Source organism: Anas platyrhynchos, chromosome 14 (genome assembly GCF_047663525.1).
Source record: "Anas platyrhynchos isolate ZD024472 breed Pekin duck chromosome 14, IASCAAS_PekinDuck_T2T, whole genome shotgun sequence".
NCBI classification, from domain to species: Eukaryota; Metazoa; Chordata; class Aves; order Anseriformes; family Anatidae; genus Anas; species Anas platyrhynchos.
Window position 1 is genome coordinate 1702522 of NC_092600.1, and position 112263 is coordinate 1814784.

A 112263-nucleotide genomic window follows, 5' to 3' on the forward strand; every position below is an offset into this window, starting at 1 on the left:
ACCTGTCTGGCTTTTGAGGCATGAAGTAGCGAGAGTAACTGCCCAGTCTAGTCATTAGGAAAGTTTTAAGCCAAAGGTACTTAGCATATGTATATCTTTGGGAAGCAGTAAACCTCATCAATGAAGAAAAACATGAATATATAATTGAACAAAATTACGTTCAAGGAATCAGAAGACAGTTATTTTGTGAAGATCACAACAGACACTTAATAAGTGGCAAGTAAAGCATCAAAAGGGTGGCTGAAAGCTGAGGATGAATTTGCAAGTCCTGAGAGCACAGCAAAGAGATTCCCATCTTGGACTGAGAGAAGCCGGGACAAAACCAGACACTGTTATTACAAGGGTGAAGGTGGCTAATGCGTTGGATTGAGAAATCGTAAGCCTTAGCTAGAGCATTAAGAGGAAATTAATTAGAGGAAATTAAGAGGAAATGCTGAGAACACTGACCAACCCCACAGGTCAAGTGTTCGTTGCGTTAGTTACTGAGACAGACGTAGCAACAGCAGGAGACAGTGGAACATTTAATTTTGAAAGAGCCCGTCACCTAAAGGTAGCTCCTCAGCAGGGCTCCAGAGGAGATGATGGTGCATCCTTAGAGATGGTACAGCTGAGAAACCTCATCCATAGAGAAGACATTAAGCACTCAAATGACAACTTTCATGTGTACCTATAATGATGCAAGACTGCTACAAATGAGGCAAGGCTGGAGAGCTTGCCTTTACCCCCCCCCCCCCCCCACCTTATTTTATGGTTTGTTTCACTTTTCTGCATAAAACTGAAAAATACGAGTGAAGTCAGTATTTTACAACAACGTTTGCAGAAATTATGCAATCCTATTAAAAATTAAAGCCTTTCAACCAACCATTGCTGCATGACTTTAACATTGTTACTGGTTGCACTAAAACCTTACCTTTCCTCCCAAGGTCTCTCAAAACGTGAAAAACACAGGGTGCAACGTGACTTAGTGCTGGGAGGGGATGACATCGCTCACTGATGCCAGGCTAAAACTCACAAGGCAAGCACCAACAAATACTGCTGACTGCTTAGAAGCACTAGACCTAACTAAGGTAGCTTTTCAGCAGAAAAGATCTCTAATTGCAGCATATTTTCACGCAACTGTGTGTAAGCTCAGCTCATACACACAAGAGCATACTTTCACTATTCTTTTGCAGTCAGAGGGAAATATTTTCATTTTGCTCTTCTGGAAACATTTTACTTTCTGAATTAGCACAGATTAACAGAAAGCTTGGAATGCCTGCAGTCCTCATTTTATGCCCTCTGCTCTTCAGTAATTACTGGTGCCAGGATAAGAAAATTCAGAGCACTTCAGAGCATTTTAAAATACCATCTGGTTGAGTGTGAGAAAGAGATTGTCAGTGTTCAGAGGGACTTGATTGCCAATGTGGGGCATCATCCATTTGCAGCCTGGCCCACCTGTTGAAAAGTCAACTTGGGAGAGAAAGGAATGATTCTGTTTCAAACCAGCCTCACCAAGACACATGAATGAGATTTTTTGGGAGGGAAAAACTGTAAATGTAAGGGCAGGGAAAGTGATGAGGCTGACTGTGCAACATTTAAAATTCACATTCAACATACACGGTCCTCTTCGCTACTGTGAATAAAGAGAAGCCTGAGCCTTGAGGCTGTCATTTTCAAGGTGTATAGGCAAAAAAATCAAACTCACCCAGAGCCTGGGCTTAGGGAGGTCTCTTGCTGAGGGAAGAGGACACCCAGCCATACTCCTCCTGCGGAGCGTGGTTTACAATGTGGGAACTGAAACCCTGGTGTCAACGATAAAAATCAGAAAACAAAGAAACAAAGAATTAGAGACAAACACAGAGTTACTTAAGGTGAACGAACTATAATCACAGATTTCTGGGCTCCTATCAATTTCATTTTCTGTTAGGTCGTGCCTTTACTCCAGCATGGGGCACAGAGAGAGCTGCAAATGGCATCAGCTTTGTCTGAGACCTTTTCTTCCAGAAACAAACAAACAAAAACAGCGGCTGATGCCTTCCCTTTGTGTGGAGAAAGGGAAAGCCTTGATTAGTCCATGCATTTCTAATCCTTTACTCTTTTGTGACGTATTCAGCAAAACCTTAAACACCAGGTTTAAGCTCTCCCTGCAAGAAGCAGATAAGGCATCGTTCCCATGTACCCTTGGCCCCGTCCACTTCTGCCCAGCCTGTGCCGATCTCCCTGGCAGAGTTAAAACCATTCCCCAAGGAACGCTCCCCAAACAGCAGCCCAGCTGCTGCCCATGGTGCTTCCAGAAAGCAGTCACCCCCACAGAACACTACAGAACTGTAAACAACATTCCTCCTGTCTTCCTAAGAAAAAGATGTACATGTTTTTTTAGGTCAAGCCTTTTATAAAATTTCTCAACTTTCCTGGCTTGACACTGGCTTCTGAGCAAGCCGCGGGTCTGCAGCTGTGGCAGAGGGGCTCCCAGGAAGGCCCGCCGTGCTGCAGGATGCTGGAAGTGCTTCACATACAGAGAAAACAATCGATGTAACATTTACTAACGATGTGCAGTGATGAAATAAAGTTTCCATAAGTGAAGTTACATGAGTCAAAAGCTGCCCATTTATTAAGATGGATTAAAAATGAAGATAAAGTCTTTCCAAGCCCTACGATCTCCTCATACATCTAGCCTGCCCATTCAGATAAGGGAGGGAAAAGACCCAACATGATCTCTCACAAATGTCACCCTAGGATGCCCTTTACCCACACCCATCGGTCCCATTTATCACCAAAACACCCACACATTCCTCCTGATGGTGCCTGGGGGCTTCCCCCATGGGCATGCTGCTGCCCACAGCCCTGGAGCATGGGGGACAGAAGAGAAGTGGCTTAAGGGATCCCCAAGCATCACCTCTGCCATGCTCCAGCACTGTCACCTGCCCCTTGTCAGCAGCTGCCACAGTCTTCAGTGGACAGACCATCGAGGACAGGAGCTGGAGCCTGCTCCTGGCTTTCAGAAGTTTCCCTTTTCTGGAGCCTGGCGAGGCACAAGCTGCTGCACCATATCCATGCTGCATTACTTAATCGGAGCAGCACAGAAAGCTTATCTGGGCATCGTAACTTCGTGCTTATCTAGATGAATGAGCAAAACCAGATACTGCAGATGCAGCTTCCAGCTAATGATGCCTCCAAAAAAAATCCGGAGGTGATGGTAGCATGTCAGTTCACGTGTCTCACTTCAGGGCCACCTCTCTCAGCACTGCAGTGTGTCGAACTGCCCTTGATTAGATTATTTATTCACTTTCATATTCCTGATCATTCCAAATTCAGATGGAGTAACTTCGGGTCAATCCAAGAGTTTGAATTTGCATTCAGTGCTTTTTTTCTCCAGCCTTCAAAAATTCTTCAGAATTATTTTATTTTTATTACTACCAATTCTGTTTGTGTTCGTGGTGCCTTCACTCTGCCCATGCTCACAGATCAGATAGATTCCAGACCTGTGGAGACCAAGGTTTACAGCATGGAGAAGGTCAAGATCTGTTGCTTTCATCACCCTTTTTGTTCTTAGAGGTGTCCTTCATCTTCTTAACCATGAACTCACATGTAAAAAGCCCTCAGAACAATGATGAAGCTGAGACTGAAAGCAATGACAACAGTTTGTGTGGGGACACTGAGCCAGTTTAGGGAAAAAAAAAAGACACAGGGAGAGTTTGAAGTTATTTCATGAAGAAGCAGGGGTAAAAAATGGGAACTGCATCACAAAGTCTTACTGTTTTGGAGTATGTGACAAAATGATGCAATGGTCATGAAAACATGAAGAACAAACAGGGCAAAGACAAGCTCATGATAGTGGTATTTGTAATAAATAAACAAAACAATGTAATTCTTGGGAACCAGGAATGAATGTCCTAATTAAAAAGAAAAGAAAAGCCCATTAAATTTGCCAAGGGAAAAAAGGAATTGTACAGTTCATACAAAGTTCTGGAACAGTGCTGCAATTCCACAGAAGTGATCAAAAACCCGAAACTCAAAAGGGAGGAAAAGTAAAGAAAGGCTTGAGACAGAAAATCTGTTAGCAGGCAAGTTGGCCAGGAACAAAATGGAGCTGTGCTGTGTGTGATGAGAAGACCCGAGCAGGAGGGATGGCAGCAGCTCCCCCAGGGACAGGACCAGCTCTGGCATGGGCTGAGCCAGCCCTGGGCAGAGGCAAAGATTAACAAAAAAATAATAAAAAAAAATTACACAGCAGGCTGGAGGTCCTGCAGCCCTTCAAAACCATGGTGCCCATGCAGGCCTCCAGGGACAGGGTCAGGGTCAATAGCTTGCCTGGCTGGTGGGTACAGCCCCAGTGCCTGCAGAAGGGGAAGGGGGCTCTGCCCCAAAACAGAACGCCAGTGACTGGGGTCAGCAGGCAGGGACCTGGGGGTCCGCCTGGGCCAGCCCCTGCTCAGGCAGGGCCACATTGCTGCAGGTTTGTGGGAGGTAAGTTGGAACAGACCATAAAACACTTCTTGCTGTTGCCGGAAGCGCAGTGGGCCAAAAAAGGGCTTTATGAGTTCATTCCCAGCATTCACAAGTTCAGCTGACAGAGTCTTTCTGCGGGGCTCCCTCGGTTCCCACTGATGCCACCGAGATCCTGTGCTGCAAGGCCGCGGTCCCTGCAGCTGCGTGATGAGAAGGCACCGCAGATAAACTGGCAGCGCAAAGACACTATCTAGTGATAGGGATGACAAACCAAGCAAGTGAAACTGGCAGCGACCAGCCAGATGGTTATTCTCAGCTGCACCACATAACCACCGCTGACTCTCCCAGTTTGAGGCACCGAGACACCGGGGTGTCACTCAGCTGCTGCAGCCTCAGGGCCCCGCTGCCAGCCCTGAGCTGCTCAGCACCACCAGCCAGGCAGCAACGTGCAGAAAGCAGGCGGTGATGTTAAGCAGACAGAAACATAACGGGGCCCTGAGGTTTGCCACCGCTTCCTCCGAGCAGCCAGAGCACTGCAGGGACAGGAGCGTGCGGCTGCGAGGCCCTCGGAGCTGCCCACGGTTGGAGCCCCACAGAAGGGAACCAGTAAGGGTTTCCCCGAGGGAACAGGGCTCCCTGGCCTTGCTGCATGGCCCCAGTGATCTCAAGCAAAGAACCATGACACTTCCAAGTGAACAAACACTCAGGTGTGACTCCCACAAGCTGTCCCCATCCCAGGCATGGTGGTGCTGCCCTGCTGGTGCTTCACCACCTGCCCTCCCTGCACATGCTCTGGGCAGTGGCACAGCCTCGAGTTAACTACTTGAGAGAATACCTGCATTTCAGTAACGTCTTATCAGAATTATTGCACAAACACAGCTGGTTTCTTTCCAGACATTAGTCCACCGATTTTCTGTGGTTGCTTTTTTCTCTGACAGTGCAGTCTTACATCGCCTATCAGTGGGCTGCGCCGTTATCAGCGGAGCCGGCCCCGATCTCTGGGGAAGTGTGGTGGGGCTGGCAGCTGCCTGGTCATGCTTCGGGTCATTCTGTGAGTTGCTGACTGAAAAAAATAAGAGGCCACATCCTTGCATCTTTACTACCTACTTCTGTGGAAATGCTGATTGGGTAAGGAGTATGCCCAAAGATTAATCACAAAATTTACTGGAACCTTTCCCTTCCAGAATGTCTCAACATGTGGTCTTTCTTTCTATATCAGTTTCAAAAATCAACCCAAAGTGTTTATTTCCCTGTACAGAGAACATAAAATGGTAGAGGACCAGCGCAGAAGCACTGACAGGTTCTCTGAGCACATCAGAGCAATGAGGACTCATCTGTATCTTATTTTTCTGGCTGCAGGCATCTATGCTGCTCCCCACATAAGCAATATAGCAGAGTTACTGTCACTACTACAACAGATGAAGAATTCAATGACAGGGGACAGTCTGGTAAGTTCAATTTATACTCTTTAAATATACAGTTTGATATATTGATGTACTGAATCATCTTATTCTCTAAATACTTAGGTTGTATTGAAAGTTTAATTTTATTTTCATTGGTGTTAATGATGATATTTGAAAGGCTTAATCAATAAATATATTATTTTTCAGAATCTGAGAATTGAAACTCCAGCTTCTATAGATGTAAGTAAACTTTTTTTAATTTTTTTTTTTCATATCTTTAGTCGTTGGAAATTAAGATAGCTTGTAAAGTTATCTCCTAAAATACTCCACTTGTATATAAGTATAAATGAAGCTATTATAATGTTATTAAATACTGGTAAAAGGTTATTAAAAATAATCAAGTGAGTCAAAGAAAAATATCTTATGATATAAAAGTAGCCAAGGACAGTAATACAGCATCTATTCTTGTTCTAGGTTTTTGTAATACTTCTGCAGAACACACACTGATTTTCTGAATCAACTTTTTAAATGATGGACAATAAAAAGGCAAGAGGAATGAACTCATTCACATTTCTTGCCTGTCCATCTCCATCCTACCTATTTAGTTTTTATTTTTATCAAGCTATTTAGTCTAATTTTAGAACACCTTTTTATACATGTTCCATCAACGAGGGTAGTTGTATTACCACATCTTGTCCAAATGATGTGGCTTGTGAGAACATCCTAGGACCAAAACACTGACTTACTGTGTATCCATGAACGGTGCCTGTCTTAACAGGAGGACCAAGTTCCTCTGAGTGCATTTTCTATCTCCGTTTGCTTCTCCAAAAACTTCTCATATTCCTTGGCACTTCAGAAAGATCCATGTTCCCTCTCTGCGTAAAGGCGATTTTCTCTGCAAGCTGACTTTAAATACAACTTTCTCTTGACACAAACACTGTTAATGAGACTCTGTTCTACTGCACATTGACTGGAAATTAGGTTTTAATGTGAGATCACATTCCAGCACAGGGTTCTTCATACTATATCACAGCCAGATAGGTGAGAATACACCCAGAGTAGTTAATTTACTGCAGGAACAGTACATCATAGGCATGGTGCTGACCTTCGGCAGCCATCCGTGTTTTCCCCAGCCATTGCTGATTTTTACTTCATTTTTATCACCTTCTTTTCCTGTTACACTTCTCCCCGCTCCATCCCTGCTTCTGATAGCAGCGTCCTCCTCATTCCCTCTTTCTGAGTTTAATGGATTTCTTCCAAAACAACTCCATGCTGGCAAGCATCATCACTCTGTGCTCTGCTTCTGTCTTGTGTCCCCTTCAACCTTTCTGGCCACCTTGCCCAGACCTTGGAGACAAACGCCAGCTACTGCTTTGCAGAAGAGGACAGGCACGCCTTGTGTGGCACTCCCCGGGGCAGGACAGGGCCACCAGGGCCAGGAGAGCAGAGCACGCCCATTCCCACTCCCCTCTTAGCACACAGCCGTCAGCTGTCACGGGGGTTAGAGCAGGGAGTAGTTTTGGGTTCAGTTAATTGCTTTCTTTCACATTCCAGAGTCAGCCAGTTGCAGCTACTAGCGCAGACAGCATCTTGCATCCAAACTGAAGGCATGAGCCAGAATTATCTGCTGGTACGAGCAGATGTAAGAAATCAAACCAGTCTTCAGATTGCTGTAAAAAGGCAAGGACTGTGTTTTGAGATGATTCTGTGTTTAATCTGGACATTACAAAACAGAGACTATCAGAAAGCTGACACAAACTATCAACTGCTAGAGTACCTAAAAGTGGGCACCAGGCAGGCATATGTGCCTAAGTAACTTGCAGACGTGAGCTCTGAAGTCAGTAACACCATTTTTGTCACCCAGCCAGCTGGATGTCAGCCAAGAAGACTTATTAATAAACTAATTGTAGTTCATAGTTTCAAATTCCTGTTTCTCAATTTTGGCCTTTCCTTCCATCTTAGAATGTAAACTGCATTGACACATTGTTTGAAGGAGTGGAACTGTTGAAAAATAATTCTGACTTGAAGAAATTCAGTGTCTTTTTCCAAAAGTTTGAAAGACTGAAGCAATCTCTCATACCAAGCCTGGCAGAAGAGGTAAGAATTTATTTCTTGGCTATCAGAGATCATGAAGCAGAGACCTGGTAAACTGTGCTCCACAGTTTATGACTGAGCCCTTATGCCTGCAAAAGAGGGGTTCATTTTTGGACTGCCTTTTGTTCAGTACATGGAAGAAAAAAACTAGCATTATTTCTGCCCCTCTCTTGTTCTAGTCTCCAGGTTGACCCACCTCTAAAATGTGGGTTCATTTGCATTTATAAGGTTTAAGGAAAATTATGTCATTTATAGAATGATATTAAGGTGAAAAAACTGTACATAATGGTTAAATGCTAAGTATTTTCTTTGTCTTGATTAACTTTTCAGGGGGAATGTGAAACAGAAAGAAGAAATACAACAAAATTCATAGAAAAACTGATAACATTCATCCGAAAATTATCAAAAGGCACAAGAGCATAGGATTACGAGTTCGTAGAATTGCTGTAAATTCAATGGGCAGTAAAATGTGTGTTTGTTTTAAATGTGCTCCTCCTTTGAGTTAGGATTTGGAAGGACACACCTTCCATTGCAGTGGTACTGTACTTTTTCATGTGTGAAATGTGATCTCAGAAAGCGTCAATGGCAAAATGTCATTTGTGTTTCTAGGTGAAAATGTAAATGCTTGATAAAGCATACAGTGCAGGGTATTGTGGAATTACTTGACTGATCATAAAACCTCCTACTTTCATGTTAAAAGGACAACTTAATTTCAGAGTGCTCACAGCAGGGATGAATATAAATAGATGCAAGCAAAAGCAACAGGTTCATGCCTCACACCCTATCTAACCCTTGTATAGCCCCGTGGGTTTTGCAAGCTGTGCCATAAATACTGAGCAGCATGTTGAAATGCGATATGAATATTTCCTTCATCTTCCTTTAAAGCATCAGTTGTTGAGTCTCAGGAAGGGGCAGCATGCATTTTAACAATGTCTGTTGAGGCTCCATAATTTTTCAGGTACAAGGTCCAATCTCTGCTAGAAAACCTCCGCTGGTACTGTGTAGCCTCAGCAGAAGGGGTCCACAGATGGGCATTGTTCTTGACAAAGCGTTTGGAAGACCAGGAACCCTTGTAGAGACCTTTATACCAGTACGCAGCTGATGTTGCTGAAACAGTTAATTTTGCTTGGGGAACTAGTATTGCCTATACTGGGAAAATCTCAACATTATAATATCCATCTGTAACAAAGAGAATTAATCAATATAATTGGCTTTGTCACTGCTTTGAAGGCAGCTGAGGATGAACTGCAGAAGTCATATTCACATAATAATCCATCTTTAATGCTCTGCACAAGCTTTGCTGTGTATGCATGTTTTATCAGCAAGCAGCACAAGAACATTGTGCTTGTGCCTAGCAGTCTGCTCAAAATCTTTCACAAACACTGAGAAACTTCCTGAGATTTTTAGATTTTTCCTTTTACCTGCAGCTTCTTTAGTTCACTGTAGATTTGGTAACTAAATAATTTAAAAGATACGGGTATATGTCACTTAAGATAATTAATATATTGTGTTGTTGTCTTTTTTTTTTTGTAAAACTAATGGCAATGATAGGAGTGGATAGATCAGTCTGAATTTATTTGTATGGTGTCAATTAAATTATATTACATTTCATAGATGTGTATTTTGGAGAAAATATTTATTCTGTATTTTTGCTACTTTTCATAAATCGAATAAAAGTGCGTCTCCCTTTTTTTTTTTTTTTGTCTCCCTCTCCCACAAGTTTCACACTTGGGCACACAGAGCAGGGCACCGCCTGCCCCCCAGAGCAGCAGCACCGGGGGCCCCAAAAGCTGGTGCAGCACCCTCTAGGAGAAAGCAGGGCTTTAATACCATAAATGCATTTTTGAGGAGCTAAACTGAATCAAAAAGCGAGAAAGAGGCAGAAAGTTAAGGCAGCAGTGCTTCAGCCCGGCTGTTTGGAGGCATCACTCCAGAGGGTGTCAGGGCAGACCAGCAAAACGCCAGCACGGCTCAAGGGAGCCTCCAGAGGAAGCTCCCGATGATGCCGGCTTTTTAATATGTTGACCTCTTTCATATTTTTGTTATCACTTCTCATCGTTTCTCATTCCCACTGTATCAGATCAAGCTCAGAGGTGTCTCTATGCCAGCACAGAAGCAGCCGCTCTGTAAAGGGTAAAGGAAGAAAAATCCCTTCATTTACTCATTTTTCCATTCTCTCCATGGAGGAACAACACTATGATGCTTTAATGCACCTTTCACAGCAATTCTGATTCTGAGCCCAGGTCCTGACCAAGTCACAGCAGCACAAGCCACAGCCACTGCAGTGCCACCACTCACCCCAGGCTCTGCAGGGTTGGGGGTCCTGCACAGGGCCACCAGGCAGGGAGCGAGCGGGTGCTGGCATCATCGGGGTAAACCCACTGATGCCATCACAGAGTGAAAGAGAGCCAAAGATACCAGCATAAATACTTACTGCAAAAAATCCTGGGTCACATCTCACTTGGATCTATGGGTGGTTTCAGGGAAATGAGCAGGGAAGGAGAAGTCAGCAGGTTGTGACGGAGCTGCTAGTGACAAAAATTCAACCCTCCTCCTGCAGTTATACAAGTATGGAGAGGAAACTTAAGGATCACCCAAAAGAGGGCCTGGAAACCAGAATTCCCCTCCTTTTGCTCCCTAAATACAACTTCAATCGCCTTTCTCCTCCCCCCCACCTGCACCCTTTTTCAGGTCTAAAAGGTTCCAGCTGTATTTTAAATATTAACTTCTAAGGGAAGTCTAAGCTAAGAATTTCCTCTAGCATGCCTAGGAAAAATCAACATGTACTTAACATAAACCCATATTATTTTACTCCACTTAACCTTTTAAACCTTAGCTTTCATACTGCTTGAATTGGAGGCGCACAACAGAGACTTGCTCTATAAAATTTTATCCGCCTGGTTTTTATTGGGAGCCTGGAGGACGTGCCCCTACCCCGGAGATACCAGGGGAGCTCCTTGCAGAGAAATGACGACTTAACACGTTACAAATGTTCTTGCTGCACCGTAGTGCAATTTTATCTCTGTAAAAGAAGGACGCAGATTTGCAAGACTAATTATAACTGCAAGCTAACAAATTAAAGCAGCAGAGCAAACGCTTGCGGATGGCAGTGATAAAATTTATTCACCTGCCCACTTGAGGGCAGAATCCCGCGCCCTGTGCTCGTGGTGCTGTCAGGCTGCTAAAAAAAAATAAAAAATGGGTGCAGCGTTTTGATTTTGTTGTTGTGTTTATTTGCTTGGTTTGGTTTTGTGGGTTAGTTTGTTTGTTTATGCATGTAGATTTTTTTTTGTGTGTTTGGAGGTTTTTTTGACTGCATTTTTTTGTGTTTGGAGGTGTTTTTTTTTTTTGCTATTTTTTTTTTTTATTTGGATTTTTTTTGTGTGTGTATTTATTTATTTTATTTATTTATTTTACTATATGTATTTTTTTGTGTTTAGAGTTTTTTTTTTTTAAACTACATATATTTTTTGTATTTTGAGTTCTGTTTTTTTTTTATTATTATTTATTTTTTTTAATGCGTGTATTTTTCTGTGTTTGGAGTTTTTTTTTGTTTGTTTTTTGTTTTTTTTTGTACTTCTATTTTTTTGTGTGCATTTATTGTGTGGGTTTTTTTAATTATATGTATTTTTTGTTTGGAGTTTTTTGCTTTTTATTTTTTTGCATGTATTTTTCTGTGTTTGGAGGTGGTTTTTTGGTTTGTTGTTTGTTGGGTTTTTTTTGCTTTTTTCTGTGTGCATTTTTTGGTGTTTGGAGTTTCTTTTTAATTTTTTTTTTTTACTTTTTTTGTGCGTGCATTTTTTTCTGTTTGGCGTTTCTTTTTTTTCTTTTTTTCTTTTTTTTTTTTTCTTCGTTTGTTTTGTCGTTTGTGGGTGCCGCTGCTCCCCAGGTGCCTCCTCGTTGGGGGGGGTTTTCCCATCGCGGTCGGGTTTTCCCGGGGGGGCGCGGCTGGAAGTCCCGGCCGGTTCCTGCCCGGGCCCCCCCCCGGGGCCGGGATTCCCGGGGCCCGGCGCCCCCCCGCGGCCGGCCCGGGTACGGCGGATTCCGGGAAGCGCCTCTCGCCGCTCCTCCTGCGGGAAACCGAAACTCGGCCGGGGACAGGGAACGGGGGATGGGGAGGCGAAGGATCGGGGGGGGGGGGGGTGGTGGGTGGTGGTAAAGGGATCAGCAGGGAAACCACTCGCCCCCGTCCCCAGCCTCCCGGTGTTCGCAGGGAACAGCTCGGGGAGGAAAAAGACAAGTTGGTTTTGTGCCCGAAAAATGGAAAAATACTTAGTTTTGCATTGTTACGGGGAGAATGCACTGCGGAAAGCCCCGGTGGGGTGCTGAGGGCCTGTGGTGTGGCCGGAGGCCCATCCCACCCCACCCACCGGGGTACACAGACATCACAGCCCGCTCGCCCCGTGCAGCCCCTCTCCGTCCCCAGCACGGGAACCCCAATTTTATCCAGGCTTCAAAAATGCTTCGTCAGGCCGGAGGAGCCCGCTGTCACCCCGGCGAGCGGCTTCCGAGCCTTGGCACCCGTCCCAAAGCGCCGTGACACCGCCGCTCGCCGGCCCACGCTGCGAGGGCAACTTCTGCATTCCTCCCCGATCCGTCAGCAAAACGGCGAGGAAAAGCAGCGAGCCGTCATGTGCCTCCCACGGCAGATTGGGGACAGCTGTCACACACCAGAGGGTGACTCAGATGGCCAAGCTCTGGCTCCCAAATGGTGCCGGGGCGAAAGGCGAGGTGACCCCACGCTGCGCTCGGCCGCGCCGCTCCCAGCCTTTAGCTGAGAAAGGGGAGTTAAAAACACTTAAAAATGGTCAAGATGATGATGGTGATTTGTGTCTGTGTCTTTCAGAAGAAATCACGCCTTAATGACGGGCAGCTGGAGCAGTGTGAGCAGGGAACTGGGTGGCACGGTCCCTCTGTGCGTGGTGCCCCCTCCTCTGGGGGTCCCTCCCAGCTGGGGGGTGCTGCTAAGGGGGGACTGAGCCCTTCTCCTGCCCTTCCAGCCAAAAGCCATCCCAGCTGCTGTTTGTAACCTTTCCAGGGTTCAACTGGTCACTTGGCCGAGCTTTTCCCTTTATCTGGAGGGGAACACCAGCCTCCGCAGCAGTCCCCTCAAAGCAATGCCCCAGACGTGATGGCTGCAGCGGGGCTGACTCAGGCACAGCGGGGTGTAACACGGGGTGTAACGCGGGGTGTAACACGCCCTGTAACGTGCCGTGTACCTGCCCTGGCAGCCCAGTGCTGCGGGGATGCTGGAGGGCTTTGACCCTCCGGGTTTGACCCTTGCCTATATGACCCCGTATAAACTGCCCTGTGGTGGCTGCCGGTCCCTCCTTCGGGCTGCAGGGGGACAGAGGTGGCTGCGGTTTGCATCAAAAAGTGAATGGCCAATAAAAAAAATTAAAAATAAATAAATAAATAATTTTATTTATATTTTTTTTTTAAAGAAGGGAACTCATACGACTGAAGGCCGATGCTTGAAGCGCATTATTTGCACTCTTCACCATCATCTCCCCCTGACATTCCCAATACAAACCTGGGGGCTGAGCCGTGCTGGGGTCTCCACTCTCCCGGCCTGCAGCAGCAGGCTGTGTGTGCAGCACGGGCCCTCGAGCCTCAGCTCCTCTGTCCCACGGCTCTTGACTGTGCTAACGTGACAAGCCCAGCAGGGCTTTTCAGCATCTGTGAGAGTTTCCTCTTTGGCAGCCCCTCCGCGCTGGGAGGGGACGGAGGTTTGGAAACAAATCCTTATGAACTCCCTTCCCCAGGCAGGGCAGGGGGTGAAACTCTTAGGGTCCTACAGCCTCAGCCTGGAGATGTGCTTTCCTGCAGAGACACGGTGCTGCTGGCTCCGTGCTCGGGGTGTGGGGCTGGGGGAGCTGGGGGGCAGCAGCCGGGGGTCCCGTGCCTGGGCAGGAGGGGGGGGGTGGTCCTGGACCACTGCCAGCACCCACACTGCATGGCACAGCTCATTCCCCCGCAGACAACCCCCGTCCCTCTCTTGTGACCCATCCTTTCCCCGCTGACATCTGTTATCATCGGTCCCAGGAAGAAAAAAAAAAAAAACAAAACAGAGCCCGGAGCCAGGCAAGGGGTGCACAAAGCCCTGCCCGGAGCTGCAGGCAAGTGAAGGAAGGGGTTCAGCCCCTGCTGCTTCCCCGTGGGTCCTGCAGACCTACAGGATAACCTTTATTGGGAATATTTCTCACCTCTTCTCCTTTGCTGCCAGCCCCGGCACCATGGGGACATCAGCCGGGTACAGGGCAGGGGTCCCCATCCAGCTGCGTCCCCGACCTTTGGCAGGGAGGCCGGGGCTGCCAGGTGCCTGCAGCTTGGGGGCCCACTGGCAAACTGAACCTGTCTGTGCAAACAGCTCCTGGAAGAGCCATCTCCTCCTGCAGGGAGCAAAATTCTCAGAATTTTCTTTCTTTCTTTTTTTTTTTTTTTTTTTTTTTTTCCCCCACTGAATGAAGCGCAGAGCCTCATTTGGGGTTGCTTTGAAAATTCACCATGGCATCAATGGGGAGAACTGATTTCAGGTCCTCAGATAGGTCTGCTGGATTCCAGGAAACTGTAAGTGGCCCATCCCAGGATATATTTATTGCAGCCCGAGGAGCAGAGCTCCAGCGAGTATTACCTCATGCCATCTGGGCAGGGTTTCAACATTTTTTACATTATTGTCCTGCATGTGCTTCAACCAAACTTCCTTTTTGTAAGAGAGGCATTTATAAGAAATGGAAACAGCCTGCAACAAGTACTGCGCTCTCAAGGCTGCAGACAGAGAAGCAGCTGGGTTTTTTTCTTCATGTTTGCCTTCAAAACTAGGGCTGATAATGCATCCTGCAGGCTGCTCCTTAACCCCTTGCAGCCCAGGGCTCCACTTGCAGCCACCAGCGCTGCCCACCCATGGGTGCTGGGGGTCCCGGTGCCGTGCTGGTGGTCGGGCACTCGCTGCCCAGGAGCCCCCCAGGGCTCCCCAGTTCATGGGGGAGGCTCTGCACCCATTTTATGGGCCCAGGCCAGCCCGTCCAAAATGCAATGATGGTTTCTGAGTTTGATGGGGAAAAGGGGGAAGGAGAGCAAGGAAGGGAAGGAGGAAGGGCACGGAGTAGAGCAGGGTTCGCCAGGGTGCTGAAGGGGAGAGAGGCAGGAGATGAAGTGGGGAAGGGAAAGGGGAGTTGTGCAGGAAAGGCTGATATCCCGGCCACTGGGGCACTGGGAAAAATGGGGAGGGAGGCGAGGGAGGGAGGCAGAGCTGGGGCACCGCAACCCAGCACCAGGAGAGGAGAAGCAAACGCTGGCGGTGCGGGACCTGGAGGGCTGTTGAGTGCTGGTGGGCGCGGGCAGGTCATGATACGGCGATGGGAGGAAGCAGACAGGGCAGCGAGGAAGCAGATAAGGGGCTGGCTTTCGCCATGCTCCCTGTGTTTCCCTGCCAAAAGCCACGCTCCATCCTGCTCCATCCTGCGGTTGCTCGCCCCCAGCCAGCACCACCCCCAGCACTGCAGGCAGATCCCCTGGGGGAGGGATTCCCCACTGTGCAGCCTCACCCCTGGCCTCCTCCAGAGCCCTGGGAGGGAGAAGGAGCAAAGCAGAGCCTGCCATGAACAGCATCGTGTGTGCCCCTCACTGCCGTCACCCAAAGGCTTTGCCCTTTGTGTTGGGCTGGGCAGGATTTCTGCCCCTCGCTCCCCAAAAGTGGTGCTGGGTGCTCAGAGCCCGGCTTGGGGGTAAAGCTTGGGAGGTCTCATCTCTGCTCCAAGGCAATTCTGCAAAGAAAAAGCGTTACAGTATGTAGGAGACAAGATAGAGAAGATGCTCTTCGTCACTGCCACCAAAAGAAGCCCTGAGCGGCTCTGGCAGCAGCCCAGGTTGCACATGGGTGACTCTGGTGTCACCGGGGACGTGACAGCTCTGCCTCCAGGTCAGGTTCTGGTGGACTGCTGAACACCACACATTTCACCACACATGCATTAGCCAGCAGAGCCTTTGGCAGTCTTTACTTTAATATAGTACAGGAGGGAACCCATCCCGAACTGCTCTTCATGGCAGCTTAACCAACCACCGCAGTGAAGGTGAGATCACAGAGCGGTGCCAGTGCCAGTGTGCCAAATCCGTCACCCTCTGCTTTTGTAGAGCACGTCAGGAACTTTTTGATTCCGTGCAGTTGATGCTTTTTGGTGTCACTTCAAGTACAGGCTTCCTAAGAGCACCTGATTTCAGGACATTGCTGACCAAGGCAGAGCGGTGTCCATCCCAGAACGATGAACACCACTCATGGAGCAGCAGTCGGAGATTTGATTTGGTTTTAAATACAAATATTATTTAAGATTTCCTCCAAATAAAGGAAACAATCCCAGACTTGGGATCACCCCAGACTGGGTAAACGTGATGAATTACTTGTATCAATGTCCTCCTCTGCATCTCAGCACCAAAACAACCAGCAGATCACTGGGATGGGATGAGAAGGAATACACTGGCGATTGCAGGGTGCTCCGAGCCAAAAGGCCAAGCAGGTCCCTGAGATAAGACCACTATCAGATAAAGCCCAAGGGGACTGCAGCACTGCAGGGCATCGGGGATGGTGGAGCTGGTGGAGGCTCGTGCTGGGCAAGGAACTGGGTGGAGCGGAGACCTTAATGGCCTGTCATGTGTTTGCCTCTCAGAGCACGTGGATTATTCCCTGTTCACGTTTTCATGCAAGCACAAGCCGAATCCAAGTGCGTATTCCTGCGTTAGGTGCGTTGGTCGCCAGGCGCTGCGAGCAGCGGTGGGGGGCAAGGAGTGGGCTTTGTAACCCCGGCGTGACGAGCGTCCGACACAGGGCAACGCTGGTAAGAGCCAAGTCGGTATTTCCTTGTTTCAGCCCAGAGATAACAAAGGAGCAAACAAACATAGGGCATCCCAGCCGAGGCAGGTCATTCTCCTTGGAAACCTGCTGTGCAGACACGGGGCACAACGCGGGGAGGAAGGTGGAGTTTCACCGAGTGGGATCTTTTGGGGTTCATATTGGTGGAAAGAAGTGGGGATTTAGGTCTAGGACTGTTAGTCCTCCTTGTGCATTTCTGTCATAGGTGGGTTTATTTGTAGCCTGGTGCCAATTCCTGACAATAATAGCCAGCAAGGAACATAATAGTATAAAAGTCATACATCAAGCAAGGCACTGTTCAAAATTCTGTCATTTAAACTATTTATGGTACGTTACCATAAACGTTATCGTACACGTTGCCATATACAAGTACTGCCATACAGACACATCGGCCCATTGGACCAGGAAGCTCAGGATTCATTTTATTTAAAGCCAGCTGAGGGGATAAAAAACAAACCACGGGAGGTTGGAGCTTGAAAGGAACTGCAGCATGATCTTTTTGGTCAATATTTAGGTTGTGTAAGAGGTGCTGTGGCTATTTCTCTAGATGGATTCGCACTGGAACCTCAAATACCTTCTGCCATCTCTGTTTCAGGTGACTTTCATGTTACCTCCCAGCACCCTGGATTTCTGGGCACCTTATGCTGAGGAGACAACCTGTGGCCTCCTGCAGGCCAGAGGAGTTGTAAATGTCCTTGTGCTGTCCCTACCTTGTTTGTGTGCCTCTCTGCTTCTTTGTTTAATATACCTAGTATGTTATATCTGTATTTACACTGAAAGCTCACTGGGGAATGCCTCACCCAGCACAAAGACACAGACCTGACTGCAGATAATACCAAAATATACCCAAAAACATTAATCAGCCAAAAAAATTGAGAGTTGAAAGAAGCCAATGGACACTTACAGGGGTGGGCATTCTTCCACACTTAAACCCAAGCTTGGGCTTTTTATACCTTAATCTTTAAAAAAAATAAATAAAAGAAGAAACTTCCTCAGTGTGGGCAGAGTACGACGTGTCACAACGTTTGTCTAGGCTGCCCATGGAAGGCACCTCTTTCCCGAGGTGCCTTCCCATGTCTCCAGCTGGATATTTCAATATTCAATATTCCTCTGGACTGAAGGCACCTTGAAACCACTGGATGCAAATCTAACCTCACTGTCACCCAGATCCAAGGGAACGGGGAGGAATCCTGGTGATTTCGATAGCCTGAAGGAACTGGAGGAGAGGGCAGAAAGCCAGCGCTCACACTTTGTGCCTTCTAACACGAAGATTTCAAACCAGCCCAGCGCCACACACAGCCCAGGCCAGGGGAGGATGGGAGAAGAATAATGCCAGGCTTTGCAAAATGCCTCCATTGCCCCCTCCTTTTTTTTTTTTTTTTCCCCATTTGCACTGAAAATGGATGATTAGCGACATACACCTGGCGATGTGAGATCAAACACCCTGCAAGTGCTGACCACCGACAGCAAAGGGCAGATCTCAGCTGGGAGCCTTGAGAGAAGGGGCACTGCAAAGAGGCTGTGACACAGGTACTGTCAGGAGGAGGAACCCTGGTTAAAGGCTGGGCTTTTACACCAGTTCAATCAGTTTGGCATCACCACGGCTCAGCAGAACTGCGGGCCCAGTGGCACCCTGGGGTGCTGGGGCTCCTGCAGGGTGGGGGTCCTGGCCCTGTGCTGCAATGCTCTGGGTGTTGGAGGGGCACCGGGCAGGCCTGGGCAGCTCGTTGCACGGTGCCGTGACAGCATAAATACAGAAGGTCAGGGACATCCCTTATAATTTTCACCTGATTTATTTCCTTTTCTGCTGGCCTTCCTTCTGCCACCCTGAGTGTTGCTGTGCCCCTGCTGCATCCCCCCAGGACTGCTGCACACGCAGCACTGCCCTGCTTTGGTCCTGCTGCAGGGGGATGTGCACGGTTTGGACCCGGGCAGCCCCACAGCAGCTCCGGGGGCTGTGTGCCTGCCTGGGGGGCCGGGTACCGGACCCTTCCCATCCCTCTCCCTACAAGCAGCCCGGGCCCGAGCCAGGTTCCCACCGGGCTAAAAATCCCCCCACATCGGTGCTGCGCTCTGGCCGCTTCCACTCCTAAACGATGAGGGTCCTGGAGCCTGCACCGGGGGGCTCATCGAGCTCCATCTGCGGGGACCTGCAGGCGGGACGGGGGGCACCGGGAGGGCACCGGGGGGGCACCGGCGGGCGGGATGCGTCCCTGAACCCCCTTGGGGGCGCGGAGCTGAGCTCCCCGGCTCACTTAGGGGCAGCTCCCGGTGACACCCACCGGCACCCGCAGGTCCCCATCGGCCCCCCGGTGCCCCCCGCGGTGCCGCGGCGGGGGCGGTCCCGGGGGCGGGTCCCGGCGGTGCCGCTGGTGCTACAACAGCCTGATTTCCCCGAAGTGATGCTGCGGGAGGCAGCCAATGGGCGGCGCGACCGCCCCTGGCCGGGTGGCCGATTGGTTGCTCGACGGGCGGCCCGGGGCGGCGGGGAATCCCGGCCGCCGCCGCGTTATACCCGAGGGCGCGCCCCGCGGGCGGCACAAGGCGGCGCGGCGGGCGGCGGGCGCGGACGGCTCGGCTCGGCACAGCGCGACACAGCACAGCACGCCTTGATTTGCCTTGCTTTGCCTTGGCTCGGCTCGCTTTGGCTTGTCCCGGCTCCGGATTGCACAGCCCCGCACGGCGAGGTGGGTCGCGGTGCTCGCCGCCCCCCGCTCCGGTAGCAGGAGCCCCGCGGGGACCGTGGGAGCGGTCCCGGGGGCACGGCTCGGCTCGGCTCGGCTCGCCAAGAGGGGGCAGCGCCGGTTTGCGCCGTGCCGAGGAGGCTTGGGGGGCGTCCCGCCCGCCGCTCCGTGCGCGCTGCGGGGCGCAAAGCGCCGGCAGCGGCCCCGTGCCCCCGACGGGACGGGATGGGACGGGACGGGACGGGACGGGACGGGACGGGACGGGGCACGGCGGCGGCTCTGCGGGCTCTGCCGGCGGCTCCGCTCCTCGCCCCAGCGGCGAGCCCCGGAGCCGGCTCCCGCTGCCCCTCTCCGCGGCAATGCCCGGCCCGGGAGCCTCGGGAGCCGCTGCCGCGACGGCGCCGGGCTGGGGAAGTTTGGGGCCATTGTTTGGGAAGTGCCGGTGCGGCCGCTGCGAGGCGGTGCAAACAGGAAACTCGGCCTGCAGGGGAGGGCGGGGAGCGGCCCCCGGGCTCCGCTCCGCACCGCGCTGGGCTGCGGGGGGCGCCGCTGCTGCCCCGGCCCGGGGCCGCGCACGGAGCTGAGCTGGGCTGAGAGCGCCCGGGGGGGACACGGGGAGGTGGGGGCGGACGGGGCTGTGATGGGACCGGGGGGCTGTGATGGGACCGGGGGGTCCCAGCCCGCTTCGTTCCCAGCCCCGCCGCTGGGCGCCGCGGGTGCTCGGAGCTGGAGGGCAGGGGACAGGGGACAAGGGGACACGGTGGTGGGGCTGCTGCTGACCCTCTGCCTCTGCCACAGCCACCATGCCCGTCTCCAGAATGCGCATGAGGCCCTGGCTGGAAATGCAGATTAACTCCAATCAGATCCCGGGACTGATATGGATTAACAAGGTGAGGTGTGCGCCTTGGGACCGCCGGTGCTGCATCGGTACCCGTGCTGCTCCTAAGTGGGCACTAAACATAAGGCAGGATCGTGAAGCAAATGGAGAAAACTTGCATGCATTACGTGTTTATTTCCAGAAAAGGTAGCTCCAGTTAGCACAGAATGTAGCACTCCGTTTTTTTTTTTTTTCCTGATAATTTTCCCGGGAGGGAAATGATAAGCCAGAAAAAATGCAGAGCAGAAAAACTCCCAGGCTACTTTTAACTCTTGATCCCCACTTGAGCTGCCTCTCATCCCAGTTAAGCAGCTACTGTTGCACTCCCCACTGCGGGATGGGGCTCAGAGATTTGGCTGGGAATAAACTCTGGACTTGTCTCACTTTGGTGCTGGAAGCACCTCTCTGTAGCTGTACCCCAGGGTGAGGTCATGAGGCTTATTGAATCATTCTCTGATTCTCCTCCAGAAGAGACCTCAAGAAGTCTCTTTTTCTGAGGTTTCCATATCCATCCCAGGGTGTTACTTAAGCTAGGATACATTTTTCTCAGGGTTCATACAGGATTTTAGGGGTAACTGTAAAAGGGATCTCTATCCAAGTGTACATGGGAAATGTGCTGCAGTTTGTGCTACACTAACAGACTCGATGCAACATCCTTCAGTGATTCTGGGATAAGCTTGGTAACATTGCTCATTGCTGCTGTACCACAGTGTGTGTAGCTTTCCTGGTTTCAGAGCTCTTAAAAGCCTTACATGCACTGAACAAAACAAATGAACAACAGTTGTTAGATATTTTTTTTTACGTTTCTGAGCTGCCACTGATAGAATTCTTTGTTAAATCCATCATTACAAACTGGCATTCGATGGTTTCTTAATTCAAATTTTTATTGGTTTTCCTTCAGGATAAGATGATGTTTCAAATCCCCTGGAAACATGCAGCTAAGCATGGCTGGGACATGGAAAAAGATGCCTGCCTTTTCCGGAGCTGGGCCATTCATACAGGTGCGTGCTGGCTTTAGCTTTCCATCAGTTATAGCAATATCTGAAATGAAGCATTTTTGTCTTGACTTACACCTCAGGAGTTAGAATGACTTTTAATATGTCAGAGAAAAGAGAAAAATGTCTTTTCTGGGGAGAGCTACCACTGCAATGCAAACACTAAAGGTTCACCCCATCTTTTATTAATAGGAAGATACAAAGTTGGTGAGAAAGACCCTGACCCGAAAACCTGGAAGGCAAACTTCCGCTGCGCTATGAACTCCCTGCCTGACATCGAAGAAGTGAAGGATAAAAGCATCAACAAAGGCTCCAGCGCTGTTAGAGTTTACAGGATGCTGCCCCCCTTGACAAAGGATCAGAAGAAAGGTGAGCGCACAGCATCCAGCTGGCGTCAGGCAGGTCCCACTCTGCTTAGGCAGGGCTATAACAGACCCGGTATAACAGACCTGCTGGTGGCACCAGGACTGCTGGCAAAAAAAAAAAAAAAAGCTTATACAAGCAGTCCCTTGGATCCCAGGTTCTTTAAAGATGCCTAATGGCATCGCCCAGGGTCGAGCCAGACTCTGCTGCCAGCTGAGCAGGCAGCTCAGGGCTGTGGGAGCTCACGTTCGTGTCAGCCGTGCAGCCTTTCTCACATCTGTCTTATTTTTATTGAACAGAAAGGAAGTCAAAGTCTTCAAGAGAAGCAAGAAGCAGGAGCAAGAGAAAGGTATGTGTCTGTGGAGGTAGCAGAAGGAGCTAGAGGTTTTGGTGGTTTTCATGCTACGATTTTTTCATATGGGAACCTGGGTGCTCTTAGCCAAGTCTTTCATGCTTCGTTCTTATTTTTGTAGCCGTATGAAGACATGAGGACGGAGGAGTCAGCAGAAAGACTAACCAACACTCCTTCGACAGATGACCACAGTGGCTACACCGTTCATGACTACACGGGGCAGGATGTGGAGGTGGAGAGCCCGTCCATCACCTTAGGTGAGGCTCAGTTTTTAGCTCAGAGCAGAGAGGAAAGTGCCGCTTGTGCTAAAGCCACAATTTCGTCACCAAAAGACAAAGATGACTCTGGGGACCGTGCCTGGCTGTGCCGTAGATGGGCAGGGAGGAAGTGGTGGTGGTGATGGTGGTGGGGGCTGCGATTGCCAACGGCTCCTGGTGTGTCCCACAGATCTCTCCTCCTGCGAGGTGAGCGGCTCCCTCGCCGACTGGAGGACGCCGATGGAAATCGCCATGGCTGACAGCACCAACGACATCTACCAGCTCCAGGTGTCCCCCCCGGGTTCGTCCTCAGAAGGTTGGTGTCACCTCCTTCCTACCTGGGTCTTTTGTTGGTCTCCTGGTGCTAGCCCTGCTGGGGCAGGTTGGAGGCAAGGGTGAAGGTGTTCCTGGGGTCTGGGGAGAAAAAGCTGTCTTGTAGGAAAACCAACCTCCACCCGGTGGATTTGGGTTTCTGGAGCTACCAAAATGGCCAGGTTAGAAAAGCAAAGAGCTGGTACAGGCCACCTGCAGGAGTAGGTGCTCCCAGGTGAAGGGCTCTGCAATGCCATCTGCTCTGCGCGTGCGGGCAAAGGACAAACTTTGTCTCACCATCGTGGCACAAACAGGTCAGCCACCAAGAGGAGGAGAGATCTCTGCCCCTGGTGCCCAGGGAGGTGGAACTTCTGAGGCAGCTGGAAGGGGCAATGTCAGGAGCAGGACAGAGTTAGGTGTGCTAGTGACAGCGGAGGTAGCTGCACCTGCCAAAGGAAAAAAAAAAAAAAAAAAAAAAAGAGACTTATCTGTGTGATTTTTCACTCTGGATGCAAATGTTCTCCCTCTGGGCTACCTGCTTTGGTGATTCCTGGGGAGGAGCAAGAGGTCACCTGAAGCTGGGGTGGAGAAGGGCCACGAGAGCTGGGCCGTGGAGCTGCTGGTGGGCTTCAAACCCACAGCATCTCCTTGGTGCTGTGTGTGGCTGCAGTGGGGCACCTGCGCCGAACCTCCAAAAAGCCTTCTGCCTCTGGAGGAGTCCTTCAGTTACTGGGGGGGAAGAAAAAGGTAGTGGTGGTGTGTGACAAGCATATGAAGCGGGCTGTGGCGGTGAAGAAGCAGGAGCGTTGGGGCTAACCTGTGGGAAAAGTTGACATCTGTTTTCTCTTTTTTATGTGCTTACAGTCACAGATGAAGATGAAGATGAAATGAAAGCGAATATTTTTAAGGTAAAAACAGCCCTTCTGTTCAGAATAAAATTGGCCAAAGCTGCTGTGTGCACTAAGATAGGAAGGGAAGTAGCTGTCTGAGCCCTTGATAGTCCTACACGAGCTGAACCTACACTTCCTGTAATACAAAACCCTAATTAAATGAAGAGGCCTGAGAAATGAAATGTAAAAAGAATGTGATTTTGCAAACATGAACTGGAGATGACACATACATGGAGGTATTACTTTTATTGTGAGAGTCAGGGGAAGCTACTGAGTACTGCTAGAAGGAAAGGTTGCTCTGTTAGAGTCTGCCTCGGCTTCGATTTCTCTAGCAAGGCTTTTTTTTTATTTTTTATTTTGCCCTTCCCTCCGTCTCTCATGTGTGTGGCTTTTAATCTGTGCTTCCAGACATGGCACGCTCGTCCCACTGATAAGGGGATGTTTTGTTTTTTTTTCAAGGAAGGTGCTCCTGCTCTCCCTGTTTTGCGTTAACCTAATTTTAATGGGGAATTTTATATAATTTCTCATGGTCTAAGTGAAACCTTTCCTTTGCTCTATTCACCATCACGAATTTTAATAGGCAGTAGGGAATTTACATCTTGCATATGAGAGCCTGTACTTCTTTTTTTTGTAATTTTCCCCTGTCCCTGTAAATTTCAGGCTTTTTTACCATCCCCTTACTCTCTTTCAGCTGCTTGAACCGGGGCAGGACTGGCACACGACCAGCGTCGGGGGGAAAGGCTTCCTCACCAACGAGCCGGGCACGCAGACCATGTGCAGCACATACAGCTACAAGGACCAGGACGGCGAGATCGACACGTCTTCAGGTACAAAACCTTGGTTATTGCTTACAGTCCAGGGTGGAAGGTGCAGGCGAGGCTTTTCAGGAAAGAAACTAACTGGGCGGGGAGAAAGCAAACAGAGGAATTCACAGGTGTCTGTGTTGAGGTTCCTAAGTAGCCCTTCAGATGCCTGTAAGGAATTTGTTGGGGTAAAAAGGAAGAGAGGAAAAATGCCTCCAGTAGAAGCTTAACTACAGGTTTACCTTAAGGTTACGTATGTGTGTAGTATGCCAGGTCTTGGGAACTCCTAGCGTTATAGCAAGGGTTTCCACTAGCAGTAGCTTACATGGGAGAGTTTAATTAGAAAGTATTTGGAGTATTTCTAGCAAAATTTGAACCTAGGGTATTTGCTCACCTCCGAGGAATGTTTCATTTCTGGGTGTGTTGGTACGCAGGGGCTCTGGTGCTCCCGCTGCCCGGGTTCGGTTCTCACCCTGGGTTCTCGCCCTTATCCAGGGGAGATGGATTTCCACGCGTTTGACCAGAAGAGCAGCCTGGAATTCTCTTGGCTGGACACAGTGAGACCCCTGCAAACCATCTCCTGTGGCTTGTAAACCCCCGGCTCCCGCAGGCTGTGGACTGCTTTCGTGTAGAGACTCCAACCCTGAAGAGAATGGTAGAAGTCCTTTGTTACTGACTGGAAGAAGACAGTAGCTGTTATATTCCGTTTTAACTCGTAGGCCTGAAAAAGTTAGCAAGAAAAACTCCATCACAAGCAGAGGAATCCCATCCCGGTGGCGGGACCGCTGTGCCCGAGGCAAACAGCTCCCGGGGACCGGGGGCCACCGCCGTCCCCCCGCGCCGGCGGCGAGCACTTTACCCACGGAGTGCTTAGGAGAGACAGTGCGGAGGAGTCTGGTTTGGTTGCTGCTCACTTGTGCAACACTGGTGACATTATCAGCTTAATGACTGTCATTACACGTAGAAAAAAATTGCACTAATTGGCCTTCTCTTCCTTGATTTACTCCAGCATGTAGTTTTGTCTTCAGATCTTTCAACTCGTGTACATAACTTAGACCAATAAAATGTGAAAATTCAGTTTAGGCTTCGCTTCCATATAGTACACTTATCCAGGCCCACTCATAGGACGTTATCTGCTCGTAGGCATGCCGGATCCACTTCCACGTAATAGTTGAAGAGCGGCTGCATGATCCGATTTTTGCACTGGTAGGGGCAGACCCTGTTATTTATACGCTGCCCTTCAGAGCTGTGTTCTAGTGCTCCTCATGCTGGTAGGAACCCCACAGTACTGTATGCAGCTAGCTGCCACAGCCTGCGTGCCCTGAGCGAGGGTGTGCAGAGGAGTGCAGGGTGGAGGAGGTTCTAGTTCATACTTAATACGTAGGAATCAAATCACTAAGCTGTAATAGACTATTTTTCTTGTACATTTTATTTTTGTATATAAAATGTTGTATATTTGTTTTAATAAAAGTGTTTTATATATGACACGCTTGCTTTTCCTCGTTGGAGAGTTGGGAGGGAATGAATTCCAGATTCCTTGAAAACACCCGAGCAGCTGTGCTGCTGACAGCCAGCGAGAGGGGTTATTCCGTGTGAGTCACGAAAGCCCAGGGAATTTAAAACGGGCTGAGTCATTTCCCCTCCTGTCCCAGGGCAGCTGATGGGAGGAGTCCTGCTCATCCCAGGCCCCGTGCACGTGTGGGGCAGCTGGCCCACACCTGCCACCGTTAGCTCCAGAATTTAGCAGGCCGTGTGCTGTCTCTGATGGAGGCTATCCAAAAACACGCTGTGTGCCAAGCCTGCTGTGGGTCTCGCTGCTGGCAGCGCTGCGGGCTTCTGTGCTGAGAGCAGTGGCAGTGAAACGAGCTGCAGAAGTTCGGTTTGCCCCCAGAAAAAGCACAGGCAGCGGTTGAAAGGCAAGGGGAAAGCAAGTTTCCTTTTCCATTGTGTGCGCTCTTCCTCAGCCGTGCTTCGTGGCCCAAAATGCTTGGTGTTACCGCACCGCCTCAGGTGGCTGCTGCAAAGCCCGTCCAGCTGCAGACACTGGCATCGGGTGCTGCGTGGAAACCCCCTCCCTGAACAATGCAAATTCATTCCTCAGCTGAGCTGTCAGCCTCTGAGATCATGTCGGTGGTTGCTGAGGGGCTCCTCAACATCCCCGGCCACCACCCTGGCTACAGAGCAGCCCTCATCCCCTGCGCATTTGGGACATCTGGCCTGGAAAAGGGCTGCTCTGCTTGTCTTTGGAATAAGCTGTACTGACTCTAGTTCCCGCTGAAGCTCTCCACCAGCAGCCTTTTGCCACACAGCTTCAAACACACACATGCAAAACAAAAACCTTCTGGCACGTGCCCAGGAGAAGCGATGGCCAGGCGCGTTACGTTCCCAGCTAGCTCACCCAGCCTGGGAAGCGCATACCTCACAACTCCTTGCCTTGAATCCATTTAGATCTTTTAGAATTGTGCAACAGTGACCTTTGGGGATAATTTTGTTCACAGAGACAGCAAATGTGAGGTCGGACAGAGGATATCAGCCTGGCCCAGGCTGCAGGAACCAAGCAGACACCTCCTACAACCTCGGCACAGGCTCTGCTGCAGCTCCAAGTGCCCGGCACAGACAGGCGGCTGTGGGGCTTGCAGGGGGAAGTTCATGCTGGACTCTTTGCTCAGACCCAGCACCCCTGGGCTGGTGGGGCAGGATGGCCTGGGACAGCCCCTGTGGACCAGCCTCATGCCAGGCTGATGGCAGGCACAGCTCCTGCCACCTCATGCCCAGGGAGCGATGCAATTTCTACGCTCATCAGTGCAACGAGAGGAAACGGGGCTGGCTCAGGAACCTCTGCAGCTTTGTTTCCCCGCTGGGGAGGGAGAAGGGAAACTTTCTATGATGCAAAGAGTACCCAAAATAACAGAGATTAATTTGCCCATTCATGCGTTACAGGATTGTCACGGTGATGCTCAGATACAGGAGCGCAGCACCCGCGCCGGCACAGATTAAAGGGCTGACCAAGATTTGAGGACTGAAGTAACAGCAGCCGGTGCCTCACAGCCCGGAGCCGCGGGCACGTGAAGCGTCTCGTTATCGGGATGCAGGAGGTGCTTCCTCGGTCATCTGCCAAGCTGGCCACACACGCGGTGTTTTGCCAAGGCAAAGTGTTTTTGGCTTGGTGGAGCCCCATGACTGGGCGGAATTTATCAGTCCGGGCCCTTCACTGGGTGAAGGGCTGCCAAGATCGACGCTGCTTGTTTGTTTTGCTTGTTGTTGATGATGTTTTGAACTTTTGGGGAGGGGAAAATCCCAACTGAGTCATGCTCTCGAGGGCAGGAGCACTGTAAGCTGGTGAGACCCAGCTCCTCTCTCATCACCAGGGCACCGGGGTTTGCAGAAGTGACATTTCTTCTCCCAGTGCAAACCAGGGACAGTTTCGGCTGCTTTTACCCAGAGGAACATCATGAGCTCCTTAAGGTAATTCTCCTGCCTAAAGCATTCAATTAAAATTGTTTTAAGCCCTTGACAGGTGTTTTTTTTTCAACTTGCCTATCCTAAATGAGCTTTTCAGTAATCTCCGACTGGTTATCCTATGTTGGAATAAGGGCTGGTTTTCACCCTTCAGACAATCATAAATTTGGGCTGGAAAGGACCTTAAAGCCCATCTAATTCCACCCCCTGCCATGGGCAGGGACCCCTCCCACCAGCCCAGGCTGCTCCGGGTCCCATCCAGCCTGGCCTTGGGCACCTCCAGGGATGGGGCAGCCACAGCGTCCATGGGCAGCCCGTGCCCATGCCTCATCACCCTCATAGATAAGAATTTCTACCTTATATCTAATCTAAATCTACCCTCTGTTCTTTTAAAGCCATTACTCCTTTCCCTATCACTACATTCATTTTAATACGCACACAGCTACATCCAGATGGGAATTAATCCACATAGCAGGAGAGCAGCTTGCTGCAGAAAGCTCGCTTCATGCCAAACGTAGACAAAACAATTAAATGCAATATAGTTTTTCATGGCTTGGAGGACAAGTGGCTCTTTCTTGTGCTATGCACCTTGTGGGACAGTGAGAAGGAAGTACAGACAGTACCACTGTTTTGAAAATAAGATCACCTCTCTGTGCTGATAACAAAAGGAATCATCGTACAATCAGTGGGCATTTGAGAGATGAGCAGAGCCAACGCTTCCAGGCGGGCAGCCTTGCCAGTCACTTGTACCATGCTTAAACCAGCATTACCTGAAGCTTACATGAAGATGTTGAAGCCAGTTTTACAATAAAAACAAAACTCCTCTTAATTGTAGAGCTTTAGGATGTCAAAAAGAACAAACCAACTGAAAATAACACGACAGTCGCAGAAACAGTCCCATGGGCTGACACTGGGGAAGCCCTACACAAACTTTCCTGCTGCAGCATCCTGCAGCCAGGCAGCAGAACACCTTCACTACTGCCAACAGAGCTCCCGTGCTGCAGAGCCAAAGGTTTTATACACCTCTTCATTGTCACCTTTATTTTTTTTTTCCTAGTAAAAGCCCTTGACCCGCAAATAAAGGGCTGCTGCTTTTTCCTGATCTTTGTCCAACCCAATTGTTAACACAGCCCTTCCACAACCAGGGCGCACACCTTCCTCCTCTGCTCAGCACTTTGCTCAGCACCCCCGGGGAGGTGCGGGGCTGTGCCCAGGAGCCTGCTTGTGGTTACCCGGCACGGCGGCACCGTGCGTGAGCTTTGCCCAAGAGGCAGCAGAGCCTGCAATTACTGCCCCAGTTTTATTTGCTGAGCTGATTGAATCCTGATAATTGGACACATTTCCAGTTAACCACGTGATTTATGATATCACACCTACAAAGGATGGCTGTACTTCAGACCAAAGGTATGAATTTATTACTGCAGAAAGTAAGGTATTTGTTAATACTGCAAAGGCAAACTACTGCCGATTGGCAACCGAGTGTATCAGCCTGGAAACATTATTCCTCTGCTGCCGTGCTGGATCCTTCTCCTCTCCGGTTCTCCAGGGCTCTGCTTCCCCCTGTGCCTGTTCACACAGCACGAGGTCCTGCCTGCCTTCAGGACACGAGTGCTGAGCAGTCGTAACCAAACATCTCCTGCCTGCCACCAAAATAAGCCCTCTCCTGGCATGCAGGATCTCAGGGGTGCTGAGGGGATGTCAGAGGGGCAGCACGAGGCAGGGCGATGGGCAGAGCCAAGGGCTCAGGCACAGGCCATGGGGAAGAGGAGCCTGTCCCAAACCATGCCAGGGAAGGGCTGGCTTCTCCCAGTGCCTTAGGTGAAGCATTGCCTTATGAAAGGTCAGTAATGAAGCGTGGAGAGGAGGAAATCTTCCCTAGAAAGGGAGGAGAGTGCACCTGACAACCTGAGCCCTCGTCCTGCACCCAGCTGAGCCCTGGGGTTTTCTCAGTGCTCCAAGCACGGAGTTTGCTCCTGTTGCTGGCAGGTGCATTAGCTCCCTGCCCGCGTATCAGCAGATGTCAGGCCGCAGCATTGCGGATTCAGGGCAGGACAATTATTGCATGCTCATTCCACTAATTGCCCTGCTGACACAGGTAGAAAGCAGTGCCACGTCATGGAAAGAGGCAGGAGCAGCCGGCAGGACCTGTGGCCACGGGGATGCAGGCGGCGAGGCCGGGGAGCAGCAAGGGGCAGGCGGCCGCTCTCCTCCACCTGCCCTCTGCATCCACCGTGCCGGGACTGGGGTACTCTAAGCCTCCCGGGCCTGCTGCTGCACGAGCCAGGCAGTTCTCCCTCCTGGTGTGGTTAAATGAAGCCAGGATCAAGCCAGCAAATAGTGCACGGTGTGGGTGGGACGGGCATTGGGCTACGGTTGTCAGGAGATTCCCAGGAATAGAGGGAAACCCTGCAGAAAGCAAACAAACCAGGACACAGCCGTCCCCTCCTGGGGCTGCTGGAGCTTTGGTCTCGGTGGCTGCAGCAAAGCGAGTGCCAAGGCTGGGGCTGGGGGATGAGATGGCCTCACAAAGCAGCACCCAAGGGCTCTGCTGGTGCTCACACAGAGCGGTGCTCAGCTTGGGCAGGATGGCAGATAGCTAACAGCCTGCTTCAGCGTGGGAAGTTTCACGCCTCAGACACTGCTGGTGGTAGTTTGTTGCACTTCAAAGGCCACGGCACTGCGTGGCTGCCATGAGGCCACGACACCAAGCGCTGTGGCAAGCTGAAGTGTGCCATCGGCTGCTGGGGACCTGCCAGGGGAATTCAGCCTGGCAAGTCTCACACGACTCTGCCTCCTTGTTCACTGGAAAAAGGGATTACTGTGTTTTGTCTGTTCAGGAATGAAAAGGCAGATGGAGCAATGGTTAAAAGTACAAAAGAAAGGGAGTGGTTTGGCAGCAGGTTTCCCTGTGAGGAGCAGAACGGTAACTGATGGAGGGAGGCTCTGCTCTTTTCACATCACGGGGTGGTTTAGCAGGGATAACACGGGGCAATGAAGCATAGAAGACAGCATAAGGATGCTGGCCCTGATTCAGAATGAATCCAGCACAAGCATTACATGCATTAGCTATATGCAAGCTGTGCTATTAGGTAACAAGACCCAGGCTAACCACAGGTATAAACACAGAACGTGCCCAGGTTTAGTATCTGCATTGCAAGAATATGTTTCACAGGGTTTGTTCTGTGATTAGCTAAACACTACAAAGGTTTTCCAACAGTCTTCAGGCAGAGGAAATTAACTGAGAAGCCAAGTCCAGGCAAGTACACTTTTGTTTTCTCCAACTTTCTTGCTGAAGAAAGCAGGGAGCAGCGTGTGCACTGGCCTCACGCACCAATTGTCCGTCTACTGATCATCATCTGCATCCGTCAAGCTCACACCTCAAGCTCTTGAGACACAGCAAAAGCCCTGCAGATGCTGCCTACAAAGCACTACCCGAGGCACAAGGGCTGCAGGAGTTTCCCCAGACCTGCCGTGGCACTACCAGCTCCCAGTGGTGGTGCAGAACACCCCGAGCTGAGCCCCTCGTCTCTGTCCTTGCTGAGCAGCTCAGCAGGAGATAGGCTCCAGCTCACTTTCCTCCAGTACTGTACTTGTGATAAACAAGTAGCAATTTCTTTTTATCTAATTAGCATTTTGAGAGAAGCAACTCATTCGGGTATTTTGATTACTTGGGACACACCTTTAACGTATCAGGGGCATCCAGGCATCAAGGAGCACGCACAGCCCTTTAGCTTTGCAACCTAGGAGGAAGCCCTAAAATAACATTTTCCTAAGGTCCGTGTTACTGTGGCACCTCCTGATGCCCCGGATGAGCAGAACCAGGCTGAGCAGGAGGCCTTTTAAAGCAGCCCCCCACTAGCAGGGTGACTGCTTCTGCCCCCTTTGCAGCACAGAGCCCCCCAGGGCTGATGCTCAGCTTTTCCCAGTGCCTAAGCTGCTGCGCTGACACCGTGCCATGTAAATACATCGCACAGCAGCTCGCAGCCAGATCCAAGTTAAGGCAAAGGTAAAAGTACTTCGAGGAAGTGGGCTAAATGCTCTGTGGAAGGTTCTTGCTGCTTTCCATGACGAGGAGCGATCTGCACCGAGCCCTGTCTGCAGGGGGACGCCGTGGCTCAGCGCCGTTCTCCTGCCCCAGCAGGAAATAGCTGCGACCCGAGGCTGCCTCTCACCCTTCCTCACCCCTGCCTCCAGCTGCGGGCTGATAAGCCAGCACAGAAAAGCCCAGAGCTTCAGTGAAGCGGGGCAGAGAAAACACACTCCCCCAGCTCAGCACAACTTAAAAGCGAGTTTAAGAGAGAGTCTTGAAAAGAAATCCAAGCAGAGCAGGCACAATCCGTTTGTGTCACTGCTGACCCCTGGCAGGAGACCACCACCATGACCCGTTGAGAGCCATCCTGTGGACCATGGGTGATGGTATTTGAGTGGTGTACCCCACTTTTGGTGACCAGCCCCTCTCTGCTGAGGCACATCAGGGATTTGGGGCACCTTCAAGGGGCCGGCTGGAGGCCCCTGCAGAGAGCCCAGGCTGGCTGTGCCCACCACGGAGCACAGCCCGTAGTGTGCTCTGCCTGCTGACACACAAACAGCTCCAGTGGTTTATCAGCGCTCGCCAAACACCCCCAGAAATCAGCACAGGTCTCAGCTGCAGGCAGGGTGAGAGCAGCAGATCCCCTGCTGCTGCGGGCCTGCTGTCAGGGAGGGTGCTGCGGTCACCATCATGGCCTCCTCTCCCCATGGCCGTGGGATGACAGGGAGGAAGATGCTGATCTTCCAGCCTGTTTAATTTCGCTTTGGGGTATTGGGCCTAGTGACCCAACACCCCAAAGCAACCCTTGGGTGTTGGGGTGGCCGGGCCCAAGCCCCAGCTGGTGCCTGCCCAGGCAGCACCCGCCTACCTCCGGCTTCTTGGTGAGGGATTTGCTGCGGTGCCTCACAGCACAGCAACCCGGGGCGGCAGGAGCCACCTCCGTGGCAGTTTCACAATGAACTCACCGCGGTTCGGCAAACCTCAGGCACCTTGTGTCTGAGGAACAGGAACCCCAGCGAGTGAGGGCCGCGGCCCAGCCCTGCAGGAAAACCAACTCGCTACGGGGTCAAAAACGCCACAAAACACCGGGGAGCCTGGCCCCGGGGATGTGTCCCCATTGCGAGCACCCAGGCATGACGTTGCCCTCCGAGCCAGTCAGTGCAGCTTCTGCACCAGAAAACAAACTCTGAAAATGGAGAAAATGAAGGAAAGGGCTAATGTTACACTCGATAACAGCTTGCTGCCTCCTGCGCCTCTGCTGAGCAAACCACTGTTTCCTGAAGTGAGGTGTCAGGCATGAAATATTTCATACACTGGAGCAACCGTCACCATCTGCTGAGTGACAAACAGAACTCGAGCCTTTCCTGGTACTCGATGCATAAATCAGGGTGCCTCCTTTGTGGCCGTTTGAGATTCTGTCACTGAAAACACCCTGCACCGCTCGGGGAGGTGGCGGCAGCACCGCTCGTACAGCCAATGTCCCTTTGGTGTGAACCACTTTCAGTCAAAGCATTTCCACGCACGCCCCACTGCACCATTTAGTCTAAAGCTCACTGCAGCAGAGGCGTTGCTGGAAGTGCCTGTGGGCATTGGGTAAGGCCATACCTGGTGATCCAAGAACTCCCTGCCAAGATCCTCCTTTTCCCCGTGGCTTGCAGGGTCTCCTCCTTCCCTTCAGCTCCTTGTGCCACCAGCCAGCCAGCTCAGCCATTCCTCACGGCCCCATGGGCCTGGTGGGCTGACCCTTGCGTACACATTTAGTTTTCTCTCACCCTCCTTGATCCAAGCCCGCAGCCAGCAAGTGCCCGGTGACAAGGTAGCCAGGGCAGCAGGTCACCTGCAGGCAGCAGTAGGCAGATTTTGGCTCTTTGTTGGCTCTGCCACATTCCTCCAACAGAAAGCAGAGCTTCTCAAGAAGCTGTTTGCTTCCTCCTCTGGCCTAGGCACTGATTTGCTGGGTTTTCCATCTGTATTTTCAGCACCTGGTTTCTGGACCAGCCTCTCAACTCAGCTGTTTTCTGCCTCCCAAACTCATCTGTTTTCAGTCTCCCAAATGAGACTGGATGCAGAAAACCAAAGCACAAGAGATCCCCTGCTTCTACACAATGTGGGAAATGCCATGTTTAATGCGCCTTATTGCTCGAATAACCACAGTAGACAATTTTCTGTTAGTTATTGAAATGAATAGGAGCTGAGAACAACTAGCAGAGAGGGCTGGAAAAAGATACGTAGTACGGCTGAAGTTGGTGGCCCCCTTGCAGTCTCCAGCACTGTGGGATGTTTTCATCCCCACCAAGGGCTACCAGCTGCCCTCAGTATTGCCCCTGTCCAGAGAACTTCAACAAGGACATCCTGGAGGGAAGACGGAAACAGGGAAAAAACCCTACAGAAATACTGAGGGGAAAAAATAGAAAAGGAAATCCTAGATCCAGTAAGAGCGTGGCCTCTGTATATAAAGGAATAAAAAAAGAACAGGAAACAAGTTTCATTTTGCCCTAAGATGTAGCTTTCCCAGCGAGCTGGAGCGCGGGTGCTGGCAGCAGCTCAGGGATGCTTCCCCTTGATTTTGGCCACCCACCAGAGCTCCTCAGTCGCTTTGGTTAATGCTGATCAGTGGCAGCCCACGGCACCGCTGGGTGGAAACAATTAAAGCCGTGTCTGTTTAGTTACTGGATGTCTGTGGGGAAAGTGGAATTAAGAGTGAGCAGAGCAGATTTAAGCCACATGCAGTTCAAACAAGGAGCTGCAAACATCCTGAGATGCATTTCTGAAACAGGCACTAGAAACCCCAGAACAGTCACTCAAACCCAGGTGCTGTGGTTTACCTGTCATTATTTCCCAGTAAATCAGCTCTGGGTCTCCACCCTAACCCCAGAACAGCAGCAAACCAGCCCACCCCCACCCCCAGGACTGTGCCCCTGGTTTCTCTGGACCCCTTCCATCCTCAGGAACAGGCAACACAAATTTCAGTGGGGTCCCTGGAGCAAAGAGGACCAGGGCAGCTCCCCCCACAGCCCAAGGCATCGCTGTAGGCAGGACTTTGCAGCACCAGCCCCGCTTTTGGGTGACAGGCTGTACCCTCTTGCCAAAAAACATCACAGCCACCGAGAGCTGCCCTGGCTGAAGTGCCCCTTGACAGCACAGAGCATCACTGAGCTAAGCAGCAGCTGAGGGGCTGCCGAGCCTCACTGCTACATGGGACTGAATGAAAATGGCACAGAAAGCGCTCTGCCAGGTAAACAGCAACACATCCAAGCATGGGAGAGTGCAGCAGTGCACAAAAATGCATTATAGCAGCTCTACTTCCTATTTCCTTTTCCGTAAGACTTAAAATAATAGCTATAAAGGTCACGGGGGTTTGGGGCAGGCTGGGGGCAGCTCGAGCCAGGCTTTCTGCTGCCTTATCCCTGCCGTGGGGGGCAGCTGAGCCCTTGGAGGCAGATCCCAAATCTCCCCTCTCCTGGCTGCATGTCCCCTGCTGATTTCCCCCTGGGGAACTGGGGCCAGGTAAGGTCCTGGCCCAAAATCAGGCTCCTTCAGAGGTGGAAAGTTAAGGGAAATATTTTGTAGAAAGGATGACAATGTCTATTTAAAGACAAAATGCCACAGAAATATTGAAGATTTCATTCAGAAGAGTGAAATCTTGGTCCAAGGCTCAGAAATCCCTTGTAAGCAACTGGTGACAAGGGCCCGAAGCCAGTGATAGGAAATGGGAACTGAAGCAACATCTACTGATGGGAAAAGAGAAGTGGCCGGGATGTTTCTCAGCTGGTTTCACATCCATGCATTTCCTTTCATGCACGGTTGCTCTTGCTTTATAATGAGTGGGAAAGAGGGAAAGTCGAGTCAGGTGCCTGATTGCCAAGGGTATCGTGGTGCTGAAGGAAACGCTTTGTGTAGTGATTGGTGTAAGGGCTCGTTTTCCCTCATGAAAAAAAAAAAAAAAAAAGAAAGAAAAAAAAGAAGAAAAAAAAAGAAACATGGAAAGCAACTGATTTATTCTGCTGGCAGACAGACCTGAGTTGTTTTCTACCCAGGGGAGAAAAATATTTAAAAGAAAAGGACCTGCCCCTTGTGCTTAGTTTGAAGACTATTTTTGGTGCCGTAAGCGAACACACACCTCTAGAGCAGCAAGACGTGTCAGCGTAGCAGGCTGATGGCAGGCACACCCATGTGTACTATGTATGGTTTTACCTCCTGGATTGCCTTCCTCAAACTATGTGGTTGCGTGGGTTTGTTTAGAATAGCCAAGTTAAGTTCAGGGCAGTGTTTATATATGTTTTCTTGTATTTACACACAAATAAAGCATAAAAAGGCATCCCAGCACCACAACAATGCATGTGCAATGAGCGAACAGGCACTAGCCCTGGCAGTGCTCAGAGGAACCCTGGTTTTGGTTTAATTCCTATCATAATTGCCAAACCAGAGACTCCCCACTTCTTCCCCTTACAGCTCACAGTGATTTACGTGGCTCCAAGGTGCGTACAGAGGCTGCTGCCTCTCTCCAGCATCAATTTGCAGTTTGTGTCCTCACGTATCAGCTCCCTCATCTCAACCACTCTGGAGTTTTGGCAGTGAAGTTTAATGAGCATGAAGTAAAACCTCTCAAAGTTCGAGAAGAAAGAAGTTGTGTTTATTTTTCGAAGAAGGTTTTAAAGAAACCGGTGCCACATTGGTTAACGCTGAAACCCCTGGGAGCTGAGCAGAGAAATCTGGCGTGCCCACAGCCCCTAGCTAAGGCAAGATTTCTGGTGTAAAGGAAGTGAACAGGCTGGCTGGAAACGGGATTTTGCAATTATTCCACAGCGGGATTTGCTGGGCTCTGCACCGTGCCAGCCCAATGCCGCTGGGATTTCAGTGGCGGTTGGGATGGGTAAGGGGGAGCACAAGAGCAGAGTTGGCATCCCTCAGACACCGCACAGCCTGTGCGCCCTGTCCCCATCTCAAAACCCGTAGCGAGGATGATGCAATTTACCGCAGGTCCATTTTTCACAGCCTTTTATCAGAGACATTTAGAAACAGCAGCAAAGCTTGCTGCAGAAGCAGTGTGATGACTGAACTGGCGTTCACCTCTAAGCAGCTTGGGAAAGATTAACCACAAACTTGAAATGAATATATCCAAAGCCACAAGTTGTTTTTTTTTTCTTTCTTTCTTTTTTTTTTCTTTTTTTTTTTCTTTCTTTTTTTTTTTTTTTTAGCTCATCAGCCCTGGCACTTTATAAAGAGCTTGTAAGGCTGCAGAAAAGAAGAACTGAAAATTCCAGAGGTGCATTTTATGCAGTACGAAATATAATCTCATCCAGTTTCATATCTTAAATTTGGACTTCGCTCCATTCCAGCTTGACGTTCACACATTGAAGGGAGCAGAATGACATACACAAACAAATCAGTTAGATGTATAGAGGAGAAATGCGTCCTGCCAAGTAGGTATCTTCAAAGACTTTATTAAATTCAAAACCCATTTTCTTTAAATTCCCATTTTGCACCCTTAATTTAATTTTCAGTGCAGCAGACATTGCTTACTAAATCTTTTCTAAATATTATCTGACTCTTGTATAGTGATGTATTTCAAGATGACAAATCTGATTTTAACTTTATATGGAGTAGGGCAGTTAACTGAGGACCCACTGCCTTGCTGGAGGTAAGGCTGGCTGCGGTGCAGATCTCTTTCCTCCCTCAAAAAGTCCAACAAATCCAACACAGCTGATTATTAGAATACTGTATGCAATTTGTTCCACTAGCAATATAGGATCTAAAACAGTTCAAAAGCAATTTCCCGGATGTCAAGGAGAAAGGGTGAGAGCTGACACCCTCACGGACAGCTATTGCCATTTTCTCAAGCCAGATACCACAGCGAGTCCTCAAACCACCCCCCTCTGGGGTCCCCACAGCACCCGGAGGTGTTCAAACACCCGCCTGGGTCCAGCAGCCTCAGGCACCCGCTCCGATGGTCCTCTGCTCCCCTGGGTGTGCTGCTGGAGATTCAGGAGGAGGGGTGAGAAGTAGCCTGGGGTTTGAACACATCACCACCCCCAGCTGCTGGCCTGAGGTCCCCCTGCCCCGATGGGACCTGTTTTCTGCGCTTGTACAGCACGGGGGCCTCACAGCCAGCCAGGACTTTGTTCCTGGTGCACAGAGAGGAAATCCAAAGGTGTTCTGGTCACGGTCTTGGTGGGTCAGAGTAGGAACTCCAGGGAAGAAAAAGCAGGTAATGACAGGTGAGCCTGGACAAAACCTCTGACGGTGAGGAGATGTAAGGTGGGAAAAGGCTTTCTTCAGTACGAGAGCACAGCTGGGTGCCGACGTGCTTGGTTTGACCACGAGGAATTCATGTGTCAGGGGGGGACCTCCAGGCACCCCCCGGGTGGGCTCCCAGCACCTTTATGCAGAGGGCAGTGGTTTGGCTGCAGGACGCATGGGCAATGCCCAAAGGAAGATCTCAGCCTTCACCTGTCCCAAACAAAAAGCACCCCGCAGAGGGGAACCTCTCCTGGGCCAAGCATGGGGCAATCCAGAGGACTTGCTGTAGCCGCCCGCTGTCCCCGTGTCCCCTGTCCCTGCAGGGTCTTTTTGTCACTGTGGATGCGGAGCAGCTGCTGGCCCCTGCAGTCAGCCTCTTCATCCCGGCCGGACCCATCCCCTGTATCTTCTGGGTACAAACCCTGTGTTGAGAGCTGTGAAGGAAAGGGGCAATGTTAACATATTGAGTGTTTCCATATTTCCAGTTCAGCTGATAGGAAATACTCCCTCTTTGTCAAAGTACATTCATTTCTTCACATGCTGAGATCCACATAGAGACTGCATTTCCCCCAAATTTACCCATTCTGACTTACCTAGCTCATTCACCTACAATGAAAAACAATTTCCCATATTCCTCCCCTCCCAGGAGCACCATCTTTTGGTGCTTTAACCATTTCAGATCTGTTTTCCCCATGATCCAAGACAAAGCCTGGAGCCCTGGGAAGGTAGCGGAGGGCTTGCTGCCAGCTGGAAGCAGAGCAGGAGGTACCTGGAGCTCAGATCATGGCTACAGCAGCAATAAAGCCCAGGTGAGCCATGCAGAAGAGGAAGCAGGAGCCAGACAGCTGTGCACAGCCCCCATCTCACCCCACTGCAGCCCCACTGCTTGCTTCTCGCCTTCCCACGGGCTGCACTGCAGCAAACCCTCAGCCTTGACACCCACGTGAAGGAAACCTCGAGCTGCCCTGCCAGCACTCGACAAGCGAGGTGGCTCTCATCTGATGCAAAGAGGCTCTGAATGTCACGGAGATGTCGCACGTCCCTGCTGGGGGTCTTCCTCAGGGGAACAGCAAGGGTGCAGCTCACAGCGGGCCCTGAAGCTCTCCAACAGGCTTTTCTTCAGCTGCTGTGTTTAGAAGATAAAGTGACTGGCTTGCAGTCAGACTTAGGTTCCTCGTTGTTCTTGGACTTGGATGTGATCCATCATTTCCCCCTGAGGGATTTCAGGGGGTACCTGCAGTAAGGGAGTACCTCCCTTTGTTCATGGTCATGGCTTTGAGCACGCACCTGGCACCGTTATTAATGGGCTGCCAGCTCAAGGAACAGCCACGTCCAGGCTCATAAACACGACCAAGACTTATGTCAAGTGTGGGAGTAGAGTGTACCCACCGCCCATTCCCTAAATCACAAAGAAACCCCAACAATTTACCTGGAAAGCCAACAATTTGTACAAACATTTTACTTTCGGTCCTCTCCAATCCCTTATATTTTTTAAATCAATCATCAGATGGAAACCTTCACACGAAGTTGTCTCTGTTCCAAAAAGCTCACAAAATTAATTTCCCTCTGTTAATGGTTATCGTGAAGTGCTCAGGAAAGTGAACTGTGGGAAAAATGATGGGAACTGTGAGTTCCTCCATCAGGGCCACGGGACAGAGAACACAGCCACCAGATCAGCTGTCTTTGTTGGGAAGTCCCACGTCCCACATGCTGCATCCCATTAGAAGTGTAAGGAATTGTTACTAAAGAGCAATGAAACTTAAAAAAAAAAAAAAAGTAGGAAGACAAAAATCATCACAGGCAACCGGCTGCCCAAATATTTAAAAGCTGGGGCACCTCGGACTAGTTCGTACCTTGGGTGAGCCAGGTGTTGGGATATCTGTGTTTTGCACAGATGAAAAAGTAAATTTCCCTTTACCTGATTAAATGCTTGAAAAACAAGAGACTTCAGATTAGAAATGCCTCTCTGTATTTCCTGGTCTAGGTCAGAGGGAAAAATAAGAAATACCATCCTCTCACTTCTCCTTTTAGCCAAACCAAACAGCAAGTACCAGAAATCAAGGTGAGGTGGGAGCAGGGGGATGGGACACGAGGTCCCCGTGTGATGTTTTATATCTTTTTTTTCTTTTTGTCACGTCAGAAATGGTAAAAAGGCTCAAGTAATTTTCACCCAAGTCCATTTAGCCTCCGGGTCCTTGTTGGTCTGCTAAGTCCCAATGTACTGAGCAGTGTCCTGAGGTCTGATTTCGGGCAGGTTGAGGTGTGGGATGGGCTTGGACACGTCTATGCAAGGAGGTACCTCGGGCATGGACCTGATCTCCTCTGGCACAAAGCTTGAAGCCACCGGTCTGCTACAGCAATGAAACAGCTCTGCCACATCAGACAGACAAAGCTCCAGGACCACAAGATCTGATTAATCAAATTAATCATTCTCTTACAAAAAAGAAGATAGATCTGTGTTATTCTGGTACTCCTTGCTAACTAAGCAAACCACCATATTGCTCTGGATAAAAAACAAATGGGTCTAATAATTTGTTTCTGATGAAAATCAGAATTATTGTGTGATTAAAACTGTGCTCAATGAGTAAAACTTAAGATCAGCATCCAAAAGTTTGTCCTTTTTTCATAAAATGTACTGATTATGGATGGCCACTAGAAAATGCAACTTATTTATGACAAACTTCTAAGCAGCATTGTACAAAGCCACGAAGTTCCCCGCTAGCATGACAGAAAACTCGTACTTTGAAGAGCAGCTGGCAGATGGAACATGCTATTGAGATGCTAATATAACCCTGAACAAATAAATCAATAGGCTTAAAATAAATATTGCATATTATAGCAATAAGTCACCCCAAGTCTTTATGTTCTGCTATATATATATATATATATTCTTTATTTGCTCAGTAATATCTGATGATACGTGACAACCCTTCTCTTTTGGAGGAGGATACTGGAAAAAGCCCAGCAGCTGCTAAATACAAAGTAAATATGTGGGGACATGATCCAAAACGCAACGACCCAGAGCAGGGGTGTCTGTGACACTGCTTAACACCAGTCCTCGCTTATCACCAGCACTGAATACAAGAACTGCTCATCTCCAGTAATCACACCTTTTTTTTTTTCTCACCTTAATATCAGGCTTCATGCTAACGCAGCATTTGCGCAGTATTTGGTAACAAGAGCCCAAAGGGAAGAAAACCGTATGACTTTTTGTACGCAGCTACCTGGTGCTTTTAAGACAGACCCTGTCGTGAGACCAGGAAAGGAAGGGAGCTCTCTGCGTTGGGGCGACCCGCCAGCACTTGGAGAGGCAGCAGGGAGGAGGGCGCAGGAGGAAATCCTCCGTCTCGCCCGAGCAGAGGGACCAGAGCGGGGCCAAAGCATCCTCCGTGAGCTCGCCATCCGCTGTGAGCACGAGCCCACGTCTGCACCAAGTTGGCACAGCCACCGAGGAAGAGGAGCAAAAACCCCTCTGGCTGAGGAACCAGGCAGAATTATACGGGAAAAATAAAGCATAAACTCGCAAAGCCTCAAGTCGGTGATGTTGGAATAACGATTAGGACGAGTGGCACAAAAAGGCAAAACCTTTTCCAAGACCTCTTTTCCCAGCAGTACCTATAGCATTGTCCCCTACTTCAGGGTTACCTGCATTCCCATTTTGCAGCTCATTTTCCTGCACAAGCCGTTCAGGGACGAAAGCCCCGTGCCCAGCAGCTGGAGGTGAGCTGCTCCCTGGGGAGGGCTTGGCAGTGGGGGGCCCTGCACGTCGCAGCCTTCCAGGGCTGGAGGCGGCTGCCCAGGGCAGCAGCTTTCCCCGGTCATGGGGTGAGCAGCTCCAAATTGTGTACTTTAAAATACATATCTTATGTAAATAGACCCACATGGGAATTATATAGAAACATTATATTTATATATATAATAATTCATATAAAAATCATATAAGGTATAGATGGATGGATGGATGGATGGTTGCATAATTACTGCTAGTTGTAGGAGTTGCTTTGCCAGTATCAAAAGGCACAGCCCGAAGAGCAGAGTGGGAGCAGCTGATGGGATCTCCAGGACAAGCCCCGGGAGAAGCTCGGTCTCTTTTCAGCCACAAACACGTCCCCAGGACCCACTCCTGACCCTTCCCAGCAAGGCAGCTGCACCTGCAGGCTATTTGCAGGGCTCGGGGCTGTGTTTAGGCTGACCTCTCCCCTCCAGCAGTGCAGGCTGGTGGCAGCCCCGCTGCTGTGTGTACCTAATGGAATCGAGTGGCGTTGCTCCGGGCTCCCAGCAGCTGCCACAGCCAGGGCAAGGTGCAGGGTGCAGGGTGTCGTCCTCCCCAACCCCAGCTGGGTGCCCCTGCCCTTCGGCACAGCCAGCACAGCCTGCAGGCACGCAGGGATTGCCCCATGACATCACGAAACAAGATGAAATCAAACACCCCAGCCTGCAGAGCTGCTTTTGCCTCGAGCAAAACAAACTGTTGGCTGGAATCTGAGTCAGTTGGAAATTTCTCACAATGTTTTTCTCTTTTTTTTTTTCTTTTTTTCTCCCCCTAAAAGCAAGGGAAGTGGAATTTCCCATGAGAAATTTGAATTTTGCTTAAAACATCCCCTATAAATATAAAATAAAAATAAATAGTCTCAGTTGAGTTGAGAAAAAAAAATCAAAATGATTGTTAAAATTAGGTCAAATGTTAGATCTATGTTTGGCCTGTCATATGGGTCCACGCGACCCACCAGGCCATGAGGCTGATAAGTCATTTTTGCACCTCTTTACCCACCTTTCTACGATCAGCATCCTTAGCTAGACCACATTCTCAGAAGACAATCTGTCTGACCTACACTTATGTAATACAGCTAATATTAACAAGTTGAATCATAATTATGTCAAAATTTCCTGCGGAGATTATGTTTCGTTTATGATGTTTTTTTTTTCTCTCTCCTCCAAGTTCATGCAAATAGCTTCCGAGCCCGTCTCAAAACGAGCTGATAAACGCGGGCTGACCTTCAGACTCGCCAGATGCTAAAACATGCAAAGTCCTCGAGGCAGAGCGAGCCCTCCCCACGCGATGAGGCTGCTCCTCGGCCACCGGCAGCAGCCGCAGCCCCCCTGGACCCTGCGCCTCCCCGCATCACACCACTGTGCCGTGCCGTGGTTATTTTCAGCTCCTCTGTGCAGGAGCCGAGCCCGCAGGCACATTCGTGTGATTTTTCGTTACTTCCTCCAAGCAGATCTCTTTCCGCACCGAGCCCAACAGTTTTGCTACTCCCAGGTCAAGCAAAAGGCACCGCGTTTTGGCAGGCAGCCTATCTGCCCGGCCCAGTCGCAGCAGTTTTTATGAAGGGAGCCAGCTAGCAGGGAGGGGGAGCAGGGGAGGGCTGCCTCCTTCTCCGGAGGGCCATCCAAAATGTTCCCTGTAGGGCAGACCCTGCCCGTTTGCAGCTAAAAGTGCCAGGATCCGGCTGCTTCCCCACTGAACCAAGAGCAAAGGTCCCAGGAAGCTTTCCCACCACGCACACACGCTGGAGTTTCGAGGTGATGCTGCCCTTCTTCCTTTTTGCATCAGAATTAAATCTGTGTGCTGCTAAGGCTGTGCTGGGTTCCCAGGGCTATTTCCCTGCTGGAAAGCAAGTGGAAGGGGGAGGAGGTGACACCGGTGGGTGACAAACGGGTGTGCGCCCCCCCCCGCAGCATCCTACAGCCTACAGACGGCCACGCTGCGGGTCCGAAACCTGCACCCACGTACACAAAGTCCTGTCTTAGATGCAGTCAGGTGAACCCAGTTCACAAATACCAGTTTACAACAGAGGGTTTGCCTCTTCAGTTTTCTTCCCTCGCATTAATAAAACGCTAGGAGCAGGCTGCCACCGGCCCTGCCCCGCGGTGCTCCCGGCGCAGTCTGAGATAAGGGGTTATTAATAAACGCTGCGGGAGGGAGGAGGGCCAGCACAGCCCCAGGGTGGAAGCAACCACGTCCTAGTGCTCAGAACATCAAACACGGGTGGACATGATACATACTCGAGGGTTTTTCTTCCCTTTTTCAATTACTGCTTTGCTTCTTTGACTTCTTCGATTTTATTTTTTTTTTAAGCCATGCAAATGCTACTGTAAGAGCTTCCTGTTCCTGTGGCAGGTACCTGCAATGAGCTTTCTCACAGCAAAATCACCCAAAAGCTTTAAAACTACCTCAGACTCCCAAAGACATGCAGGACGGACTGGGGATTCCTGGGGAGGAGCAGCTGGGTTTGCATCCTTGTCTTTTAGCTCTAGGAAAGCACCCAGGAAGCCCCAACCTCGCCCCGAGCAACACCGTGCCCATCCAGCAGCAGTTTCCAGAGATGCAGATGGGGCTTTTGCTTTTTAGGACCTACCCCACCAGCTGAACTCGCAGCTGATCCTGCGACACGTGTTTCCTACACGCACCCTGCTCTTTTTGGAGGTGCACCGCTCCGAGCCCAAACCCAGCACTTCCCAGTTTGTGGGCGCTGACACCAGTGAGCAGCCCGGGGCTGAGCCACGGTTCCCCCAGCCCAGCATGACGCTGCGCAATCCTGCCCCTTCTTTCTTCCCATGCAAACAACACGGCCAAGAAATCGTGCTGCTGCGGACACCACTATTAAAAACTCTTACAACAACACCGTGAAGAGCTGAGATGTGGAAACTGGCACAGACACTCGCCCTTGGGGCTGCCCCCTTGCAGCACCCGGTGGCACGGAGCAGGAACGGGGCCACGGGTGCTGAGCGGCCACACGAAGTGCCCGAGTCAGCTTTCTGCGGGGCCAGCTGCTGACTCACATTTTCAGTTTCTTTTGCTTTTAATCACAACGCCTCTGCTGCAAATTCATGCCATGCTCTCCCCCTGGAATCCCCCACGGCTGGTTGTGCGCCAGCTGGAGTAAAACCCACCTCCTTCCCTTATTACCTAATTTCCCCCCGACATCAGCACGTGCTGGAGTTTCTCAGGAGCCAGCCCAAAAACTAAGTTTGGGGTTTCTAGTGGGAGCACAGCTCGGGCTGGCAGGAGCTGAGCACCCAGCTCACAGCCCCAGGGCATGGCCCCTGCCCCCTGAGCTGCAGCCCCGCAGTGCCCTGCACAGCTCGGAAGCAAAGCAAGAGACAATCCAAAGCAAATTCCTCGAGAACAATTAATTAGAATAGGCCATGGCACACACCGAAGGAATTAACCACAGCAACGTGCCTTGGCTCTGCCTGCAAGGATTACACGTGCCGACAGGTGAGGGGTTTGGAAAACCATCGAGCTGCCGTAAGCCTCAGCTCGTTTCACTGCACTCGTTTTTATTTCTAATAGCTTGCCATATGGGCTCAATCCCCCACACTGAGCTGTTTTCCCTCTTCTCTGCAGCTTTCCTTATTACTTCATATTGCTGTAGCAGGCACGGCATCCCTGTGCGTGACAGCACAGGCTGCCTGCAGCAGCTCCTGCACAGGAGCACCCCGCAGCCCCTCTGTGCTCAGCACCAGCTCCCACCTGCGCCAGCTTTAAATGCCCAAACATCCCCTCATCGCCCCGGGCAAGGCTTGGCTCGTGCTAGCCAGTAAGCGAAGAGCAAAGCAAAACAAAGACCTTGGGAAAAGCTAGGCCTCCTGAATATGTAGCCAAGTAGCTCGTGGGTAATTTCATTCACATTCGCCTACACCACACGAACCAACGCCACCGAGGTCAGCCGGGGAGCGCGGCACAAACAGGAAGCGTGATGCAGTGCTCGGGGCTGGCGAGCAGAACCAGGAAACCAAGCTGCTTTTCCTCCCTATTCTATACTGTCATGATCTATAAACCAGAAACACGGACGTTTTCCCAGTCCATAGGTCCGTACTAAAACACTTCGGTGGTGTTTATGGGGCAATCTGAGGACTTCAGATGAAAAGGACTGGAGATATGAAGCCATAAAATGCTACAAGTACTCCAGAGCTGGCAGTACCCCTGGGAGTCACGACCTGGGGCACGGATGTTACCTGCAGGCTCCTTAGAGGCAATGCTCTGCATAACGTTCACAGCAGGGCTGTAAAACAACCACCCCACCGGAGGCACAAAGGGCTTGGGAAAGCAATGGGAAAAAGCAAAAAGCTACAACTCTGTACCTTGGAGGAGTCCCAGCTAAACATTCCTTATCGGAACAGGCTGGTGCAACGGGTTACGTAGTGGGAAGCCTTTGTTTTCCCCTCACTCCCCAACAGTTGCACTTATTTAGGCCGCTTCTTCCTACTGCTCGAGTCCAGGACGGGATGAGATGCTCCACGAGGCAGCAGGAAGGGTTGTGACAGGGTTAAAAGAGTTAAGAATAAAACAAAGCTAAACTGCATAAATAAGTCTAGCAAATACTGGCTGCAGCACAACCCCACAAACCAAGCACTAGCAGGATTTATTAAATAGTCATAATCAAAACAAATGTCTCCATTAACGACTCATTATGCTGTAGAGCAGGATTAATTCAGCGAGGTGGTTCAAATTACTTCTGGGTGCATTTTGTGATATTGAGGCATTGGAGCAGTCTTCTGTGCACACAGCCTGGCCGTCAAAATTCCTGCTGCTGTTGGGCTGCAATTAAATGGTTATGGAGCACTGTGCCCAACGCTGTCTTGTGCAAGCAGGAGGGCTGGCCAAAACATTTCTGTTAATCTTTGTTGTTTTTCTTTAAGCAGAAAACTGAGTTTTGATAAAAAACAGTTTGCTTGCACGCTGCATTTGCTTTCCAAGAAATTTCCCTCAGCCAATTTTCAGCCAGTTAAACGCTGTAGCAGCTTTCTGTAAAGGAACTGGAGTATTTCTGCTTTGCCAGCTTACTCGAGACGAGATGCAGGGGCACGCACGCACACAGGCGGCTCGGGATTATTCACCTTTATCCAAACCAGCCCCGAACAGCCTCCGTCAGCCTGTTTTCCATTCAGCCCGTGTGCCTGAGCTGCTTTGGCGTGATTTACGGGAAGCGATCTGCCGGTCCCAGCGGTCCAAGGTTCGCACCGCCGCCTCCCCACGTGCCTCGCCTGCACCCTGCTGCAGGAAGGCTGCAGGAACCCTGCAGGAAGGCTGGGATCGTCGCACTCGGGGCTGTTCCTTCCAATCACATGGTTTACCCGCAGGCTGGTGGCTGCTTGGCTCGGGGTTTGTGTTGGCGTGGAGGTGGGAGCACCGCGCCGGCACACGCTGACGCCTCCTGCCAGCCAGCTCACGGAGATCTACTGCTCATTTGCTCTGTGCCGTGTTTCTCTGTCTTCTAAGTCACCCCCACAGACATCAAACAGGATTTGGTTGCACGCCTCGAGATCCCGTGGTGATAATAAGCGGCTGATGGGAGCGGGCAGCAGAGCAGGGGCAGCCTCTGGGCAGGGCTCCATGCTTCAGAGACACCCATCAGCCTCAGAAAACAGCGTCAAACCAACACAGAACCCTGCTTAGTCCTTTTTTTTTTTTTTTTCCCTTTTCTTTTTTCCCCCTCCTTAGCAGGGTTTCTGTCCCCGATCAACAACAAAGGAAAGTTCCTGCTCACATCAATCAGCCTCAAGGGCTGTCTGGGCTGCGCAGCCCGTTCAGAGCCAAGAGGAAACCAGACACTCACAAATACCTGTCCAAATCAGGCTTGTCAACATGACAAGCCCTAACAAACAAAAAGAGTCGCCTGGAAGCTGCAACCCTTCCTGCTCAGGGCCAAACACAGCAACGTTCCCGGGCTCGCCAGCGGTGCCCAGGTGGTCCTGCCCCGCGGCCACGCTCAGCGCCTGCAGCACGGGCACCAAGGACACCCAGCACCGGGACTTCTGCAGCAGGGCACGCAGCCAGGAGCAGCTAGGGACAGGACCCTGAAGCCAAAAGCTTATCCATAGTCCAACCGTATTACTTAAATAAAAAAATAGTTTGTCCTCAGAGCTGGCTACCCTCCTCCCCCCCCGCTGCGTGTTTCCATGGTAAAAGGACAGCCATTATCAATGAGGTCTGCTGAATGTAATAGATAAAAATCATCTTATGGAACATTCATTCAGGCTGGGTTTTGTCCCTTGATCCATGTGTACACTTGGTTCTAAACAAAGGAGAACAGGCAAGATAAATTAGTGGGGCAGGCGTACTCCAGCAAATAGATGCCTTTTTTATTTTATTTTTTTTAATCTGTCTCCATTAAATTTATGTGTCCATTGGCTAGAAGACAGCATTCTGCATTCTTCTCCAAACATACCAAACAAAAACTCAGCCAGTGGCGTGATTCTTGTGATCAAGGTCACAGGCCTGGGACGCTGGTTTTGCTGGAGCATGCATCCGAATGCTGAACCCAAAACTTCATTTAACATGGGAAAAGTAGTAAAAACTGAAACAATTTGCTGAGCAGAATGACAAGCACTGAGTGATTGCTTTCTCTTACATGAATGAGGAAAGTCAGAAAGCTCGAGGGCTGCGTGTGGTATTTGGAGGAAGCTGCACAGAGAGCTGTGCTGCTGCTGGAGTCAGAGGCAAACCCCTGACTTTGCTCCATCTCCTTTGGGCTACCCCCAAGCAGGAGCTGGGGCAGCTCAAACAGAAGAAGGGGAGGGCTTGCTGCTCAAAGCCTTCTATCAAAAGGAGGAGTTTCCCAGCTGATGTGCTCACCTGGGGCATCAGTGCCTTAAAATAGCAGTCATGACGCTGCGATACCGAACAGCGGCCACTCCTTGCGCGCACGGCACGCGAGGGATCTGTGCAATGGGACGTGGGCAATTTCTCTCTGTACAAGGAAATCAACATAAAGGAAGTACTTATAGATTATGTTGCTGACAGCAGAAAACCTGGTGCAGCTCATAAATCTATACTTTGACTCTCATCTTCAGCAGCTGCATGTGTACAAACCAGGGCACACTGCACAAACTGCACCCAGCAGCTCCGCCGCCTGCCCTCCCTGCTCCCCCCTGCAGGCTTCAGCCAGGCACGACATGGGAACAGGGGTGATTGGAGACAACTCCACTGATCCATCATTCAGGGGGAAAAAATGGCTTTCTTTTCACTGGTGTATGCTGCACAGAAGATAAGGAGGAAAAAAAAAGCCACAGGGAATGCCACACAAGTGCCCTATAGCACCCTGCACTTCGCCTGTGGGAACTCAAAAGCAGCCACGGCTGCAGGGTACCTGTCCACACAGCTGGCTCCAGAGCAACACTGCGAGGGAATATCTCATCAGCGCTATTAAAATAGGCTGTGTTTTATTTTCAGACCAGCTTCTAGCCCTCCGTGTAACCAGATGGACGTGCAGATGCATTCCCTAAGGTGGCTCCCTTATCCTGCCCGGCACGCATGCTGCGAGAGCAGCGCCTGAGTGCACGAGCTACGTGCACATGTCGCCTCTCCATGCCCATGAGCTAGTTTTATTTGCACTGTAGGTGTGATATAAATTAAAGATTTTTAAGAGATAGAAGAGTCTTCCAGAGCACCTTTATGCACAGAGGGACCTCCCATGTTTATGCTTGTTGTGGGCTCGTCACACACCATGCTTTTATTAACCACAGTGCTTCAGAGGAAGATGATGCAAGTGCTGCATGTGAAGTGTCAGCTATTTTGTACAGCCTTGTTTATTGTATCAGAAAAGGCCTTGCAAAATAGAACAGTCGCTGTCATATTTACTGACATCCTCGGAAGGCTTTTGGCTTTGCCTTTCTCCTAGTGAGGAGGAGACAAATCCACCAGGATGCAAGAATGAGCGCGCGTTGGTGGAGTGGCAGAGCCCGGAAGCCCTGTCCATGAACCACAATCATCCCCCTCTTGCTTCTCATGGGTCTGAACTCCAAGGGTCAAATGGATAAGACAATTGTTTATCTTTATCTAATCTCTCTCTGCCACATTATATCTCTGCACGAATGCGTGCGGCTTTCTCCATGGCTCAGTTAAGCACCGGCTGGGAGCAGCGGCGGTCATGCTGCACGGGGTGCAAATGGGGCTGGTCCATCTACTGTTCGACACTGCTGAGGAGCGTAGGTGGCACGGCTGTCACCAGGAAGGGATCACATCAGGGAACTTTGATCCATGCAAACAACGCACGTGGAAGTACACTGTCAGCCCATTTGATGTAGCTGGCAGCTACCCTTCTCTCAGAAGGGGCACGAAATCAGTTCAGCCTCATCAGTCCCAGCCATCTCCATCATCACTAACCTCAAAGCATCCTGCTGCGTCCTGCCACATTACAACATGCCAGCGAAGAAAGGATTTAAAGCTAAGCACAACAAACCCATAAAAGCAGATGCACGTGATAAACAGTAACTATGCACGCGCATAGCAAGCAGGTGGGTAAGATAACAACAGATCTCTAGAAGCACAATTATTATGAAACAAAAGAGCAGTGCTGCGTGGCACAGCCAGCTGGGGACCTGCGGCGTGGCTGCTGCAGAGGCAGAGCAGGGGCTGCAGCAGGGCACAGCAGAGCCCCCCCTTGCAGCCCCCTGGCAGGCACGCCGCATGCCGGCAGCATCAAACAGCCAGCAGCACAACCTTTCTGCTGTACGGCCCGTCTGGGAGCTATCAGCTTTTATTGCCCCCTGGAAATCATTAACTCCACAGCCAAAAGTCTAGGCAGACAGACAGAAGCACGAGGGGAGACCGATAAAACAACTTTCTCCAGCCTGGAACTGAACTCCCTTTCCATGAATGCTCTCAGGGTGGCATTGCATCGCTGCCTTCCCCCCAGCAGTGACCTGTTAACTCCTGTCATACCCAAAAATCACAGTGAGAGGAGCAGATGGGGCCGTGCTCCCACCCAGGCTACCTGCAGGACCTGCTGGTGGCACGGAGGGACAGGGCTCCTGCCGGCACGCTGCCACTGCACCATGCTGCCTTTGGGCACACTGACATCACTTTAAAACCAATTTTGTGTTTCCTAAAGGCAAGTCCTGCCCGTCCTATTTAACAGGGAAAGGGTGAGGAGAAAGCACGGGCTCAGAGTTGTTTCCCCCCAGGACCTCCCCATCCTGCATATGCCAGCAATGGGTGAGGCTGAGGTGAAGGCTGTGATGTGCACGAAGCCAACCAGCAGACAAAGGCACCGAGCAGCATCCAGCTGAGAGGAGGCACTACTTATTCAGGCAGTGGTTATTCAGGCAGTGCTGTTACACCTGAGCTGCATTTCAAAGGAGCCTTTTCCTGTAAGGAGTGGCACAGCTGGCTCTGCAGGCCTCGCGCTCTGCAGGCCTCGCGCTCTGCAGGCCTCGTTTGCTGCTCGCTTCCTGAGGTGTGATACCAACAGCAGGCAGATTCAGGCCAACCACCGGTGAAATAACTGTACCAGATGAACCCCATTTGTGTCATGTAGCTGCCACAAAGCCTCCCTAAGCGGGGTTCACTTAAAACAAGCCATCTCACCCTTCTCACTGACAGCAGGGAACGATCTCGTTCAGGAGATGCCGAGCAGGGCCCAGCACCTCAGGGACCCCTTCCCCAGGGACTGTGGGGGCAGCCTCAGCTGGGGCTCGTTTGGGCTCTTCAAATTAGCACCACAAGGAGGAATTGTGGATGCATTTTACTAAAGGCAATGCAAAGGCCCTGTAAGGCAAAGGGCATGGACCCAAATTCCACTTACACACACAAAAATCCTAGAGCACACCAGCACAGCCCAGCCCATCCCCTGCTGAATATCCTCAGTTTTCTCACACACAGCAAGAGTACAGCCCCCCCGTGGCTGCCTTTATGACTGTCCCGAAGGAGGAATTGATTATATATTGATGAATTAGCCGAGATTGACAGGCTCATTAGCGGAACAATTTAATATGCTCATGAATTAAACTTCTGTGCTGCTCAGAGTGAGCTGGGCAGCCAAGGGCAGTCACAGGAGCTCCGTATCACGATGAACACACAGCATGGCAGCGGCTGGATGGCACCACACAGCTTCCTTCATGTGGCCTCGGGCATGGCAGCAGGAGGATGTGACACCCCCGGGGCCACCCTGCCCTCTGGTGCAACCCATCCCAGCCCTCCTTAATCCTACAAACAGCCCCTGCTCAGCCAGCACACCTGAGCTAGAAGGGAAGCTCCTGCTCTCCCTCCTGGCCAGCAGGGAGCCACTGAGGGATACAGCTCTTGGACTCTCCCTCATCCTTTTCTTTAGCCAGATTCGCCTCTGCTTCCTCCCCCAAATCCCAGCCCCTTCCACCTCCTTCTGCACACCCAGCCCAGTTTTCCTGCTCCATCCCGGCTGGTGGAGCTCAGCCTGCATTTGGTGAGTTCTCCACCGTGCCTCACAGTGGCTATATTGAAAAAACTTCAGCATCATTAAAAAAAAAAAGAAAAAAAAAGTTATTTGCTTTTTTTTCAGCTAATGCAGCCGAGCACCCTGCAGGATGGGGCTGTGTCTGGCAGAGCCCCACAGCTGCTGTGCAGCGATAAGTGCGGCCGCCGCGGCAGGCTGCCTTCCCCTGCAGCAGCTCAAGATGAGACAGGAAAGGGTGGGATGGGTGTCAGCATGAGAACAAGTTGTGACAAACAGGAGGCTGAGGCTCCTGGCTTACCAGAGATGCTGAGGAGAGCATCGCAGCTCGCCCTGGGAGGGAACAAAACCTCCCTGGCACACACGATGGGCTCCAGGGGGCACAGACCCTAAAACAGCTGTGTTTTGCATGCTTTGGTACACTTTTCTCTCCAGCTGTGCTGCAGGCCACATACAGGCTCTTTGCTGTCACACCACAGAGCTGATCCTGACCTCCAGCCCCGAGAACAAACTCCACACGGCTGCAGATGTGGAGGTTTTTGTGCAGGGCCCTAGGACCACGGGAGATGGGGCTCCCATGGGAGAGCTCAAAGCTGCTGCTGGAGGCTGGCTTCGGCCTCCAGAGCCAAGAATTGGGCAGAAACAAAGCTGAGCCATGCCCAGGCTTCCTGAACCCGGGCTGGCAGCTGGGGATTTGGGCTCCAAGGGAAGGAAAGTCATTGTGGGCACAAGCTGGCTCACGGAGGCCTTGCAGGCACTCCCTTGTGCCTGCCAAACAGCGTGGGCATTGTGTGCAGCCCCTGCTGGGATTAAATAAGAACAGAGAAACGTTCTGTTGAGGACTGACAACTGCAAGCTGCGCTTCCAGCATGCGAGGGAAAAGGAGACGAGAAAGGAAAAGAGACTGAAAGGAACCACGCACTTCTCCGAGTGTTCAAAACAAGGTTCTGGCACAAGATTTGGGTCCCAAACTGGTGAAACTAAGCCCAGGGGTTCACATCTTCCTGCCAGCTGCACCCCACAGCGTGGGCAGGGCCAGCAGCCCCCACCCTCAGCCTGAGGTCCTCCTGCGAGACCTCTCGGGGCTGCTGCTCTGCTCCCAGGAGGGGGGAAGGACAGGGAAGGCAGCAGGGGGAAGCACTCCTCGTTTCACTTGTTTCACAGCACTTTTCGGGCCGTGCCGCTGCCCTGGCCGGCTCCCAGCCCTCCGGGAGCTGCACCCGGGGCCACCCGCGCTTCTCGTGGGTGCCACCGCCCTCTGCAGTCCCCGGGGGAAGGCGCAGCTCAACGCCACGAGCCCTCGGCTTCCTCTCCTGCAGCCCCTGCCTCGGGTCTTGTCGCTCCCACCAAGTCCCAGCCCTGAAGGAAATTCATCTGAGGACTCATCTGCCTGCTGCAGGAGCGGTAGGGATGGAGCTGGGGTGCAGGGAACACAACCCAGTGCCCCCATGTGCCCAGGAGCAGGGCTTGGCCACCCCTTCCTCCACCCATGCAGTTTGGGACGTGCCTGACTCAGATTAAAACTGGTTATTTTAGGCTCCCTTTAAGGTCAGTAAAGGCCTAGCCAATTTTAAGCAGAACAATCCCCATCCCCTCCCACGGCCTTGCCTCATTTCTGCTCCCCCCTCCTGCAGCCGCTGGTCGTGCAAGAAATGCTCAGCTGGGATGCTGGGTGCAAGGAACTGATTTTGCCAGCTCACATGGCACTGATCATGCCCCAAACATGCCAGCTATGCTGCTGCTCCAGCAGCTACTTTCTCAGATTAACACTCAAAGCAGAAATGTTTTTTTTAGTAAGCCATTCATTGTTACCTATGAAATCTACACAGCTTTCTGCTTGGTGCTAAAAGCAGAAACAGCACGTTTCATTTTGGGGTTGTATTAGCACGAATGCTGGAGTATTTGCTTTGTAGCAGCACGCTAATTACAGAAGCAGCCTGGCCTGTGGCTTGCGTGCAGAGCAGAAAGCAGAAGATAAGATGAGCATCTGCACCAAGGGCTCCAGCATCGGGACATTTTGGGCTCCGAGACCAAGGCAGCTCCCTTTAGTCCCCCCATTCCCCAGTGCCACATCCCCCTGGTGCCCTTTGCCTCTGCCCCCAGCTGTGCTCCTAAAAGCACCGATGAAACCGCTGTGATCGCACAAATCCTGTGACAGCACAGCACGGAGCTGCCGGCCCCTCTGCAGCACAGACTGGTGCTGGTTTCCAGGACCCATTAACCTCAGCAAGAGCTCGTGGGCCAAACTCATCCAGTGTTCAGTTCTGACAAAGCCTGTGCCGTTTTCCCAGTGATGAATTTGTAGTTGTAGCTCCAGAATTGTAATGCAATGTTTTGGTGCAGGGGCACACGAGTGCTCTGCCTGAAAACCGACGTGCCCGAGGCTCTGAACACCGAAATCCCCAAACTCACATAGTCACAAGACACCCCGGTAACACAAACACACCCCCATCGTACCGTGTCTCCTTCCCGTACGAGATGAAGGCTGCCCACTCGCTATTCTGTTTCTCAGCATTATTCAGGTGGCAGCCCTAAGCTTGGCACTCCCCAAGTGCACTTCTAATCCTGCTCTGAAGACAAAACTTATCTCAGAGGCTCCTCTAAGCTGCTCCGTACCAGAACACTTGTGCAGCCCAGAGCTTGCTTCAAAGTCTTGTGTCTTGAGCTGAGGCCAAGAGCAGTGAAAATCACGCTGCCTTTTAGCGCCCATCCAAATTTTCCCTTAATTTTCAGATGGCATCAGCAAACACTTTGTATACCCAAACCTCAGCTCTCTGTGAGCTCTGGTGCTGCTCCGGGCACTCCTGCAGAGCATCCCTGCCGCTGCCACCAGCACTGTTAGAGGTGCTGTGCCCCACAGCCAAGCTCCTGTTGCTCTGCCCCACCACAGCCCGAGGGGCTCTCAGGGCAGCTTCACCTCTCTGCTGCCTGGCTCCTGCATGCGGCCACCTCCTGGCCCCGGCCTTTTGGGTACGTACCTGCACCCAGCACACACCCTTGGCTCACAAACCCCAAAAAGCAGATGCAGCCACATGGCCGGAGCAACACACGTGAATATTCACCGAATACAGGCTGCCTTGCCCAAATATGCTCCTGGCTGTCTGCTGGATGGGGTTTTTCTTCCCAGCTGCAGCATCCATTCCTTCTCGCTCCTGATGTGCCCTGCACAGTGGGAGCAGGAGTGTTGCTCCCCCTGCTCACCTGCACCTGCACAGCCCAGGGATGGAGGGCTCTGTTCCCAAAGGGAGAGCGGGCAGAGAGCACGGCTCTTGCCAAAGGACCAAGCTGAATTTCATCTGCCAAAGGTAAGCGTAAAGCTCTGGGTTTTCAGCTCTCCAACATCAGCCTCTGGGGAATCTGTTTGCACCCCAGTGGCATTTATCAGAGCCACAAATAACGCCTGACCTGATGTAGAACAGAGGGGAATTTAGCTTTTGGCTCATTATAATCTGTTTAACTCAGTTTATATTCAGCCAACGGGTCTTTCAGAACCTGCTCTCCCTTCCCAAACTGGGAGCTAATTCCTTGTGTTTGGGGCTAATTCCTTGCCCAGAGCAGCGTGCAGCGGGGGGGCTGCACTGCTCCGAGGAAAGGCCACCGGTGTGGGCTTGTCCCCCAGCCAGCCGCCTCGCCTCGCCTCCCCCCTTGGCCAGAGTCCTGCACCAAGCACAGCAACAAGAACCAAGCCGAGGCAGGCGTCCAGGGAGAAAAAACCAGCTCGAATAAGCAGGGCTGGCAGAGCCATAACCCCCCGGGAACCCGAGAACCGGGCCCTGCGGGGGCACGGCGCGGCTGGGCTGGGGGGGCCGGGGGCTGCGGGGGGCTGCCCCAGCCCCGCTGTTGGTTCTCCCACCCCCGCCGTTATTTCCCCACCTTACCCTTACCCCTCCGGACCCCGCCGTTATTTCCCCCACCCTCTCCCCCTGCCCTCCTAGGGGAGGCGGCTGCCGCCCCCCGGCCGGGCGCTGCGCACCCCGGGCGCTGCCTCTCGCTCCCCGCAGCCCACCCGGAGCCCCCCCGACCTCCTCCCCAGTCCTCCCCCAGCATCCTCCCAGTCTCTCCACCGACCTCCCCCCAGCCCCGGGCCGGCGAGAGGCGCCCCTTACCTGCGCCCCCCCGGCGGGGATGCTCGGGGCGCTGCGGGTGGTGCCCGTGGGTCCCGCTCCGCAGTGCCCTGCGCTGCGCTTTCGCTTTCCCTTCGCCTTTCGCTTTCCCTTCGCCTCGCTGCCGTCGTCGATCCCTCCCGGGCCGTGGAGGAGGAGCGGTCCCTGCTGCCGCCCCCCCCTCTCCGAGCCGCTCTGAGCCCCCCCCGAGGCGAGCCGGCTTCATCCCAGCCATCAGGAGCCTGGCCGGGCCCCCCAGCACAGCCCTCGGATCCCCCCCGAGCAGACTCGGGGACACTGCAGGGACGTGGGGATGCGAGGGGACCCCCCGGGGGGCAGAAGGAGCCCACAGCCCAGAGGAGAGCTCCCCCCGAGCAGCCCCTCTGTAAGGGGGAGATGTACGACCTGGGGTGGTTTGGAAAATGCTATGGGAACCACAAGATTTCTGATAGCTAAGGACAAGCAAGGAATAAATCAAAAAGAAACGTTCTTGGTTCACCCCATGGTGTAAGAACCAGCCAGCTGCTCCCAATTAGATGCCTCGAGAAGCCTCACCTGGGAGCTGATCGGATGCAGCTCCCCCAAGCTCTACGGCCAAGGGCAGGAGCTGGGCTGGGGCTTTGCACAGGCACCAGCACGGCCCCGCTCCTCCTGGGCTGTTTTACTGTAACCCTCCTGCTACAGGGTGTTAATGACTGCGAGCTGTAAAGCTCTTTTCTTTAGGAATTTAATCAGGTACCTGCTGTTCTTGGGCATTTCCTTCTGACCACTCCTGTTCTGTGCCTTGGTAGCGTTAGTTTTGGAGCTAGCAGCAGGTGCAGTTGAATTGCCTGGTTTGTCAGGCAAAGAGGTGAGGGATGGAGGTAAGGTCTGGTAGAATAAGAGGCCAAAGTTGTATGGTGTGAGTGGGGCAGAAAAACTGCCTCCCTACAGCTGAGGATGCCCTTTTCTACAACCTGCACTGGCTCAGAAGAATGCATTCCCTAGTTTTGTTTGGTTTTTGTTTTCCTCTTGGAAGCACTCATTTCTGCACTTCCAGAACGCTACTCACACACAGCATTACCCCTGATGTAAGCAACGAGGCAATGCCCCAGTGCACAGGCTGATAGAAGGAGGCACCAAGGATTTTACTTTCTTAATTCTTTTGTTTGTTTTGTGCTGGAGAGGAACGCCGAGGGGAGGGCCCAGGGGTTTGCACAAGTTGCTGGGCTGCCCTGCAGAACTGCTGCTGTAACCCCTTACTCCAAAGGATCCAAAACAAAATAGGACAAGTGATACATTAGCCAGGCTATTAAACAATGAAACTTTACACTAACATCCTGGAGGAAGTGTTTCAAAAAGCTTCTAGGATTAATGATCTGTAGTCTGCTTAAATAAGGGAAGGCGGCTGGGACCTGGTTAGCACGAGGGCTTGCTCTCCTCTAACATTTAACTGGGTTGCAGAATCCAGATCCATATTCCACCAGGGGAAGAACTGAGCCGTGGGAAGTGACTTCCCATTATCTAAATACCACTTTTATTTACAGATATACATATAATATTAAATTATAAAATCATAAAGTTACCAGTTGTCCAAATTATATTTGAAATTTGGGCCACGGGAACCAGCTTCCCCCAGTGCTCCTTAGGCTGCTTGTTGCCTGCTGTAATGCAGGGTTGGGTTTAATTTTTTGCAGATACCAAACCTACACGTACAAGACAGGCCAAACACTGATTATTTAAAAGGAAAACCAGGCACTGACAGGCAGGGTCCCTGCACTGTTTCTTACACCACCTAGTGTCGAACTTGGCTGACCCTGCTCCTCTCCGAGCACCCAGCTTTGTGCAGCTCGTGGGGGGGAGCCCACAGAAACCCAGCAGCACCGTTTGTGTGGCAAACACCTCCCACACCACTCTGCTACAGATACGTCAGCAGTGCTGCAGAGAAACTTCTTGCAGTCCCTCAGTGATGTGCCATTTCTAAATACGTGTGGAATTACCAGTCCTGTGGCAGTGCCTACAGGGCTGTAATAAATGAAGCTGCTGTTATACAAGTAAGGCATTAGAACACGACATAAAAATTATGAGAATAATTCATTTTAAAGAGAATTCCAGATACAATTTTATTCAGAATTTTACAAACAACAAGCATTTTTCTATATATATATATATATAAAAGTGTAAGAATCAATTTAGTTACAGCTAGGAATATTTACATTCTTAAAAGAAATTTCCACGTGTTTCTATGTACAAGGCTGTGACCATCACTAGGAGGTTGAAGTACTCCCAAAAGCACGTGTAACCAATGCGTTATGCTGCCTAAGCTGATTCTAAGTTTTAAGAAACTTAAAACTGGTTTGCAAGTTAAGGCCCTATTCTACAAATAGTGAAATACAAGTTTATTCAGAGACAGTCCCAACAACTTCTGTAGGTGCCTACTGTGCATAGGTCTCTGGAGAGCACAACCAAGAACAGCCCCCATGGGTGAAACACGAGTGGCTGTAAACAGAGCCGGGTGTAACTCATGTTCATCTCGGATTCCATGAGCTCAGCAATTCAGTCCAGGTATCACCATATCTCAAAATGGAAGTCTCCCAGACACAAACTGTTTTTATGACGTGGTTAGGTACACAGAGAAAGTTGTAAAGAATGCTCCTCCTCACAGGCAGCAGGCTGAAGGCAGTTCCGCATCAAACCAAGAAAGGGTTGTGCAATTAAAATAACATGAATAAGCATTCAGAGCCCAACCCTTGCCTTGACTTACTGCAGTCCCATTCCCCAGTCCATGCACCACCTCCCTGAGCTTTCTTCTTTCAAACCGTAATTTGGAAGCACAGGAGCAGGTGCTCGCACCTCTTAAAGTGCAGTGTCAGAAGTGACCCAAACCTGCCTGCTTCTGAAAGATGAATTACCAGATAAGGCTGTTGTGAGGATTGCATTCAAAGTCTGGAGAGTCGAACCAGAAGATTCTGTGAAATCTGACTGTCTTGCATGAACAAGTGACTGAAGAAGTTGTGGTACCTTTTGAGCTAACGGTATTTCCATTTGCATGCAAGGAAACCAGTCAGAGGATTGTGCAACTTGCCCGAGGCGATGAGAAGAGTCAGTCAAAGAGCTATAAATGAAGACACCCTAGTTCCCAGGTCAAGGCCTTAATACTGCTTTCCTTGGTGAACGCCCTGTAACGTGCATGGTTCTCTAGCAGCAGATAATTTCACCTAGCCAGAAGTCTCTGCTGTTGTAACGCAGGTTATGGGCATGGTAACCATTTAGTCTGAAGTTATAACAGCAGTCCCTTTACAGAAGGGTCTCAGAAAACAGGTCCCAGTCCTGCTTCACATCCCTGTAACACAAAGCGACACGCCAAGGACATGTCTATAGGGAAACACCACCCCAGACAATACTGGAAGTAAGCCATGTCTGACAAGGTTGCAGTCAGTGAGCACCATCCCAAACCATGGTACTGTGCAGCACCAACGCTTTGTTCCACAGCTACCCACAGCCACAGTTAGTGTTGTAGATCTGACTCGTTGCCAGTGCTGATGTCACTCTAACACCTGCTAACTACTGGTTCAGTTCATTTAATCTACGTCTTGCCCAGATCACATCACCTGCCTGTTGATGCTATTAAAATAGTCCCTTGAGTTCTTCTGGAAATACTTGGTAGCTGGATTCTGACTACACACTAAAACAAGGAACTTGCTTTAAACAAGGAACTTGTTTTAGAGATTAGAACGATACATTCATCACTAAAGTTCCTTGTTTTAGAGATAAGCCTGAGGATCAGTGCAGGACAGCAAAATAAACAGAAAATAACCCAGGATGCTATATTAAATACATTGTTTCTGAGTCACACTTCTTACTTTTAAGATTAGCAAGGAAGAAAGTGTATTTTGTGACACAGAGCTGGCCATTGTGTTTTGCAGTGTTAGTCATAACCAGAAAATTCCCCAATTAGGTTGCACCAAAAATAAACAAAACAAAAACCCCAGCCCTTGTTTAGTAAACATTAGAGTACTCAAATATTCAAGAACAAAAGACTATCAGGCACATACCTGGTTGACACAGTGGATTAAAAATAACAGCTAAATCAGATGTTAGATGGACTTTAACAGGAATTTCTATAATAGATCATGTGTCAGGCAAGCACGTATCTTGTATTTTACGTCTCAGGATATTTTCTGAAACAGTTTACAGGAAGAGGCTTATGGGACACAGTTGTTTACATTGGCAAACTCATCACAAGGAAGTTGCAGCTAATTGTGCTTTGCCTCAAATTCCTGTGGTGATCACATTTCTTCTATATAAGACACAAAAAAGCAGCTGCTTCTGGATGCTCCAGTTCCTATCAGTTTAAAAGAGATAAGGCTTACAAAAATATATTGGCACCGAGCTTGTTGCATAGGTAAGAATACGGTCTAAAATTTTCCAGAAAAGGTGCAAGGTGGGAAACCTGACAAATTCTATCAGGGCTTTTGGATGAGGGATGTTCCCACCACCAGGAAGCCCGGCTGATTCATGCCCTCTCCTGACATTTGTTTGCTCAAGGCCATTAAGTGATGTGCAGTGAAGCTTGCAAAATTCAGGCTCTCAACGTATGCACCATTTTCAAATTATGCACTCCATTTTAAACTCATCTGTTAAATGCCTCTCTATCTGCCAAACAGGAATGAAACTGAACCTGCTGGAACTTTGGGATTTCTCTCCTCAGAAGAGCTGGCAGTATGACAAAAGTAAGCTTCTCCGTATCATTCTGTGGCCTGGCGACGCTGGCCAGCTTCCTGCTGCATCCAGAAGATAAAATGTTGAACAATTAGATGAGAAGATGCAGGGAAAGAAGAGCAAGCCCTGCAGATTAAGACATTGGTAGGAAGAGTGTAAAACACAAACCCAAAGACTGCTGTCCGTGCAGAGTTTCTGCCTTCTTGCTTCCCAGATGAACAGTCCAGAGGGCACAGAACTGCACCAAGCCAGCTGCTGCAGCCCGGTTAGCAAGGACAGGACACAGAGTATTGGCAATTCAGCTGTTCAACTGCATGAATTGCTGCTGCACCTAGAAAGTAAGGCCCCTAACAGCTTGGACTATACAGGTTCAGGTTCTGTTTATTCAGTCATTATAAGACAGGACAAAACACAAACAAGTGCCACAGATAAATGCTTTCACCATACACATCTGTCACAGTATTAAGTAATGCAAGTTCAGGATGGCACAAACAAAACTGTGCGTAGGTGTATATTGTATGTTTTTAAAGAAACACAGGTAGTGCCAAAGTGCTTCTATGACCCAAGGAATAATTTCTTGGCAGATTTTCAACATGATTTTTCTTTTCCTTTAAGAAATTCACACACACAATTAACACGAGTTAAGTGAAGTAACAGACCTCACAGGAATCAAACCATTGGCACTTGAGAATGAAGAACCAGTGGTCACAAACATATTCTAAACGTTGTTCTTCGTAAATTTTACCATGAGGTCAGTGGAGTGGCGTGGATTATTGATAGTATGTGGATGTGCAAGTATGTGGAAAGGACAGAACAAGGACAGGAGAATCACTTCCATCATCCCAAATTGCACAGAACATTTAAAAAACAAACAAACAATTCAGACAGAAAATTTCCAACACTCATCAAAAAGGAAGAACTCCAAACTAACAACAGCCTCTACACACACAGATGAAACCTTTTGCATCATTTAAAATAAATACAGCCTCAAATCAGGCCACATTCCAGTGTCAGATGTAAACAACTTCATCAGACGTATGTAGTTGAAAACCAGCATTGGATTCCAGTGGATTTTGTGAGCAAAGCTTCAATGCTACAGGTATTTTGTGCAAGACTATCCTTTCACTATGCTGAGTTAAAACATTTCACGTTAGAATTCCTTCTCAAAAATCTTTCTTTGCATCTTTCTGAATCTGTTACCAAATTCAGCACGTGTAAAGTCTCTTAAGATAACAAAGGCACGTTTTCATAACCTTTACTATAATAAATAAGTTTTCTGTCCAGAGACAGAAGTCAAGGATTCAAAACCAATTAGCAGCTTTTTCTAGCTATTTTAAATTCTTGATGGGCATCAGCTCTGGAGAAGGCTCACTGATGAATCCAGGTGCTCTGCTAGCCCTTGAACTCATTTTCAAGTATTGTTCAGCTGAACTACACACTTACTTACAAAGGATTGACCAGATACTGTTCCATGGTACTAATGCATTAAGGCGGCTGAAAATCTCATTGAAGGCTACACAGTATTTATGGCCATATAAAATGAGAATGTTTGGAACACAGTGCTTAAATTTATAAATAAGGTTAAAATTGCAGGAAGAAGTGTTGCCACTAGCCTGTTCTAGAAGGAATATTAGAAGAAAAGTCCATTTAACTTTCAATCCACAAGGAAGCAGACAGTTTCATTAAAAAGCTGTGCTCTTAAAAATCTCTGGATTTTCTTCTTCATCCTTTGAATTCCTTGTAGATGCAGGCCTGTATTCCAATCTGGAAAAAAATCAACGAATGAGAGAACAGAAAAAAAGTCTTTGATATCCTGAAACCTACTTGACATTACCGACTCCTAATTTTAATATTCTGTTGACTTAGTTGGACAGGTCCCTTTCTAACAAGGGGTGTGTGCTTACGAATTATCTCTGATTAGAGCCATGGCAGAAGGCCAAACTCCCAATGCTTTTTTTAGGTTAGCTGAACTTAATTGGAAGAATTCAGCCCTTCGCCTTTACTTAAATGACTTCAAGAACCTAGAAAAGTAAATTATTTCGTAACAGTTTGATATTGCAGAATTACTGAAAACATACAGACTAAAAATAAAGCCCATTAAAAAAAAAGCAAATATTTAAAGAAATAACTTTTAGAAATGCATGCCTCATGTACTTTTATTTGGCCCTCATAGCAGAATAACAGATTTGGAGCCTAACAAGATACATTTTACAACACACACTTGGGAAGAGGGACTAGGCTTGTAGTCAAGCTTTTGCATCTTCAACAGAACTATAAACTAAATTACCAAAGCTAATTGGGTACCTGACAATACCTAGGCAAGTCCTTCCCTCTTCTCAGAACCACAGGCTGCTGGAGGCTGGAGGAAGCTCTGGGTTCTTCTGGTCCAACCGCAGCTCAAGCAGGGGCACCTGGTGCTGCTCGCCCAGGAGCATGCATCCAGGCAGCTTCTGAGTATCTCCAAGAACGGAGACCCCACAGACTCTCTGGGCAACCTGTGGCAACGTTTTGCCACCCACACAGCACAAAAAGTGTTTCCTGATGTTCCTGTGTGCCAGTAGGACAAGAGGCAATGGGTATATCACTGGACATCACTGGAAACAGCCTGGCTCCATCCTCTTTCACCCTCCCTGTGGGTATTTATGTACCTTGGTAAAACTCCCCTGAGCCTTCTCTTCTCCTTGCTGAACAGTCCCAGCTCTCTCAGCCTTTCCTCGCAGGAGTGATGCTTCAGTCCATCTTGGTGGCCTTTCACTGGACTCTCTCCAGCCTGTCTGTCTCTCTCTTGTACAGGGGAGCCCCAAACTGGGCACAGAACTCCAGGTGGGGCCTTACCAGTGTGGAACAGAGGGGAAGGATCATCTAATTGCATCTCTGTATGGTTGGACAGTGTCTCTAGATTCCTCCCAGATTACTTATCCCTGTTTCCACTGCCTGTAAAAATGTTTTTTGTATTTGTTTTGCTAGGAGCTTTTTGTTCATGCAGACTTTTGGCATTTTTGCCTGTCTACCCTTGCATTGGGATGGTCTTGAGCTTGGAGGAGGTGATTCTTGAGTATTAACCATCTTCCTTATGCTTCTCTCCAGGCCTTTATCCTCTGAGACTCTTCCAAGTAGCTCCCTGAAGAGGCCCTGCTCTCCTGAAGCCCAGGGTTGCAATCTTGCATTTTACCCTGCTTACTTCTCAAAGGATCCTGAGCTTTACCATCTTATGGCCACTGTATCCATGGCTGCCTTCAACCTTTGACTTTCACATCTCCAACGAGTACTTCCTTGTTTTTGAGTACAAGGGCTAGCAGATCACCCTTCCTTTTTTGCTCCACCACTTGGGTCAGAGACCTGTCATCAATGCCCTCCAGGGGCTTCCTAGATCACTGACGCCTTGCTGTGTTGGTCCTCCAGCAGATGTTGGCATGGTTGAAGCCCCTCATGATGAGCAGGGTCTGTGAACACGAGGCTACTTCCAGCTGTCGGTAGAGAATCTCATCCACTTACTCTTTCTCGTTGGGTGGCCTACAGCAGATGCCCGATACGTCACCCGTACTGCTCTGCTCTGTAACGCTTACCCTTAATCTTTACGGCTCATCCATCCTGAGGCAGAGCTCCATTCCTTCCAGCTGCTCTCACACAGAGGGTGACTCGACCTCCACGCTGTCCCAGTCTGTCCTTCCTAAAGAGCCTGTATCCCTCCACTGCAACACTCCAGTCATGGGAGCCGTCTCACCTTGTCTCCGTGACTCCAATAAGACTGTAGCCCTGCAACTGCACACACAACTCTAACTCCTCGTGTTTATTCCCCAAGCTGTGTGCACTAGTGTACAGGTACCTCACAGAGGCACCCAGCAAGCTGTATTTTCCCCCACCCACCTCCCTTCCCCATAACAATACCCTGTAGGCATTTCCTTGCTTACATGCAAATGCAGGAGGTTATCCCATTTAACAGCCTTCTTTTGTTGATTTTGCATTCCCGTTCCTTCATAAAAGGTTAACTCTGTCCACAAGTCCCTCACAAGACTGCTGGTAACTGCTTCTCCCATGCTGCTACTAGTTTAAAGATCTCTTATCAGGCCAGCCGCCCTGCTGGCAAAGATACCTTTGCTCCTCTTAGTGTGGTGGATCCCATCTCTCCCCAGAGCAGTATTTTGTAGACAATTTTTTTACAACTCTTCAGTCATTGTTAGAACTCTTACAATTCTTTAAAATGCACAGCCAACTTTTAACCAGCAGCTTCTGTGGTATACAGGCACACTGGTCCTTAATTACTTGTGCTGTGACCCCAATAGTCTCTACAGAACTAGCCTCTCCTACTGCTGGTATGCTTTTATACAGCAAACCAAGTATTTCAGCAAGGCTCTATACAAGGAAACATATGCATAGGTGTGCACATACATTTATAGATAAAACAGATGTATTAAAATCAGAAGGATTAAAATCAGGAGGCAGCACTTACCCTTTCACCAACAGCATTTGCTCAATTGTGTCAGGAAGAGGCATACCATAACTTTCTGGCAGAAACAGAGTCAGGATTCCTGATAGCACGGTCAGGCTCCCCATCAGGATGTAAGGCAGGAACCTGTCATAGGCACCTAGCAGAATGCAAGAAAAGCAACCATCAGTTCTAAGTCACTGATACCGTTTGTACCTAGGTACAGCTTTCAGTAAACAGAAAAAAACCCTCTTGGCCTAGCACTCACAGCACATGTTGTTTTAAACATGCTTTAGGAATTCAAAGAATGGGAAACAGTAGTTATGAGAGCTGTCCCTACAGAACCAGTAGGATTGTGAGCACCTTTTCAACAGGCACAAAACACCAATTTCTCTGTTATGATTGTGCATTGTTCAGATGTCTTGAGATCTCTTTTTTTTTTTTTTTTTTAGCTGCAGTTTCACAAGCCACCTGGATCTGGAAACCAAAGAAGACAGAAAATCCCAGTGATCCACAGAGGTGAGAGACTGAACTAAGTCAAAACCACATCTAAAACTAGCACGTGGTTGCCAACTTAAGAACAACCCAGGAGACATGAGTAAGACTTGGTAGTTGGTGTCCCGTTACAATGACGTGGAGAACAAGGATCCTGGACCTACAGGACATAAGCACTGGAGTGCTGTGCTGCTGGACAGGCTTCTGTGACACACGTGGTGGTGCCTGCAAAGCTGGGACTGTTCAAGAGTGAGTGCAAGTGAGCAAAACTGATTTGGTTTCAGTTTTTTTTTTTTTTTTTTATCCTCCCTACTAGGTCTTCCATTGAGATGCCATTCTGTCATAAGCCTTGCATGCAGCACTAGAACAACGCCTTCCAGCTACCACCATCTCCCCAGCCCACGTGCAGACTAGCTAACTTACCAAGGTAAACGAAGTAAGGTGAGAGGATGCTGCCAAGTCTGGAGGCCATGGAGCTTGCTCCAACTCCCATGTTTCTCACCACTGTTGGGTAAAGCTCAGCCGTGTAAACATAAACCATTGAGAAGGCAGATGTGATCCCAAATTTCCCCAACATCACGAGGAGAATAGATACGGCACGGAACTCTGAAATCAAAATGCAGTAACAACTTCTATAAAACTGACAATTTATGATATCTATTAATTCCACTGTGTTTGCATAACTTCTGTCTAATTCCATTATCCAATGTCATTTTTTTCCTGTACATGTCTACAAGCAACATTTTTATTTTTTATTTTTAGAAAAAGAAAGCTAAGAGAAACATGTTGATCTTCCTCTTGAGCATGGGGCTTTCTGCCAGGTTAAAAATAAGTACAACAGAAAGATCTGAAATGGTTATTTCAGATTTCAGAGGCCAGACAGTTGCTATTGTAAACAAGGCCATATATTCCTTTTTAATACAACGAGCAAAGTTAAGTATTTGAAACAAGTTATTTTTACTTTGCTGCTCTGGTTTCTCATTAACATTCCCAGCTACCAGTCAATAATTTAATTCTACAGTGCTGGGTTGACTTTAACTAGGACAGTTAGATTTGAAGATCGAAATAGATCATATCAGTGTCCAATTAACTGAAAAGGATTAGGAAAAAAAAGGATGCAATTCATGCATTGCCTGTATAAAATAAGCAAGGCAGTGCTTATTCATTTTCTGTTTATTCTTTGATATGTAAACAAGTGCTAAGCAACAAGCCTTCTCCCCAGTTATACTTGACATCGTTATCAGAAAGAGCCCACAGCCCTCAGTCTAACTGGCCTGAAGATGTATATTGTTTGATATCCAATAAATGTTATTTTGCCCTCCTTGCAGTTGCCAGACATCATTTTACCTATCAACTCTGACTTAGTACAAGCATCTTTGCTTATCAAAAATGCTTCCACAGCAACAGTCTTGAACAGTGACTGTTTAAACGAGCCCTAAGAGTAATCGACAGTTGTTTAGGAAGCAAGTTCTGTAGCCTCCTCTTACCCTCCTGTTAGTCTAGCCCTGGTTTTACACTTGGACTTTACCAGAACACCTTACCAGGGATGTATGGTAAGGCAAAACCGGACTCCAGTGCTGATCTGAACAGATCACAAAGCAGAAGACCCTCCCTTAAAAATCTGAATTGCTATGTTGTGCGAGCTCCCAGTGCAGCAGCACTGAGAACCAAGGAAGAAGGGCACGGATAGGAACTGAATGTCTATATTTAATCCCCTCAGGATACTTTCCCTCCACATCTGCCCAATGCACGGCACTGGACTTCACCTAGCATACATGTTTGAGATCAACCAATGGTTCCATACGTGAAGGCACCAGCTGAATGAAGAGAAGAACACAGCCTCCCAAGAATAACGCAGCAGCCATTGAATACCGTCGGGGGAGATTTCGAAGCAGCAGCCAGGAAATAATGTAGGCTGGAACTTCAATCACTGCTGAGAGGAAGCAGTTTAAATAGACATCTCCATGCAAGTTGGGTGTGTCAAGAGAAAGTCCAAAATAACCAACAGAGATTATCATCCTGAAAGAAAGAGAAGAACACGATCAGACAGATTGGTCTTCCTCATGCGGTTGCCGTGAACCTCTTTCCATCTGCCAATTGTAGAAATCATGCTGATGGAGAGGGGGTGAGGTTCATGCATGCTTCCTTATTTCAGGTCATCCCTGAGAGATGTGACGTAAGTTCACGATCTAACAATATTATTTAGTTCTTATTATGGGTGGTTATAGCTTTACCATGACAGTCTGAACAACTGAATTCTACAGCTTCTGAGGCCTAGAGTAGCTTCTCATTACGTTTAGAAGGATACAAGAAGCTCTGGGAGGAGAAAATTGTTTCTGGGTCATTACCCTCCCTGCTTTGTGTATTAAGTCAGGGAGGAGGAGTATGGCATCCTGGCAGACCCAAACAATCAGGGATTTTCTCTGCCATGCCCCACTCCGGCTGGACAGCACCCAAGTCGTGTTTGCATGGCTCTGTGCCTGGGTTGGTCAGGATAACAGGACAGAGCTCGGTGGCTGGCACGGAGCCATCTTAACCGTGTCACTGCTAAACTGCAGCCGGCTTCCCCGTGACCAGGGAAACACACAATTGTCCTTACTGACAAAATCTATGGTGCCGTGGGAGATGCTGGGAAGAAGGTTATGCTTCACCAACAAGCAACAAGGTAAACGAGGTCATTGGATCAGGATGTGTCCAGGTGCGAGTTAGGCACAGAACACTCAGCACTGCCTTTCCTTCAGCACTGATGTGATAGAAGAACACAGAGAAACCTGACTGCACAGCATGAAGTGGATCACTGCCCATAGATTAGGTCTTTTTCCTCCTCACTTCACAATGGAAGAACATTCACGGTCCGGTTACTTAAAATAAGCTGCCTAGTGTACCTGAGGGCAACCCCTCCATTGCTGTGTATGATATGTCAGCTAAAACTAGTTTTGTCCGTACCTCCTCAGAATATCTCAGTGTTCAAAGAGCAGTTTCTTATTGTTTTGCTGCCTTTGTGCTTACTTACTCCCAAATCACATTCTCACTTACCACAAAATCACGGACATAATTGTGATAGTTAGAATATTTCGGGTTTTCATCAGATCCAAAATGGTGTATGTCTGTTGTCTCTGGGAATCCACATCCTGCAGCTGGAAACAAACAAACAGAAGCACGGAACATTAACATCACACAAGCAGAATTATTGTGAAAACAGGTCCACTGCCTGACTTGCACACCAGTATTCTGAGTACAGCTGGGTCCATTTCAGTAAGCTGCAGAGCCAAAACAGGTGCCTCGCTTCTAACTAAATGGCAATATAACCACAAGAGCCAAGTATCTGCGAAAGCAGTTGCTCCTTCCTAATTTAAAATCATTTAAAACTTAGGCTGACATTTGTAATCATTTTCTCTGCCTGAGGCTCCATAAAGCAGCTGCTTATTGTTACTTTTATACTTGAATTATAAAGCAACAACATTTATAATTTATATGCCACTGCTGGCATCATTCTTGCATCCAGTTTTGAGCTCAACACCTTCAGCATCATTTAAGTCAATTGCACCCAGACAAGAGGAGAGAAACGAGGATGAGACATTTGAAAAACATGGTCAAGGCTGAAAATACAGAGCTTATTTAGCCTAAGTCTGAGGGAGTCTTAAAAGAGCAAGAATGGTTTTCAAAGACCAGCAAAAAAGTGATAAACTGTCTACATCTACCACAGAGGAGGCAAGAAATAACAAGATTAAACTGCAGCAGGATAAATTTAGTAAATGACTCCTCATGCTGGACCTAACAGTAATGTATTTAAATTGAGACAAACTGCTGTGGAGCTGAAGAGTCCCATCATTATCTATCCTGGTTTTGAAATCTCCTTGTAAGAACACAAGCAAAAAGACAACGCATCACTTCTCCCTTCCCCATGAAATTTTTCAGCTCTTCAAAATAAAACCACGTCTGTGTAAACAGTGCAGACATTCTTCCATGAAGCATGCTAACAAGTTTTGTGCTTGATAAGATTATACAAGAGGAAAGATTATTTTTTTTTAATTTAGGATTTTAATTTAGACCTCTAAACAATGAGTAACAAGGAGAGATTTTTTAAAATATGTAAAAGGTGATATGAGAGGACAACTTGCATTGATTAAAACAAGAAATTCTGATAAGGCAACACCATATGGCTGAAGAACAATTGTTTTTTCTACATGTGATAATTTGTCATCACAAAAGAAAGTGTATTTTCAGGGTTTGTCAAAGTACTTGCTCCGTTTTATTTTATTTTATTTTTTAAATGGTTTCACAGTAAGAATGTTAGCAAGATTTTGGTCTGACAATCTTCCAGATTTTTCTGTTAGGTGATTTTATATCTATCTGAATCTGCAAGCCTACTAACTATTAGAAACCTACCCAAGAAAGAAACAAGCATCCACTTTAGCAACTCAAAATTATAAAATGAAAAAAAAAACAAACTATTGCTGAAATATTTTTAATTCTGACACTTGTTGAAATGCAAGCTGTCAAGACAGCTCACAACATTTAAGCAACAACTTCTCTCTTCATAACCAGAAGAATCCCTCTTACCAGATAGACTGCTACTATGTGCAAACACAAAAAATATGTACAAAGATTACTTCCTCCTCCGATTTTCCAAGACTCGAGAAAGTCAAATTACACTTAATGTTTAAAGACTGAATGTCTTTTGTTAGCACTGCATACTCCATGGTGTGTGCAAATGATTACAGATAAAAGTGAAGTAAGATTGTAGCTTCAAAATAGCTCACTCGCTACTTCAAGCTTTTCTCAACTCTCTCTCTGCCTGGTCCCATTTAACATCCAGTACTCTACTCTATTAGTTCAGCTTGCAACACTTTTTCCCCTAAATCATCAGGCCTTCCAGGAGAAGAGCTGGATACATTCCAAGACACAACACACAATGAAAAGACAAAAGCAACCGCTAGGTCAACCTAATTCCTCATCAGCATCTCCTCCATATTCAGGTAGGTGATCTTTTGGCAAGTTAATTGCTGGAGACTGATTTAGAGTGCTTAGGGTCTTGTCCCTCAACTCAAAATAATGTATTACTTCCTCTTGTGAACCATCTTGCCTCTGAGCTAATGCCAACAAGCAGTTTATGTAACTTCTGCATCAGGTCAGAGTTATTTCCAAGTGCTATTTTGCTCTGCAGATCTGGAGGATAAAACAGTAGCCTGCTGCTCATGCACTCCCAACCTCAGTGTATGTGCCTTCGTAAATCTTAATTTATTTATTCTATTAAAGGCAAGAAGATCTATTAAAGGCTTAACATTTGATCGTTTCCCCTTCTTCCCGAGCACAAGGCTCCCACAGCACAGGCTGCAGGCAGCTTTACAGCTCGGGCCCTTTCTCATCCACCACATGATCCTCCTGAAGTACTCTCCAGTTTTGCCACTCCTGGTTGCCAAGAAACCAACAAACAGGAAACAAAAAAAAAGGGAGGAAAAAACAAACAAAGCACAAAACAAAACCAGGAACACTGCAAAAATTTAAACAGTCGATGAGAAATAGGGCCCAGCCTTTTAGCAGCTGTGTAAGCAGACAATACAATCCCCATCCGCGGCAGCAAGAAGCTATGGCAAGGGCAGGGAGGGCAAAGTGATGGGCTGTGAATAAAACTATCACCCAAACAATTTCATTCCCTTCATATTGGACAATCCAACCAACCGGGCTCTATGCTTTGCAGACTGTTTGGGGATAGTCCCCTAATTGTCCTGGACCCTAATTGTTCTGAAAGCTCAGAGCCTGAATGCTGTGGGTGCTGCACCAGTTTGAGGAAAGCTTCAGACAGGAGCCCTGGGCGCTGCTCCATCCTGACTGCTCATTCCAACTGCGTGGGGCCTCACGGCGAGCCCGGATTTCTGAGAATCGTGCTGCAGTGTAAACACATTTCCTAAAAACTCAGGGGAAGATGCCAGCCTTCTGCTTTACAGCGCTTCAGCAAGCAAACGAGAGAACAGGGTAAACAGGACACTGAGGAAGAATGGCTTTGCACAGATTGTTTTGTCACAGCATTACTTTTACTTTAAAAAAAAAAGAACAGTTCTGCAGTTAAACAATTACCTGCTAATCTAGCTCATTTGCCTTTGAGCGTTAAACAGCATTTCTGAAAGTTGATGTGCTTGGTTTAATCTTTTTGGCCGTAAATAAGCACTGTGTAAATACCCAGTGCAGCCCTCCCTTCCCCAGGAACACCAGTTCCCTAGTCCTGCCCCTGTCTTCTGCCGCTTCTTCATCCAGCCCCGCTCAGAGACGGGGAACAGATCAGTATTTCTTCCTACAAATGGGAGATGGAGGCATTCCAGACGCAGTGACCTTAAGCCAGTGTTGGAGTCAGAGCTCGTTTTCTGTTCTCTTGCCACAGTGCTGGCAGGGGGTAAGTTTTTATCCCTACAGCATGAGAAAGAATGTGGGCGGGAGGGAAAAAAAAAAAAAAGGGTGTTCTTATGAAAGTCCAGTGAAAGAGCCATCATCAGAGGTCTAGGCTTTCCTGCCATTCTCAGTCTGTTCCAGGAAAACCAGGATGGCTCTCCTGCTATCTACAAATCAGTCTAGATAAACAGGTTTGCCTGTACCTCAGCCACCTTCCAGCCAAATTAAGCTTTTTCAATCTCAATAGCAACAGGTTTGAGTTTAATGGCTAATCATTTTGCTCAGCCTGGTTGAGAGGCCTTGTAAATCAAGTGAACACACAAAGGTAGTGACAATCAATTTTCCTGTCAACAGCTAGACAATGTCTAGTGTCAATAAGAACACAATTGAGCAACCATGCCCAGACAGACTCTACAGATCTCCACATTCCCCCGGATTATGCAAACTATTTGTCTGTCTGATGTGTGAATGAATGTGGAGCTGATTAAACAGCTTAAGGCCACCAACTGCTCAGACAAAGGGGAGATACTCAGAGGAAACAAGAACACCTTTGAAGAAATGGAGTAGTTAACAGCATCTTTTCTTCCTCATCCACTCTAAAGAGGTTCAAGTTTTGATCTCCTCAATACTGAGTGAAAATTAAACTAGAACAGTAATTCCTGTGCCACTGGCCAGGATCGGCTTTATATTAGACTAGGCAAGCATAAAATCTGTTCAGAGCATAACTACTACCTACAGCCAATCACTAGAAAACAGACATTTCTGTCCAAAAAGGTCAGTGTCTAGAGGAAAACAAAGGCTAAGAGACCAGGAGATTAAGTGTTCTCTGTTGGGTCCCAAGACATACTCCTCAACATGGCCAGAGGCTTGAAGGATCAGAATCAAGTCATTTGTCAGCTGCGTGGGCTAAGAAAGCCCACCACATTCGGAGTCCCTGGGATAAACTAGACTCCCTGCTAATTTGCTGACTTCATATGGGATACAGTCAGATACAAAAGCAACAGGTAAATCAAATGCATTACCTGCCCTCAAAATTAAATGGAAATGAGGTTTAAATGGAAAAGGTTTAAAAGGAAAAGAGCTGTCAACTGGATCAAAAACATGTTTGCATTAGAATGTTGCATGGGATTGGGACATCAAGGGTTTTAAAGGGTATTATGCTTTAAGGCATTTCAGGAAAAGGATGAACTTCTACCCATTTGAGAAAGACACAACACACTGCAGGCATAACTCAATTCATATGTTTGGAAATTAACTGTTTTCTGTAATCATTAATAGTTCTAGCAAACAACTTGAGTGCTAAATGAATATTACCTCACTAGGATCAAGTATTACATCTGGGGGTGTAATACCATTAATTTTTGCAGCCTTTCGGAGTATGTCTTCTGCCTCTTGAAACCGTCCCTGAGAGATTAGCCACCGTGGAGATTCTGGAATGACCCTGTAAGAAATGTTCATAATAATGTGTCAGCATTTCCACAGAACACACTGCTGCAGAGACCAACACACACTGTTCCAGGCCCTGAAGAGCTCAAAACTTGCCATACCTTGCAGAACTTACAGCAAAGGCAATAGAAATCAGATGTACAAGGTCTGACTAGCAGGCTGAACAAGAACAGATTAAAATGAGTTCATGGATTTAAAAAAAAAAAAACACTAAGGAGCTGAAGTATGATTCAGAAAATAAGAGCAACTAAAACCTTCAAAGTATGGGGAAACGGTTTAATTAAAGAAACTCAGAAATGTGAACACACAAGCAGCATTCTGTACATTAAGAGTATATGCTTAGTGACTAACGCCTATAAAATCAGTTCTTGACTTGCCTGTTTATGACACTGTTTACAGAAAGTGGAATCTGCATGAGTCATTCAGCTTCATAAGAGAAACGAGATGGAATCAGACACAGTCTGTGTAAGCAAAGAAACACCACCACCATGTGGACTACTTAAACTTTACATGTCACATCACAGAGGTAGTATTTCACCAATTGTGGATGAAAATATTGCAGTCTCACAGGTGTGCAAGCACTGTTTTACTCCTTGTCTTATCTGTATCACCATACCATTGCCCAGCTTCCCAAAATAACCATTTTTCATTCTGCTCTTAGTCCCAGGCCTGCTCTTAAAGTTCACTGATTTTGGTTGATGCAGGAGGATGAGTTTTTGCCTTTTTTTTTCCCCTCCCTCCTTTCAATAGGGAATCATTTCATTTTCTACAAGCCTACAGAAAATGAACGCTATTTTTTTCAGACATGAATCAGAGATCAAAGTTGCAGACTTGTAGCTTAATAGACTGGGTACGCTTTTTACCTGCCCAGATCTGAATTTCATTGATAAAGGTTGGCTGGCATCTGGATCTTAAAAATCTGTTGGCAAGACCTTCCTTCTAAAGACTAATGTTTTATAACTTCTTTGAACTCACCACCAGAGTGGGATGCAGAGGAGCCCAGGTAAAGTAAGTGCCAGCAGCAGCATCCGCCAGTCTCTGATAAAGTAAGCGAACAGTGGCAGCAACATGTAGCCAAATGCATAAAATATGCAAACACCTAGTGTGCAGAACAGCACACGGATTGATTTGCCAAGAATTTCCGTGCCTGTTCAAAAAAAAAGATTGAAAATTAGTATTTTAACTTAATAGCAACCAGATAACTTACAAAAATCCCTTAATAACTGGCTTTGAAATATACTACATTGGGTAGTTACAGCATATACAGCTTTGCCTTCCAATATTTGAGGCACTCCAGATCTCTTTCATGTCATGATCCTGCATAAACCCAGGTAACTCTAAGTACAAAGGGAAGAGAATCAGGCTATAACTGTATTTCTTTAAGAAGAAAGAAATACAGAAGTGTTAGCTACACGTTCTTAGAATCTCCCATTTTACTTGAGGAGCTAAAACCACCTGATATACTACAAAACAATTCTCTATTTTTTTCCTAAACTAGGTTCTGACCTGTATTACCTTCTGAAATTCTTTTCTCTTGCACCTGAAAAACGCAAATCTTTTGGATTACGGAAAATAAAAAGGGACAGGCTACTGGCAGTAGAATTAAATGAACTAACAGAGGGTCAATGCTTTCCTTTAAAAACACCTTGGGACCTGCAAATTAAGAGACTCCTAAAGAGATAATCTTTCCCATTTCTGCAGAAATCAAAGAAGATTTCATAAATTGCAGCAGAATGCACATGTTGATGTTAGCTAAACACTGTTTTCACAGCTGTGCTGGCCTTTTCTAGCCCAAAAGGATTTTCTTGACAACATCTGGTTCTCTGGACAGTGATTGGTATTATTGCCAGTGACTTCATTTTATTGTTTTTGAAATCTCAGATTCATAAGGTAATTCACATTCCCATCAGATCAAATATGACCGTAGTTAACTTGAAAGCAAATGATGTAAGAATCATTACGCCTTTTAATTTTTACCATGGGATGTTTTAGGGATACAGCACTTTCTTTTACAAATTTGTACATCAAATACACATTTATGTCCCATAATGGACAACACAAATCCCTGAAAAATATCATCTTACACATCTTTCCAACTAGAAGATAGATTTTGTTTCAAACAATCAATTTCTGGTTTTTGCCTTTTTAGTAGGGCAAGCTACAGAATTAATTTAGATTGTGCTTCTATCAACTGGAAATTTCCAAAGAGAGCACGAGTTATCCATGCGTGGTGAGAACACGATCTTAATAACAGTGTTGCTTGGCAAACCAAGCCAACACCAAGCCAGTATAAAAAGGAGCAGGGAAGTGCGTAGGACTAAAGACTGCATACTGTGCCCAGCAGGGCTTTCATACCGAGAACAAACGCTGCCACGTAGTTAGATATCTGTCCCATGCCGACCAGCAAAAAGAACACTGAAAACATCTCCCAGCTGGTAGAGAAGACCTGGACGAAGCTGAAGCCGGTCTGCATTGCCATGGTTGCAAACAGCACATTCTTCCTGCCAAACCTTCCATGGAATTAAAGGAAAAATAACAAACAAAAACCCCAAATCATTATACAACAGCATGAAATATACCTTCAGAAAGAGAAAGATACTATTACTCATTTGTATACCTGGGGAGATACAAGATATCTGCAAAAAAGCAAAGTCTGGGAAATATAACACATGCATAACTATCCTATACACGTTACGAAATCCACTGGCCAAGAAAAAAAATCATATTCTTATGGTCACAGAAGAAGTCATCTTTAGGTATGTGCTGTAACGCTCTTCCTTCCTTTGGGATAGGATGAGTAGGAAGACAAATCACTGGGAGCAAAATTATTTAAAATGTAAGAGCAGGAGTAGATGTTCCTCCTTCGAGCAGCACAGAGTTCATTACACAGATCAGCATGTTACAAAAAGAAAAGGCCAGGAAGAGGTAAAGCTCAGGTTTGTTAGATGTTACTATCAGAAAGTGGTTAAAAAAAAAAAAAAAAGCTTGGTAATAAAAGCAACCTAATTTAAGGGATCTTAGCAGTTCTGATGGACTGAGGCACTATGTAAAAGGGAAAAGGAAACAGAATGGATGCTACAAAACTGGGAGCATGGGGATTACATCTCAAACAGAAACTCTCCAAGCAAATTGACTAATCAGAGGACCACGTATTGTTCCCCAGGAATCGGTACAATCAATGCACTGCACAGCAGATCTCAGGGTGATAACCAGGAAAAAAAGAAAAACAACACACAAAAACCCCACCATCTGCAGAGAAATTTAAGGCAGCTCCCATTCTGAAATGTTTGCTGGAGCACAGCCGAGCAGCATTCGTGCTTTCCAGCTTCCACATACACAGCTCACTGGACTCAGATGTTGAGTCTGAAGAAGCGAAGCTCTAAGTGTTGATAAACAGAATTTTAAATTTGATCTCAGAATGAGGGAAACAAGCCTCAGGAATCTCCCTGAACATAGTCCGAAGTAATTAGAAGAGAACATTATGGATTTTTCCATATGTATCTTATCTCCTGCACCTGTTTTCTGGTGTAAAAATAGTTTGCTGCAGAAGTGATTTCTCTGAAAAAAATAATCAGGTAAAGGTAACACCCGCTAACAATCCTTGTAATGCTCTGGTCTAAGGTAAGACATTTACCCCACACACTGAGCGCACTCGGATGGGACAGCCACAGAATTAAGATGTGTTAGTAGTTGCAGAGAGACACTTAGAGCAAACTTCACATACAAGAATTGCTTGCAAAACAGTGTCAAGGAGCCAGCAAGTTTGGTGTATATACTTTACTTGTCTGAGAGTTGTCCCGAAATGAAAGATCCGAGCAGGACTCCCACAAAAAACAAGGAGGTACTCAGGGGGCCCTTCCAGTCGTTGTCACACACGAGGTTCCACTGCAAGGAGAGAGAACGTGAAAGTCTTCCAACGAACAGCAATCCCCCCTCTCCTTCCATGTACAGCTCAGCCCAGATGAAAATGTACCCTTTGGAAAGAAAACCTCCACAAAAGAAACAAGCAGCCAACCTACAGAACAGGTTTAGATCTACAAAAACATGAGTTTGGGGCATGATCACTCCCACACATACATGTAGCTAACAGTTTCCTTGTGCTTGCCTTCAAAGGCTCTGCAGCCCCTCAAGCAGCTGTTTGAGAACAGACTCGAAGCTTTAGTTTCCTGCTGACGGGGAAGTCCTCTGTTAAAAATTTACGCTTCTAATTTACGAGGAATTGAACTATACAATCAGAAGTACAGGAAAAAATGCCTCCTCTTTATTATATTTTAATATGGCTTTGAGAGAGACTGGAGATCCGCTGCTTGCTGGGGACCTAATTGCAGATCGCAGCTCGTTACGCAGCACGGGACTGCAGCAGACACCTGCAAAATCCACGTTCAAGTTATTTGGGAAAGTGTCAAGTGCAGTCTTTAGAATACGAATTGAAACACGCACCAAGCAAACTGAGATGTCAAAAATGAAAACAAATCTTGGCAAAAAGAGGAGGAAATAAAGACACCTATTAAACGAAGACGGCACTGGCTTGCCATCACTTCCTGCTTCACTCTGATGGTTCTGAAACAGCGGCCGTGTTATTTTTGTATCAGTGTCAACAGCTATTACTGAGAGTCTATAATTTTGTTTGGGTTATTGGGGAAAAAAAGCGTGTAAATATTAGAAGAAAGGATAAAAACAGCAGGGCTGCCTCCTCGTCCCTTCCCTCACTGCTGTGCTATGTCTGGAGCAGCTCCCAGCACCCCCGTCCTGCTCTCGGGGGGCAGGAGGTGACGCAGCCCCCAGGATCTGGAGGCACCCAGCACTTCTGATGTGCAGCCAAACCCTGCCAGCCTCCGTTATTCAAACACCCCCCACAGGGGCCCTTTCAGCGTTTTAGTGATGGAAATTTTTCAGTTTCCACTTTGCGCTGCAGATGAAAATATTTACAGGTCGATTTGCAGGTCAAGACGAAAATATTTACACTGAGCATAAAACTAATCCCCCTCAGCCCCAGCTTACGAACAATTCAGTACTGGGCGTTTCACTCTTGGGGTTTTTTGTTCCTTTGTTTTTAAAATCTGTACTGGAGCAGCTCTCAAAACTTTGATCTGCCTTGTAGGAAACCAGGCTGCTGGGGTCCCAGTGTGCCGAGGGTCTGCCATACCATAATGCCAGCGTCTGCTTGCCAGCCATACGTTGAATGCCCACAGGAAACAGCTTTTTCCTTCTCTCTTTCAGGGTTATATCTTTCACACCTTCTTGTCTCCTTATCGTTAAGCCTCTGGCTGCAGGAAGCTCACAACCCTCAGTTTTTCATAGCTCACCATACCATAGTGCACATTTTAGGGCTGGGTAATCACTGCAAGTCACTGACTGGACACTGCTGTCTGTGCCTCTGAGATCCCCAGGGCAGAAACCAACCGAAACAACCTCTTGTTTCATGGAATAGCATCTAGTTTTGAATTACAAGAAGTTTTCCTAGAGATTAATTATCCTCCTTCCTAAAGACTTACTCTCACCTGTGTTTGTGCAACTTAAGCCGCCAACCATTAGACTGTCTTAATTATAATCCTTAGAGATGAAGTCGTATTTGTTTAAGGTCACAGGAGCAAGCAGAACACACCTTTTCCCTATTTGTAACTGTATTCAAGTCATTTCTTAACCTCTCCTTTGATAAATAAGACCGTGGTTTTCTTTGTCTTCTATCAGACTTCGCAGTCCTCAACCTCACTCTTACATTTATTCCCAAAGCCCTTCCAGTTTCACACTGCCTGCAGAAGGATGTGCACTCAATAAAGAAATAGGGTCCAAGAAACCCTACCGACACCATCAGTATCATTACCGAAGCTCCTTTTAACATTGTGGTTTTCTAATATGCCACCAAATTTACATCATCCTTGGAAGAGATTTAACTCACTGGGACCGAAGGGAGCAGCATGAAGCCATGATGGGGGCAGCTCAGGCTGGGTGTTAGGAGGTTTCACACCAAGAAAGTGGTCGGGCACTGGGACAGGCTCCCCAGGGCAGCGGTCACAGCACCAAGCTGCCAGAGCTCCAGAAACATTTGTACAAGGCTCTCAGACACGTGGTCTGATTTTGGGGTGCTCCTGTGCAGAGCCAGGAGTCGGACTTGACGACCTGTGTGGGTCCCTTCCAACTCAGATGTGATTCTATAGTTATCAATATCATGTAGATTAATAACCATAATTAACGTATTTATGATTAAATCTGTGTTTATTCAACAAACACTTCATTCCTTGTAGACTAAAGAAAGTTTGAGCGACTCTCTGATGACCTTTCACAGAGCCAGATCCAGCCAAGAAGCTTTGGCAAAGCAGCTCCAGGACACTGTAAATTTGATAATGATCGTTTGCTGCATATTTCCACAGAACAGAGGTTTCTGTGGTTGTTGTGTCTTCACGCGACATTTATCAGGAACTCAACCACCACTCCCAGCAGGCATCCTGCAGTAACAGACTCGCCTACTCACCCCTTTCCAGCAGCCGCAGGAACCAGACATCCTTTTCAGTGGCAGAACTGAAGTCGAACTAGCCAAACAGTGAGCCCGGTGATTTACAGTGTATCGTTCCTAAACAAGTCATTATTTCCCAGCTGATCGCTCTGTGCCTGTGAATGAGCCGCCTCCTTTCAGCCGCCCTCCGCTCTGCACTTTGGCACGCAGGTTGCACAACACTTGGCTTGCCAGACACTGGCGTGTTTGTGCCCGGTAACAAACATTTTCTTATGAGCGCTGAGGCAGAGACATTGCTTGGAAAAGTTCATGGTTATAAAATGCCACAGTGCCCTGCCAGAAGCTTCTTGCGTTGGCAGGTGGAAACATACTGGTCCTTCGGACGCTACTCTGATTACCATCTTGTTTTCCTGTGCCTCTGTTAACACGGTTTTAGGAGCTGTTATGCTGAAGAGCACTCGAACCAGGCACCAAAGCAAACTTCAATATTAAATTTCCAAGGGAAAACTACCTTGGTTGTGCAATACCGCTTATTTATAGCCATGAACTCCACGTGCACAACCATTGAAGCAGACATTAAGGTCTGTTTCCTCTCACCCCCGCCAGTAAACGTAGGCTGAAGTGCTTGGCTTTTCAACGCCTCACCAACCAGGTCTTTTACTGCTTGTCTGGGATGGGGGCACCGATCTCCCAGAGCCACTCTGCATGCACACCATTCCCTGAAGTGCACATTGCCCAACGAGTCACTGAAGCATCACTGCTAGGAGGCCAGCACTGCTCGGAGCAAGGATCCCGAGTAGTTACTGATTGAATCCTGCTGCTGGCGGAGCTGTGTGAGCACAGTACACCGTGACCCAGTGCTCTAAATCATGTGCTAGTTTCATTTCTTTGTGTTCTTTGAGTGAGCCTGCTGGATAGCATGGCCTTTGTCCCAGTAAATAAGATAAGGCTAACCTCAGCAAGGTACTGTGGCTCCAAACAGGAGAAAAACCCCGTTCCAGCACTGTTTCAAACAGCACCTACTGACACTGCAAAGTGCCAAGCTCCTGAACACCAGTGCCCAATGCTCGTGCCCTGACACAGAGCTTTCTCACCACCTTTTATTTTAATAACTTTGGAAGAGGTCATTCTCTGGTGCAGTTTAAACCTATCTCCTTACCCAAGCAGCCTGCAGGTCCTTTGGCTGGGGTGTAACTACTCTCTGAAACGTTTCTCAGGTCAGGGCGATCCTTCCTCTGCAGCCTCACGCCCAGCAGCAATAACTGCTCACACGCTGGGATCTACAGCAATCGCAATGAAATTCACACCAGCCGCAATCACAATGAAAATCAGACTCCTCCAAGAATAAATTTGATCTTTTTAAAGTTGAATGTTTCTGTACAGTCTTCTGCAAAGTGAAAAATAAAGGTACCAAACTAAAATTGCCAGGCAAGTTTAGGCAGATGCCCCAAGTCCAGCTGATGATATTGCCACACCTCAAACAAAAAACGTACTTCTGAATTCTCTAAGCCCTTCAAAACCTCCAGGAGGCAGACTACTATTTTTATTTTTTTTCTGCATGCAGGCTCTGCATCCATTGTGCTAGCAGAATACCACGTGCCCTGAAAGGAGAGCTGGCCGTTGATGAATTACTAGCACTGAATCCCACACTGGCTCTTATCCAGACACTGATGCAGACCCCTCATCCCATGTAACTTTCCCTGTAATTTAGTTATACCATGTTGGAAAAGATAACAAACAAAACTCTTATTGCTAATGACAAGATGCCCATCATATTTAAGCATAAAATTTGCCCAGTATTTGTAATGCACTAGAACATGGAAACTGCAAGTCTAATTATAGGGAAGCTCTACAGAGCACCAGAAGTTGTTGTGGTGCAGCATCACAGCAAGCAAATGCATACTGCCACCAAATACTTACTGCTAGCAAACACATTTGGAAAGTTACAGAAGTAATTGTGAGGTCAACAATATAATTTGGGACCACGGTGGAAAAAAAGCATGTTTCTCAACGTAAAGAGAATTATTCCACTGCAGGAGCACCTGTACTTTCCTGATACCAGTATTAGAATCCTACACAAAGAAGGACTACAGCAAATACTAAAAACTTTGGAAGCCTTACCCGGTTACACCTGTTGTTATATAAGGAAAAACCTTGCAGCTGCAGTGCATTGTGTCCTCTTAATCCTTTTTTTTTTTTTTTTTAAAAAAAAAAAAAACACACTTCTGTTGCTGAGAAGAGCATGCATGATTGAAAAAAGAAGTGGGACGGTCTCGTGTGCTAATATTTGCTTTTTAAAAATCAACATGTTAGCAAGAATTCTTGAAGCTAATCCAACATAACATGCTCTCTCCTACCTGTTGTTTCTCTCTGTAAATCAAAGCAGGTTCTTAAAAAAAATAAAAAATAATCAAATCCCAGTCTCACAACTGAGCACTTACAATTGATGCAGAACCTGGCCTTGTTTAGACTCCTATAAATATTCTCCACTTAGCTGAGAGCTAAGGGCATTATTAAACACACTTTCCTCTGAAAATACATTTGTATATTCCAAATACTTGGAGGTTCTAGATACTGTCACAGCTTTTAATCTCTAAACAGAAGTTTGCATCTACAAAACATTCCTTATGCTCAATTTCTCCCCTTGTAATTCTTTTTGAGTTTTACAGAGGTAAACTGAGAAATGAGCTGATTTTTAATCCAAAATTAAAGACAAAATAGGAACAATACCCTGTAACTAATCGCCTACAGTACCTCTACATTAGCATTGTTTAGATTTTAATTATAGGAACTACAAGTCTATTATTCTGTAAAAATACTGACCCTGTTTTACGTTCCAAGGCTAGAAATGTTTACAAGCACAATTCTGAAGAGTCCTGTTACGTGCTTCTTAAATTATACCATGAAAACCTCATCATTTTTAAATGATCTTAGTACATTTGCCAGCCATTCATTCCCACTTCTGAGCTGAAAAGTACACATTTTTCTTTCAATGACTATTAATACTAAGATTTTGCATCCATTAATCATTTAAAGTCTTAGCTTTTTAGTTAGTGCTTAGCTCTGACACTCACAGCTTTGCCAGCTCGTAGCCATCACTACTAACTTCAGCCAGAAGAATATGCGGATGTTAACCTGCAGCAAAAAAAGAGGATGCACTGCTTTTAACAGATGAAAAATGGTGGAAGTCCTGATGTGACTTCTTGCCTCTGAGGACACTGCACTAACATGATTGAAGACGTCAGCCAGAGCTGAACCTGGACGACAGGGGTTTGATTTATGCTTCAGCTGCTGGCTCCCCTATTAGAAAAGCTTGTGGAAATGAAGGTTTCTATCACAAGTCTGTGCTTTTATTTTGGGTAACGCAGCCCTCCTTGTCTCCCACCAAAAAGGGAACATCAGAACCTCGTCACACAGCTGCACTACAGGGCCCATTTGTGTCATTCCAGCTGTCACCACCACAACTTCCCCTTGTTTCCTGCAGGTCTGGCACAGCTTCAGTGCAAGGGTCTGACAGCCACCTCGATGTAAAGGTACCGGAACACTCAGGGCCCTAAGACCTGCATGGGAACTTTCTTTCTGTGTTCTTACAGGGCCCAGAGCTCCAGCACTACACCAGGCCTCAGGATGCTTCAGTAATTCCCAGGGTAAGCATCCTTCCTCTGAAAAAAAATGAAACGTGTTAAGACTGCAAGAGGCATAAAACGTGCAACTCTGGAGTACAAAAGGATGCCTGCATTGAACTGACTTTAAATTGATAAACAAACATATTTCTATAATTAAAAAATATATATAATAAAGATGCATACACAAAACTCTGCACCTGTTTAAGTTTCAGTCTGTAGGAATCACTCCCACACTTCAGTACATGAGAGTACTCCCAAACTAAAATGTTTTACTCGCTGTGTCATCTCGTATATCCTCATTATATCATTTTTTCTAGTCTATTAGTGCTCAAATTCACTGCTCAGTTCTGTTCCCAGTTATTCAGTATAGACCCTAACCAAACACTAAGCTTTCGTAGACATGACTGGGAGTTAGCCTTTTCCCTTAATTACCCCAGTTTATATATCTTTCAGTCCCATATATAAACGTTTATTGTGATTACATTCTTTTTTTTATGGGACTTAGGGAGGAATAAGAATGACACAGATGGTTACTCTGACTAAAGGAAAACTTTTCATACCCCTCAAGCCACAGTATCTCAAGAAGTAAAAGATGAAAAGGGATTTTGTTCCTGGTTGAATACTCCAGACTAGCTAATGGCATTGTGCTGTTAGTCTGCTTGAAAAAAGAAAGTTCCCCTTCAACTGAAGAGAGAACTAAATGTGTTAAGTCTTCCTTCAAAAGCAGAAATGTAACTGAAGGCTTTCTAGAGTCATGAGAGATTTGTGCAAAAACCTTTCATAAAAAAATTCCCCCTTCCCCCTCCCAGTGTCAGCTACAGAAATCTGGGACAAAGGTCCTCATGACTATTCAACAAGTTAGAGATATGCAACTAAAGGCAGGATTAGTGAATCATAAAAGCAGCAGCACCAAGCCAACAAATTAAACAAGTTTAACACCGAAAACCTGTAAGTATGTGAAAGGTCATGGCTGTTGCAAAACTGGCTCAGAAACATTAATATTAAAGGGAAAAAATACTGCCTCGGTGCACGATGCCCGGGCAGCCAAACATCACCTCCCCCAGACGCAGCACATCTGCCAAACCGTACAGCCACTGGGTGAGAGCTGCTGCAGAGCCTCACCGAAATGTTCGCAGCTTCTGTTCCCTACAGATCATGAAGCTGCCGGAGGATACTCCGAGTTCGGATGTTGTGACTCGCAGCCAGTCAAAGCTCAGTGAAGAAGCTGCAGAGACACAAAGCGCTGACAAAATATGCCTCAGCCAGGCCAACCTCACTATCAGGGCACTCAGGACAAAACCACTATGTTCGCCTGTGAATGGCCTAAGTCTAGAAAATGCAAACTGCCTTATGCTGTTTTAAGACTGCCTCAGCTTTTCACAACCATACATTTCACTAACGACCAGGATCTAGAAATTCAGAGCAGTTTTCCTCTTCATGAAGAAAGCAATTCTTCTGTAACAGGTGAGGCAATGCCTTGTGCCAGCTGTCAAACGCAACCCAAGCCCCGAGGATGTGCATGCTCAAGGGAAGTTTTCGACAATTCACGTTTTGCCCTGTCCTTGCTTCCCTGTGCTCCCTTCCTCACCCAGCTTCTCCTGACGAAGGCTTCTGCGCTCGGATCAGCTGGTGGTCATTAAGCATTTGAACATCCATCACCACCATCCTTGCAAAGCAAGGAATACAGGCCTCTGAGCAGAAAATAGCTAGTTCTGTAAAATTTGTTCCCAGCTACAAAGAGGAAATTGGACCATACAAAAGGTTTACAAGCCTTATGAAAAAAAGCCAAAAACTCTCTACATTTTGAAATTTAAGTATTTCCTTGCATCCTAAGACACCAGTGCCTGTGGGTCTGTCCGCACAGCTTTCCTCTGACCCAAGGACAACCAGCACAGCCTCACGGAGCTCGGTGCCCTGCCTGCTGGTGGGACACACTGGGGTGGTCAGGATTTGGCCCATTCCTGGCAGGTGAGCGGGGACACAAAGGCAGCGGGCAGGTGCAACGCCAGCACATAGCGAAGTTCAGCTGCTGTTGGACACAGCATCAAAACAGCGCCTTGCTGCATCCTGCTGATGAACCCTGCACAACTCAGGATGACTTTTATCGACTTATTTTTTTTAAAGAAAAAAAAAGAGGTGGATGTCACGAGTTCAGAGACATCTTTGAGCTACCAAGCCCATGGTGCTGGGTTGACCTGTCCTCCCTACGGTAGATAAGCTGTTATCAGACGGAAATCATCAAGCAGTGGATGCACACACACCACCTCGGTTAACACACAGCACCTGGAGGCTACTCGGGCCACTGGCAGCTGCCAGCACAGACCAGCTCAGCCTCCCCACCTCACCGGGAGCCCCTCACCTCGGTGACGATGGTGGAGCGGTAGACGTCCCGGCTGTACTCCCAGCCGTCCAGGCACGGCTCCTGCTCCAGCTCTCCCAGCTCCACGTCGGAGCCGGGCCGCAGCCCCAGCGCCGAGAAGTTGGCGAGCGCGGCCAGGCGGTAGCGGCGGCAGCGGCTCGGCTCCTCCCGGCCGCCGCGCAGCTCCAGCGGGATGCTGGCGTTCAGCCACTCGCCGCTCAGGTTGGCTTCGCGGGGCACGGCGCAGCGGTGCGCGGGGGTGCCGGCTAGGAAGACGATGGAGAGCCCGTTGAAGCCGTTGGGGATGATGCTGGCGCTGAGCAGGAAAAAAACGAGGCGCTGGAAGCGGCCCCATTCGCCCAGGAAGGCGGACACCTCCTCGTAGTCCCGCATGGCTCCGCCAAGCTGCGGCCGCCGCCGCCGCCTGCTACCCGCGGCCAGGAAGCGGCCGGGCCCGGCCCGCCGAGCTCCGAGCCATGGGGCCGGGCCTCAGCCGCCGGGGGAGCGGCCGGGGGTGGGGTTTGCAGGCGGAGGGCCCGCAGGTGGGGCCGGGCGCCGCTGCCGCCGAGGCCCGGCCCAGCCCGGTGCGGCCCGGCGGAGGCCGCCCGGCGGCTCCCCGGCATGGCGGCCGCATGGAGGCGCGGCGGGGGCTCGGCCGCTGAGGGGGAAGGACACGGGCCCGGCTGCCCCTGAGGCGTGGGGCCGCCCGTTCCGAGCCACACGTGTCTAAAAGAGTATAATAAAGCACGCATGTAATGCATGAGTGTCTATTCAATGTAAAATCTGTACTCCTGTGGTTGTTTTCGCACTAATAGGCAGCCAATACCACAGCGCGGCTCCCTCACACACCCTCCTCAAAGGGAGATGGGGACAAAAAGCACAACGGAGAAGGGCTCAAGGGTCGGGGTTGCTCAACCGGTTACTGTTATGGGTAAAACAGACAGAGTAGGGAGAGTAGCGTCATTTATTGCCTATTGCTAACAGAGCAGTGAGAACTAAAAGGAAACTAAAAGCACCTTCCCCCTGTCCATCTGCTACCTCTTCCCCTTGAGCAGCCCAGGGGAATGGGGGCTGCGATCAGTCTGTAATGCTTCTGAGCTCCTTGCACAGGGGCTGCCTTCTTACACTGTGCTTGGCCTCTGGTCTGTACCTGGCATCTGGACCTGCATGTTTTGGGCAAGCGGAAAAGCAAAGGAGCTTTTACAGGTCTCCACGAGGAGCCTGGCCCAGGCCCGTCTTGGTGGCATGTACCAAACAGAACCGCTAAAGTTTCCTCACTAAGGCCTAGCTTTGGGTCCTTCCCCATGTGTGAGCCTTGACTGATTGTTTTGTTCTTAGTACAGTCAAAGGAAGAGAGTTAAAAAATAATATTCTATTCCCAGGCCAAAAGAATCATATTGGCATTGTCAGGATGACAGGACGATTCTGTCTGCTATAGAGCTCTGTTAGGAAGCCACATGATTCACACTTCTGCCTTTTTTTTGTTGTTTTGTTTGACATTTTCTCAGTTGGAGGTTGATACCTCCAACTGATAAAAGCCAAAGGAATACCACGTATGGCATTCTTGAATGCGTGTAATGAGAAACTAACATCTTCTGGGGAAGAGCTTATTTATGGGCTTTGTTTTCATACCTTATCCATGCTAAATACATTATAAATTACTTCTTTAAACAGCTCTGCAAGTGTTACATTTAGAAGACTTTATTCTTCCATGACAAACCACAGAGAAAGTAGGTTACACAATGCCAGTGCACATTTTTATTACAATAAAGACAGCAGTTACCAAGCAACAACTACTACATTTGTACACATGCTTTAACAGATCCAATAAGCCCACGTCAGATCTTACTGAAGATAAGAGGTTACACAGACAGAACCAGGTAAATGTGACAGAGGAGAGAGCTGAGGCACAGTGCAATCAGTGGGAGAGATCCAGTCGTGCTTCCCTCCCATCTCCGAGTCAGAGCTGTACATACATCTGCCAACTGCACGTGAGCATGCAGGTCTCATCATGAGCCCCACCGAGTGTCTGACAGAGAAAACTCGCTGAAGATTGCAGTGAAAGTCTTAAATTGCTCACCAGCAACACATTTATTTCCTGCCAACAGCTACTAAACCAATGCTGTTTTCTTCAGCTGTACAATTAAAAATTCAGTAACTACGTCAGCTGAAGCAATCTCCTTTTCTTGTTTTGACTGTGCTCTGACACATTAAGTCCTTATAACAACATCACATTCTTGTCAGAGGTACATTCCACTCACATAGGATTATTATTTTTTTTTTAATCTGCCAATACTAAACTGTGACACTAGCTTTGGATGAATGGTATAAACAGGAAAAATAAAACTGATTAAAACAAGGTATTTCAAAAAATCACAATCCTTTTTCTTATTTAAAAAATTAAAATTAGGTTTTAAGATACTACGAAGTTTAAGAATATAAAAATATTTACCTTTAGAAATACCTAGGCTTACAATCACATAAAATAAGTATGAACTTAATATAAAAATCTTCATAAAAACACAGCCACCTATATTTAACTAAGTCCTCAAAGCTGATATAAAGGTTTTGTTCAGAAATCTAGTTATGTCTAAACAGCTATTCTAGAGATTAACTTTGTAATAAGACAAGATTAAATACTGTTGTTATTAGAGAAATTCCAGTTTGAGAAGGGATGAGAACATCTGGGGTCATTAGCCTTATGCCACATTACATTCGTGGCAAAAACATGACTTCAGAACATTAATATTAAAGGCAGTAGAATTCCCACATCCCAAAGAGCAGCTTGAAATGATTGCACACGTTCCTTGCATTTAAATGTTACAAAGCTTTATATATGTGCTCGAACTTACAGGGAGGTCCTCACTTCTGTGCCAAATGCCAGCACAAGACAAATTGCCATGAATTCTCACATTAAGAGATGAGATACTGCTTTTCTTGGCCCTTACAGAATGTGAATCATGGCTGGTAGTTATTTCTAAATGATAAAAATCAGCCTACCTGTTCTAGGTAGTCTGGCTAGGCTGACAGACTTTATGTGGCCAACATATCCATGCACAACCAATAAAAAAGACCTATTGCAAACTGTGTAGTGTTCATAAAACAGTAGTAGCACAAATCTGAGCTCTACTACATGTGACTTTTCATCTTACCTAGCTTTGCTGTACTTTAAAAAAATGCATTTATAACGTGTAGGATTTGAAAAATAAAATACTGGCTTTGTTGGCATTCTTTGTTTTGAAAAAAATATATCTGTGGTCCCAAATCAGCTCTTCTGAGTTCTTGCTAGCTGCAGGTAAACAACTCCTGTGCAGAACATCAGATTTTTGTAAGCATCAATCCCCTCTAAATTTGTAAATCGTACAAAGGCTTTTGCAGAGGCTTTAAAAACTGAGATGAGCTTTCTCTGAAGGTAAAGCACAATGTAGTGTGTATTCAAAGGAGAACTGAAATGCTTTGAAAAAAAGACAAAAAGATTCAAAAAGCTGCTTGTGTCAATATACCATGAAAACCCCCAAAGCTAACACTGCAGAGCATATTTGAATTGGATCATTTACTTGCTGAAGTCTGTGTTTCATTTGAAAGTGGGCACGGCCCATCAGAAGTAGGTCAGCAAGCTGGGGTCCTTACACAGAACATTCATGAAGCCCAGTGATTTCAGCAGGCTTAGGCTTTACAAAAAAAAAAACCAACTTTTACAGGGACAAGTGGATCAAAAATGGGAAACACACATCAAAAGCTACTCTGTCTTGTTTAAAAAATGTTACTGTTTTGAAAACACTAATGTTATTTATATTATGTTTTTTAAACAAAAATGTTATTTCAGTGATGTCTACATGTGCTTTGCTACAGCTAAACTCGGATTCCACCGAGACGATCAGGCTTTGGTTACAGGTTTCAAACGAGGCTGGGGTCTTTCCTTTAGATACGTGTGCTGAGATGTTCGGTGACGGACACCCAGCTCCCCTTCATCCAGTCAGCGCACACAGCAAGAGAAACCACCAGCATTACATTTGCTACCTTCTTTTTTTCCTTTTAGCAGCTTTCATTGAGTCCATGACCGAGTAGAGTCATAGCTGTATTCCTGCTGCTCGAGTCACGTGTAGTACACGCAGACCTCTGTTTTTCAGCAGGGACTGGACCTGCTGGCACACTCCGGGAATCAGGACACAATCACAGACTAAGAGTCCTATGGAGCAGACAGCATCTGTTCAGTAAACTGGGTATTTAGCTACAGCAGCACAGGGGATAATAACTATGGTGTGGCAGCACTGACTGGCGGGTTTTGCACCTTGTTCTTTCAGCCCTGATGAGAGCATGCATCCATCTTCACATTGGTGTTACCAAAATTTTAGGATTCTTCTTGGAATTCCTAGCTCCAGTGGTTTGTTGCCCATTTCTGAAACTGAAAGCAAGTGCGAGACTGAGAAGCTGGAGAACATTTTACAGACACTTACCCCTCCTAATCAGCACTGCTAAAATAACCAGGTTATGGTATTTATATAAACATTGGAAAAAAACAATGTTTCCTCGCTGAAGTATGCCCTTCTGCATGGAAGAAGCAATGCAGCAGACAACATTTAGAACTTGAATTTAATTCAGTGACTGTAATTCAGTTACTTCCTTCTGTTTATACAGGCAGTCTCCAAAGTGAATGTGGTTGGTCTCCAGGACTTCCAGCTACAATTCATCAACTGCAGAGCTAAAAAGCTATGGGTCAGATATTTGAGAAGTCCCTAATTGTCATAAATAGCAGCGTGCCCTTATCAAGGAACCTGGCCTGAGAATTCTTCTTATTCTGAAAGCATAATGACAGCTCCATTACTGACCCCAGATTAGATACAGGCAATTCAAGATTATTTTTATTTTTATTTTTTTGGTTACGGGCAAATTCCATTCACAATACACACTCTCACTAAGGCGGGCAGTATTTATGCATTTGCATTTCAGCTAATTCAGTTTCCCTCTACATGAGTTTTCCTGCCCACAACAGCAGCTAGCAAACTCTGTCTCCGCTGCACTTGCACTATAATGGATGACACAGATTTCAGGGGGCATATTTGCTCAGAGTACCCTAAATAGAATCTGGTGGGGCAGGAGAACTGTTGTTGTTTACAGCTAAACCAGCCAAACAAACAACCAGGAGAAAGAGCTGTCCTGGTGTGTCTCTAACCTCCCAAGGAAAAGAAGCTGGAATATCAAAAGCCTGTGCTTGATTTAGAGTAGCACCTAACAAATTTATACTGAAAGAGAAAAGTGTTTTGTAAATTGTCCTACTAAATGGCTAATTTAAATGCAGAGTTAAGGAGAGGGACTTATATCCGTGTTGCTAAGTAACTTACTCCTGAAAGGGAAAAAAAAATTCAACAAAAAACGCTTGATGTAAAAGGATGGAAAGCATTGGGAGGCATGAAGCAGCAGCCCCAAAGCAACGTGAAGGTCAGCCTTGGTTTGCACGTGTCCGTGCAAACCAAGCACGTCAGCCCTCAGGTTCAGAGACTCTGGGGAAACTGTACAGTGTCAAAGTCTGTAAAATTAACAACAAATCTAAAGGGCGCTTTGAATGTTTTGATGTTTTGCAATGGAGCTGATGAAATGTTTGCTGATTGTGAAAAGGGACTATGTACAAAGAAGCCCCCAATTCCTGTGAAGTGTGGGATAAATGAAAGCCGACTTACCATTTCACCTTCAGCATTTGCTCAAAGCTCTCAGGCAGAGAATTTCCGTAGCTCTCTGGGAGGAACAGGGTAAGGATCCCTATCAGCACGGTCAGGCTTCCCATGAGGATGTACGGTAGGACTCTGTCGTAGGCACCTGGCAGAGCACAGGACGTAACAACATTGGTTTATATTCCAGACATCATTGCAATGCAGAATTAATTTGGAATAATTAGCTGAAATATTTATAAAATGTCAAAGGTGAATCCAAACTGCGTTACATACAGTATCTGCCAGCAAAGATGGAGACTTTTTGATTTAAAACTATAATGTATGCTCAGTGGTGATCACCACCTATCGCCATCCCATGCTACACCCACGTTTCTGTAGCAGCCAATCGCTTTTTGTACATTTTCAACTGGGATAGCCAACATCTTTGCAAGGTAGCAGCTCTGCTGGGATCACTGCTGAAAGAAGCAAGTCTTCAGTACTGGGTTGCCATCTGGAACCAAATCCTCAGTGAAATAATTCAATGTGAGAGATGAAAGTGCTCATAAGCAACTGAGCACTCAGCTGTCCGGGACTGAGCATCCCGCTGGTGCCCTGCAAAGGGTGGGAACTGACTAATGGCAGCTGGACAGGCCAATTGCAGACTAATGGACCATTAAATGTGTGTGTGTGTGTGATTGTTAAGTACCCTCCTTTCTGGAAGTGGAGAAGGCATCAGCCTGCAGTGACACAAGAGGCTCTGATCTTGGTCTGTTCAGTTTCTGGTTTTGGACGACAAAGCAGCGGCCCCTACCAGCAGCCTGCAGCCAGTGCACACATGCTCAGGCAGGATGTAAGACTTTCAGATCACAATAGCACAGAAATTAAAAGGTCTTTCAGTGAAGGGATTAGCTAGGAATTAAAGTACTTAAGGTGGAGAAAGTACCAAACTGAACTTGACAGCTCTATTTTTCACTTGGGATACAGCAGCATGCTTTAGAATGTGTGGAATAAATTAAGAGTAAAATGAAGACCCTTGGGTATTTCACATATATAGCCAGAGTTTGTGATTTGATCTCCTTCTGTGGTCATAAACTGGATGAACTGCAAGTCCTAAGTTAGCCATAGCAGACATCAGCAGCTCACAAGTTTATTCTGAAAGCAATCAGAAACTGTTCTGATAACTGGAACAAGATTTTTTAAAGACTGAGCCTATGGAAACCCAAGAGAAAACAAAAACAATAAAAACTTCATCCTGTCTACATCTACCCATTCCTGCTACCTGTGCTGCAAGAGAGACTGAAGACCCTAAGGAACATCACAGTCATTCCGTATTTGTGCAGCACTCAGATGGTAACGAGTGCCCAAAACCAAAAAAAAAAAAGCCTAGAGGTAATTAATACTTCTGCTTACAGACCTGCTTACAAGACACGAACAATGTCTTTTTCTTTTGTGAAACCCAAAGGGCTCTGCTTCACTTCTATAGTGTACAACGTGAAACCCAAAGGGAGAGAAGGGACTTAAAAGACAACAAACAAAGGGGCTAACAGCTGAACCTGCGCCTCAGAAGCTCAGAAAATAACTTTTCTGGGCAGTTGGGTAGCTCAAAGCAAGAAATGCACGATGGCTCACCCAGGTAAACGAAGTAAGGAGCAATGATGCTGCCCAGCCTGGAAGCCGTGGAGGTAGCTCCGACTGCCATGTTTCTGACCAGCGTTGGGTAGAGCTCCACATTGTAGACATAAAGCATTGAAAACGCAGAGGTGATGCCAAATTTTCCGAGCATCACCAGGCCAACAGACAGGGCACTGTAATCTGGAGGAGAAAACATTAAACCAAGATAAATAAACAAGACTCTTTGCTTATTACTTGTATTTCTTTAACTTTTCAGAGCCCCATCTCTGTTTTTTTTTTTTTTCCTTCATCTAGAAGTTGTGTTGCTTTTCTTTTGTTTTTATTTCTACAGCATATTAGCCCCATCCCCAGATCGCTTGGCTGTGGTCTTCTTGCTGAGCACGCTGTAGAAGGCACAAGCAGGTTTTTTACTTTTCAGATTTTATATTTCACTCAGTAAAAGGATGTTCTTGAAACAGAACAAAATTCTGGATTACACAGTAACAAAGCACGATCTTAAATCCACCCTGGTTTTGCAAAATTCTATGAAGATTTGCACACAGTGAGTTCGGGGAGGCTTGCAGGCTGTTTTTGGCCTTTACACATAACCAGATAAATCACGGTGCACTTCTGGCTCTCACTTTACAAGCTGGTTCCCCTGGACTATAAAAAGCTCAGTAATCTGACACAATAAGCAAGAGCCATGTGTGACTCAGCATATGCATATATATTATATATATAAAAGAAAAGAAAAATCACAGCCATGAGTGATCAGCATAAATTTGACCTCAGATTCCAAATTTGATCGCAGCTTTCAGTAATTCCACAGACCCATTAGACAGCAGCATAAAATATCATAACGTTGCATTTAGTTACGTGTTGTATCAGATCTTGTACCTGTAGGAACAAGCTGGATGAAGAGGACGACGCCACCCCCTAAAAACAAGGTGCCAGCTATTGAGTAGCGCCGAGGCAGGTAGCGGAGGAGAAGCCAGGCGATCACGTAGGATGGGACTTCAACAACCGCCAGGAGGAAGCAGTTGATGTAGACATTGCCATGCAGGTTTGGAGTGTTAAGGGAGAGGCCAAAGTAACCAACTGACGTGAAAAACCTGAGAAAAGCAAGAAGAACAAATTATTCCAGAAACACCATTCTCTGAACACCTCCGATGCTGCCTCAGAGGTTGTTACAAAACTGGGACGCTGCAAAACATTGCCATGGACATCGTGGCTTAAAAACCTCAGTGGCAACCCCAACTTTCTAATTCTGCCATCCCTTGCAGTGCTCATATCCACAGCAGCGTGCGGAGCCCTCTGATTTCTCTCCTTCCTCCATATCCTGAACCAAGCACTAGGCTTTGTGGAAGTCAGTCACAAAGGCTTTTCACTGCAACGGGCACCTCGAAACAAGTCTGGGAAGCTTCCCACGCCAGCTACGTTCCTACTCGCAGCAAACTCCAGGGACAGGCTCTCCCACCCTCGGCACTTTGGTTACGTCTCACTGGACTCTTCTCAACAGAGCTGGACCTCCAGGATTCAAACCTCAAGAGTGCCTTGCTAGGGCACGCCAGGCGTGCCAGCCAGTTCCTTTCTGCTGGGGGAAATATGTACAGAAAAGGGCCGCAGTTGGGCTACATGGCACTATTTGGTCGTCATTCCTTGTGGTTGCCCAGGCAGGGACCAGGATCCCAATGAGAGAGGCACTGCACAGAAACACAACGAAAATGCTGGCCATGGGTCTGGCTCTGGTTCTGCCTCTGCTTTGAGACATTTCTCTTCAAAGAGAGATTATGGAGATGGGAGCTTCTTAAAACAAAAGCAAAAAAAAAAATAAATCACACGTTGCTACATGTATTTTCTTAATTATTTCCCATCTGAATTGAGGCTACCATCCCCACACCTGTACGTATTAATGCAGTGAGGGTGCGGGGGCCGCTGAGGGGCACGAACCAGCCAAGGACCACGTGTGGGTAGGCTCCGAGGCTGAAACTCATCTAAACCTGTGGCATGTGCCCTCAAATCAGAAATCGTTCTATTGCCTGGGTACTTTAGGAATACACATTTCCTTACCACAAAAGTAATGACATAATAGTAATAGTTGCAATGTTTCGGGTTCGAAATAGGTCCAGAAGGATAGCCTTCTGCTGCTGCTGAGGCTTCGAATCCTGCATCTGAAGGAAAAAGGAAGACAAAACCAAAAAAATTCCCACACCTCAGAGCACAACAACCTTTTGCACACCCACACGTCGGGGCAGTTACGAGGTTACGGCTATCCCAGGGCCCCACCAGGCAGCCCAAGCTCTGCAGCGGGGTGCAGTCCTCAGGTAGCGCTCGTCTCTGCACCCAGCTGTGCTCCGCGGCACCTTCCAGGGTTTGTTAAACGGGAGCACCGGGACCTCGGCACCGTGCTGACTACTGAACAAGGAGCATTACTGACAAGAGAGATGCACGAGCACTTCCTTAAGGATCTGACACAGTCCTTCCAGGAGCAGCCTCATGACCGGAGGCATTTTTCCGTGCGCTGCACTCAGCTCTCTTTGTTCAACTTTCGTAAATGGGGTGAGATTAATGCAAGTTATCGCCCGCTTTTGCTGCCTGGTCTCAAAAACACACGAGTGGTTGACAGCAGACCCACCCCCTGGGGCCTGAAAGAGTCAGGTCCAAAATGAAGGACAACTGAGCTCTGGCTGTGAAGGAGAGTGCTTCCAGAGTTCCCATAGCTGGAACGTGTGCGAGAATTTACAGCACAGCAGATGCTTGGAGAGGAGATCTTCAGCCCAGCCAAAGTTTGAGCAGGACGCTCGATGAGCCGATGCTGCCAGCAAGGGCGCAGCATTTCCCTCCTGCAGATACCCCAAAGGGGTGCGCGGTGCTTTGCTCTCTTCTGTGTCAGCAGACAGAAAACGCAGGTGCTGGTAAGATGCAGGAAGGTCGGGTCTGACACACAGACCCACGGCGTTGCGGATTTCTCTGCGCAGGAGCCGTGCCCGTGCCTCTTCAGCAGGAGCTCTGGGGGAGGATGAGCTGCCGGGGGGGAGGCGAGCACAAAACCCATCCGTGCTGCCGCGGCCGTGAGCCTGCTCGGTGCCAGGCTTCCTCCTCTTAACCAATAAATACGAAATGCAAGAAAAAAATCAGCCTGCAGAAGAATTTCAGCTGATCCGAGGCCTTCTCTCCAGTCATGTTTCAAGGGCACTTGAGGCATTCGGTGCTCTGTGTGACTGGAGCATCCTGCGGGTCACCGTGGGGCCCCGGCACACGTGGACCTGGACTTGGTGCCCCCGTGCAGCCCCCGTGAAGAGCCCCTGTTAAAGTGCAAACCGCTGACACCGCGCTGGGACGGGGCTGAACGCGTCCTCCTCGGCTCTCCTCCGTGCCCGAAGGGTGAAGCAAGCTGGGTCACCCTTGCTCTGAAAACCACAACCAACCACTGCTGCGGAACAGAGCTTTACTGTAAAAAGCAAACAAATAAGTAAGCCCTCTGGCTTCTCGTCTCGACTTTGCTAACCCAACACTTACCTCACGCCAACAGCCAGCGCCAGCCCCTGTGAGCTGCTGCTGGAAGCCATTCCTGCCCTGGCATTTCACAACAAGTCAACTGGCCAAAGGGGAAAGCTGCTGACGAGGTAAAGTGACAGGGCACGTGAAACATACCTCCGCGGTGTCGAAAATCACAGCCGGGGCTGGAATGCCATTTATTTTTGCAGCCTTGCGGATAATAGCTTCTGCCTCTTTATATCTTCCCTGGGAGATCAGCCACCGAGGGGATTCAGGAATGATCCTGCAATAAGTTTCAGAATAAATGACTCAACGTTTTCACAAAAGTGAAGCATTATTAAAGCCACATGCACAGTTTTTTTTTGAACTGCGCTCTCATCTCGCAAATTACTCGTGGTTGAACACGGTCAGCGCAGAAGCATGCAGGCAATGTAATTCCTGAACGTGTCCCACTGGGACCAGTGGGAGAGCTCAAGCTGAAGGAGATGCTTGGGCCCTTCTCCTAGGGGGCCTGCTTTTTTTTTTTTTCTTTTTTAAAGACTGATGTTACTGGACAGACAGAAAATATGGGGGTAGCTTAACCATCGTTAAGCAAAATTATTCTTAGGGAACTGCACGCAGCGTGGAAATGCTTTAAATGCACAGAGGATATATTTAAAGGCTCTGTGTCACAGGAATCTATACACAAACCTCACGATTTTACTACAACTCTCCTAGGCTCAGGACAGAGGCACTGTCCCCATGCAGAGCTGATGGCATTTTCTAATCACTTCCACACATGCGTTGAGTGAATTAACACTGACCACGGGACAGAAAATCTCACCTTTCCTTAACTTAATCCTGTGACCTTAACAAATGCTTCCTCGCTCCCGTTAGCCAGCAATAATTTCATGGTGCCTGTCAGGCTGAGAACAGCACTAACTTTTCCTAATCTGTTTTTTCAGCCTCTCGGGGCAGAGCACCCATGGGCAAGTGAGGGTGCACCTACACTGAGGTGGATGGGCGCAGCAGGGAGAGGAAAGAAAACATGGGCTCAGCCACTGAGACAAGAGCAAGGGATGGCTCAGAGGAGCTGAGCATTTATGAGGGACCTGTGGGGCCCTCACGAGGTCCCCACCACTGCTGGGTTTCAGTGTGAGCTCTCTTCTTGCCTTTCAGTGCCAGCAGGGCTGCAGACACACTCGCTTTGGCAGCCAAAGCAAAGCCTGGGAGCGCACACCTCTGCCTGGTGACATTTAGCGCTGTCACCTGCCAGCCTTCCACTCAGCTTTTAGTACCCATCGGCAGCTGAATCCTCATTAAATATGGCTTAAAGAAAAAAGCAGGGAAGAAAGGTTAGACTGAATCATCCAGCACTACCACAGCTACCAGGTGGTTAACAGTGTCCAGAATTAGGGGCCAAAGTTCCCCAGCTGCTCCAGAGAGCTGGTGGCACAAGTGCCCCCAGGCACATGGTGAGCACCAGGGAGGATCAGTGGGCAGGTAGCTGGGCTGAACACAGGCAAAACAAAAACAAAACACAAAGCAAAATAAAACACTGGGCCCTGGAGAGAATTGGGCACAAGGGGAGAGCATCGGGCGCGTTGCACTCACCACCAGAGCGGGACGCAGAACAGCCCCGGGACGGTGAGCGCCAGCAGCAGCATCCGCCAGTCTCTGATGAAGTAAGCAAACAGTGGCAGCAACATGTAGCCAATTGCAAAAAATATGCAAACTCCTAACGTAGAGAATATAATACGAACTGATTTGCCAAGAATTTCTGTGCCTGTTTAAAACAAGGGAGGTTGGATTAGCATTTTTAACTCTTCCTTCGCCGTCACGACTAAATACTTTACTGCATTTATAAAATAAAGCTAAACAACGTTAGAAAAGAGTTTAAATGTAAAGAGATAAAATTTATCTTATATAACACTTTAATTGACACTGCCAAGGAGTAATGGTCCAAAAGGTGATGGTCATTACAGAGCTATTAGCATGGGGGGAGTTCCTCCCGATTTTCAGCGTTCAGACCTGCCCAGTAACTAAAAATGCCTGGGATTGTTGGGGGCTCCCCGGGGATGGAGCAGCTTCTGCTTGCTGTGATTAACGCGCTGCCCGACACAGGTGAGGGCAGGCCTGGGCCAGCAGCTGACAGACTGCCAGGAGCCTTCCCGATGTGCTTGGAGGAGAAATAGGCATTGCCCCCTTTCACTAGATTGGGATTTAAAACCCCTTAATTAAAGGTTAAAACCCTTAATATTGCAGAGCGATTGGAAAAAAATACCAGAGACTTAAAAACCAAGCAACCAAACCAAAAAGCTATTTAATAGCTACAAGAGTTTCCATTTCAGAAGCTTGGGGTAACTGAAAAAAATCACGAGAAGATGCAAACAAGGACTCTTAGGGTCAGGAAGGGTGTGTTAAAAAATAAACTGCTGTCTTCCTCTGCTGATGGCTCTTGCTTAGGGGCATCTGGGGAGACGTCTGAGCCTTGCAGCTTTGTTTTATACCTGTTGAGCAGTGTGTTAAGATGTAGGATTTGTGGCATTATGAGCCAATATCTTTCAATGAGGCATTATGAGACAATATCTTTCATCTCTATTTCTCTTCTGTCTCTCCTCTTCCCTTATTCTCTTGGCAATAGCAACCCTGGGCTGCCAGCAGCACGCCTTCGCAAATCTCTCTGTTGTTTTACAGTCTCAGGACTTGAACACGGAAAAAAAAAAAAACAACTACAACTAAGGAAAAACTGGCAGAAAAAGCTGGTTTGTATGTGGAATCAGTAGCAGGGACTGAGCTGTGCACGGGGAGGTGACACAGGCTGACAGCGGGCTTCCAGCATTTGGATATCGAGAGCTGGGATGGGAACCGAAAGGAGAAACCCGTGGGAAACCAGGCACTGGCACAAACAAAAACCCCAAACCCAGCTGGTGCTGGGGAGTGCCAGGGCTGCAGCACAGCGGGGATTTACACGTGCTGGTGCCACTGCTCCCCCCGAGCTGGAGACACAGCATCCACCAACACCAGACAGCACCAGGCAGCACCTCCAGGGCACAGGGAGCAACCCCAGAGCAGGAGCCCACCACGGGATGGGGTTCCTACAGGAGCCTCTCTTCCCCCTGTGGGTGCATTCCCCCACCCAGCACCCTTGTGATGTGCTGATTTTTGGGAGCTGCTGGCTGGGCTGGAGGAGCAGCAGGGGCGTGCAGGGCTCTCAGCTGCACCTTGTAGGGTGGGAAGCTCTGCAGAAATGCCTCTCTCTGCACTGAAGACAGCTGATGACTAACCGCAATTAGAGAGCTAACTCCTAAATTGCTTTAGCTTAATCCCATCCTTGGTAAGAGCCCCAAGGCTCCTGGCGGAGTGGGAAAAAAAACCACTGAGCCTCCTGAGAGCTGGGAACGGTTCCGCAGAGCACGGGATGGCAGAAGGAGCACCACGGCACACCAGGTACCAGCAGGCTGCACCCATGCAATGAAACGTGCTCGGTTGGGAGCACGCCACCCTACCTCTTGGCAGTGGGTGCTGCCAGGGTGCTCTGGGCCCCCCCAGCTCTGCCAAGTGCAACACCCCAAAAACGCAGCTCCGTGTCCGTGCCCTCAGCACCGCCCCGCGCTCCCTGGGGAAACGCCGGGTGAGCTCGTGCCTGATGTCCCCCAAAGAGGTGACACCACCTGCTATAAATTCTGACACCCCTGGGTTAAAAGCTCACACAGGAGGCCTCACGCTGTGCATGGAAACTGCTTTGACCCAAGTGTTGGCTGCCCAGAGCCCTCAGCAAACTGGGGGTGGCCAGGGAGGAACCCAAAAGTCGCTGCTGGCTCAGCCCTGCTCCCGCTGATAACAGCCCTCAGCCTCCCTTGAACCTTTCCTCCAAAAAGCACAGAAATAATGTTTGTGTTGATATTTCCTGCACTTTTTTTCTCTAAACCTGCAAAAAGCACAAGCTCTAACTATTTGAAGAGATTCCTTAAAGTATCCAAGAAAAAAAAAAACACACCATGCTGGCCTAAATTAGGAATTTTACCAGTGAGGATTTAGAGCTGTCTCTAATTAACTGCTGCAAGTTCAGAGGAAAAAAAAAAACACAGTACATTAAGCAAGCATTTAATCTAATAAAGGCTTATCCATACCCAGTATGAAGGCCACCACGTAGTTGGAGATCTGCCCCATCCCCACTATGAGGAAGAGCACCGTGAACATCTCCCAGCTGCTGGAGAAGATCTGCAGGAAGCTGAAGCCTGTCTGCACGGCCATGGTGGAGAAGAGGATGCTCTTCCTGCCAAACCTGGTGCCAAGGACAAAGGAGATGATTACTGAATTCATTTGTGGAGCAGGGCTATGAAAAACAAAGCATAAATATCCAACTGCAGATGACACAGCTTAGCTGAAGATCAGTTACATTTTTATGCCTTTTATGTATTATTTCTACAAGAACTGAAAAAGAGAATTTCCAAGACCCAGAAAATAAATTAATAAAGGAAATTAAGAGCAGAAAGTTCAGGTTGTCACTAGCCAGGAACTCAGGAGCCCAGACAACAGTATGTAGGTGAGAAAAACTCTGAGATCACAAGCCGTGCAGACCAAAGTTAGGAAATGATGGCACTCAGGCTGCTGGCATCTATACAGCATAACACCACTGCAGTTTGGATGTGTTATCGAGCTCTATCAGCTGGTTTCGCCCCACTTGGGCTCAGAACACACCCGCTTATTGACAAAACCTTTCCAAAAAGCTCCACAAGCAGCTAACACTAGAAGGGCCTGCGGGCTCGCCAGCTGCTCGGGTGCGCACATTTTATCAGATGTTCCCAAGGGGCACCAGAGGGATTTAGGGATAATCCTGTCTCCTCTCAAACAGTAACGCGGCCCGACTTTTGCACCAGGGGCAGGAGATTAAATTTGGATCACATGGAATTTAATACTCATGGCTTTGGGATTAAGTCTCACGTTGAGTTTTGACCCCCCCCTGCTGAGATGTTCCTCTCCAACCGCAGCAGCACCGGGCAGGGATGGCCACGGGGCTGCAGCAGGGATGGGGACACGCAGGAGGAACGGGTGCTTGGCACTGGACACCTGTAAGGTGAAAACTTGATTGCTGCCGAGATAATTGTCAAACGCCTGCTGTATTTTTCTTGGCATTTTACATCTACGTGGTTAGACGGCATCACATCGTTGCTATTCATTTACAGGTTATCCTTTTATTTTCCTCGTGGGCACATTTCGTTTCCAGCGAACCATCTCATCCAACAAGACACGTTGGAGCTCCCACTCAAAGGACAACTTTTGCCTTACAGCTCCAACAACAGAACCCCAGTTAATGTGTGACAGCGAACGAGGTTTTTATAGCGACCAGAAGGGGTGGACGAAGGAGCGAGCTTGGGACCAGCTCATCAAACTGCAAGGCTGCCACATGCACTCGGTGCAGAGACCAGCTGTTGGCTGACACATACAGATGGCAGCAGTTCCACGTGTGTTGAGGGTAAAGGTTGGGATTTTTAAAGAAAAAGCCTGTTCCCAGGGTTTTGCCCTGCTCTGCTCCCGAGTGAAGCTGGCGACGGTGGCGTTACCTGTCTGAGAGCTGCCCCGAGATGAAGGAGCCGATGAGGACACCCACGAAGAACAGGGACGTCGTCAGCGGCACTTTCCAGTCGTCCTCACACACCAGGTTCCACTGCAAGAGAAGGGCCCACGATCAGATCTGCCCTGAATAGCGTGGCACTGCCCGGGAGGGCGCTGATTTCCCCATATTGTGGCCGAATTCCCCCTGTCCTCTCCCCATCCCTCCCAGTGGCTGGGGCCGTGAGGTCCCTGCAGCTGATGCGCACCCATCCTGCACCCATCCTGCACCCCAAGCTGGGGTGCTCCTGGGAACAGCTCGCCTGGCCTCCCTGCTGCAAAACCTGCTGCATTTCTCTGGTTTATGGGTTTGACAGAATGTATGCAAAAGCGTGCAGAGTGAAATCTCTTCTCCATCCCACAAAGATTTACTCTTAAATCCCTCCTCCCTCTGGCATCCTCATGGGCAGCTCCGTGCTCGCCGCTCGTCCTCGTGGCTGGGACCGGAGGCTTGGGACAGGAGCCAGCGTGGAAACTTCCACCCGGCGCCTCCCGTCACCCCACGCAAGGCTTAAAAAAATGAAATCAGCACAAGGAGCCTCGGTGCACCCGAGGGAGAACCGAGCATGCATCTGCCAGGGCTTGCTCACGTCCCGGGGAGCGATCCCCCGGTCAGGGCACACCCACTGGGGTGCTGCTGGACACGCTTCAAACAGGTCGGTCACAGCTTAGATAATTGTACCATGAGGGTAGGCTAATCAGGCTCAGCTCAAAGTACAGCATCATTTAGTACAGCATCATTTTAATAATTAGCCTTGCTATCAGGAAGCGGGGACATCGCCTTCACCGGGACGCAGCCTCTGCCTGCGGGGTGCAGGGGCTGAGCAGCAGCAGTGGGCTGAGGCTGCCCCCAGCACAGAGGCACCCGGCCAAAAGGAGCGAGTTGGGATTTGGAGAGAGATCCCAGCGCCGTCTGATGGCACTCCCTGTCCTGCCAAAATGAAACAAAACAACCAGCGGGTTGGCATTTCAAACCACAGCCTGTGCCCGCTCCTGAAAACACCAGCGCATCATCTGCAATGCAGGAGTCCTGTGGCATGGGGCTGAAATGCACCTCAGTTGCTTAAATCTGATTTATTTCAAATGGAAACCATCTCGTCCCTGCTGGGAGGAACAGGTGGGTAGGTGTGGGCCAGGCCCAGGTGGTTATCTCTGTTTATCTTAATTGTATTTGATTAGATAGGAGGGAGGGCATGGGCCAGCGGGGCTCGGATGCTTCCAGGGATGCTGGACTTGGAGAACATACACAGGATCTGCTTCACTTGTCAGAAGAAATTGAGATTAAAAAATAAAAATAAAAAAAGGAGGAGGTGTGAATCAAGCCCTGGATGTTCCTAGAGAAACTGAGAGGAAAGGGAACAGGGCGGCAGGTTCCCAAATTGCCATGTCCGGATTTGTAGCGCTTTGTACGCTCAGCCTCGGAGAAGCCGGTGAATAACGAGGTGGCAGACAGCTCGCAGCCTGTACAGAACATCACTCAGGGTATTAAAATCCGATTTCTGCTCACTCCAACCAGCAGGGGAGGTCGGGCTGTTGTCCCCAGCAGTGTCAAACCCCGACCCATGCTGTCCGCAGCCTCTGCTTGGACACCAAAGAGCTGCTCTGGGCAACGAGGAGGCTTCCTGACACGCACTCAGCCCCACGGGCTGGAAGCAGAGAAAAAAATTAAAGATACCAGGAGGAGCCCTTAAAATGTGCAGGATGTGGTAAGGGTGTGCGGCAGCCGGCTGGTGGGGTGGGCTTTGTGTCTGTAGGAACTCGCTGTACCTGACCAGAAAACACACAAACACAATGAAATCCATCTGACCCCAGGAACAGCTGAAGCTGCTGAGCAAAAAAGTGCCCCTTATACGAAAATAGGTGAAGTTCACCTCGTCCTCCTTCACACACGACCCATCCTGCCCCTGTGGCTCATGCATCTGCAGCCCCATCACCACCCCAGTCCCTGCAAGCTTCCTAGGGAAAAAAAGTGCCATTTAACTCATTTCAGCTCCTCCTCAGGGACAGTGCTCATCCCAGCCCGTGCCCAGCACACAGAGGCTGAGCTACCTGCAGCCACGGCGCCCAAACTCTCTGCTGGAGGAATTATTCATTAACCAGCAAATAAGTAATTCTTTAATATCTCTGCCTACGCAGAACAAAGTACGCGTAAGCGTCCGTGCGAGTTCCTTTTACCAGCAGGAATTAGAGCTGCTGGATCCCTTTTTGGCCATCACATCCCCGAGCCCCCTGTTCCCAAGCTCCTGGCTTCCAGAAGGGTGAATTCTGCTGGCGTGGCCAGCAGGGATGCTGCAGGTCGATGAGTTTTGTGACCCAACCAGTTGGTCAACCGCTGGGAAAAAGCCTCAGGGGGAGAGACAAATCCTTCAGATGCCTTCACATCACAGCAGCTCCTACCCAGCTTTGTACAGGGAAGCTGCTCACCCCTGCTGACCCCCAGCCCCCTGCCTCCCCTGGGAATAGCACTGGTGAGCAGGGAGCAGCCTGCAGCACTGCCGTGGGCACTCGTGGGGCTCCTGCAGCAGGGACATGCACCGTGCAGCACTGTGATGCTGCAGGACAGCCCAGAGCACCTCTCAGGGAGCTGAGAGCCCAGCACCGGGGCGTTAAATGCGTGTAAGCGCCCTGCTCCAGAGAGCAAAACCGCTGCCTGTGCCCGAGCCTCTAGTGACAGCCAGATCTGAGCACTGCTCTCTGGAATTAGAGCAGAATTAGGTTAAGTTCCAGGCAAAAACCCACAGCATAGAAAAAATACATATGTTAACACTTAAATTAGTTTCAAAGCACAGATGGTGGAAACGAGGGAATGGCCAGAAAGGAGTAGCCCCGCTCTGGGTCAGAGCCTCCCTGCAAGTGCCGGCAGCGCTGACCTGGTGCAGCAGCCACACTGGCCACCTGGTCAGACAAAAAACCATCATTTTTATGTGGGACAACCTGACCGACACCCTCAGCTCCCTGACCTCGTTATGTCCCTTTTCCCCGTGTTTTGGACACATGCACTTTGCTGACATCATCTCCACTTTCAGACCTACCATATGACTGAGCTGGGGACCCTCCGCTCCAGGGAATTCAGCACATCCCCGGATAACTCCAGGGCTGGGCTGGCACCTCCCAGCCTGCTCCTTTCAAGCAGCAGTAACAGGATTTGATGCAGCTGAATGACTCAGATGCAACCTCCAGTGCCCAGTCCCGTAACCACCAGGTTTTGCTCCTCATCTGAAGATGGTTTTTTCCATCGAGCTTTCCTGATGGCATGTCCTGGCTCGTCTTCATTAATACCGAGAAAAACGTTGGGCACAAAAATTATCATCACAAGTTCAACCCAACTGCTTCTTCTCATGGTTTCATCACTGCCCGCTTTCCTTGCTTTAAAACAGGATTCAGCATCTTTCCCCAACGTTCGTGCCATTTTAAACAAAACAAGTATCCTTTTCCATCTGGCCTACAGCTGGGAACCTGACGCTTGGTTTCCACCATCTGGGCGTGTTATTTCCCCTCGGGTGCGCTCCAGGTCCCGTGGCAAACCCCACTGTGCTGCCCCGAACTGCCTTTCTGCTGCACGTGCCTGCCCGCAGCACGTGTCCTGCAGCTGGGACGTGGCCACGGTTCGCCCACGGCCAGGACCGGGGGAGCTTCCCGAGGGATGGGGACTGAGCACAGCTGCTGGCAGGGGAGATGCACACATGGGCTACACGTGTCCATGGGCACGCGAGGGGCGTCCCCTCCCCGAGCCTTTCCCTGCTCGCCTTCCTCTCCCGCACGCCTCAGTGCAGCTGAGCCCCCATCTGCCCACCCCTGTCCGTGCCCCCACGCCCCCTGGCACAGCCCCACAGCCGTGCCCGGCCAGCAGGACGGTTCCTGGTGGCGATATCCCTGCTGAGTCACCGTGGCTGCAGACAAGGGGCAGGCACCCGCTCCTTGCCCACGCTGCACACCCCAAGCGTGATCCATCGGGTGCACCAGAGGGGTGAATCCTTCCACCACCGAGCCTGATTGGGGCAGCACCCAGCTCCCCAAAGCTGTGCAGAACCCAACACAAGCCTGAGGTTTCCCTGAGAGCCCTCTCATGGCTGCAGTGACCTCGAGCTGCGTGGGATCTCCTGTCCCCTCCCAGGCCACTTGGAGTGACCCCGGGTGACGCTGCCTGCCCTGGGGCACGCTGCCCGGCCCACGGGGCCTGCCCGCTGCCAAACCCCAGTGCCAAAGGCGTGGGTTGAGCCCGTTATCCCTTTAACCCTGTCACATAACACCGAGGAGTGAGAGCAGCTCCACAGCTTTAGGGGATGGTGCTTTCCTCCTTTATCACAGCTCGCCACCAGACGTGCAGACAGCCTGGCCCCGCTGGTGCACTCAAACCCCAAACAAGTTCTTCCATGACCGCCACCGCTGATGCTCCTGCGACGCCTTGTGTGGATGTTGTAGGGGCTTAAAACTGGCAGCTTGGGCACAGCCTCGGGGCCAGGCTCACACAGGAGCCAGCAGCAGCCCCCCAAGCAGCCCCCACCTCCACCAAGTCACCCAATGTGGATCTGGCAGCCACCAAAGGCAGCGTTGGGGCTGGCAGCACCGGCACAGGGTGCTGGGGCAGCGAGGACCCCACAACCAGCACCACACTGCCCAGCCCCACAGGGCCCTGATGGGGGTGCCCAGTGGTGTCCATGGCCCCATCCACAGCAGGGCTGGGAACCAGCGACCGGGGGGGCTGCCAGGAGGGTCAGCAGCCCACAGCCAGCTGCCACCCGTCTATTTTCAGCCCTCACCTCCCCGCCACGGGTAAACCCTCTGCAAACAAACCGGGCTGGAGTCTCCACTGGGTGCTCCGCATTGATAACCCGGACGGGCTGCACGGTTCGCCCCCCGTCCCCCCGAGCCCGGCAGCATCTCCCCTCCTCCCGGACCCACTCCCTCGACCCCCTGCCCTTTGGTGATGCCACCAAAGATGCCACCGGGGTCCCCTCACCTCGGTGACGATGGTGGAGCGGTAGACGTCCCGGCTGTACTCCCAGCCGTCCAGGCACGGCTCCTGCTCCAGCTCTCCCAGCTCCACGTCGGAGCCGGGCCGCAGCCCCAGCGCCGAGAAGTTGGCGAGCGCGGCCAGGCGGTAGCGGCGGCAGCGGCTCGGCTCCTCCCGGCCGCCGCGCAGCTCCAGCGGGATGCTGGCGTTCAGCCACTCGCCGCTCAGGTTGGCTTCGCGGGGCACGGCGCAGCGGTGCGCGGGGGTGCCGGCTAGGAAGACGGCCGACATCCCATTGAAGCCGTTGGGGACGATGCTGGCGCTGAGCAGGAAGAAAACGAGGCGCTGGAAGCGGCCCCACTCGCCCAGGAAGGCGGACACCTCCTCGTAGTCCCGCATGGCTCTCCCCGCAGCTCTCCGCGGTTCTGCGCGCCCCCAGGACGCGGCTCCTCCCCGGCACGGCTCGGCACAGCACGGCCCGGCCCCCGAAGAGGCGGTGCATCCCGGTGGACACCCGCTGTCCCGGCCCCGGGAGGGCGCTGCCGGTGCCCGGGCTCCCCGCGGAGCATCCCCGGGGGGCGCAGCCCGGGCGCACCCCGCGCCTTGCCCCGAGCGCCCGCCCCGCAGCCGGGGCTCTCCCGGTCCCTGCCTCCCGCGGTGCTTTCCGCCCATCCCGGAGAGTGGCCGGCCCCACAGCAGATCCCTCCCGGCAGAAGGAGGCCGGAGGGGGATGAGGAGCACCCAACGTTTGTCATCCTCTTCGGCACAATGCGCGTTTGGCAGCGGTGTCAGACGAGGTCAGCAGCGGCTGCTCCGAAGGGTCCTGGGGCAGCGCTGGCCCCGGAGCGAGGCTCTGTGTGCCCCAGTTTCCTATCTGTTATTTTCTCCTGCCTTACGCATGACTCTTAGCTTGCCCGGAGGGAGACACATGGATAGCTGGTGAAGCCATTTCAGAAATCTGAGCGGCGCTGCCAGCCCCGGCCATGGCTCCATGGGCACTTGGAGCCACAGCGCTGTTTGAAATATGCACAGCGCTCGGCTTGTTTCATAATGCTGCTTTGGGCTGTGCTCCCCTGACACTTGTGACACTGCTGTGGGCTGCAAAAGCCTTCTTGGAGGAAACCCAGAAATGTCAATGCGCCGTTGTGTGGCAGTCCTGTGAGTCCCAGGATGGGGCTGGTCCCTTTGCTGATGTTGGCACAGTGTGGAGCACGTGTGGCAGCTCCTGTGCTAGCCGCAATGACCAGACAGGAGGGGAAAGGAGGCATGATGAGAAGGAGAGGGAAGAGAGCAAAACCAAACAGCTCCCATTTCCAGTGTTCATTCAGGGGAGCACGGGCTGCTGGCTGCACACCAGCCACCAGCACACTGCACTGCACGGGAGGACACGGGGTGCTGTGTGGGACACATGGGTGTGTGGGCACAGCCTGTGCTCAGCTGGCTGGGCTTTTGTTATTGTCTTTTTTTGTTGTTGTTGTCTTTTTTTATCAAAAGGTGCACCCCAGGCACAGGAGAGATCTCTGGTGAGTCACTTGGAGGAGGACACAGCAGAGCTCTCCGCAGGGTGCTTGCTGGGGAGCGGCCGGTTTGGCCTTGCAGGGCCAAGCTCACCTGTGCCGGCAGCAGGCAAAAGAAGACAGGGAAACATCTCCCCAGCAGTGATCGGAGCCTTACGTGGGCATTTGGGAAGGTGGAGGCACAGCCAAATCAGCGGGCGCTGTGCCACGGAGCCACCTCTGCAGCAGTGCCTGGGGAGGAGAAGCAGACGGCAGCATTTATCCGGGCCAGGCAGAGCCCGCTGCTGAGCGGGATAAGCGAGGGGCCGATGTGGTGCAGCAGATGGGGAGGGCTCTGACACCACCCACCCGGAGAGGGGCAGGGGGGGATGTCTCCACGCCAAGCCTGAGCCATCGCTCAGCCAAAGCTGGCCCTGGTGATAAGAGTGGAACAGGGATGGCAGGGGGATGGGGGGCTCGCAGCCTGCAGTGGGGGCTGCTCTGCCCTGCCCAGGGCTGCACAAGGACCACGGACAGACAGGCAACGTGTGTGCAGCCCCATGGGGAAATAAGGAGTCGGGAATGCCTTGTCTTAATCCTTAGTGTTAGTGCAATTAGTCAGTCAGCAGCAATTGTCTACGGAGGAATCCTTTGCAGCGCTCATAAATAGCTGTGGATAGAGTGTAAATTTAATGAATTAAAAGCGGTAATGTATAACACACACGTGTTTATCTGTTTTACAGATGAGTCCTTATCATATTATAAATTTCATACGTTCAACATGAAGGCACCATTGGGCTTTCTGTTATTTGGTGAAGACACGCAGATTGGGAGCCAGAGAACCACCTGCTGTCCTTGCCAGCTCTGCCACGGCCCCGCCAGATCCTGCACGTGAGCACCACAGCCCAGAGTGCTGCTGCTCTCCTGCCAGCCTTTGCTGGGTGCTCCCTGGATTAGAAAGCCTGCTTTGATCACATATCAGGGATGGTTCTAGCCAGGCATGGAGATTATGTGAGCTCCAGCTCTGCTCTGGGTTGGAGTGGTCACTGCCCGTGCAGCTCCACTCTCCCCCTTCTGCTTGGGGAAGGACCCTCAGCCTCGTGGCACCCTCGTGGCACACTCCCAGCAGCCATCTCAAGAGCTGGGAATTAAGAAAACACGTGATAAATCAGAGCTGTGTAATTCCATACTGTTTGCATAACACTTGGATCATGCAAAAGCTTGCTTATCAACAGGGCAAAGCAAAATCCATTTTCTAAGGGCGTTGGCTGGCTCTGAGCAGTGCCCGTAGCAGGGCGACGTGCTCAGCGCTCTGCCCAAAGCCTGCCCCCTGTGCTGCTGCTGCCTGCACCGGGGTGGCTGGAGCCTGCGACCATCCCACTGGGCTGATGGCATCTGGGACAAAATGTTTTTTTGGCTCCTTTGAGCTCCTGCCCCATTTCAAACCGGCTGCTCTGCCAGCAGACGTGGCTGCGTTCGCTCCCGGGGAGCACCGCTGAGGATTGCCCACTGCAATGCTTCCTCGCAGCCGTACCCATTTACAGGATGTGCAGCTTTTACGGGCAGTTGTGGCCATCCCTTCTCAGTTCCTGGCAGTGATGCATGAACTTTTTATCCTCCTGAGGAGGGCTGGGCAGGCAGGCACTCAGCAGGATTGTTTTTCAGGTAAGCACACTTGTGGCAGGCATCAAATGGAGCCGGGATGCCTGCCTGCGGCACAGGTGTGAGGCTGGGAAAGCCCCCAAAATGCACCTGCTCAAGTGGAAGCAGCTTTCCCCAAACCTACCCAACCTCCTACAAAGAAATGAAACACTTTCACCTGTGCACCATCACTCGACCAGGTGAAAGGCAGCAGCGCAGCCTCCAGCTGCTCCCCCGGGAGCAGCCCTCTCCTGGTTACCTCCCAGAAGAGCTGTCCTCCTGGTTCACTGTGATCTTCTGACCCAGGGACCGCTCACCCAAGGCTGTAAATTCTCAGAGCGTGGTATTTTTTCTCCCATCCTGCCCGGAATTGCGGGGCATCCCTCCTTTCAGCACTAGGTGGTGCCGGAGGCAGGCGCAGCGCACGGCGGGGCTGCGCTGCACCAGGCTGCGCTCCCCCCCTGCACCCCCAACCCCGACGTACCCCTGGCACCCCCTGCACCCCCCTTTTCCCCCACGGTCGGGGAACACCCCAGGACTCCCTGCTGGGGGTCTCCATCCCCTCCACACCCGCAGAGGGGGCGCAGGTGGCTGCTGCTGCCCGGGGACAGGGGCAGGGACCGGGTCACCCTCGGGGTCCCCCCCCTCAGCCCGCTCTGCGCAGCCCGGGGCTTGGTTCCCCCCTGTGCTGCGAGGGGACAGGCACCCACCGCCAGCCTCCCCGCACCCCTGGGCTCTGGGACTGAAGAGCTGGGGTGCTTCCTTGCAAAAAAATTAATGTTCTCATTAAAAAAATGGAAAGCCTGAAGCGTGCCCGAGCACAGTCAGAGCCACCCCGTGTAAATGAAGAGCCCCAAGCAGCAGCGCTGGCACAGCCCAGGCCCTCCCCATCAGCTCTCCCTGCATGAAGAGTTGCTCCAGGACTGCATAAAAATCCAGAATATTTAAATGTCCTGCGGGGAGAAGCTGCTCCTGGGTTTGGGGAGCGCTGTGGGTGTCCCTGTGAGCCTGTGCTTTCCCTGGGAGAAACTGAGAGGCAAAACAAACTTGCAGATAAGTTCCCGTACGGTCGGGTGCAGTTTTGTCTGTTTTATTATATGTGTGAGGAAGATTATTTTTTCCCCAAAAAGTAATTAAAATAGCCTCTTACACACACGAGAAAGGGAGGAGAGGGAACATTTTTTCCAGCAATCCTCTTTCCCATTACCTCCCCTCCTACGGCACAAGGACTTTTATCCCAACACAAATGGAACAGCTGAGATATTTTTTTTAAGGTCCCTGGGGCAGCCATCCAGTAACAAAGGCAAAGTTAAACAACTCCAAACAAAAGCAGCAGAAAAAAAAAAAAGGGGGGGGGTGTGGTGGTGGAAATAATGCGGGCTAAGTAGGAAACTTCAGTGATGAGACATGGAAAAAGTTAAACAATCAGAACTTGAACCAATTTGGCTCCGTTCCCACCTCATTTAGTTAATAGATGGTGCCCTTCACCACGTTTGATCTTAGCAGCAAAAAGCTTTTTACAAAGCTTGGAGGAGCCCGGGGAGGCGCCTGGCACGGGGCGCTGGGCTGGGAGCAGGGGGCATGGTGCAAGCAGCGCACCAAGTCTGGCAC

At 49.1% G+C, this 112263-nt stretch overlaps 4 protein-coding genes and 1 long non-coding RNA gene across 7 annotated transcripts; 2 read left to right on the forward strand and 3 right to left on the reverse strand.

Annotated features, from left to right (window-relative positions):
• Window positions 1–5325: 5325 nt before the first annotated feature.
• LOC139998677 (interleukin-5-like) lies at window positions 5326–9470 on the forward strand. Its single transcript, XM_072023405.1, has 4 exons — window positions 5326–5876; window positions 6039–6071; window positions 7794–7928; window positions 8256–9470. The coding sequence occupies exons 1-4, from the start codon at window positions 5697–5699 to the stop codon at window positions 8346–8348; spliced, it is 441 nt and encodes a 146-aa protein (XP_071879506.1). The 5' UTR covers window positions 5326–5696; the 3' UTR covers window positions 8349–9470.
• A 9821-nt stretch (window positions 9471–19291) lies between these two features.
• On the forward strand, window positions 19292–25809 carry IRF1 (interferon regulatory factor 1). The gene is made up of 10 exons (XM_027468526.3): window positions 19292–19478; window positions 20274–20365; window positions 21254–21353; window positions 21540–21716; window positions 22010–22059; window positions 22184–22319; window positions 22510–22635; window positions 23496–23539; window positions 24213–24348; window positions 24820–25809. The coding sequence occupies exons 2-10, from the start codon at window positions 20279–20281 to the stop codon at window positions 24915–24917; spliced, it is 954 nt and encodes a 317-aa protein (XP_027324327.3). The 5' UTR covers window positions 19292–19478; window positions 20274–20278; the 3' UTR covers window positions 24918–25809.
• Window positions 25810–37241: 11432 nt separating this feature from the next.
• Window positions 37242–57421, reverse strand: LOC110354619 (uncharacterized). Its single transcript, XR_003500542.3, has 2 exons — window positions 56319–57421; window positions 37242–38487 (listed from the first exon to the last, which is right to left on the reverse strand). It is a non-coding gene; the product is annotated as an uncharacterized lncRNA (long non-coding RNA).
• Window positions 57422–61379: 3958 nt separating this feature from the next.
• On the reverse strand, window positions 61380–86727 carry LOC101799949 (organic cation/carnitine transporter 2). 3 transcript variants are annotated; one of them, XR_005269318.2, is made up of 11 exons: window positions 86210–86727; window positions 77552–77655; window positions 76126–76280; window positions 74746–74917; window positions 73639–73765; window positions 68974–69074; window positions 67742–67956; window positions 66361–66543; window positions 65467–65602; window positions 64583–64778; window positions 61380–62780 (listed from the first exon to the last, which is right to left on the reverse strand). XR_005269318.2 is itself a non-coding variant. In XM_027468659.3 (10 exons), the coding sequence occupies exons 1-10, from the start codon at window positions 86600–86602 to the stop codon at window positions 62699–62701; spliced, it is 1668 nt and encodes a 555-aa protein (XP_027324460.2). In that variant the 5' UTR covers window positions 86603–86723; the 3' UTR covers window positions 61380–62698. The 3 variants fall into 3 exon arrangements, 2 of the variants coding, with proteins under 2 accessions (XP_027324460.2, XP_071879505.1); XM_027468659.3 differs by lacking the exon at window positions 64583–64778 and having other exon boundaries at window positions 86210–86723; XM_072023404.1 differs by lacking the exons at window positions 61380–62780; window positions 86210–86727 and adding an exon at window positions 80243–81905 and having other exon boundaries at window positions 62787–64778.
• Window positions 86728–87888: 1161 nt separating this feature from the next.
• On the reverse strand, window positions 87889–108156 carry LOC101799219 (solute carrier family 22 member 4). The gene is made up of 10 exons (XM_027468658.3): window positions 107522–108156; window positions 102513–102616; window positions 101079–101233; window positions 98560–98731; window positions 97123–97249; window positions 95539–95639; window positions 94366–94580; window positions 93487–93669; window positions 91888–92023; window positions 87889–90614 (listed from the first exon to the last, which is right to left on the reverse strand). The coding sequence occupies exons 1-10, from the start codon at window positions 107912–107914 to the stop codon at window positions 90539–90541; spliced, it is 1662 nt and encodes a 553-aa protein (XP_027324459.2). The 5' UTR covers window positions 107915–108156; the 3' UTR covers window positions 87889–90538.
• Window positions 108157–112263: the final 4107 nt, after the last annotated feature.

Coding starts and splice junctions, on each gene's coding strand:
- LOC139998677 (XM_072023405.1), top strand. CDS start 5,697: ATGGTAGAGGACCAGCGCAGAAGCACTGACAGGTTCTCTGAGCACATC. Junction 5,877..6,038: donor CAATGACAGGGGACAGTCTG/GTAAGTTCAATT, acceptor ATTATTTTTCAG/AATCTGAGAATTGAAACTCC. Junction 6,072..7,793: donor AAACTCCAGCTTCTATAGAT/GTAAGTAAACTT, acceptor CTTCCATCTTAG/AATGTAAACTGCATTGACAC.
- IRF1 (XM_027468526.3), top strand. CDS start 20,279: ATGCCCGTCTCCAGAATGCGCATGAGGCCCTGGCTGGAAATGCAGATT. Junction 21,717..22,009: donor GACAAAGGATCAGAAGAAAG/GTGAGCGCACAG, acceptor TTTATTGAACAG/AAAGGAAGTCAAAGTCTTCA. Junction 22,320..22,509: donor GAGCCCGTCCATCACCTTAG/GTGAGGCTCAGT, acceptor TGTGTCCCACAG/ATCTCTCCTCCTGCGAGGTG.
- LOC101799949 (XM_027468659.3), bottom strand. CDS start 86,602: ATGCGGGACTACGAGGAGGTGTCCGCCTTCCTGGGCGAATGGGGCCGC. Junction 76,281..77,551: donor TCGGGACAACTCTCAGACAA/GTAAAGTATATA, acceptor ATTCCATGGAAG/GTTTGGCAGGAAGAATGTGC. Junction 67,957..68,973: donor ATTATGTCCGTGATTTTGTG/GTAAGTGAGAAT, acceptor TCTTTCTTTCAG/GATGATAATCTCTGTTGGTT.
- LOC101799219 (XM_027468658.3), bottom strand. CDS start 107,914: ATGCGGGACTACGAGGAGGTGTCCGCCTTCCTGGGCGAGTGGGGCCGC. Junction 97,250..98,559: donor TTCTGCGTCCCGCTCTGGTG/GTGAGTGCAACG, acceptor AACTTATTGCAG/GATCATTCCTGAATCCCCTC. Junction 93,670..94,365: donor CATCCAGCTTGTTCCTACAG/GTACAAGATCTG, acceptor TTTCTCCTCCAG/ATTACAGTGCCCTGTCTGTT.